The sequence below is a fragment of the Sturnira hondurensis genome, unplaced genomic scaffold (assembly GCF_014824575.4).
Source record: "Sturnira hondurensis isolate 20B ecotype Veracruz unplaced genomic scaffold, ASM1482457v3 Scaffold0000880, whole genome shotgun sequence".
Lineage (NCBI taxonomy): Eukaryota > Metazoa > Chordata > Mammalia > Chiroptera > Phyllostomidae > Sturnira > Sturnira hondurensis.
In genome coordinates this window covers 19,448,800-19,580,262 of record NW_028073511.1, presented here as the reverse complement: position 1 = coordinate 19,580,262, position 131,463 = coordinate 19,448,800, and the positions used below count along the sequence as shown (strand labels likewise).

Sequence of the window (131,463 nt, the reverse complement as noted above, 5' to 3'; positions counted from 1 at the left end):
TTCTTCAATTCACTTACAGATTAACTTGCTTTCATGAATAGTAACAGCTGCACTTTCTCTAGCATTTTTACCCCAGGGTGATCAGAGAAACAGCAACCACAAAACAAGAAGCTGAGTCCAGGGGAGGTCTCGCCACTGACATTAGACATTGGCCCAAAGGGATGAATCTTGGTTCTGAATTTCTAACACCCCCAAAACATTGTATAGCTTTTTCCATAAATGGAATCCAGCATTTAAAACCTTTCCCGTTGTTTGGTGTCAATTGTTTCTGTATTTCAGAATAAGCCTGGACACTTTCATAAACTGGGTATGATTCCTGTATCTCATCCACATTCATTGAATCTGAATCTTACAGGATTGAGGCCGAATATCCCTATTTTAAAGAAATCTCCTAAAGTGATTCTGATTCAGTTGGTCTAAATGGATATTTAGAAACTAATTATGAATTAATTAGTTGCATTGACTTCTGAGTCATAAAAGACTTCGTATCATATCTTTGTTGCTTACTAGCTATAGGATCCTATAGATTTCCCAGATTCTTAGAGTCTCGGTAAACACAGAAATGCACTACTCAGATCCCTCTTCAAGGACAGATTTGCTCTTAACTGTGGGGAATGTAGTCAGCTTCAAGGTGTAAACTTCTTCAGGGTCTACTCAACTGAGACTCACCTTGTCCAAGGTCATGCTTTCCCATGAGAGCCTGACTCCAGGAATGGAGCAAAGAAAGTGTATAAAGAGCTGGCCATCTCAGCCTCACATGGTTTGCTGATGCGTAATACTTGCCCCAGAGCTCCCAGTTGAGTGAGCCAAGGTTATGGCAGGCCTACGTTAGAGTTTGATTTCGTTTTCTGTCCAATCTCGTTTATACCCCCTTACTTTCACAGGTGTTGACCCCTAATCTATCTCAGTGTCTGCTTTCAGAGCACCAAATCTACTCCATGTCTCAATTTCCTATTCTCCCCATCTCAATTTTGCTGAACACAGATGGTAGTAATATCTATCTGTTATGTTGGTTAACTGGGGTATGCAAAGCAATTAGTAAATTGCATCTATAATTATTCCTGAATAAAAGATGGGCTTGCATTTGGACAAGATGGATACCAGGAAGCCCTATATTAATAGGCAAAAAATAATAATGACAGTAGAACAAGTCAAAGTCGAAGTGTTTATTTGCTAATGAGAGTCATTGTCACGTAGAGGCTCTGAAGTGTCATAACACAGCTTTGATTAGCAGAGAAATGCAGCATATTATATATATTCTGAATTCCACAAAATCTCACAAGGATGAATGAGCCAGGCAGGGAGGCCCAAGAATTAAATGGCAGAAAGAATGAGAGGCCCAAAGACAAGAGGTCTTCAAAGGGCCCAGCCATTGGTAGTGTCCCTCAGGGAAAGAGCTCTATCTAACCCTCTGAAAGGGTGGAAGGGGTCAAAATAGTCGTGCCGTCAGAGCAAACCTAGAGGAATTAACAGCTAATCAAGGCAGGGACCATTACTGAATCTGGAATACAGAAAAGGACCACAGTCATTGGCACCACACCAGAGTTAGGAAAGGATGCTGATTTGATATCGAGATTTTCCCCTTGACTCCTAAAGAGTCCCTTTGGTGAGAGGATCGGTCTCATGCTATAGAGTGATAGAGTTGATCCAAAAAAATGGCATAAAATACCCTTAGCTGCAAAAGTTAGAAGAATGAAGATGCTTTGGGGAAAAAAATCACTTGCAATAAAAAAATGTATGTACAGAGAACGCCCAAGAATGCCCGTCTCCCCTTATTTCCCTGTTGGCAGACTTGAAATATATTCTGGTTCTATCATTTACTAGATATGCAAACTTAGACAAGTTCCTTAAAATTTTCCCCCAGTGATAAAGCAGATTTTTTTTTTACCTATGGATTTCAGTCAAAAATCAAACATTAATTTATCAGATTTTTTAAATCCAAAAGAATGAAAAAGATTATGTATGTCTGTGGAAGCCCACCAAAGACCACTACGAATACTTTCAAGTTCCAAATATTTTATTCTATTTTTTAAGATTTTAGTTATTTATTTTTAGAGAGGGGAAGGAAGGAAGAGAAGGAGAGAATCATCAGTGTGTGGTTGCCGCCTCTCATGTACCCCCTACTGGGGGACTTGGCCTGCAACCCAGACATATGCCCTTGACCCAGAATCCAACCAGCAACCCTTTGGTTCAGAGGCCAGCACTCAGCCCACTGAGCCACACCAGCCAGAGACAAATATTTTATTTTCTTCGTAACTTTTAATATATGACCTCTTTGAATACCATTACTTCATTTCTAAAGCAGAAATAATAGCACCTACTGGAAGGCTGTTACAAGTATTCGATAAGGGGCAGAAGTAGTACAACATATTTTAAGTTAACATACATGAAAGCACCTACCACGGTGCCTGGCACAAAACTAATTTCGTGATAAATGCATTTTCCTTTCTCTTCTCCCATTCAGACAAAAAAGTATAGACTTCCTATGTCTTATTTAGTTGTACCTTTGAAGCGTGAACAAAAAGAGAGTTGGCTTCTTTTATATTCTATACATCTGTGTGTACTGTTTTTTGTGTGCTTATATTTTTGTGTCATTGTATATGTTTATCTCAATACTTTTCTCATGAAGCCAACTTATAGATGCACTATTGCTTTGCAAATTGTTTTATCTTTTACTTCTGTGGATGTATACATACTTTGATGTGCTTACAGCTTCAGACCTCAGCAAAATGTTAGGGTCTAAAACCATCAGCTTATTCTTCCAGGAGGGACCAGGGGAGGGGGTTACATGAAAAACAAGGGGTGACATACCTTAGAGATTTCCTACCATAAAAGGTGTAGACCAAGATCCCTAAGTCCTGCATTCTGAAATTCATCCTTCCATGAGGCCAGGACTGAGCACAACAGAAACACCAGGTAGGTCAATTTCTGGGAGACCCAGGACTCTTTCAGTGACCACATGAGCTTCAGGACTCCCTCCCCTGCAGTCTTGCTAAGCCTTCCTTGGAGTACAGCAGGCGGCAGTCTAGGATGCTTCTACCCAAATCACTTCCTGCTCTCCTCCTTACTCGGTGCCAAGCTGGTTTTGTGGTTTGGTAGTTCTTCCAGCTCTCCTGCATATTTAAAGCAAAAGTACAAGAAATATGCCATTTTTTTTCTCACAGGCATTTTCTCTAACCTAATCCTTGCATATTTTATCCTATTTTGGAGTCTGTTCTTTGGAGAGCCTAGACTAACACATTAATTTTGCATAGTTATGACAGATTGAATATACAACTTTTATTTTGCTTTCCCTTTATCCTCGTTCAGTGGATAATACTGTCTCATTGGAGAATCTATTTTTAGAAAGTTGGAAGGTGTAAAAGCACGTTGGTAGAAATAGCAGGGATACATCAGTCAATTTAGGAGAAAAATATGAAAACCTGCCAAATCAGTGGGAAAAATGGTTAAAAAATGGCATTATGAAACTGGCAGGAACATGCAAAATTCATATTTTTAACTGTAAAAGTGAAAGTAGCCAAGAATATAGGAGAAGTCAGATCAAATAAAGTGAAAGGTGTTTTCATAGCTGCAGGCCGCATACTCCACTTACATTTGTCTCAGCAGTAGAAGCCTCTCCTTATTTGTACGGCTGCATGAAAGAAACATCAATAAAGCGAAGTCAACAATACATTCCAAGCAAAACTAAATAAAGTTAGCTTTATTTGGGGGGAAGGTCGAAGAAAGAATTTGGGAGAAGTGTGTCCTGATGGACATGGACAGATAGCTGGATGTAGAGGTTTGTACCAGAGCAGGACCTGTCAGGTCCCACACTTGCCCCAGAGCTGGTGCCGCTTCCTGGAGGCCCCAGATGCGCCATTGCAGTTGCTCAACAATGAGAAGATCCAAAGTGAGGGGTAAAAGGCAGGGGCCCAGGAGGCCAGGGAAGCAGGGAATACCTGAGGGCTCAGGGCAGCAACCAGCTGCCATTCGCCAATTAGTTCAGAGATTCAGTATTTCACCTTTCAATATCTGATAGAGCCAAGCCAATGGTAACTGACTGATTTTTGGTGCTATTTATCCCTGAATGCCTACTGGAGTCAGTGTTAATAACCCAAGTAATTATATATCTAAATTGCCAAACCTAATGGATTGAAAGGAAACTCAGAAAGCCCAGACCTGGGGGAGGCATGTTCCTCTGACCTTTGCACAGAGTTTTAGCTGTCTGCTCAGCTGCCTTGTAGAATTGCTCTCCCTGCCCTGCTAGGCATTTCTCCAAGTCATTTAAAAAGAACACTCTCCAGTGACATCTATTTAAATAGTTGAATAATATATTCCAGCTTATAATTATAGCACTATTTATTTAGCCATTTTTCTGTTGTAGGACTTCCAGGTTTTTTCAATTTTTCACATAAAGATGAAAATTTTTGCACTTCTGCATGTTGGATGATTTTTCCAAAAGTGGAATTACTGGGTTGAAAATATGAACATGTTTTTTGAATTCTTGGTAACTAGTGCTAAATAACTTCCCAGCAAGGCCAATGTGTATGCTAGAGGCGAGTTACGAGAGTGTCCAGACATGGCTCACTGCACCCTCAGCACCGGGAACATCACCTCATGATCGTCATAATTTAAAAGTAAAACATTCCATTTGATTTAGATTTTTATGCTTAATAAAGATGGACAGATTTAAGATGTCTATCATTTGTGAATTGTTATTCATGCACAACTAATGGCTTATCAAGAAATGAAAGCCTTAGTGGTTTTCTTTCTATTTTTAAAAAATTAAACATTGTACATTTGGATATGTACAATTTAAATATTGTACATTTGAATATTAAATTCTTGTCACCAGGCCTGTTTTATTTTCAGGAAATAGTGGGAGGGATTACCTTTCAACATTTTGAGAGTAGTTTTTGATTTATAGAAGTTGCTTTGTGTAAAGTACCCATATCTAACCAATTCTGTTATTATTATATTAGGCAAAAAACTGCCCTGGATAATTTCTAATCAGGATGTCTAGGTGAGTGAAGTCTCCCAAACGTGTTTACATCCCAAATCCTGCCAGCCCTGTTACCTGAAATGGCAAAGGACACTTTGACGATTTGGTTAAATTAAGGATCTTGAAATGGAGAAATCATCCTGGCTTAGCTTGGGCTAGGGGTGCCAGGGCGGGGGGTACTGATGTAATACAATGATCCTTGCGAGGGGGACATAGAAGGAGTTAGAGAAAGCAAGGTAACAACAGAAGCAGCTGTTCAAGTCATGTGGCCACAAGTCAAGAATGCCGCCAGCCTGTGGAGGCTGGGAGAGAGGAGGGGCGGACTCTCCCCTGGGAGCCGCTGGAAGGGACCAACTTGGCCGACACTTTGCCCTCAGCCTTGTAAAACTCATTTTGGATTTCCGATCCTTAGAACGGTTCGAGGAGAAGCTTGTGTTGTTTAAAACCACTGAGACTGGTGGTTTGTTGCAGTGGCCGTAGAAAAGTAACGAGGGGTGTTATTTTGCTCCCCATCACACAAATTCCCAGTAGATGTCAACACGTTTAATGTCCAGTAAATATGCCATACTAATACAAGAGGAAACTTGCATCCTTGTAGAACTTTCATGGGATTTCATTTAGAGATAGTGCAGGTAAGGCTGGGCCATACGTCGCTACGAAGTCCTCAGGCCTTGTTAATCTCCTGTGAAGCTCAGTGTGCCTGAGAATTACGGAGCACACCAGCAGCCACCCCCATCCTGCCTTCGGGGCAGTGACTTCAGGCCAAGGGGGTGTTTTAGGATTACATCCCTTAAATTCTGCATCAGTTTGGATTAAGTTCAGCTGTATATAGTGGGAAAATCCCAAAGAGTGATGGATTAAATAAAATTTAACATTGTTTCCTTCACATTCAGAAGTAGATGGGACAGGGAGAATATTGTGACTCCTCATTCACAAGCACCCTGGTCTCCTTCTGTGTTTTTGCTTCACTATCTTACCTGACATCCCTCCTTCGGATCCCAAGTGTAAGGTGGATGACCTCAGCTCCAGTCACAATACCCGAGCTGCAGGTTCTCAGAGCAGCAGGGGGCAAAAGGGATAGGCCTGGGGCATGAGTGAGACCCTTTAGGGAGACTTCTTGGAAATCCAGTACCAAACATGCATCATAGCATATTGACCATGACCTAATCATATGACTATACCTTCCTACAAGGAAGGCTTGGAAATAAAATCTTCTATCCAGGCAGAAAAGCGCCCATCCAAATCTCTACGTTCTATTATTAAGAGAGAAGGGCCAAAGCTGTCTCTAGCACATCCAACACTTTGGCCACCTAAATATTCATGAGGAACATGCTCCCCGCTCCAAAAGGAATAATGACAATATCTCTCCCTGCGAGCTTATCCAAAGTCAAGACATTTGAAGGACACACAACTTTTCCATCAGATTCATATGTATCTTCCCATGGCTCCATCGTCTATAAACTAAAAAGCAAGTCATATGCTCCTGAAATTTCCATGATAGTGCTTTAAAAAAATTTCATAAGCAAGTTTTGATTATTGAATAAAGTTTTTACTTGCTATAATAAGGCATGATTTAAATAAGTCCCACTTTTAGAATTACTGCTCCTCCAAAGAGAAAATAACACATATTCATAGTTCAAATTATTATGTAATAGTATTCAATTCTAAGTGGATAATATTTGGTCTATATTGACCAAGATAACGTAAGTTTATGTATATCCTTTCTAGGTTGTGAAGCATCAATACTCCCTATTACACAGAACTCACCTTAAGCCAAGGGCAAAGATGTTGGAAGGATTTCAGTTTTCAGGAGAAAGAAACACACACACACACACTTCTATTCAGAAAAGGGTATAAAGAAAATGTAGGGGTGACTGGTCAACACCAAGAGTGTCTACTACAACAGTGGACAAGTTCCTTAGTGCATCTCTAACCTTTGTCCTCTGCACTTTCCCCCTCACTTATGAAGATTAAGTTCCCTGGGAAGCAGACACTGAGACAGAAAATAGCATGCATGGAATTTATTAGAGTGGTCCAGATAGACATCAAGTGTAGGAGCAGAGAAGAGAGCAGGATAAAGCAGAGGGAGTCCTTAGACTGTGATGAAATTTCAGCCAAAGCTTTGACCAGCCACAGGGAGCTCTAAAACTGTGTGGCCTCATACAGTGGTTTCTGGTTTGGTTAAGAAGCTTGGGACTTTACATACTCACAACGACCAGCCACCAAGTGTAGGCTCTTTCAAAGAAAGGTGAAGTACTTTTCTTCAGCAAATTCCTAGGTAATACTGACAGCCAGTAACACTACCAGAAGCTGCAGAAATAAGTTCTTCAGTCCTTAAGGGAATCTTGATGGTGCACGATAGCCTCCACTACACTGGTCATTTTTCCTTTATGGCCAGACCTGATGAGGGAATCAGAAAGGATGACTTTGGGGATACACAGCCTTATTATTCTACTTTCTGCTTGTGCAAGTTGGAGTCCAGGTTCAGTGTTTGGTGTTTAATAGTCACAGGCTATTTTAAGCTAGTCTTGAGGTTCCCTCAAAAATCTAGTAAGATGTATTTCTATTATTTTTACTAAGTTTCATACACAAATAACCATAGTTAAGGAACTTGTATAGTTGTGTATTTTTAAGCCAGAAGACTTTCTCACTGGCCACTACACTCTGTTTGTCCCCCAGCTATCCTGAGACTATTTGAAAGAAGAGTGGATAGGAAGATAGTTCTTAATTATCAATGAGATAGCTCTGATCATCAGGCAAAAAACTCTTAAAGAACTCTTTTGAAATACATCTTAAGATCAGAAACATCCCTTTCTGGTCATCACCACACTGTTGTCTGCGTCTATCAGGGTTTAGGTTTGTTTTTGTTTTTTTTTGCTTAATCCCTTCACCTTTTCCACCCAATCCCTCAACTCCCTTCCCAACAGCTACCTGTCAGTCTGTTTTCTGTGCCTATGAGTAGTAGTTCTATTTTGTTTGTTTATTTTGTTCACTGGTTTCCACATATAAATGAAATCATATGGTATTTGTCCTTCTCTGACTGGCTTATATTGCTTAGCATAATACCCTCCAGTTTCATCAATTCTGTTGCAAAAAGTAAGATTTCCTTCTTTACTACTGCTGAGTAGTGTTCCATTGTGTAAAAAGGCACCACAGCTTTTTTATTCACTCCCTTACTGATGGGCACTTAGGCTGCTACCAAATCTTGGCTATTGCAAATAACACTGCAGTGAACATAAGGGTGCATATATTCATAGTGATTACCAGAAGGAAAGGGGGGGCAGAGATGGTAGAAAAGGGTAAAAGGGGGATAAATAGAGACCAAAGGAGGCTTGACTTTGAGTGGTGAACACACAATACAATATACAGATGCTGTATTACAGAACTGTACACCTGAAACCTATATAATTTTATTAACCAATGTCATGCCCATAAATTCAATATAAATTTTTAAAAAACGTCCAAGGTGACAGTTTTAGAGTCATCACTACTAAGATAAGAGGCAGCTAGATTTTGAAAACAGACTTTATTTTTTAGAGTGGTTTTGGGGTTCACAACTCCAAAACTGAGCAGAAAATACAGAGTTCCCACGTATTCCCTTTCCCCGCACAGCGCAGGCCCTCCTATCGTCAAAATCCTCCACCAGAGCAGAACTTTGGTTACAATAGATGGACCAGCACTGACACATCATTATCACACAAAGTCCATTGTCCGCACTGGGCTTCGTTTTTGGTGTTGTATCTTCTCTGGGTTTCAAAAAATGTATGATGACGTTTATTCACCTTTACAGTATCATACACAGTAGTTTTACGGCCCTAAAAATCACTGCGCTCTGCTTTTCCGCACTTCCCTCACTCTCCTCCAACCCCTGGCAAGCTCTGTGGCCAGCATGTCATAGAGCTGAAATCATGCAGTATTTTGCCTTCTCGGATCAGCTTCTTTCACTTAGTAGGATATGCATTTAAGATTTATCCACTCACCTACTGAAGGACATCTTCAGTCAGGGCATCCAGGCTTGGGGAACTGTGACTAAAGCTGCTATTAAACATCTATGTGCAGGTTTTTGTGAGGACATATGTTTTTCACTCATTTGAGTAACTACCAAAGTTGACTTTTTAAAAACTCTTCAAGGTTCCAAATTACTGTGGGCTCAGTCTACTCAGATTACAGGCCCCTGGCCTCTCTCAGCCAAGAGCTATTTTCTTCTACCTCGAGTTTGAGTTGATCTATTTCTTGCGGGACTTTGCTGAAAAGCAGTAAGAGTCAGCACACACACACACACACACACACACACACACTAATATTTTGAATTATTCCTAGCACTTTGGTTAATGTTACAGACTTAGCCAGTATGGGGTTCTACCGTACAAGGATAGTTTGACTTTATATAACTGGGTTTATGAGCTTTCCAGTCTACAAAACCTAAATCTTTTGTATCTTTTTTCCTATTTTCGTCATGAAGACAAAGCCATAATTTAGGCTGTGATGCCCTCTGTACACAGTCCTGGTAAAAACGACTATTTCAGGTAACAGAATTGCCTATAGCTAGTTTGATCAGAAAGGATTCATTTCCAATTTCTCGAAATTCCAGGAAACCCACTTAGGCGCTACATACTGAAGAAAAGTACAGCAAAGAGAAATATCTTGTTATTCAGTAGGATTGTTACAACAAAATCACGTTGCTGCTGCTGCACTCAGGACCAATGAAGGCAGAGAACACACTTTCACCAGGACCACTGTAGAACCAAAACACAACAAATGCCTCCACAACAGTGCCCATCAGAGCAGGTATACGGCGGCTGCCCACAACGCTTACTTACTCCTCGTTCCACACTCACACGCAGAATCTTAAGGGTGAGGGAGTCTGGGGAATTCGGTCTTTAGCATGCCTACCTTCAATGCGCCAGAAGGCAGGATAAAAAAGGAGTTGGATTTATATAGAGTGGCTCTTATCGAAGGGTGTTTGTCCCTTAGAGATACCTGACAATGTCTGGGGACATTTTTGGTTGTCACAACTTGGGTGGGGGTGATAATAGTATCTAGTGGGCAGTGTCCCAGGATGCTGGTAAATATCCTACAGTGTACAGAACAGATCTCACAACAACAACAAAAAATATTCGGCCCAAAATGTCAATGGTGCCAACATCAAAAAAGCTGGTATAGAGTCAGCTGATCTGCGATATCTGCTCAAATTTCATCCTAAAAATTCATAGTCCCCGATGGCCATGGAGGCCCTGTGAATCACTCTGGGAAGCCCACAGTGCAGTCTTATCCTAAGTATTGAAGAATCACACAATGAACATTCCCTTCTTCCCCGCAGAGGGTCTGAAACCGAGATAGGGAGAATGTTTTACAACCAATCTGAGTTTCAGGTTCCCACTTGCTTCTGAAGGCCCCCCGCACCACTGCATCTTTGAACTGAAAAAAATTTATAAAAGTTATAGTTCTCTCTTCTCCTTCAATCCAAAGTTGAAGAATTAGAACAAGTACTTACATCGGTCTCTTTCCAAAGTCACCTCAAGTTCTGTTTTAGATTGGCTTCTCCTTGAAGCAAATCCTGATTCAAAGACTGAAGTGCAAGCAATTTATTTGGAAGTGTTCCCAACACAGTTGGGGAACAAAAAAGAGGAAAGGGAAGGAAGCTAATACATGGTTTGTTTTCGAGCGGTTTGTTTTCTAGCAAGTTACCACTGTGTTTAAGACACTTAACCCCGACTTCTGGGAACTCTGAGAGTCATTCTACTGAAGAAGTGAGGATGCTGGGGCACTTAACCATTTTATTAGTTTCTTATTGCTCATTTAACAAATTTCCAAAAACATGGTGCCTTAAAATAATAGTTATCTGGTGTAGCTCAGTGGATTGAGCACGGGCCTGTGAACCAGAGGATCGTGGTTCGATTCCCAGTCAGGGCACATGCCTGAGTTGCAGGCCAATTCCCAGCAGGGGACTCATGAGAGCCAACCATACATTGATACTTCTCTCCTTCTCTCCTTCCCTTCCCCTCTAAAGATAAATGAATAAAATACTTTAAAAAATAAGTTATCTTACAGTTCTGGAGGTCAGAAGTGCAAACTGTGTCAGACGGAGCTCTAATCAGGGTGGTAGCATGGCTGCACCTGGACGCTCTAGAAGAGAGTTATTCCCTGCCTTTCTCAGCTGCAGGAAGCCACCTGCATTGCTTGGCTGGTGTCCCCTTCCTCTATCTCCAAATCCAGCAGCACAGCACACTCAAACTTCTCTCTGACTGTGACTTCCTTCTTCCATTCGTAAGGACTCTGTGATAGACTGGACCCACCTGTATAATCCAGGATGATACTCTTCCATTTCAAGATCATTAACTTAGTCACATCTGCAGAATTACTTTTGCTGCATCAGGTAACACGTTTGTAAATTTGGGGGATTAGAATGTGGGCATCTTTGAGAGTGCTGATTTTCTGTCTGTCATGTAAGTCATCAGTCATTAGTTAAGCATTACTCCCCAGAGGGGCAACAGCACCTCCTGCCTGCTGCTCGGGTAGACCAAGTAGGCGTGGGGGCTAAGGAAAGCCTGGAAGCAAAGCCGGGAAGAGCCAGCCACTGGGCCGTGTGCAACGAAGTGTGAGGGTGACGGATGCAGCTGGGGCTGAACACCATCTGCTGTAATTCCTCGTGGCTACAAGTCAATAACTGAAAGCACAGATAACCCATTTATTCATCTTTGTTTTGGCTTAATAGAGAAAGGACAAAAGGAAGGGAGTGAGAGAGGATGAAAATGATAGGATATCTATGTAAACATATGACATACACGAAAGGAAACTTTCATAGAAAGGTGGAGGAGGGACACAGAGTTGAAAAAACAAGTCGCCATATTTTGAACATGTGTTGTAGCCTGCCAAGGCTGGGCAGGTTCACTCGGGATTCAGGCCAACTGAAGAAACTGTGCAGCTGTGGGAATTCCAGACATGCCTTTATTCACGGGTGGGCGCTCCACACTCACCGCAAGCTCCGTGTCACACTGGGTGTTGTGCAGTCAGGGAGTCCCAACTCCCTTATATAGTAAATGCACAGCACAGTGTATACAAAATACTGTATAACACAGTGAGACTCTTTTCACATGGGCCAACTCAAGGATATGGGAATGCTGTTTTTCGGGCCCAGTCTCAGGGCTAGGAGGACACTGTTTATCTTCGTTGCCCAGACATCCGGGTGAGGGAGCCAGACTAACTCTGTTTACCCTACAGACCACTGTTTAGAAAGAGAAAACAACTCCAGAGAATCAAAGGAACCTCCTCTTCTTGAAAGAGATTTATTAAGAAAAACAGAATAAATTTTAGAAAATTTTATGTTCTTCACGTGATTCACGAGGTCATTGTTTGGGGTGACTAGGGTAGCAGCAGCATAATTTTTGAATCTCTTTAGATCTCCACATCAAAACAGAGTAACCATATAGCCAGACATTTACAGAAGAATAACCCCCCCCCCCAAAAAAAAACCCTGGTAACAAACTGCCCCACAGACCAGAGATGAGGACAAACTACAACAGCCAAAAGCCTGCACGGTATCAGCTCGGTGCAGGAGAAAGCGGAGGCATGCAACAGGGCATCTGACAGACCTTAGAAGAGCAGAAGCCCCAAACAGCCAGAGGAGCTCACCGGAGCACACAGAGGGCCTGGTGGAAAACAGCAGCAGAAACTGGGAGGGTTGCATCCACGCCTCAGCGGGTCGTGCCCAGGAGATTACTGTAAGAGGGCTGGAAAAATCTAGTCCCTACAAACTTCAACTCTGAGCCACCGTGGCTCCCTCCAGAGCCAGGGACCTGCACCGAGTAGTAGAATAGGACAGGGATGATGTGGACGGAGAGAAGAACATTTTATATGAGAGTAAAGGAGAGAAACAAAGTTCAAGAAGCACACCACAATACTTTTGAGCTCTATGAACAAACCCAGAAAATAGAGCTCTTTAAAGTTAGAAAATCTATCCTGAATCATTCCTCCTTCTAGAAATTTGGAAACACTACTTAAGAAACAGGAAAGTGTTAAGGTCAAATCCCATACAAAGTTATTATAAGAGAACAATGAACAGAATAACTTCCCCACAAACAGTGAAAGCATGCCAGAAAGACATGTTCACAGAGCAGATATAAGAAAAGCTAAAAGATTAAATAACACATGAGACATGAAAGAAAAGCATAATTTAGACCAGATGAAAAACAAAATGAGGTGACAATTGGAAAAGAATTAGAAATAAAGAAACTCATTTCAGAAGCAAAGACTAAACAAGAAGGAACACAAAGGCGGGTTAACACAACAGATAATGAATGCCTTAATAAAATGGAAGGTTAGCCCTGGCTGGTGTGGCTCAATGGACTGAGCGCTGGCCTGCGAGCCAAAGGGTCGCCAATTTGATTCCCAGTCAAGGCACATGCCTGGGTTGCAGGCCAGGTCCCCAGTAGGGAGTGCATGAGAGGCAATCTCATAGTAATGTTTCTTTCCCTCTCTTTCTCTTTCCCTTCTCTGTCTCTAAAAATAAATAAATAACACTTAAAATAAAAAAAATTAAAGGGCAGGTGAAAATGAAACAAGTGTTTAAATTCAAAAGGAATAAATAGGTAGAAAGGATTTGAGAAAAGAAGGCACAGAAGATGGAATATATGGTTACTACAAATTCCTGATTAAGAAAATCAAAGCAAAAAAACACTAAAACATCTAGTTAATTTTTTTTCCTGAAAACAAACATATTGTCATTCTAAGACTATTGTGTGTGAAATGTGGGATAAAGTAAATAAGTAATTATAGGGTAATGTAATTGTACCAATCCCTATGTCTCCGAACACCATGGTCTCTCCGAATAAAGGAGATACGGATGTAGTGCAGAGGCCTATACAGACTCATACAGACTCTGTAGTCTTCTCAAACTTGAACCGGAGGGGTTATTTTACCTAATACATTTACACACGGCAGGTCCCAGTGCTCAGGCTGCCTCATCCTTATAGATCAAATCAATAAAACCAGTTCTGCCAGGTACTGGTGGAGAGGCTAGTTATGGGGAAACCCCAGTTTCTTTTTCCTTTCCAGTTTGTTGGAAGCAATACTTTCGTAAAGTCCATGAAAGTGAATTACTGGAAACATGATCAACTGCTTGGATGTTGCGGCAGTGTCAGACTGCCGTAAAATTTTCTGCAAGCTTACTTTCAATTTCTGTACCTGCACTGCGATGAATGCAAAACAAACACCAAGACCCCTGAGCAGCACTAAGAGGAACAGATACCAGAACAGACACTATTCCTGGCGCTGTCATCAGTATTCTGTGTGACCATCCTCAGCCCTTTAACTTCTCTGGGCTCACATTCTCTTGTTTGTAAAATAAGGGAATTAAACGGGCCCTAAAAGTTTATATTATGTGGTGCTTGACTATCAGTTGCCACTGGCAGGGCCTTGGCTAAATTATCATTCTGCCCGTACTCACCGCCTTACCTAAGCGAAAACTGTTTTCTTCCCCTAATAGTTTTTTTTTTTTTTTTTTTTTTTTGCCATTTCTAGTATTTCGAGGTGTGTTGCTATGTTCTAAGGTTAGTAAGGGAAAAAAGCACGCCTTCAGGAAGCCAGACTTTCTACAAAACTATTCTGAGTTATCTCTAATTATCTCTAATCACAGCACACAAAACCCACAGGAAATCTACAACAAAACATTAACTCTGAGCCACAGACCCAGTTTATATAACAGGATCTATGACTCACCAGCTCACAATTCCCACATTTTACCCAGATTTGAGTGTGCGCTCTGTTTTAGGTGATCAGTGGCATTCGACATACCCTGTTCATTTCCCGTGCCCTGGTGCCCAGCATAATGCTGGCCACACAGTCAATGCCCAAGATCCCTTTCTCAAATAAACGAATGAACAAAAGGACATTTCTTCAAAGCCTTCTGCACCCCAGTCTGACGCTAAGTTTTTCTTTAGTCAGTGTTTCCCTAGCACTTATTCTGTGAAGAAATTACCTGTTTCCTGTCGTTTGCTACAGGAATTGTGATGTCCATCTCTAGAAAATACCAGTTTGCCCTGAATTGTGCACAACCCCCCCACCTCCCCATCCCACCACAAGTTCATACATTAAAGTCCTACGCCCAAGGTGATTGTGTTTGGAGATAGGACCTATTAGGAGCTAATAAAGATTAAGTGAAGGCATCGGGGTGAGGTTTCAACCCAATAGGGCCACAGACCTTTTAAGAAAAGGAGGAGGTTTCTCTCTCTTTCGCTCTCCTTGCCCACCACAGAGGAAAGGCCACTGAGGACAGAGTGACAGGGCAGCCGTCTGCAAGCCAAGGGGAGAGTCACCACCAGAAACAGAATTCGCAGTGTCTCGACTGTGGACTCTGAGAAACTAAATGTCTCTTAGTTAAGTCACCCAGCCTGTGCTGTTAGGGCAACACAAGCAGACGCATATAACGCTCTCACCTCATTTCTCTCATGCACACCTCAGAAAAAAGTGACTGAGCGTCCTTCGAGTAGAAAGTCTGTAACTGCTAAGGGATCAGTGGGTTATACCTCAGACCCACCATGATCATCTTTAACAGCCATAGCGCACCTCTTAGGGACAAAGCTCTTTCCATATACTGCGAAGCAAGCACCCACATGACTTCGACGGTTTTGAACAGTGCTGTAGTCACAGACTCTGAAAACTGGTGGGAGCTCCGTAGCAGCACCAGCCAATGCAACTTCCAGAGATGATGGAAATGCCCACAATATGCGTTATCCCATATGGTAGCTGCTAGCCTAAAGCAGACTATTAGCCTTTGAAATTTACTGAGGAATTGAATTTTAATTTGCTTAATTCATTTAAATTTAAATAGTCACGTGCAGCTAGTGGCTACCATATGGTAACCATAGCTCTATAGTTTCTGGGCTACTAAAAATACACAATGCCCTTACATTCAAAACCTTGCAAACCAGCCAGCGTTGGTGGGGGCAGTCAGGTAATAGCCATGAACAGAAATACGTACTCAGGATCAGGTGACCTACATTAAAAACAAATACCTATGCAAGAATGGGTTTTCTTCAGTGTACAGTTGATGTGTAGTTGGTAATTAATTAAAAGTACACAGTGCAGAGAAAGAGCTTCATTTTATGTAATCTCAAAAATAGCCTGCACTCACTGGGTTTTCAATATAAATATCCAGCCCAACCACTCCGGCTAATGAAAGATGGCTCTGCCCTCCTGTCAGATCCACCCCGACTCCTGTGTGGTGGGGGAGACGGAAGTGGGGCTCCAAAATCCACCGCTTTCAGTGTTTAACAGATCTGAATTCAAATTCCAGTCCCTCCCATTTTAATCCGAATTGCTCAGGCTTTCATACAAGAACAAATAACTTCCAAATCTCAGTGGTTTAACAAGAGTTTATTCCTTCCTTTTCCAGTGTCTGCTTGAAGTCCGGGGACCTAGGGCGACAGTCTTGCAGCAGCGACCCAGCCATCGGGCCTTTCCTGTGCGCAATCCCATCGTCTTGTCTCGGGAGGAGGGGAGACAGCGCCTGAGGCCAGTGCAGCGTCTTTTCACTGCTTCATCTCGCACCTCACTGACCGGAACTACCGCATGGCTTCACCTGTCAGGGAGATGGGAAGCAAGCTTTCCACGTCCAGGAAGAAAAATCATCACACGAAATGTCGAAGAACACAAAGCATCATCGCTGCCATGCTCTCTAACTTTGCACGCGTGACAATTACCGTTTTTTAAAAAAAGTTTTCCCATTTGGAAAAATGGGACGGGCTTGCGGGACTACTGGGCGCTAAGGTGAAGAGATTGAGAAGTACAAACTGGCAGTTGCAGGATAATTACAGCGTGTAAAGTACAGCACAGGGAATGTAGTCAATAATACTGTAATAAGGATGATGGTGTCGGGTGGGGTCTAGATTTATCAGGGGGGCCATTTCAAAGTAATATAATTGTCTGACCCCTTTGCTGAAATCTAAAAGTAATGTAATGTTAAATGTCAATGGTAATCTAAAAATTAAAACAATTTTAATTTAAGGATGGAGGTAATTTTATCCATCTAAAAGGGTTTCTTAAGGAATAAAAATGAACCTTCATGTGTAAAGGTCATTACTTGATGCTTTGCACATAATGGGGCTCAGTGATGATGGGTCTTTTTTCTTCCGTAGAAAAGGGATGCCCAGCAAACCAGCCATGAAACAGCAGAGTCATTGAACAGCAGCAAGTCAAACCGTGCCTCGAATTCCCATCTGATAAAAATTCCTCCTGCTTTGAACTATTTTTCCTCCCACTAAGTCACCAGCAACCCCTTCCCTTTACACACAACACCCTGACACTCAAAATTGTGTCATTTCTATGAGCAGGTACAGGTAACTAACTCTAAGTATCCCAACCATTAGCTCTAATAATTAGTAACTATATAAACATTTATGTAAAATTATAATAAAATCAGAGTTCTAAAAATATCAAACTCACTGACAAAAGGTGCTATTTCCCCTCTTTTCCATACATATCACATAGTCTGAAGTGAATGACATATTTAGGTACTCGCAGTTGTTAAGAAAGACAGATTGGAAGAACACTATCAACCACTTCAACCTCATTGATTTTATAGAACAGTATATTGGCAACTGCAGAATGTATCTTCTTTTCATAACAAGTCTCAATCAATTTAAGAAGACTAAAATCATACACAGTACTTTGACTACAATTGAATTAGAAATCAATAAAATATTTAGAATACTCCCTAAGTTACATATTAAACAACAGAGTTCTCAATAGCTTATAGGTCAAAAAAAGAAAAAAATGAGAGAAATTAAAAACTATTTTGAATAGAATGATAATGAAATATAACATCAAAATTTGTGGATGCAAGTACACCAGTGCTTAGAGGGAAATTTATAGTTTTAAGTGCTTATTTGAAAAAAGAAGAGAGGTAAAGATTAATGGTTCAAGGATACAGCTCAAAAATTAACAAAAGAAAAAGAGCAAAGTAAACCCAAAGTAGAAGAAAGGAAAAAAAAATCCATAGAAATACATGAAATAAAACAAGCAAACACCAGGGGAAGTTAACAAAGCCAGAAGTTAGTTCTTTAAAAAAGATCAACAAAATTGATTAAGTTCTAGCTAGAAAAAACACAAATTTCCAATGTAAAAAATGGGAAAGAAGTTATTCCCACAGAACTCATACACACTCAAAAGATAATAAAGAAAATATAATGAATAACAATATAAACCAATTTGTCATCTTAGATGATGAGCAAATTCTTTAAAAATATAAAAATGCAAAAATAAATTTCAATGGGCCTATATGTTAAAGAAATTATATGTTATCAAAATCTTTCTAGAAAGAAGGCCACAGACCCCAATGGTTGCACGAGTAGATACTACCTATCATATGTTTAAGGGAACAAAAACAAGGCCAAGCTCAGCATACATCATTTCAGAAGACAGCAGAGAAAAAAAGTTTTCCACCTAGCTTCATGAGGTCCGTGTGGCAAGAATATCAAAACCGAACAAAAATATGACGAAACAGAGAAAAGAGAGAGAAAAAAGAGCGAGGTCAGACCAACCCCTCTTGGCCATACGCTGCTGCGTGCGGCAGACTGCGGGGTGAGGCGACCGATGCGGCATGCTTCCCACGCTTCTCTGCACGCCTGCGCCTGGTCGCTGTGCTCCACCAGGCTTCTGCAGCTGCTCCATACTGCTCTGCAGCTCCCCAGAGCTGCTTCCATCAGTATGTAGTTGTTTGGGTTTTGTTGTTTTTTTGCGGGGAAGGCAAGCATTGGCTCCTCCTGCTCTGCCATCCTACTGTCGTGCGGTCTTCATATATTTTGGGAATATACTTAGGGGGTAGGTCTCTCCTCACAACAGAACACAAATTCCTCTCAAGTGCACATGAAGCACATTCCCCCATGGTGAGATCTCATGTTAGGTCACAAAGCAAGTCAACAAATTTAAGTAGATTGAAACCATTCCAAGTATCTTTTACAACCACATGGAAGGAAACTAGACGAGTAATAGCCAGAAAAGTGGAAAACTCACAAATGCATGGGAATTGAACAATACACTCTCGAAATTTTGGGTCACAGAAGAAATCAGAATAAAATTTAAAAATTACCTTGAGACAAACAGTAACAAAAACACAACATAACAAAACCTACAAGATGCAGAAGAAGCAGTAGTAAAAGTTTAGGTAAGATCTTAGATTTTGTCACAAAAAAGGGGGTGCTTTAAAAATGCGAGGTGAGGATATGTGAACTTGATTGTACGAATCCTTTCAGAATGTGTTCACCTATGAAAACCATGTGGTACACTTTAAATGCATTATAATTTGATTAATAAAGCAATAAAGAAATTAGTCCGTCCTCTCATTTTAGAAAAGTCAGTGTGAAGAACAGAAACGATGTTAGAAGACTGTAACTGGAAGTAATTACAAGAAACACTGGGTAAATGGGATGCATCGCTGTCCTTCAATAAATGAAGGAATGAGAATCTCAAATATTATATAAAGGAGGTTTCCCAGGATCATCTGTCTTCTTTCTCCATTGAAATAAAAGTTAGCAGGAGAAAGTAGATGTAATTTTTGGTAACTGACTTCTCCAGGCTGCTGAAGTACTCAAATCTCGTGTTATTCTACTGCCCTCTGCTGGATGTAAGTGATAATTACGAACTCAAAGCTGGTTCAACGTGGTAGCGCAGTATAACCCCGTCTTGTACATTTTAGCAGCAGCGTAAAAGGTCAGGCTCTGCGCTCTTTGTGCAATCCTCCTAACAACTCTAGGGCTAGAAAATGCTATCCTAACTTTGTAGGTGAGGAACCTGGAGGTTCAGAGGCAAGTAAACCGACCAAGATCACACAACCCAAGTAAGGGACCTGAGAATTAAATATTGGCTCTAGAGCCAGCTCTTAGCTATTTCCGGTTAGCTTTCATGCTATCAGCCATATTGGAGAAAAAATCTGGAATGTTATTACCATTTGAGACCCACCGATGCACTGTTAATTAACAATGGTATCACAAAAATGATTTTTATTCTGAAAAGCCCCAAATAAATATCTTCCTCTCATTTTTCCCCCTTGAAAATTCCTGAAAATTTATCTTAGTGTTTCTCCAAGTACGACAGATGAAGTCTCCTACAGCAGAATCACGTGAGTTGCTGTTCCAGTACACAGAATCCCAGGCATCAGGACGCATCATGGAGGACAGGACTTGTTACGGAGAGAGAGAACGTGTTAGTGGGGTCAGGGTGGACAGAATGAGGAATTAAAGATGGCTCCTAAGGTCTGGGGCTCAACTGGGCGGGCAGTAGAGACATTGACTGGGATGGGGAACATTAGACTGTGTTTTTGTTGTTAGTTTAGTTATGGTAGTTGCTAGGTGGCTGTAGTCATAAATTGGGAGTTTTGGTTTAGACATGTTATTTTTGTGATGTCAAATAGATACCCAAATAAAAATGGAAAACGGAGGAAACGACAAAGGAAAGAACTGACACTTTTAAAAAAGATTTTATTTTTTTATATTTAGAGAGAGAGGGAGAGGGAGAAAAGGGAGAGAAACACCAATGTGTGGTTGCCTCTTGTGCGGCCCCTACTGGGGACCTGACCTGCAACCCAGGTATGTGCCCTGACTGGGAATCCAAGTAGCAACCCTTTGGTTCACAGGCCTGTGCTCAATCCACTGAGCTACACCAGCAAGGACTTTCTGATCCAGAACGATGTTAAAAGATCTATCCCTGTTGTTTCATGTGTGTCTTGTTTCTAATTACTGTGTAGTACCTTGTAACCAATGATGAATGCATCCTCCAGCATGTCCCCAGTGAAATTATAATAAACACACGTGCTGGTTTGTGCGTGCCCCTAGTTCCTGACACAAGGCTCCTAAAACCCTTTGTAAATTACTAAGTGATAAGAGCAGGAGTATCCCTCGTTCTCCCAAGGCAGCTCAGTGGGCTCTTGGTTTAAATTGTGTGCCGCACCCCTCATCCTCAGGAGAGGGTAGAGGGGCTAGAAACAAAATTAATTGGTCATGACTATGTGAGGAAACCTCCATAAAATCCAAACAGTTAGGGGCTCAGACAACTTCTGGGCTGGTGCATGCAACACATGTTGCATGTGGCTCAGGGGCTCAGACAACTTCTGCATCACATCCATACCAGGAAGGTGATGCACCCCAATTCTATGCAAACACAAGCTCCTGTGCTCCAGATGCCCCCTACCCCCACCCACCCCTCTCCCCCCAGCCCCAGACCTGTATCTCTTCTTCTGGCTGTTTGTCTATATACTTCATCTTACCCTTTAATAAACTGGTGGACACATGTTCCTGAATTCTGTGACCTGTAAATCTGAGGAGACAGGTCATGAGAGCCTGATCTCCAGCCAAATAGGACTGCCGTTGTGGGTAACACGGGGACCTGCTTCCTGCTGGTGATTAGCATCCGAAGCAGGGTGGGAGTGGTAATGGCTGTGTGAGCCTGCACCCCATCAGTTGTGCAGAGTTGCTCTGTCTTCACACCTCTTTGAATACTTATCATCATCCAACTACAAGTTTCCCAGCTAAATAGGTGTAAAGCAGCACCTTGTTAAGTAACATCTCCCTGACGCTTTTAAGTATCTTAACACACGTAGCAGACTTCTGTGTTTCTTCTAAAAACTGCTTATTCACGTCATCTTCTTTAAAAAATCAGGATTCTGGGCTGTGGTAGTGAGCCTACGAGATGGCCCACACTGATCCTTGCCTCGTGGTACTCACACTTTTCTGTAGTTCCCTATCACACAGGGCAGGACTGATTTGTGAAAAAATTAGTGTACAAATTCTGAGATGAAGTCGTAAGATACCTTGGCTTTTGCCTTGCTCTTAGATGACCTGCTTTTGGAGAAGCCCACTGTCGTGTCTCGAAGACACTCAAGGAGCCTTATCAAGAGATCCACCAGGAGAAACAGCCACCAGCAGCACCAACTTGCCACGTGGCAAGTGCACAGACTTGGATCCTCCAGCTCCAGTCCAGCCTTCGTCTTTCGCAGTCGCGGCCAGTGTGCCGACTGCAACATCATGTTGCCATGACACAGGAGCACACAGCTAGGCCACCCCAAATTCCTCACCTACAGAAACTGAGAGATGAGGAGTGCTTATTATTGTTTTAAGCCTCTACATTTTGAGGTAATTTGTCATGCAGCAACAGATCAACTGATACCCTGATGTTCTTTGTTGCTGATTTATAGAATCTCTTGTATAGTAAAAAAAAAAATGAGACCCGTCAGTTTTACACTTCACTAGTGTCCACTTCAGAACTGTTATTTGTCTATTAAATTTCACTATAGGGTATTTTTGAAAATAAATTCATAATTTTGGTATAACAAAATAAATTTTTGTCTGCATTATGATCCATGCTGGGTGGAGAAGGGCTTTAAAAGCCCTTCTATATATCCTAGATGACAAAATATTTTCCTATGTTTTCTTCTAGAAAGTTTGTAATTCTACCCTTCACAAGAGTTTTTGGCTTACTTCTATATGCTAATCAAAGCAGATTTACCTCACTGCAGGCATACATCATTTTTCATTGCAAGAATATGCGCTCCTTTAAAGCTTTGGAAACAGAAAAAGTACAAGTTATAAATACAAAGTAGTCTCCATTCTGTAGCTTAGTGAGCAATGAGCTTTACCTATGAATTAGCTTATGAGAGCTCATGTGCTTTTTACAGAATTCTTTCTACCAAGCTGCTATTCTTACCTAACATTTTTAGGAGAATCTATCGAACAGATTCTCGATGGGATACCACCTCAGACTGGTCAGTATGGCCATCATAAACAAATCAACAAACAGCAAGTGCTGAGGAGGCTGTGGAGAAAAGGGAACCCTAGTGCACTGTTGGTGGGAATGCAGACTGGCGCAGCCACTATGGACAACAGTATGGGAGTTCCTCAGAAAACTAAAAATTGATCTTGACCCAGAAATACCACTGTTGGGATTATACCCTAAGAATCCTGAAACACCAATTCAAAAGAACCTATGCACCCCCATCTTCATAGCAGCACAGTTTATAATAGCTGTTGGAAGCAACCTAAGTGCCCATCAGTGAATGAGTGGATCAAAAAACTATGGTGCATTTACACAATGGAATTCTACGCAGCAGAGAAAGAATTCCCACCCTTTGAAATAGCATAGATGGAACTAGAAAGCATTATGCTAAGTGAAACAAGCCAGCCGGTCAAAGAGAAATATCATATGATTTCACCTATAAGTGGAACCTAATCAACACAAACAAGCAAGCAAAATACAACTAGAGACAGTGAAATAAAGAACCCTCTGACAGTAGGCAGAAAGGTGCAGGGAGAGGGATGATAAGGGGTCCATCAAAGAACATGTATAAAGGACACGTGGACAAAGCCAAAGGGGGTGGGTTCGAGAGTGGGAGGTGGGGATGAGTCAGTCAGGAGGGACGTGGTGAGGTGAAAATGGAAACAATTGTACTTGAACAAAAATAAAAAAAGAAAAGAAATAGAACATATCATCAACTGAAAAAATAAATATTAACTATTAGCAGACAGGAGTCTTGGGGAGAATGTAAGACAGAAGGAACAAAAAGAGAAAGAAGGGAAGGTAAGTCTAGCATGTAGTATTTTCTAGGTCATGTTCCCACATTATCACACATTTAAATACCTTCTTCATAAATGTGAACCAAAAATACTTTTATCAACCTTCTGTATGAGATACTTCTTCACTTAAAGGGTTGTTATTTAAGAGAAATACTGTATCACTTTTTGATAAGAAGCCAGAGAAATGATCTCTTTATACTCATTTTTATTAAACAAATAAGGCTGGTAGTAGAACTTTTTTTATTTAATGCATAAACATATAAGTCCCTTTATTAGAGAAATTGTACATATTGGTGAATATGGTCAATGGTCATATCTATGGATTAATTCTTTACAAATCAGAACCAGTAATTAGGATAGACTGCTCTCTTCGTTACATCGTGAAGTGTCTTGTGTAGTCATATTCTATTGTTGGAATGACAGCTTGTACAAATTTCAAGAAAATTAGAAGATACCTAAAGGGCTCTGGTTAAGGAAAACAGATTGGTAAATAGCTCTATCGTTTAAGCTAGCATTGTAATTATCTATTTTATTAAGCAATAATTTCTCAGAAAAAAACACTTAACGTAAAATCTTAAATTAAGTATGTTTCAAAATTTCACTCATGCCAAGTTTGTGTCTATTCCACATGAGGCGCGCTCTGATTTTCCATTCCCATTTAATACTTGAATGTAAAAATTCTTGATGAGTAAGAGTTCACACAAGCCCAAGTATTTTGATATAAAAATAAAGACAAGGTATCCATGTTTAAATGACTAGATAATGGCTCCTTTACTGCCTATAAATTTGCTTGAGTATGCAAGAAAATGAAAGAGGGCAAAGAATATAAAAGCACGTAAGCAGAGAAGAAAAAAACAATTAAGTGGAAACTTTCCCTAAGAACTAATTCTTAGTATTCTTAGTATTTGTACTTACATAGAATCTGCTAAACAAGATTATCTTTAATAAAATCCTGAAATTTTCCCCATGTTCCATTATTATTTGGAAACGTGAAGAGCTTAATTTTTACTGGGGGAACTCATGGCTCAAATTTAAATTATACAGAGAGTCTTCAACGTTGCTACCTAACCTTTGACATAGAGATGAGTGCTCATATTATGCACACTAATAGTTCAGGAATAAATCTGGTTGGGACCAAAAACTCTTGGTTTGTTTCAATATCAGTCAGTTCAGTGCACCTCTGAGGGATGCCTTTTATTTGCAATGTTTAGGTTATCTGTAATTCCAAGACAGGAAGGAACCCTTAGTCTACATCTAACACTGAGGGGCATGAACCACATCTAATATCAATCTGGCACCAAACTGATTCAAGCTATTTTGCATCTAAATCACTGGCTTTGGCTAATTTTGATGAATCCGGGCTATGGATACATGTATCTCAGGATTCAGCAGTTAAACTTATTCATCTTGATAACCCCAGAGAACTGAGTTAACCCCAAAAGACAAACATAATAAGATATGGGAAGGGTGCTCCTCCTATAAAAAAATGAAATAAAAATAAAAACTGGGGGAAAATGAAAATACTGTATTTTTAAGAATATCTAAAATATGTTTAATGTGCTTTCCTTTTTAACCTATTTAACTTGAATTCTTTGCTCAGGCTGCCACAACTCTACTTTTACCCGAAGGGAAAGCACACTTTTGGTAACATGTTAAACTGGAAAGACACTGTGTTATCCTCTAAATTAAGATTACTCATCTTTCACCAATAAATTAAGCCCACTGGATTTCTTTTTACCAAGAGCAATGGTTTTATATTCACACACTCTTGGTCATTGTCCCTTTGATGAACAAAAGCATTTGGCAAACTTGTTTCCGTTCCTGTAACAAGGCAGCACTAACTAGTACACACAGGGACTGTGCTAACTAGCTGAACAAAGCAGAACAATCACGACGTATTCCAAATAATTAGAGTCCTACTAAGACTTCCCAATATGAGAGGCTAAAACAAATTATAAGTACTGTGCCATTAAGATTACACTAACCTCCCCCCGCCCCCAAAAGGAGCAGCCAATCTGCTGCTCATCACGTAACAGGTAAGGATACATGTGAACACCAAGTTCTCCTCCTCCTTCTGCAACAGTCTCAATGATCTTCTTCATCACCTCGGCATGCCTAAAAGCAAAAGTACAAATCTTATTAATACAGATCAATTACAGAACACAAAATAAGAGACATCTTTATAAAGAAATCTACCTTATTTATTGTCATTGAATTAGTTTTAATATATTAACAGTTGCATTGTAAGATATTTTCTTACAAACCAGATTGCTGAGTCATGCAGACAGATTTTTTGGAGGAGGAGTTAATAATTTTAAAAAGCCTTGGTGGTTACAAACACACACAATGGCGCCAGTTAGCTTCATTCTAATGGAAATGGAAAGATGGGGATGGAAAGTGGGGCCCAGGGGAGGGCAGGGGTGAGAAACCCAGAGAAAGGGAATCATGCCAGGGCAGAACTGCAGAGCAAGGGGCCGTCTGCTGAAAAACAAAAAAGTATCAGACCAGGCAAATTCCAAAAAGCTATATGGTGACAGTTAAGAAAAGGAAAGGAAAATATTTATAATGCTGTTGTTTTGACTGCCCAAATATTTAGGTCAGAATAAGCCAAACTGAATTAATGAAAAGCTGATTCATCAGTCAAGAAGTTTGTATTTTTTATTTGTCTTCATTTGTACTATAAAATGTATCTGATTCTATCATAAACACTTTTGGATTTATATAAAGAATGATATTTATCTGAAGTTTCTGTCCTAGCCACAGTTTTTTTCATAGTCAACTGGTGTTTCTCCTGTGCTATATTTAAGAGTGCTATCAAAATAATTGTCTGGGCACATAAACCGAGACAAGGGCAACGTACAAAAGGAATGAATGATCTTTTATCTACACCCCGGCATAAAAAATGCTGCTTCAAATATTATGAATATAACCTTCATGACAGAGGCCTTCAACTTGGAAGACGAGAGTGCAAACACATTCACCCTGGGGCTACGAAGGCATCACCTGAGGTGGCCCACGGCAGGGCCAAACCGATCCCGAAGCCCCGTTCTACAGGCCCCCAGCTTTTTATTTTTGCCACACTTACATCGTAATCCATATACAGTCATTTACTAAAATGTTTAACATTAATTTCCAGTTAAACTGCTTACTTCTTTTACCAACCGAGTAAAATTTACACCTCAGAAAGATACGCATCTCAGTTTAATAAGCACCATCCTAAAGCCTCAAGCTGAAAGAGGAATCAACTAAATAAAACTAAAAAATGAAAACCTTTTAGGTAATTCAAACCTAAAACTCATGACTCTTAAATTACTTTTCACAGCCATATTAACACTTCTTGACATCAATTAGAAAAATGAACTAGACTTTCCATGGGATAAAGTTTGAGAATAAAGAGGTTGTAAAAAATGAGAAGAAAACATTAAACAATTTTTGAAAACTAGAATGTTGCATCAAATTAATCAATAGAATGAATACCAGAGTTCTTATCTGAAAAAATATTTTACAAGAATTTCTCAATGATTTTGTGAAAGTTACCAATTTGAAATAACTAACAAAGAAAATTAGCATGTAACACTTTTTATTCTTTTAAAGGAAACTTCTGAACAAATCACATGCATAGGTTCAGCTTCACTTATTTGGCCCTGTGAAAACACACTGATAAAAATTATAAAACGTACTTAATTTGGTAGGGCTGAAACCTTAACTGAAGAACAGTGTGGTGATTGTGGGGGTGGGTGGGGTGACAGGGGTGGGTGAAGGTGGAAGAGTATGGGGGCAGGACAAATAGTAATGGAAAACATGCAATAAAAAAAGAAAAAAGCTAATTTTAAAAAAGAGTAAAGAAAAATAGAAACTCTGCATATACAATTTCCTTCACCAATCAATAAAAGGAGATAAATAGGTCACCTAAAAACACAAAGTTTAACTGTTTACTCCATATTCACAAAAAGATACACCACAGTTCAGCAAACCACGTCTAAATGAGTATTTTTTAATATAAAAATGATCATACAACTATTCTTGGAGCTAAAAACAGGAGTAAAATCACAAAGATCTAAACCATAACTAAACATACACAAAGAACAAAAAAACATTTTTTTATCCTCACCTGAGGATTTTTTCTTTGCTTTTAGAGAGATGGGAAGGGGGAGAGAGAAACACTGATGCGAAGGAGATGCATCGATGGGTTGCCTCCCGTATGTGCCCCAACTGGGGATGGAACCTGCAACCTAGGTCTGTGCCCTGATTGGGAACTGAACCCGGAACCTTTCTGTGTATGGGGCGACACTCCGACCAAATGAGCCACACTGGCCAGGAATATTGTTAATGAATTAAATTTAAAATAAATTTGTAAAGTTTTTCCTTTTTCTTATATCTTAAACTAAGCATAACAACATTTCTAAAGAAGACTTAAGAAATTTTATTTGCTTATTTAGTAAAATTTTTTTGTTAGGGTACTACATTTATAACTCCCCATGTAATAAATCCATGAATTACACACACACACACACACACACACACGTATATACATACACAGACCTGCATGGGTGAACTGAACACATAGGAGGTGGTGGGAGATGAGGGTGATTTTCAATGGTCACTGTTTTCTTCACATGATCTTGACTGATATCTTCATACATGTGCTCAACTGTTAAAGGCTGCCGTTGCTGAAACCATAAAAAAATGCTTTGAAATTACTGTTTAGAAAATTCTAGGCCTAAACTTCAATGTTTATATTTGTCCCCACCTCATACATTACATGCAATTCAGATTTCTAGACTACTAAGAATTACCAGATTATCCAGGGGAAAACTTATCAAGGAAGGAAGAGGGGAATATGTCTGTCCATCAGGCTATGGGACATCAACCACCACCTAATGTAGTACAGATCCTACATAAAGGCAGTTCATAGTTATCCAAATATTTCATAACTATAACTCATCTTTTAGGCCTATTTTTATTTTCATTTCCCATTACAATCTGTCATTGTAATGACAGATTAAACAAGTTAATTTTATTTTAGTTATCTTTTAATTCAATTAAGTGGATGATCTTTTTAAAAAACTTTTCTGTCTTAAGAAAAAAAAAGCACTCATGTGACATGATCATTCCGTAAACACCTGGATATCTAATATGTATATTCCCAAATTTAATCAACAAACCATGTTCAATATCCCTAACATTTTGAAGAATAAGCTCAGAGACCAAGCAATAAATATGTAACAGATTATTTAGGTTTAATTCTTAGCAGTGATGTTGTCATACTGAATAATTCATAGTTTCTTCAAAATAAAAATCAAGTGCAATATTAAATTGCAAGACAAAAGATTTCTAAAACTTAAAAGGGCACAATACATACCTATAGACCTAATGTAGAAATTAAACTCCACAATTTAAAATATGTACATTAAAATTAAGTTTTTCTTTATTTTTTACCTCATCGTAGCCAAACAACCATAGTCGTGGTGTCTGGTAATATTTATCGTAAGTGATGTAAAGGTCGTAAGTTCTGGTTTGCAGAATAACATCTTCACCTCCAGCATCAGTTTTAGTTTTACAGGCTTCCACCATTTTCCTTGTGTCTAGGGTGGCCTTGCATTAAGGGAGAAAAATTTACAACCATTAAAATCAGTATGAATGTTAACATTTTAGAAAATTTATTTTTCCTACCCTATGTATTTCTTTCTCAAAAGCAGATATAACTTAAAACTCAAAATGTTATATGCTATAACCAATGTATACATATAGATAAAAACTACTTATTTGACAGATCAAGATAGTTAAATGAAAATACTAATCTCCAAGTTTATTCACTAAAAATTAACAAAAGAAAACACAATCTACAAACCTCATCTGTTTCCAACAATCCACTCTCTTCATATTCTGTTATAAAAAGCAACAAAAGGTTAATCAAATTCAAAATAATTTCCTAAACTGAATTATATATTATTTCAGAGTAGCAATGAAAAACTGGGTTTTTGTTTTTGTTTCTAACCAAAGATAATGAATAAATACAAGTGAGCTAATTCTATACATATTTCTAAAGCAGCAGATACTGTACCTGGCAGAGAGCCAGATCAGAGAAAGTTAGCCTACACAGGATCAGTCAGGGCTACAGTCTATTATTAATGCTACTGGCATAATGAAACTGTGAAGTCCTCCGAGACTCCATAGCATATACAAGGCAGTTTATACAACTGCATAAAACATGCTCACTAAAGTCACCAGTCACGTCTACTGTGCTGAATCCAGTGCTAAAGTCCCAGTTCTCATCTTAATTGACCTCCCTCAGCTTTTAAGATACTGTATTTTCTGAGCTTTCCTCCCACCTCAGTAGCTTTTTCTTCACTATTACCCTGTGCTGGTTCCTCTTCATCTTGACCATTTAAAAAACAAAACCAAAAACCAAAAACAACTCCACAATAATGAAGAGCTCAGTTTAAGGACCCTGTACTCTTCCCTTTCCACACTTGCTCCCTTGATGATTTCACTAGTCTCGATAACGTTAAATGCTGATGACTCCCAATCTTATTCCCAGACTATAGACCTGGCTACCTAATTGTTTAACTTAGGGCTCCAGTGGGTGACTAAGGGCATCACAAATATCATATGCCCAAAACCGAGCTCCCAACTTCCCTCCACAGCTACTCAAGTCCTAAAAGTTTCCCCATTTTAGTGAGTGACATTGTTCCACATAGGTCAAAAACCTTGGAGTCACATTGATTATTCTCTCTCTCATGCCACATCCATTCCAGCAGCAAAGTCTTTTGCCCCTACCCTCAAAAATGTCCAAAATTCTGTTTCTCGTCATTTCCAATGTTACCACTTGAGTCCAAGCTACCATCATGTTTTGCCTAGTTATCAAAATCGCCTCCTAACTACTATCCTATCCCTCTTCAGTCTATTCTCAACACTGCAGTCACTGTGGTTCTGTTAAAATGTTAATCTCATGCTAAGTCACTCCTCTGCTTAGAAGAGCCCTCCAATGGCTTCTCATTTCACCATGAATTAAAGCCAGGGCCTTACATGATCTGCCCCCCGGCGGTTACCTCTCTGACTGTATGGCTTACCACCCTCCCCTCACTCCTCCCTGAACATAGGGTTCTCCTCCCAGTATTTTGTAAGCCGCACATGCTCCCGCCTCAGAGCCTCTGCACCCCTCCTCAGATATCCAAATAGCTTGTCCACTCACTTCCTACTAGGCTTCACTCATATGGCATTTTCTCAATAAGGTTTTCTTGACAAATCTATTTAAAAACTACAACACTCATCCCACCCCAAGACTCCCTTTATCCTCCCTTTCTCCCTAAAACTTATGACCATGTCACACAGTAAATGTTTTGCTTCTGCACTTTTTACCACTTTATCTCCGGCTCCTAAGGATCTGATACATAGATACTGTTTTGCTCAATAAATATTTGCTGAATAATGAATGAAATTAACTTATATGAGATACCATCAGAACTTTTAAACAAAATTCCACACACAGAAATTATTTCTTCAACTTTACTTCACGGTAAGTGTAACAAACATACTAAAAGGCTGTCAGATATTTGAGGTGGCCCACAGCCTAGATTCTAAAAACAGTGCTTTACTCATAGGGTCCTTCCTACACCCCACCACAGCTTGGGCAACTATATGCCATTCAGAGACAGATGGAATCCCAAAGAATATTTGTGCAAGAAGGTGGTTCTGACAATCACGAGTCATCCAGGTAGAAATGAAACTAAACAAGATACAGAGTTCAGGAGATCTGGGTTGGAGGTTCAGACATGAAAAGTCATGAGCACAGAGATGGTATCTGACATTGCTGTGAGCAATTCTGGTTACAAGTAATTCATTTATATTTTTTCAGAGAATGGGAGTTAACCATGGAAATAAGAACAAGACTGACTAGAATTTAGGAAAAGATATATGGCTAGGTTTCATGTGACCCAAAGTAATTTAGAAAATAACACTGAGAGGCTGCTCTGTGGCTTAGGCTACGCTGTCAGCTCATCAACAAACACCACTTGCCATTACTGTGCTTCAACTCCACTTGGCACCAGCTTCTACTTCTGCACGCTCCAAAACATCTCCCTCACAATAAATTCCATGTGTTTTGGGGTCCAGCCACCTTACAGTCTCCAAGATGCCTGCCCTCTGTATTTGTTCACATTCTCTTCCTTTTTCTAACTGCTAACACTCTTTGATAAACTCCCAACAGAGAATCTAATGGAATTTATACACCACTTTTCCTGTTGCACAGATTTCCATGCCAGACCTTGTTATGCTATTACAAAAATCAAAAAGTAGATAAAAATTGATCTGTGAGTGTAGGAAAAAAAATGAAACCCCATGAAATAATGACATTTAATAGCTGTGCAGAAGTCAAAGAATCCCAGAACACACAGAAGAAATAGTGAACAGTCAAGGAAGGAAGAGGAAAACCCAGTGTCATAGAAAATAAGGGGGACTTCCAGCCAAGATGGAGGTGTAGGTGGATATACTGTGTCTCCTCCCACAACCAAAAGAAGGACAATAAATTTTAAAACAAAAAAAACCCCCACAGAACTGACACAAAATCAAACTATACGTAACTCAACACCAACAAGTTAAATAATAAACACTCATTCAGACGAGTAGGAGGGGCAGACATGGGCAGCAGGGGCAGAGAGGACTCGTGACAAGGTGGTGGCTGGAGGACTAGGGTGGGCAGCAGCTGGCAGAGGTGTCCCCGCATTTAAGTGCAGATAAATGGGGAGGAACAACTGGGGAGCAAGACAGACCATGTGACCAAGGGCTCCCATGCAAGGAGATAAAGCCTCAAAGACTCTGACTGAAAAAACTGTGGGGGTTGAGGTGGCAGGAGAAACTCCCAGGCTCACAGGGGAGTTTGTTTGGGAGACCCACAGGGTCCTAGAACATACACAAACCCACTAACCTGGGAATCAACACAAGAAGGGCCCAGTTTGCTTGTGGGTAGCAGGGGAAGTGACTGAAAGCTGGCTGAGAGCTAAACAAGCAGCACTGCTCCCTCTCTGATCCCCCCAAGGCCACATGTTGCCCCACCCTGGCAATTACCTAAGGTTCTTCCCCTTACTACTCGTAAAAAGCAGAGACAAAAAATGGTCCAAATGAAAGAACAGATCAAAGCTCCAGAAAAAAATATAACTAAGCAATGAAGAGATAGCCAACCTATCAGATGCATAGTTCAAAACACTGGTAATCAGGATGCTCACAGAAATGGTTCAGTATGGTTTGCAAAACAGAGGAAAAAGTGAAATAAAGGAAAATTCATAGGGAACCAAGAGTGATGAGAAGGAAACCGGGATACAAATCAACAGTTTGGACCAGAAGGAAGAAATAAACATTCAACCAGAACTGAATGAAGAAATAAGAATTTAAAACAATGAGAGGCTTAGGAACCTCTGGGGCAACTTTAAATGTTCCACAACCCAAATCATAGGGGTACTAGAAGGAGGAGGAAGACCAAAAATTTGAAAACTTATTTCAACAAATAATGAAGGAGAACTTCCCCAATCTGGTGAAAGAAATAGACTTCCAGGAAGCTCAGAGAGTCCCAAAGGAACTGCATTCAAAGAAACACACACCAAGAGACATCATAATTAAATCACCAAAAATTAAAGAGAAGGAGAGAATCTTAAAAGCAGCAAGAGAAAAAGAGACTGTTACCTACAAAGGAGTTCCCATAAGACTATCAATCAGCTGATTTCTCAAAAGAAAACTTGCAGGCAAGAAGGGGCTGGAAAGAAGTATTTGAAGTCATGAAAGGCAAAGACTTACATCCAACATTACTCTATCCAGCAAACCTATCATTTAGAATGGAAGGGAAGATAAAGTGCTTCCCAGATAAGGTCAAGTTAAAGGAGTTCATCATCACCAAGCCCTTTATATATGAAATGTTAAAGGGACTTTTCTAAGAAAAAGAAGATGATGAAAAATATGAACAGTAAAATGACAACAAACTCACAACTATCAACAACCAAACCTTAAAAAAAAACAAAAACAAACTAAGCAAACTACAGCAGTAACAGAATCACAGAAATGGAGATCACATGGAGGGTTATCAGTGGGGAGTGGGAGGGGAGGAGAGAATGGGGGGAAAGGTACAGGGAGTAAGAAGTATAAATGGTGGGTACAAAATAGGGGGGAGGTTAAGAATAGTATAAGAAATGGAGAAGTCAAAGAACTTACATGTACGACCCATGGAAACGAACTAAGGTAGGGGAATGCTGGTGGGGAGGTACAGAGTGGAGGGGAATAAAGTGGAGAAAAATAGGACAATTGTAATAACATAACCAATAAAATATACTTAAAAGAAAAAATAAAACCCATTTTCTTATGTAAAAAAACAAGGGAGAAAATGGCTAATAGAATAAAATAATACAGGAGAAAGTGTATAACAAAGACAGATTGAATTTAACAGAGAGGTTGCTCTGGTGACAGCAATTTTTTCATCTATTTTTAAATATCTGAGGTTTCACATGTATTAAAGATTATCATGCTAACAGAATATGAAACTTAGAATAGCTATATATTTTTAGACCTCTATTACTCTGTTCTGTTAGTCCAGAGGGTTTTGATCTCTTGTAACAATGATTCATGAATGCAGTGATTCTCAGCTGGCAACCCTTGGAAGGCATTTCAGAATCTCAGGGAATATTGAGGGGATTCTGTGTAGTTCAAAAGGCCCCCTTGAAAGTCACTATTGTAAGGTTTTTACAGTACGTTATCACAAAAAGAAAAAGAAAATACAAACGCATAACCAAATGTTGTTTGGCTCTGAAAGAGTTTTAAAAGTTAGCTTTAAGAATCTGTATCTTACAGCAATACCCAGTATTAAAGATTTATGACAATATTTATCACAGTAGAAATAATGCTGTCAAGGCTATATGCTCTAAGTAGACGATTCCAAGATCAAAGTAAGTTCTGCACTGATTAAAGTTAAACTAAACAAAATCCTATCTGAGCTATGAAACGTTAAAATTTAACATGAATTACAAATATTCCCAAATCAATATTCTAGTGTGATTAAAGCAAATCTGGAACACAGATACCTTCCATATCTGCAGCTTCTCCTTCCTCTTCCTCTTCCTCCTCCTCACATAATGCTGAATGATCTTGGAGTTTTATACTGTCCTTTGAAATCAATTATATTTAAAGGTCACTTAAATATGTTCATTATTTCAAATACTGAACATCACATGCCAGCAAAGTTCTAATGAAAAAAGTTCTAGTGAAAAAAAGAATGCTAAGACAGTCCTTATGCTCAAGAAACTCCTACTCTAGTGAGATGACAAACCCCAAAAACAATCATTAAAAATTCTGTGACTGAAAAATATAAGTTGCCCTGGTCAGGTGGCTCAGTTGGTTAGAACATGGTCCCCAAATGCCAAGGTTGCAGGATCAATCCCATCAGGGCACATACAAGACAACCAATGAATGCATAAATAAGTGGGACAACAGCGCAAATGGATGTTTTTCTTTCTCTTTCTCTCTCTCCTCCCCGTTCCCTCCCTCCCTCCCTCTCTACTTCCTTCCCTCTCTCACTCTTTCTGCTTCTCTAAAACTAAAATATAAAAAGCGTTATAGAAACACCGATAGTCATCTAAGCTAACCATTTAAAAATAGTAACCAATAAAAGAATATTTTTAGTTAACCAACTCACTGGTATTAAAAAATTAGTTCAAAGTTATATTAAAGGTATATACTTATACATCACAACATACTTACATGTTGACTGTATCACTATAAGTCAAACAATATATCCTAATTTATGAATATACTGGCTGAATTAAGGAATTACAATTCTTACAACACATAAGATTTCAGTTCAATTTCTTAACTATGTTAGCACTAGAATGAAAGAATAATGCTAACCAAAGATAAGCAGACTATATTAATATATTTATTATTTTCACAAAATATTCTAAAAATCTGAAGTCAATGTAGTAAGTCAAAAATTGGATACCTAGTTTCAACAAATTTACAATCGACAATTTTAATTAGGGATAATTTTACTTATCACTAGAAACTTAAATCATATGTGCCACTATTACACCCAAAATATAAAGCAATAGAAGAAAGTATCTGAGTAATTGTTCAATGAGCCAATATCTGACAAACTGATCATAATGGAAATTCTAATCACACTGGATGTTCATACTTGATATAGTAAAATACAGAGGGAAATCAACAACAAAGATTAATACTTGGGGTCTGGATGGCAAGTATTCTAAGCACTAAATGATAAAAAATAATGTAAATTTTATATTAAATAGGAAATGACAGGAAAGATACATTCTAGTTGCAAATTATTCTAAGTATTCATCCTTTAGCAGGACATAAGGATGTTAAGTGGGATACCAGCATCATATTAACCACTGTTGCATTTACTAAAAATTTCTGAAAGAATCCCCCCAAACCTACCAAAATAGTATCATCTAAACTCTACCATTTATCATTCCCAAAACCTGAAACATATACACTAAAAGCTAAACAAAATCTTTTGAAGCAGCAAGGTCATTTAATTTCTCCTTAGTCATTCAAATTCTCCAAAAAGTAGAATTTCAAAAGGATAAATAGTCAGACTGATGAACTGCCTTTAGGGAAGCATAAAGTGAATTTCTAACAAGCATAAAATTGTACACTGGAAAAAAAAAGTTTTAGTTTCTAACATGGTCTGTTAAGCCCAGTTAGAAATCCCAAAAGATCCAAATATCAAAAACAAAGACAAATATCCAAAACTAGTACTTGTTGTGGTTGAATGTTTTGTAAGGAAAAAAGAAACACAATTATTCTGTCTAAATACTCTGTTCTCTAAGAGACTTGACTTAAAATAATTAAGAAAAGATGTGTAAAGACATTTTGTATTATTTTTCACATAATTTCAAAAAACTATGCAAAAATATAAAGACAACTACAATCATTCTCTTTAGAAATGAAAAACTGATATAGTCTGAATTAACTGAAAACTTTCAAGTTGGAAAATTCCACCCAATGATATATTTTACCTTCCCCCTCAAACTGCACAATACAACCTAATTTATTTAGCTTCCACTTATGATTCAAAATGTCATGATTCCTAATGATGCTGAAATTTAGCTTTAAGTTTTCAAAAACAACAAAACTTCATAGTAGCAGCAAATTAAGAAATAAGACGCAATGAGTAAATCACTTAAGAAAATGTTTAAACTACAAAATTTTAACTATATCATTACCATCTACTACTCAGGAAGTAGACAGAACTACTTCAAAAGTCTCCACTTACAGAACATTTGGTACTTAAACATAAAAAGCTATTTCTGTTACGCCAGACTAGAAACCCTCTCAATTAGTAAAAATTAGTAGATTTTATCAGTTACAATCTCAAAAAAAATGTTTTCTTAACCTATGACAGAGAAGGAAAAGAAGAGAAACACTGGGAAACAGAAGTGCTTTGACATGTTGATATACAAAAATGAGAGGGGAAAAAAGCTAGAATATAAAAACACTTGATAACAGGTAATCAGTTTGAGGAAGAATAATATGAGTAATCTTAAAATACACATATGGAAATAACTGGGTCACTGACTTTGGAAACATATCCAGTAAACCAGTACCTTGCTCTCCAGTGTGATCTCCTTGACTGCTTCAGTTATTCCCGTGACACCTGTTTAAAATTGTGCAAAACAGAGTAACTTGAAGTTGTAAACATTCCTTTGATTCAAGCAATATAAAACACGTAAATTTATCTAAATTCTCACAACTGCTCAGAAATGAGGAGGCAATGTTAGCAGCATTTTTACAAATGAACTCTAATAGGATAAATAATCCCAAGGGTATTTCTCAAATTAAAAAAATAAAATACCAATTCGATATTTTACCATGAATTATACTATTCTATCACTTGTCATTTACTTTCCTTGTGAGTCTCTATCAAAATACATATTTATTCTAATAAATAAACAGATTAAGAGACTATAGGAGTCATATTTACATTCTATGTAAACTTTCATGAAAATATTCTCAACAAGGTATTAGTTATAATACACCATTTGCTTCAGAAATCTAGGACGCCCAGAGGTACTAATATTATATCACATTTATGTGGGGCTGTTTTACTGTTTCCACATTTTATTTAATCCTTATAAACATTACCTGTGAGGTAGTTAGGTAATAATTTCTCCCTACAAAAAAAATTAAGTCTCCTGAGAAGTAAAATATCTTGAGTCATAGCCAGTCTGGTGAGATACTGGGATTCAAACCCACATGTTCTGACTATTGGCTCAATGCTCTAAAGCAACTACCTCAGAACTTCCTTGTCTCAATGAAGGCGGCACTGTGCATACAGCAGCACGACAAATCGGCTAGGCAGTATTTCTAATTCAAAATATATGTCAGTGCTGGGATAAAAATACTACAGAAAAGAACCCTACATACAAAATATGCTTTGCTCCTTCGTTAACCTTCTAAAATCTTGATGATCAGTTTTAAAATGAAAAATGCCACAATTCACAACTCTAGCATAAAGCTTTTACTTCATAGTAATTTTTCTAAAATCTACTATACGACAGGTATGATTACTTCATAACACTAAACACCAATTCTTAACATACTGTATCAATATTATAAAACAATTCTCTGAATCCACTATATAGAAACAAAGAAAATAAACCTCTTCAATTTGTCTAAATATGCATTAAACCACACTCTTCTAAAAGTAGTACACACTGGCAAAAAAGGAAGGAAAGAAGGAAGGCAGGAAGGCAGGCAGGCGACAATTTAAATGACTCTAATAAGGGTAACACTTTCAAGGGCTATGATGGTTTATTTTATATCAACTTGGATAGGTTACTGCTTCCAGATATTTGGTCAAACACTAGTCTAGATGTAGCTGTGCAGGTATTTTTTAGGTGTTATTAACATTTACATCAGTATACTTTGAATAAAACAGACTACTGTCCATCACGTGGGTGGGTCTCACCCAATGAAGGCCTTAAGAGAAAAAGACTCGAGTCCTTGGAAAGAAGGAATTCTGCCTTTAGCAGACAGCTGCAGCAACCAACCCTTACCTGGGCCTTCAGCCTGCCGGCAAGCCTGCCCTATAAACCTCAGACTTCCCAAGGTCCCACAATCACACAAGCCAATTCCTCAAAATAAATCTATACCTGTATCTATATCTGCAATCTATTATCCCTATATCTTCATTCTATTCATTACATTTCTCTGGAGGACCATAACTAATACAAGGGCTAAAAGAAATCAAAGGAATCTGAAAGGAGTAAAGCAGAGACGAAGCAACCCCCCCTCCCAAAAAAAAAAAACCCTGAGGTGACAAGGAATCAGGCACATGACCTTGTGAGTCAGTAGAAGAACTGTTTTCATCAAATCAGGATATAATTTAAACCTGAAACTCTAAGGTTATCTCTCACAAACAGTTGTGATTTATTATATCAAATTAACTGCAGTAGAATACTAAGCTGTTTTCCACATATGAAAATGTTACTTGTCCCCATTAACAGGGCAACCATTTGTTTTAGTTGTCAATTTTCTGTGATAGATCTTTGTCAATCCTATCATACTGACACCTACTTATCTGTGTAATGAATGTTTTTATAAATACGCACCTGAATTCTGGGATAGTATGTAATTGTAAAATAAAATACAAGTAGAGTAATTCATTAACTTTACATCAGAAACCTAGTATAATCAAGGGCTCTAGTCATTCAACACAAATTTCCTACAGATGTGCTGCCCAAACTTCTAGTCATGGGAAAACTAAAGCAGAACAGCCAAATGATTTTGGAAATGATGGAAAATAAAAAAGTTAGAGGATGATTTTTTAAATTAGTTTAAAAAGTATTCAATCTGCTATTTTCTTTAGGCCTTGACATGACACTGAACTCATTAAGAACAACAAGTGAGTTTCCCATCAAGGAGACCAAATCCTGAATCTGCACCGCTTATCACCATAAACAAACAGATGACAGCCAGTGTCCCTTACCCAGAGTGGAGGAGAAACTGACATAACAAGGTACTTCTTCCTAAATAAATTACTTAGCCTGTGTGTATCATAGCAGGTCTCAATTAAGGGCACAGATTTTGCCCTTCTTGGAATATTTGGCAATGCCTGAAGGTATTTTTGGTTGTTACAACTGGTAGAATGTACTGACATCCAGTGGGTAGAGCTCAAAGACACTGCTACATATTCTGTATTGTACAGAAAATACTGAAACAAAGAATTACCCAGCCCAAAATGTTAATAGTGCAAAAGTTGAGAAACCCATTTCTACCACTTTTGATATACCTCCTACTTTCTAGTGCTTAGAGGGAGAAAACTTATTTTCAGTATCTTAGATTTAAACTCAAAACATACTTATTCATTAAAACTAAGTAATAAATTATAGTTAACTATAGCAGCACATAATAATATGCATTTACATAGTTAATATATAGTAGCAAAACAGGTTTTTAGGACTTGGAATTTTAAAAAATCATATTCAGAGATCCAACTAACTTATGCAAATATACCCTTATGAATGCCTCAAATTTTGGTAAATCCTTTAACAAAAATTTGTTTAATAACTTCTATATCAGGTACTATGTAGATAATGAGGATTCAACAATGAACCTCTACCTTTATAATCCTTAGAAACTTCTTAGCAGTCATTCAATAAATAATTATTAAGTAATTTTAAATGCCAGCTCTTTGAAAAAGTGAATGAGAGTAGGGTATGGTTCCTGTCCTAAAGCTCATCATCCAACAATTGAATGTGGTAAGAATAAGGGATTCAAAGCAAAGTAGTATGCACATTCTGTGTTTCTAACTGGCTTTCTTCTTTCCTTAGACATAAAGAAAATGACATGTATATTTTCAAGCTGCTACTGAAGTAGCAGTACTGCGGAAATATGGTATACTCCAGGAGTGTTTTTTTCCAATTTGTCCTCCTGCTTCTTTTCTGGTAAGTCTGCTGTGCCTTATGTATGCTCTTTTTGTTTTGTTTTAAATCAAAGCTGTTATAAAAGATTTTAAAATAGTTTAAAACAATTTAAGCCAAATATATGCCATTCTATTCTCCTCTTACCAGTATTATGGTAAGTATCTACCCATCCTCCATCACCATCATCTTCTTCAATGATAGCTTCCAACTCATCTGAATATTCCATCTGCTTGCACCGCTTGTAGCACGGTACTATAAAAAATAGCAAATACAGTTAGCAACAAATAATCTGCTTCCTATAAATCCATTTTTAAGAACAGAAAGCTTATATCATAAAATATATTTTTACCACCAAAATATTAGAGAATATTACAGTTCACTTCTAATAAAAGTGATTAAAGAATTACATGCAGCCCACAGACACAATTATTTGACAATTATCTTTCCCTTAAATAGCTTATTTTTATTTATTTATTTAAATTGTATTTTTAAAAAGATTTTATTTATTTATTTTAGACAGAGGGGAAGGGAGAGAGAGAGAGGGAAACCATCAGTGTGTGGTTGCTTTTTGTGCACCTCTTACTGGGGACCTGACCTGGCCAGCAACCCAGGGATGTGCCCTAACTGGGGACAGAACTAGCGACCCTTTGGTTTGCAGGCCAGAGCTCAATCCACTGGGCCACACCAGCCAGGGCTAAACAGTTTATTTTTAGAAGACAAGCAGAAAGGCTCTACTGGGAGTGTTCTATAAATCCTTTACTCTGATGGTCTGTGAAAACTGCAAGCTGAAGCGAGAGATGACACTGTTCAACTTCAGGCTAATGAATAATACCTATTCTAATAGCTTTACTCTCAGGACATGGAGGCACCGTCTGTTATTCTCAGAGGTGGTAGAGGTGACCTTCAGCTATTCATAATGGACAAACCAGTGTAAAATCCACTGCTAAATTTTATTCTATTAGCCCTGGCTGGTGTAGCTCAGTGGATTGAGCAGTGGATTTGCTTCCCGGTTCAATTCCCAATGCCAGCACATGCCTGGGTTGCAGGCCAGGTCCCCAGTAGGGNGTGAAAACTGCAAGCTGAAGCGAGAGATGACACTGTTCAACTTCAGGCTAATGAATAATACCTATTCTAATAGCTTTACTCTCAGGACATGGAGGCACCGTCTGTTATTCTCAGAGGTGGTAGAGGTGACCTTCAGCTATTCATAATGGACAAACCAGTGTAAAATCCACTGCTAAGTTTTATTCTATTAGCCCTGGCTGGTGTGGCTCAGTGGATTGAGCACAGGCCTATGAAGCAAAAGGTCGCCAGTTCAATTCCCAGTCAGGGCACATGCCTGGGTTGCAGGCCAGGTCCCCAGTAGGGGACACATGAGAGGCAACCACACATTGATGTTTCTCTCCCACTCTTTCTCCTTCCCTCCCTGTCTCTCTAAAAATAAATAAATAAGCCCTGGCTGGTGTAGCTCAGTGGATTGAGCACAGGCCTGCGAACCAGAGGATTGCAGTTCGATTCCCAGTCAGGGCACATGTCTGGGTTGCAGGCCAGTTCCCTGCAGGCCAACTCCCAGCAGGGGATGTACGAGAGGCAACCATACATTGATGTTTCTCTCCCTCTCTCCTTCCCCTCTAAAGATAAAAAATAAATAAAATTTTTAAAAAAAAGATCACTATGATTTAAATAAATAAATAAATAAAAATATTTTTTTTAAATGTATTCTATTACACAATATTGGTATCAGGTTTTTCATATAGCAGATGTGTCAATTAACAGGTATTACTATTCATACAAGCCTAAAACCGAACAGTTATAGTGTAAAAATACTATGATATATGGTCAACAAATTGCTATGAATACCCTAATTTTTTAAAACAAGATATTAATGATTTATATTAACAAAAAACCCAGAAATATTATTTTGTATATATGTTCCTTTTCCTATAATGGGTAAATTAGAACAGAAATCAACATATTGTTACACGATTAGATAGGAACTATAACTTTTTTGTGTTTTCAAATTAGCTTCATAAATGTTCTGTTTCAAAAACATTTTTTAAGCATATAGACAATTTATCAAAGACATATAGATAATAAAATCTTTAGCTTTGAGCTTTTAGATGTCAACGTTAGTGTCAATTTCATTTGCCATGAAAAATTTAAATCTCAAGATAATGAAAATCAAATAGCTAAAAAGATTAAGTCAACTTAAAAAAAATCCTATTGGAAGAAGTCCAACTCTGCTTAGGGGCCCTTTTCTAAAATATCTTAAAACTAGACATTTCTGACAAAAAGAAATCACAAGAAGAAAGGAGATGAATATCAAATAAGAAAATAAAACACCTTAGCAATAGAAAACCTAGAGCTTCATTAAATTTCCAAATTTGTCTGAAAGCAGCTGTAAGTACAGCTTTAAGCACTAATTAAGATCAGTAAGTGCAAATGCTAAGGGTTTTTTAAAAATATCTAATTCTTTGTGCAAAACTAATATATGCAACATAATTCTTACCATTTTTGGTGACCAAAAATTGTTTGCCTGTTGGAAGGTATGCCTTCACTTTCAATTCTTCCCCTGTAGCCCTTTAAAAGAGTCAAAAGCACCAAAATACCAAAGGAAAAAAATTTTAAGGCAAAGATAAAACACATTTCAATCTCAAAACTGCAAATCTACAACCCTGAGTAAACTGTTTTAGGACTGGTTTGTGAATGATGCCATTAAGTGATATATTCCAGGGAATCAAAGAATAAAGCAATATTGTAAGTGAAATGTACTAAGAGATGCAGACAGACCAAAAAGAATTTGGATTAATATTAAACAAAAAATGTAGAATAATACAGAGTGACTATTATATTTGGCTCTAAACAACAACAAAAAAATGCTGTTCTTCAGTGAGTATAATCTCATTTAGATTTTTAATACTATCCCTCCCCCATCCTGAGACCAAGAAGAGGCTGAAAAATAGCTGCATGACATTGCATAACAAAGTAGGTGTTAGCAAGATCTCTGTTCCTACCACTCTTAAATTGGAACTAAAATATAAAAAAAGATGCTTTGAAACACAAGATGTTAACATTGAGAATAAGTGAAAACAAACAAAAAATAATGAGTGCTTTTTAAATATAGGATTTAGATCTCTAACATGTGCTATTTTTATTGAATCTTCAGAACCCTGAGGTGGACACATTAATATCCCCCTTTTTACAGGTAAATAAATGAGAGATTAAAGAAGACTGCCCACAGTCAGAAAGCCAGAAGGTGGAAGAGCCAGGATTATGCCAAATGAGGCCAGGGCCCCTGCTTTTAAACATGACTCCCTCTGATTTTTTCAGTGCTACTCTGAATACCTCATTAATAATTTGTTCAAAGAATCTTCTGTGGGTCACCTACTAGAATGACCAGAACTGGGGTGGAATATGATGTGTCTCAAACACAGGAACATTTGGAGTCCCACTGCCTTCTCAAGGTTAAGTCTAAAGTTCAAATCCTCTACTTGAACACAAAATAAAGCCAGGTAGCCTTCGAGATGTCCTTGAACCTTCCCAAATGTCAAATTCAACAATGTTATGGCAGTGCCTGAAGTTCTCGGGAAAGAAGATATAATAAGGTCCTGGTGGCATGTACAAACAAGAAAGTATAGCATGGAAATATTCTGTTTCAAGCATTGATTTAAAATGAATTGCTCCTTTGGTCTCGGATTCGGCCATAAGTGTGGACACTGGAGGGAGGTATAACTGCGTTCTCAGCCACAATAGAATTATTTCAACCATCATAATTCATAAAGTAGAACCATAAACTACTGCCTGCTAAAAGGTCCTGTCCATATGTATAATCCCTATAAGAATACTACACATTACATACATGATTTAGACAATTAAGGACTATGAAAAATAAATATGAAAAAGAAAATGTGTATCATATTGAAGAAAATCCTAAATTAGCTGTTTACAAAATGAGTATTGTAAATTTTATATACATATTTGACTTAAAATACGTATGAAATATAGACCAGACCTACCTAAATATCGTTTAAACTTAATGCAGTATGGAGAAAAAAGTCAACCACTCTTACTAAATCAGATAGTTTCTATGACTTTAACTCAGTTTTAAATATGGAACAAAAATATGTGTAGCAAAGACAAGGACATAAAAATAAATCTGACATTTTGGCCTTGATACGTAAGAAATAATACTCTTAAAGATACAGAACTGATAATTAGCAATAACAACCGTTTTTGTATATTTGTTAAATATAAACATTAAGGAGGAAAGGCCACAGATGAGAGAGAATTCGAGCTCTGGTTTAAAATATTTTGATTCTTTAAGTTGTTTAGATATTGCAGAAAACATTATCAATTCCAGAAACCCTCCCCCCAAATCAAAACCACGCCTTTCAACTATAATTGAAAAACTGTTGTTGAGGGAAACAAAGGACACAATAAGTTGAACAACTTATATCCAAACAAGATGATAATTCCAAAAAGTTCTAGAACAATTAAAACAGTTCTGCCAGTATAGAGATCACTTTTTCAGCAAATGTCTGGCGGTTTCACTCTAAGTACTTAGAAGTAACAAAACTGTACTTTTTAAATAACATTCTGTTATTACTCAGAACATTTTAAATATATAATGAGATCAGCTAAGTTGCTTAAATTACTTTTATAATTAAAAGAAAAATAAAGCAAATAAAACTTTTTTTTTGAGTCTATTACTGGCAGATTTCCCATGAAGACCTTAAGAGAAAAAAAGTTATCATGAAACTTTTAAACTTTAAACTTTTGAGCTTACTCCTAAAAAGGGAGCATACTGTTGAATTTTAATAAAAAGTTTTACAGTTAAAGAACATAAGACTCTGCAAAATCTCTACATTAATTAACATTATAAAAATATTCACTTAAATACTTGTTAATTTGAGAAAAATGAGCCGATCAAATTTATAATCTCTTGAATGCTATTTTTAAAAAACAATATAAAGAAAGGAATAGTAGTAAAGAAAGTAAAGGCATTTATCTCAAAAATGCCCATCTTTTGTATCAACAGAGCAAAAAACAAAATAGGTGTAATACCCAATTTTTCTTCCTTTGTTTTACTTTGACTATCACTGGAAAACTGCTTAATAGAAAAAATCTACTGAAGAGGATTAGATTGATCTTTCTCATTTGTATGCTTTAACCTATTTTTAAAACTGCCATAATTATGAAGTCATACCTTTTACTAATTTTCTATTCTTCACCCAAGATTACTTACCATTGCCATGTTGGACAGTGGTGGACTAAGTGATCTCCAGCTGCCACAAACTAGTAAGAATTTAGAAGGAATATGAAAAGGTAGAAAGAAAAATTGAACATTACTGAATGTAAGGTGGCAAAATACCAAAAGTGCTCATCTTGTGTACTCTGACACTCAATAATCAGTTTAAATGCAAATAGCACCAAGTCCTCTCCACCAGCTTGAAGATTGTTCATTATTATTAAAACAGCAAAATTTTTAACATCCATAGAAGTTTAAATTAATTTTAGAAGAAAAACATTAAATGCTATTTTAATTCAATTTTTATCTTTGGATTAAATGTCAAAAGCATACCTACACATCATGAAATGTATAAAGTTGACATTACAGGATTTAAGATGTCAAAAATCATTTTATGGATAAATAAAATGTAAAGAGATTCCTGCTAGTGACTGACAACTGAAGAACTTTGGAAAAATTACTAAATAGATACATGGCTGATATAAGAATAGTTCATCACATTACATTTCTTCCTTTTTGAAAAAAATTTAGGTAACAGCCAATTCGAAAGTTTTTTCACACTCTTAAAAGTAATATGACGGTGGCTGAGGGACTTGGAGCATCGACAAGCACAGCAAAACACTGTGGGTTTGATTCCCAGGCAGGGCATCTGCAAGAGGCAACCAGTGGATGTTTCTCTCACACATCAATGCTTCTCTCTCTCCCTCCGCCCCTTCCCTCTCCTCCCTTCCTCCTCCTCCCTTTCTCTCTCTCTAGTGTCATATCCTCTGGAAAGGATTTAAAAAAAAACTGCACCTTCTAACAAACCTTGGACTTTGTGAGCAGATTGAACATTATACAAATTTTTGTTTATTGGGTTTTTTCCCCCGAAAATAAAAAACAGACTGAGAAAGAAATAGTTTAATTTTTTGAGAATTTCCATTATACAGGCACATGAATTCATCTTACTACAAAACAGAAACCCTGCTTATTCTTGAGAGCAGAAAAATCAGTCTGTTAGGTATAACTGCAGTGTCCCAACTCAAGCAATATGCACACACACTTTCCCAATTACTATTTCACAACAGCTCTAACTTAAAATCATGTGCTGTCCATGCGTTATTACACAGGAAAAAATTATAATGCGTTTAATTTTCTATCGTCTTTCTGAGAAAAGCCCATCTACATGTAAAATCCTATTTTACTTTGAGAGAGTAATGCTCTATAAAATAAGATTCTGAGAGTAACTTTCAAAAAAACATTAAACAAGATTTAGCAGTATATTCCGAACAGCAAGTGTTTCTGTTCTCTTATTTCAAGAATCTTTTTTACTATTCAAACTGGTCACATAAAGACAAAAATCAAAATTAAAACAATACTCTCACCCCCAGGTTTTAAGCATTTTGGCTCGTTGTCACCAGATGCTGCCATTAACTCTGTGGTTACCTGGAGCTAATTTATCACCACCAAAAAGTATTAATTTAACAAAATGAAAGCAAAACAATAAAAAATTTGAGAAACTTTTTTAATGATAGTGCCTTGATGTCACAAGACTCTAATATTTTAGCCCATGGTACCTCTGGTGGCATCTATTAAAAAAAAAACACTAGAAGGTAAGGAAAACTATAAAAGAACGTAAAATTGTACAGCTAATTAATACATATGTACATTTGCTTTCACTAGCAATGGCCATTATAACATGCTTCATAACGTCCAAGTAAAATAAAAAGTAAAACAAAAACTCAACTTTCTAAATATTTAGCATTTTTTGCAGTAGCTTTCTCTTAGCAATTAAATATTATATAATAATGAATAACTCCAACAAGACAGAATCAATATTAACATTTTGGTGAGCAACTTTATTTCTGAAGCTACCCTCTATTTCTAGTATTCAATCAAGCCATACACATATTGTACATTTAGTCAGTATTCTTAGTCAAGCTATACCATATTGGATAATGCCTGACACGCTTTTCAAGCACGAGACTGTCACACCTCTCAATGAACACAAAAAAAGATATCTGAAGGCTGACAGCCAGAAGCCTAGAAACAGTAAAACAAAAAGTTCAGTATAGCATTTATCTAAGCAAATTATGTCTTCTCATTTTCCCCCTCTAGACTGATTCTAATCTAACTCAATCTTGTCACTGCACTCTATACCAGCAGTACCCAAAGTTTCTGGCACCAGGGACTGATTTTGTGGAAGACAAACTTTCCACGGACCAGGCGCAGGGGAGTGAGTCTTCACAGCCTGCTACCAGATGCAGCTTGTTACTTGCCACTCACTGATAAGGTCCTGATACAAGTCTGCAAGCAATTGATTTATTATGGTTTCTGTGCAATCACACCTCCTTGCTAATGATAATCTGTAGTTGCAGCGGCTCCCCAGAACAAGCATCATTGCCTCAGCTTCAACTCAGATCATCAGGCATTAGATTCTCATAAGGCACAGGTGGCAAACACAAGGTCCCTAGGCTGAACCCAGCCCTCCACCTTGTTTTATCTGGCCAGGCACCTTGTTTTTACCCAACGTCAGTGCTGAGCTCTTGCTTAACTGTTATAGGCAGTTCTATTTACAAAGTCCCAAAATTACATTCAGCCCTTTGCAGGCAACCATGAGGCTCATGTGGCCCCCCAATAAAAATGAGTTTGACACCCATTCATAAGGAGTGTGCTACCTAGATCCCTCAAGTGCGCAGTTCATGGGAGGGTTCGTGCTCCTGTGTGAATCTAATGCCTCCACTGATCTGACAGGAGGCAGAGCTCAGGTGGTGATGGGAGTGATGGGCAGCACCTGTAAATACAGATGAAACTTTGCCTGCTCTCTGGCAGCTCACCTCCTGCTGTCCCACCTGGTTCCCAACCCCTGCTCTACACCAGTCCAGCATTATGTGGTTGGGATCCAGCTAGGCTAGTTATGCCTTGCATTTTTTTTTAAAGGGGGAACATTTATTACCTACTTCATGATACAATCAACGGTATTCAATTTAGAATTAGTAACTGCTTTAACACAGCTTAGTTCTATCCAATGACCACAGATATGGATCTCTAAATCCATTTATTTATTAGTTGGTCATCTTCAAGTAGAGGAGATAAAAACCAAAGAGTCCAAAAAGAACAGCATACTTTCATCCCTGCTCTTGATTTCAGATACTTAAGTTTCAAGAGCCATGCCTACATTCTACCTTGTTCAACAAGAACATTAAGATTCTCAAGATCAAAACTTAGTTTTATTTGGCATTAAGGTATTAAACTATGATGCCTAAGGTAGAATGGGTCTTTCAGAGAATGTCCAGCCAAAACCCCTCATTTTACAAATGAGGAAGCATGAGGCCTGTGACTAGTTCGCTTAATTAATTTGCCCGAGTCAGAATAGGAGAAACTAGAGAAATGGGTCTAGCAGGCAGACCTCCTAACATTCTTTCCATACCACAATGTGTCTTCGCTAAAAATAAAGACAATTTTATTTTATTTTTTAAAGATTTATTTATGTATTTTTAGAAAAAGGGGACTGGAGTTAGAAAAAGAGGAAGAGAAAATGCATAAAATAAACATCGACTGGCTGACGTTCACATGCACCCCAACCAGGGACCAAACCAGCAACAGGCACGTACCCCGCCTAGGAATAGAAATGGCGGCTTTTCGCTTTGCAAGATGATGCCCAACCAACAAAGCCACACTAGTCAGGGCATAAAAACAATTTTAGATAAAAGATCAGTTCAGCACATCATTATTAGAGTTCATAAGGATTTGGCACTGAAATGATTCCATCACAGTTGAAAACTCAGAGGTCAGTTAATTCTCTGGCATGAGGTCTTGGAATTTACAGCAATAGCTGGATCACAAAAGGTTCATTTCAAAAAGTTTCTTTCAAAACCATGATTAAAGTTCTATTGCCAATGAGTAGTACTTCTAAAGAAGACTTAAAGGTAAAGCTTAAGTTCTGTGCCATGCGTTAATACTACAAAGTCTGATGCAACCATATCTGTTCATAAAGCTGGACTCTAAAAGAACTTTTAGACCAGTAGTCATGACAAAATAACTACCTAAAGGAAAGAGAACACTTTTATATTGATTTGGTGAGCAAGTAAAATGACTCCTTAGAATATTATTCCACATTAAAAGTTCAATAAAACTCAACAGGCCCATGGACTGTGTTGAGTTTTGGGAGGAAAAAGTGAAAAACTCATGAGGAAAAAATATCCATGTTAAATTTGTAGAAATAAAATATTTATGCTAAATACTTAGAAAAATCTTAATATCCAAGCAGTGAACCAAAGTTTCCAAATGGAAAGCCAAGAAAACTTATGTTTGGGAAGATAACAAAGACCGCAGAGTCCACTGCTCAATACAACACAAATATGATTAAAGGGTAAGTTACCATAGGAATCTTTTCCACTCCTTCTCCCACCCTCACTTCTACATAAAGAGGAACTACAGAGAAATATGAGAAGTGGCAAATCAAGAGGGAAGTTACATGCACTATTCTATGGGAAGTACAAATCCCTATTAATATTGTTAATGGCTAACAGAACCTACTTTTACCCAGCTGTAAAGTTAAAATTTTTTTACAGAGCAAAGAAAGCCACCCAGTTCAATATAACTGTAAAATATAATAGCTTCAGAATATCTTCAACACTCACCTCTTCTGGGGTGATAACACCTGTTTCCTTAAACTTTGATTCCTAAAGAGATAAAAAATAACATTATTACACTACTTTCATTTTAATTAAAAAAATTTTGTGGGCAACTATTTGCCTGACACCCTCCTAGGCAATGGAGACCATACAGAAAAAAAAAAGAATATATCACTGCTATCTAAACAAGAGACATACATACCTAATGGAAAAAATGGACATGAAAATAATTACAACACAATGATTTTCTGAAATGACAAATATCTTTATTTTACAGAACAGTAAAAACATCTTCAAGATGTTTAGACATCTCACAATTCAGCCAACATCTCTTTTAAATGGAATATTTGAAACCAAATCTAGAAGTACTAAGTCATTTATTACTTTCCCATCTCCACCAAGATACTAACACAATATTCTCTTCACTAAAGCAATAATGTTATTTACCAAATTTTTCTAAGTTTTTCAGTTACACGTAAGATATTGTGGTACAGTCTGAAGAAAGGCAAAGATTCATTTATGAACATTATTCGTTCAACAAATATTGACCACATAACTATGTGCCAGACACTATTTGAGTTAATGGGGATAAAGGAGTAAACAAAATACGGCAAACTCATCTTTGTCCTCATAAGAACTTTAAACTCTAGTGAAGGGAGAAACGCCAAATGGTAATGAATACCATGAAGAAAAATGAGGCAAAGAGGAAACTGGTCTGGTCAAGGTAAGAGGGAGAGAGATGGCTACATAAAATAGGATGGTCAGCGAACAAAGACTCCACTGACAGATGACTACTGAGCAGAGCTTAGGAAAGGAACCAGCCACAAGTCTGTCTGCGTGAAGGGCATTTCAGGCAAGGGAAAGGGCAAATGCAAGAACTAGAGGCAAGAGAGTGGTTGATGCAGTAACAATTGGGTCACACTGGCTTAAGCAAAAGTGAGCAAGGGATAGAGTAGTACATGATAGTAGATGGCGGCCTCCACCAATAGATTAGAGGCTCCAAGATCACTGTAAAGACACTGGCTTTTACTGTACCTATGTCTCCCAAACCAGGATTTTTCTTAATTTGTGCCTGCTGGGAGAAGTCATTCTTTCTTTCCCAGGGATTTAGTCCTCCTTGCCTTTCCATGCCTGGAAAGAAACTATAAGTGTTCTCTCTGTAAACCAACAGTTTACACAGGGAGGGGCAAGGAGAGGACCATTAATTCTGCTTTCCTTATTACTAAAAATACATACTGACAAGTACATACTGACAAGCTAACACTTTATCAGCTGGTGAACAAGTGAAATGATTTCCTAAAACACAATTCTTTGTTATAAGTTCAATAAAGCACAACTGGCCAAAATAGCAGTTTTATATTTGGGAGGTCTTTTTCTCACAATCTTCCCTGAAACTAAAAACTTGTAAGAATCATGTATTATTGTTATGCCATATACCTATGTAGGCAGTTTTCTGAAAAGATAACATAATATGCAAAAGAATCATTTGATTCAACTGTCAAAGTGATTTTCAGTTTCAAGTTGAACTGTGTTAATTAAGATTATGGGTTTCGCAGTAGACAAATATAAGCATAGCAAGAGTTAAAATTCTCATTTATATACTTTCCTGACTTTTTTTTTAAACTTGATCTAAGAAGGTATCATTTTAAAATCAGTCTCATATAAAATCATCACAGAATGAACATTTCCCTTTGTCATGGAAAAGTAAAATTGTCCACTCTTCTGAGCATACCAGAATAGCTTCTTGAATGAAGAGAACCAACCATTTTCAAGGATATTCATGCCCACACAAAGATTTGTAAAATTTTAGTTGAAAGTTTAAAGCAAACACTAAATAAAAACTAGTTATTCGTTTACTATCATTGCTCACTCTTCAGAAAAGAAAAATTAAGTTGCAACAACAAAAAAACCTTACTCTAAAAGAATTACTTAAAAACTTAAATACGCCTCTAGAAATTTATCTTTGAAAGTAAAAAAACCCTCAGTCACTCCTGTAATAGCGAAGGTGCCACAATTTTCACTTTAAAAATACTGTATTGCCAAATATGTAAAAAGTTACATATTTAACAGGGTCAAGGCACATTAACTAGTTTCGGCTATCTTAAAAACGGGAAAGAAAGGCTTTGCCTGTTAGCTGGGTTCAATGGTACCGATAATGTTGTAAATTTAACCTCGTTCCTCTGAAATCTAACAAGTTGGCAACTGTATCACCACTTACTGTTTCAAACTCCTAATTATAAAAGACTTAGGAGATTTTAAAGAAAAATGGCATGTCGTTTTAGTACCATTGATTTCATTTTTAAAAAATCTTTGTTTAAAAAGTTCAAGACTACCGATGTTAGGATTTAACGTTCTCACATCTACCTAGCTGTGGATCACCTTCCAACCCGACGTACCCAGACGCGCTGAGCTCTGACGGGCGAAGGGCGACACGAGAAAGCAAAGAGCATCGCTCCAAGTTTACCCGGAGAGCCTGGAAAGACCCAGAAAACAGCCGAGTAAGATCACGTCTGGGAGCTGAACCTTTTCCTGTTTCCCACCTTCCTACACCTTTCCAGGCCGAAGAACACCGTGACTCCCCCAGAGCCCGATCCTCGGTCCCTGCAGAGTTGAGCGAGTGTCTGACAGCCCGTGGCAAGCCCAGGCCGGCTTACCTTGAGGATCGGGGTCAGGTACTCAGCCACTTCCAGTGCCTTTCCCTTCACTGTGTTTATCACATTCTGCATCCTGGGGCCGGAATAGCGGCCGGCCCCGCGACGGGGTAGTAAGGACAGCTGGGACACGCGACCAGGAGTCAGAAAATGTCTCCGCTACCGCCGACGTGCATCCGCACCCCGGCGAAGACACCCGACGGGACGTACGGGACAAGGGGGAGGGGCGGCTGGCACCGCGCGCTAAGATAGGGTGCGCGCTCCTCGCGCCCCAGGCAGCGAGCAGCAGACCGGGCCCAGCTGTCAACTGGCCGCGAGGGAGAGTGGCAGGGACCAGGGGTGGGTTTGGGGGGGGGCGGTGCGGGAAGAGCAGGCGCACGCGCACCCCTGACTTTCGGGAACTATTCACCCCCTGGCTCCACTCGCGCCCCTTCCGGCTTCCCCTTCCTTCTCCCACACTCCCGCCGTAGCTCCGCCGCCACTCGGGCCTCACGTGACTTAAGACTCTGGACATGTGACCAGAGAAAGGCCACGCTGGGGCGGGATCAGGCCGCTACTCCCCGCCCTCCGGAAGCGTAATACCGAGCGCGCTTGCGCAATGGGCGCCAGGTCTGCTCTGCGACCGGGATCTTAGTGTGCTTTTTGTTTCGAAATAGGAGGCTCGGTAGCAGAGGATTTTTCGCCTTTCCTTCCCTCCGATAGCTTCCCTACGTATGGACACTAAAAGCTGCTGCTGCTACTGAGCTAGTCAGATACTGATTCAACTTTAGGATGTGAGTTCTTCCACTAGACGCTCTTCAGAGGAACCAAGGTAACCGCGCCCGTCGGCCCAAGGAGTGCGCGTGCGTTGGAGGGGTGGGCGCGCCAGACGCTCTCCCTCTTGCGCAGGTGTGGCAAGATGGCTTTCCCAGGCAGCGGAGAGAAATTTGCTTTCTTACGGTAGAGGGGCCTCTTTGGCTTCTGTACGTTGCGCCCAGTAGAGCTGTCGCTGCTGGCATCACCAATCCGCCAGGCCCTGTGCCATCCCCACACTGGGAAGCTTTATGCAAATACTTTACCCTGCCTAGAAATTAGTGTTCTCAGCATATCAAAAGAGGGTGTTAGAGTCACTGATTTCAAAGTTTTCTACTCAACACTAGTTCAGTATTAGTTAACATCAGTGCAACGGAATTTTTCCAAACGAGCTTTTTCCTCCTCCTAGGGAAGAGGAGTAACGGAGGAGAGAAATAACACATGTGAAATTCTCGTCTGTTACAGCAAAGTTGTTAATAAGAGCGAAAGTTAAACAATTGCTTGTGTGAAGAATTCTGAAGTCCCAAAGTGTTAGACCCACTTACTACCTTTGGCAGCACTTCTAATCTGGTTCTTGCCTAATCTGTCCCTAGAGTTCCTCCACCCATCAGATGTTTACACTACGCATTTACTTCTTCACAGTTTTCTCATGTGCTCCTCAACTTTCTTTTCAGTTTTAATAATAGCCATAGCACAAATCAGTGGCATTTGCATTATCCTTAATCTGCCAACAGAGTTGCTCATTAACTTATTCTTCTCTTTAGGCAATTAGAAAACAGTGGAATGGAAAGCAAGTGCTGTGGTCATCCCATGTTATGCTCCTTGTCAACAATGTATACATTCTTGCTAGGGGCCATATTCATTGCTTTAAGCTCAAGTCGCATCCTATTAGTAAAATATTCAGCCAACGAAGGTAAGTTAGGACTTGGGATATTTACAGAGTGCTTCCAACTAATTACACGTTCTTTCTCCTGATTTGGGTTTTCTTGTGTATAAAATGAGACTAATACCCTCTCAAGTACTCTGCGTCATGTGAATGATGAAGAATGTATAAATTTGACTTTTTTAACCTTTCATTCCTTAGCAAGAAAAATTTTTGATGTTTTGTCAAATTTGGGTCAGTCAAGAACTTGTACAGGACTGATCATAACATATGACTATTGCTTTAATCAACTAGTATTTCTGGGTCTGTAGCAATATGTATAATTATAACTAATTTTGAGATAGGCAAGAGGATATATTTTTGCATTTTTGATGTACTACCTTAATTACTGTATCGGTGGGACAGTGCGGATTATAGCTTTGGTAAATACATGCTCAAGGAATCTTTTATGTAAGAATTTGTATTTAAACAGTTTAATTCCATAAAACTGTACTGAGAACCTTTTATGAGTTATTAAGGACACATAAAATTATGACGCAGTAACATTTAATGGTCTGCTTGGAAAGTCAGATGTGTATATTTCTCTGCTTCAGTTAGTTTATCTGCCAGACCCTAGAATAAGTGTAAGCAGGTTCAAAGTGCAGATGACGTAGACCTAGTTCTCAAGAACTCTGTTTATTAGGAAAGACATCATGTAAATATATTGTGAATATATAATATAATAAATGCAGTTCTATACCAAGGATGAAGAAATAGTTTAGAGTAGAAAGTGGTTTATTCTGTCTGGGAGAGGATGATGTGGAGTGCAAAGGGATAAGGGAACACTTTCTTGAAAAGGTGACAGTTGAGCCACAAGATTACAGAGTGATCAGGGGCATTCCGAACAGAGTCAAGAGACTGTAAAAATGAACAGATGCATAAAAGCAGGATGGATTGTGAGAAGGTGTAGTTCAGAATTACAGACCAAAAACTTTAAGAACTCAGAGGAGAGGGGAAAGGCAGGCTTGGCCAGAGAGAGAAGTGATGATCAGATAGTTGAGGACTTCATATACTATGCTAATGTTCTGGGACTTTGTTCTCTAGACCTGATAGTCTGGGGAGTAAGGAGTGCCTAAAGGATTGTAAACAGAAGGGAAAAGTGAAAAAGACTATTACGGTAGGTGGATGCAGGATGGACAAAAGGGGAAGGGACTGGAAGTGAGTAGCCAATTAGGGGATTATTACAAATTTAAGCCTTAGATGATGGAGACTAACCAAGGCTTTGGAAGAAGGAACAGAATAGAGAAGATAGGGTAGAGAAATACTCTAAACATAGGAAAGACAACTTGGAGAATGTATTGAACATGGAAGTTAAAGGAGATAGAATTCTGGATAGCTCAAAGTTTTGTTGGGAGTGGTAAGTGGGTCATGGATGTTCTCAGCTGAGATGAAGACTATTAAGAAAAAGAACTGGGGGGGGTGGGCTGGGATGAGAGTAAAAGACAGAAAACTGTACTTGAACAGTAATTAAGTAAATTTAAAAAAGAAAAAAAAGATTGGACAGAGTTTAGAGAGAATACAGAGTTTTAGTTCTGTACCTTCATGAAGCCAGTAGCTGTGTATTATTCGTTGCAATAATGGATAAATACAAGGTAGTTATTAATATGCATGTGTTAGTAAGCATTAAATGTTCCAGAATACAGATCTGGAGACATTAATATTAAATTGACATTTAAAATTCTAGAGGCAGGGGGCTCATTCAGAGTAAGCATGCAAAACAGGAAAACAGCCAAAGACAGAGCTCCAAAGAATGCCAACATTTAACAGGCATGGTGACGCTCAGAAAGATGCTAAGAAGGAATCGTTAGCAAGAACTAAATGCACATGACTCAGATGGAAAGGAAAATGTTTGAAGACAGAAGGAGTTGCAACATCATAAGATAAGGATTAAAGCATGCCCTTTGGAATTAGTAATTAGAAGATACTCAGTAATCTCAGGAGAAGGTAGGTTGAATACAGTGGTGGGATGAGAAACAAGAATGCTTGGGGACAAGACCTAAATGGAAAGTGGGCAAAATGGAGATAATGAATGTTGACAGTGTTTTATTGAGAGAAGGAGAAAGTACAGTAGTTGGAGGGGTAGGATCTTACACAGTGTCCTTTTTTTTTTTTTTTTGGATGAGTGGGCTTTAAGCATATTTATAGGCCAAGGGGAGTAAATCAGTTAATAGAAAGATAAAGGGGATATTGAAGCCAGAGGAATTACTTATTGGAGCAAAGTCCGTGATAGGGAAGATTGTAAAGGGCAGAATGGATGCATAGTGGGACCATGGCCCTTTTGGAGGGACTAAAGGGATACCAATAAGGATGGATGTAATGTAGACAAGGTATGTGAGTGTGGCAGAAGGTATGTGCACAAGGTATGTAAGTGGAGGGAGTTGCCACATGATGCTGAGACATAGTTTAGAATCAACCATGAAAGAAATACAAGGGAAAAAAAAGAATAAAAACAAGAGTAAGTTAAAGAGCAGTGACAAGATTTTGAGTTATATTCTGAAGCCTCCACCCTAACCCTGTTCTTGTGTGTGCATGTTTGCTCATGTGTATCAAAATAGAGATCAATGCAGAGTGTTACTGGGGGAAAATAGAGTGTGATTTCAGTCTAGCTTTGAGCTCAGAAGAGGAAGGAGGAGGTCTTTTAACTAGGCGTTGAATGATGTGAAAAAAAGTGTTAACAGGCAAATAACGAAATTCAGGTTAACATTTATTAGTTGCTTTATTATTTTGCACCTTGCTAAGTGCAAAGCAACATTAAGTCCCGGGTATGTAAAGATGGCTGATGTGGTCCTTTTCTCATAAGGAGCTTACATTCTACAGGTAAGACACACACACACACACACAAAATAACTAATACAATGTGATGAGTACTGTTAACAGAGGTTTATAGGAGGAGCTACAGGATCAGAGGTGAATAAAGAATTAATTATGCTTAGGTTGTGAAGGTCAAGGTAAGCCACAGAAAAGAGGAAGAAAGCATATTCTGGGCAGAAAGAGTATTGAATTGGTGTTTTTCCTTTGTACTTGACCAATTTGGGTTTTTAATATGATGAACAAAGTAAAGAAGCAAATGTTTTCAAAAAACGGGAAAATCCATTCCTAAAAATAGTACCTAACAAGGTTTGTGTTTGTTTTGGCCAAAATTATACAGCAAGTTGTTCGTAAGCATTTGGAAATGACAGCGTTAACAGCGAAGACCAAGGCATATTAACCAAACCTCATTTCCTAATTAGATTGACTTGTACATTAGGATGGCTTCCCAACATGGGTTTTGGGGGGGGTGTCAGAGTATTTTCTCTCAGCCCTAGAGTAGCCAGGACTCTGGACCAGGTGCCTCTTGCCTGAGATAGCTTCCTTTTCTCCCAATGTATCATTTGTCCCAGAATGCCAAACAAATGCTGTCTGTGAGTGCCATGATATGAAACAGAGAGGAAAGAAAGCTCTTAGTTAAGGGAATACCATGGAGTGTACCTCGAGCGGGGCACAAGGCTCACAGAGTCACACAGGAGGTACCATGAACTGAGGAATAATTCAGCCAGGTCAATTCCTAGCTGCTGGAGGAGTCGGGCCCTGAGTATGTATGTATTAATGGTAAATTTAGAAGATTGTCTGTAATGCCATGCCACCAAGCTTTTATTGCCTGTAGCCCTGTCCTCCTCAGCATATTTACCTGCAACTTAGATAAAAACATGAGAGGCATATTTATCAGATTCAAGTATAATAAAATGCTCAATGGGGTAGAGATAGATCAAATATCAGGTGAATTAATTTAAAAATCCAAAAGAGCAAAGCCAGTTGGATGTATGTTAATATAACTAGTATAAAAATCTAGCTTTTAAGTTTAAAGACAACTCTTATTAACTGTATATAAGCATTGTATGGAACAAAATTTATAGTTAAAAACATTTTTGTTACATTTCAGAGAACAAATATGATTATCTTCCAACTACTGTGAATGTGTGCTCAGAACTAGTGAAGCTGGTTTTCTGTGTGCTTGTGTCAATCTGGGTTATAAAGAAAGGTGAGTCTTGAAACAATACTGCATGCATGTTAAAAATCAAAATACAGAATCGAAAAGTCTTAGAAGTGACAAGAACATTTACATCATTTAGCCCATTAATTTTACATATGAGGACCTAAAACAAATATAAGTATGATTATCCATGTTTTGAAGTGGAGAAACGGGCTCAAAGAGAGAGCTTATGCAGTTCTGGGTGTCGAGGCAGAGCTGAAACGCCAAGCCGCGTTTTCTAGGGTCCTGTCGATTCATTGCTGTGGTTCGTGGCTTCTTTCTGTAGTGGGTCACACCGTGAGTGAGTTTGTGTTCAAATTCAGGATTTTTTAAATTACTGCTGTCTGGCTTCCTGCGAAGCACATCACAAAGCAGTCCCCATTTCCTGCAGGGGAGGCAGCGTAGTGCATTGGGGTCAGGGAGACTGTATTTTGGGGCAGATTATTTTAACTTTTCTGAGCTCTGGTTTCATCAACTAACAAGGATATTAATCCTCACATGTAAAGTACTTAGCCCTTTGTGGTTCTTAAAGTGTATTAATTCTTCATGCACATTTCCTAATTATTATTGAGCCTTTGCTCTCTACTGTAATGTCTTCCATGTGAGGTAAACAGAATTTATTAAAGGGCTTGTCTGAGGAAGATGTCTTGTGATACTCAAGAGTTTCAGTCTATGCAAAGTTTCTAGTTAGTGAAATATGTTTCTTGATCTCATGAAATTCACGCACTATTTTCAGGGCTTAAATTTAAATTTTCTGTCTTTTTATTTTACATTCTCTCTTACAGTACCTTCCTTTGTTTTTGAAAATCTGGAAGTGGTGCAATAACTCAACACTAGAATTAGTAAAATTTGATTTTCCCTTCTCCTCCAGATAGAAATTTTCACCTACCGTCTCCCTTTCCTGACCCTGCCCCCCCCCCCCCCCCCCCCCCCCANCCGGCCCCCCCCCCCCCCCCCCGCAACACACATAAACACCATGGAGAGAGGGGGCTAGGGAATACCAGCAGGAACTTTCTGAGTTTTTTCCTACTTATTTTAATTTGTGGATTTTTCTCTTTATTTTATGCCCTCAGAGTACTAAGAGAAACCATAAGAGTATCCTGAGTTGCCTTAAGTGATACTTCTATCTGAGGTTAACAAGAATAATGAGAATCAGTAATCTTGAAGTGTTGCCGATTGTCAGTGATGATGCACAGTGATAGGGTGCAGAAGGATAATAATGTAATAAGGAAATTCTGTAGTGTCTGATTTCTTAAGGCTAATAGTCACTTATGGAAGCAAGTTCATAAAGCCCCTTTTAAAGAATTATGCCAAAAATTAGATACAATTTACTGTCTATTAAAAATATGAGCATTTTCATCAAGATCATTTATTTATTGCTGTGTTTCTTTCTTTAGATCATAAAAGTAGAAACTTGAGATGTGCTTCCTGGAGGGAATTCTTCAATTTCATCAAGTGGTCCATTCCAGCCTTTCTTTATTTCCTGGATAATTTGATTGTCTTCTATGTCCTTTCCTATCTTCAACCTGTAAGTAGATGTGACAAAATAGCATTGGGAAAACACAAATAAATGAATTTCAGGGCTAATCCTTTTTTTAAAAAATTATTTTCCTGGGCATGGTTAGTTTCTTTCCCTGGCCTTTCTGAGGTTTGACGAGAATCATCTGAGTACTGATTTACCAATCTGCTTGCCAGATTCACTGGTAAAGTTTGCTGTATAAAACTTTCTGTTTTGTGGGAGTTGCTTCCTGGCCAGTGAATCTGGATCCATGTCTCTTTGTGTAACCTTAATCAATCTGCCTATTTTCTGAGCCACCCTATCTATGATTACCAGCCTCTAATACAAATCTCAATATTTAGGTGCTCCAAGGAGACTTAACTCAAAATTATACACTCGGTGCACTGCTCTTTCTTATACCTGCTTGATAATAGTTTATTTGTATTCTTTTTGTACGATTTTCTTTTTGTTAGTCTTGTCATTTCACTAACAAGTACTTTAAGGGTAGAAATTGTCTTCTCCCAACTCTAAACACTTCTTATATAACCGATACTACTGGAATATTTTAATCTCTTTTGGCATTCTTCATGCAGATTTAGAGAATCATTAGTAATCAGAATTAAAATCGGTCTTCTGCTCTTACCTGTTACTTGGTTTGGGTCATTTGTTTATTTTTTTCTTAATGTTTTATAAAATGAGCATTCTTGTTCCCATTGTTGCCAACATGTGTTACAAGTTCCTTTAAAGCATAAATTCAGGCATTTCTATTATGAATAAGATTTTTATTCATTCTAGTTCTCTGTGTGAAGCCTCTTAAATATAGCCAAATTATTTTGTGAGGAGGGATTCATAGAGAACTCTAGTTGAAAACAGGAGTTTGATCCTGTTGCACAGTGTAGAAGCCATGTAACTAGGCAAGCCCCAAGTACTCTAAGAGTCAGTCGCCCATTTGTAAAAGAAAATAATATTACCATACCTGCTCAAAGGCAGGGACCTGGGCCAGGTGATCACCTAAAGTTCCTTTCAGCTCTGTGATCCATGTTATTGTTAGTAAGTGTCCGTTCACCTAAAATGTGTCCTCCCCTAAATTCATGCTTCTACTATATTTTTCAGATCTGAGAATTCCCATACCTGGTGACACAATTACTCATATTCAATAAGTATATATTTGTTATATTTCATTTGTACTCAACATATTACCGATAGCTCTACATTTATGTTTTTCCTACATTGCCCATTACCAAGGTAGGATTACAATTTCCTGTTTTTCTTTCAACCTATTGCTTTGCACTTCCTTCCTGATTATGTACAACCACAAATATTACAAAGTGAATCACGTGGCTGTGTACTGCTGGAAGGAATGAAATAGACGTACATGGAAGTTTTAGGGCAAAGAGCTCTAGTGTTTTGTGTATTCTGTACTAGTGCATGGAAAGAATTTTCAGAAGTCACCAGGCCCGCCGGAGTGCTCGGTGGGTACACTCGCACGGCCGTGGTTGGGACTGGGCAGAGCCGCCACTTCCCCACTGCCCTTACGTCCTCCTCACCCTTCTACGTAGCAGCTCACAGACACTCATCTACAGAGACGGACACTGAGAACATCTGAAAGTAGCAACCCATAAAAATTCAGTAGAAAAACAACAATGCTGTAGTCCTGGAATTTTTGTTAATCATTATTGGATTTACTGTTACTTCTTTAATTCAGCTGCACGTTGGCCATATGTGCTGGTTATATAAAAGTGTTGATACTCTGGAGTTTAGCCATCTTAAAATGACAGGAAGGAGGGAGGCAGGATGAACTAAATCCAATTTATTTTTAAAAAGTGTTTACATTGTTAGATCCAATTATATAAGGAACAATGATAGAATTTCATACTTTCTAGGCCAAAATGTGTGTGTGTGTTTTCAGTTAATAGTCTCATATGTGAAATATGACTGAATTTACAAAGACAGACCTTTATAAAATTTGACTAACACATTTCTGAGTTTTTAGAACAATGTGAATAAATCCTAAGGACTGTCAAATATGAGTTTGGTAGTGAATCACTGACAGTTCAGCCAGGAAAACTGATTCAGTTCCTACAATAGTAAGGGTACTTAAAAACCTTTATCTCATTTACCTTAATGTATAAATGGGCCTAACAGAACCTACCTACTCTCTAGCCATAGAAACAGTATTGAAAGACTATAAAGCACTTTGAGAGCTCAGAACAGTATTCTTTGGAAGCATGGTAACTGTTATTTCAGACAAACCTTTAACGTTTGTAAGTATTTCCAGATCTGCACATACAGATTATTTACACAGGCATTTGCTGAATTTCAACACATTTTGAAAGCCTGTACAATAATTTGATCATATCTGCATAAATTTAACGAGCAATAAAAATGGAATTTAATCTTCTAGTGAAGTAGCTGCCCTAATAACCCCTCCGGTTTTTGACCAAAAAAGCTTTTCTTGTCAGGTGAACCACCAAGCTGGGAGATTTCTGAGGTCAGTACTGTATTTGGATTGTAACTCTATCTTCCCTTTCTTTCTAGGCCATGGCTGTTATCTTCTCGAATTTTAGTATTATAACAACAGCTCTTCTATTCAGGATAGTGCTGAAGTAAGTAACTTGTTGGGAAAGCACATGTGGTACTTTGGAACGGCGCAGCCTCCTTTCAGATGATATACCCAGAGCACTGAGCCCTCCGAATCCCAAGGCCAGGATTTTATTCCTAATTGGCTTTGTGTGTTGGCAAGGTGCTTAAGCATCTGGAAAGCAGCTCCATGGCTAGCCTGCCTAAATCCTCTGTGAGTCTGTGTTCCAAATGTTTTTTCTTAGCATCCCCCCCAACCCCCAAAAAAGATAATTGATGGTTACGAGTTTAATTTTTAGTGCCAGATTTTTAACAAAGAATTCATGGAGTGGGTTGTCTTTTTTGTTTGTTTGTTTTGTTTTTTTCCAGAATCTCTATTACAGTAATAAGGAACCAAGAAGTTCCTAAGATTAATACACATTTGTTATTTGGAGTTTGGAGATGATAAAAAGTGGCAAAATCTTTGTTAAACTACTTGAGATAAGTACGTGATTTAAGTTCTAACTGGCTGAGGATTTGCATGAAGAATCATGTCACATTAACATTAATAAAAGTGGTAGATTTTTAAACTTCAAAATTCTATCACCAGTCTTTCCTGTCTCTAGGAAGACCTTTGAATAAAATACATATTTTGAACTAAACAGACCTTGCTGCAAAAGCCAGAATGGCTTTTGCCAGAATGTTCTAAGGTGAAGCAGGATCTGGGCACTTAACTCCAGTTTGATCTGTTACTTAATGATGACGATGATAAAAAATAAAGTTAACTTCTTGTTATGTTTGTTGTGATTGTTTTTCTTTAATTTCACATTCACTTTCCCTTTTTCATTTCTTATTTCTCAATACGCTGTGTCGCAGCATGCTCGTTCATTTGTATGTATAGAACAATGCATGGCTCGGTACATAGACACTCAGAAAATGGATGTGGAAGCCATGATGCCTTCAATGTATAAATTACATGGAATTCTTAAAAGATTTTTTTATCTTAAGGAAATATTCTATTTAATGATTGACATAACAGAAAAAATAAACAATTCATTCAGTTTAAATATTGCAGTACACTAAAGTTTTCTTTTGCATCTTATTTTTTATGACATTTTTTCCACTATGAATTGTGACAAGAGTTCAATGAGCATATTAAAGAATGCTATTCCTAAAATGTTTTGGAGTCTTTAAAATCAACATGAAAGTCACTGTGTAGGATTAAAAGTTGGCTTCTGAGAAAATGTATGTAAGCGATACTATTTTTATATTGGTTTCTATGATAAAATTACAGTTGCATTTCCATGAAGTAAAGTTGACTCTGACACTTAATAAAAGACTCACTATTTAGTAAGGAAGCAAAGGTCTCAAAAACATGCTTTTTTTTTTAAGTGAAACTTTTTTTTTCGTCTGAATGATAGTTAATTAGCACACATGGTACTATATTGTATAATATATAATGTGTTATTTCACTGTATTATGTCAAAATTACATCAGTTTAAAGCTAAACTTGCCAAAGAAAAGATACAAAGTACGTAATGCCTGAGTTGAAATTGGCAGTGCTTTGACTCCAGGGCATGAGCCTTGGCTCTGAGGCCAAGGTGAGGGGCCGCTAAGAAAGACCCTGCCTACCCAGAGCAGGTTCAGCTGCTCTGTAGGCAGTGTGGCCAGGGAGCTTCTTGGCCAGGCAGTGATGAGAAAACATTAAGGACTCAGGACCAAGCACTGCTCTGAAGGTCTTTCTACTGTGTTTTGCATCTTACCTTGATCCCATGAGGGAGGTACTGTTATTGTCCCCATTCATCAATAGATTTCGTCTCAAGCTGAGTCTGTTCTTAGAGCCCAGAGTCACTGAGCATTTTGCAGTGTCGGGTGGCTTCCTTTGACCTAGAAGAGAGTGTCAGGGTGGACAAAGCTGGGGAAAGAGGAACCAGCTTAAAGTGAACTGCTTGCCTTCTGGCAGAAAGTGCCACCACCATGGGCAGAGTGGGCCTGTTAAGTTTTTAAGCATTTAACAATTTATATTAACAAAGTTAATTCTTACTGTAACCAAATCCAAAATTAAATGTTTAATAAACTTTAAATGTTTGCTGTAAATACTATTAATTATATTATTGCTAGTTTTAATGAAATTAACTTTGTTATAACTCAAATTTAAGATATTTTTTCACATATTTTACCTCTTAATATTGAGAGCAGTAATTCTCATTCTTAGACATGCATTTGCTTTGTGGTTAATATCTGTGTTTTGATTTCTTGGAAGTTATTTATATTAAAGAAACAATAAAATTACTTCGTTTTTGTTATTTCCACAAGCACTTACTTAGTTCCTAGAGTGGTTCTTAGTTCCCGATTTGCCAATCATTACTGAAGCTACTCTGAATAGTACAACTAATATATAATAGTAATCTAATACTCTTATGGGAATGCTTTTTAAATATTTTCTATTACTATATTTTAATATCAACTCAATTTTGTATTTTGACTATTTTGTTGGTGGTGATTTATGTTGTCTATTTTTCCCTATTATCTATTCCGTGAATCATTTGATGGTCTGCCCTTGGCAATAAAATTTTGACCTAAGAGTAACAGGTTAAGTTCTATCACATATTCTAAAATGGTTTACCATAAATCATCTTTCATTTAGAATACTATAGTTCTCTCATATTTCACTCTAGCAGAGTCATCAAATACCCCCCCACACACACTAATGAAGAATATAAGGCCACATCGGCAGGAAAAAATAAGTCTGGTGACTAATGCAAGAATTAATTGGAAGAATTCAAACTGGGAAAAGAGAAAATATTGCCATCCAAATGTTTTACTGTCTTTTCTAGAAAACCCCATGTGAATATATACTCACTTCTTTGAAGTATAGACATTGCTTCGAAGTAGAAACTGGTGGCAGGCCTCAAAGCCTCAGTGGTTCGCTCCCCACACTTAGTAAAGTTGTATAATCTTGTTTGCTTCGGCTTTAGTAAATAATTTCAACATGAGCTTTGAGATTTGGAGGCAAAAGATAACTAAGATCAGCACTTATTTTCACCTAAGAAGTGCATGTGTTTCTCTAATTTCTTCAAAAAGAAGCTGTGGGGAAAAATACATTTTGAAACATGATGTTGTATCTTAGAAGTTATGGTCAAGTTGGGTTACTCTGAACCAGCAGAAAAATAAAAGCGGAGCTCAGTAGCATTCCTCCAAAATCATTCATTCACTTAGTAAATCTTTTTACAATTTTTCATCATAAATCTGTTCCTGGTCACGTTCTTTGTGGTACTAAAAATATGTTCAGTTTCTTATAAAAATAGTTATAAATGAAAGATTTTCACTTAATTATTTTCATACTCTGCCTTGGTTCACTGCCACCAAATAGGGTAGAGCTGCCCCATCTCACATAATTTGGACCTAATTGTTGAGTTTCCCCTCGATTGATGGGCACCTCAAAGTGAGGAATTATTTTTAAAAAAATACATACTTTTAAACAATTTTATAGATAAAATGCATTACGATAGGTAAACTGCACCCAGTGTATTCTTCATTCTTTTAATGAAAAGCTAAAGGTCTTTGAGTAAGTGTAGGGTTTGCTGATTGGGCTTCTTTGGCTTTTTTCTTGCTGGAACCTACATTTATTACACATTATTTCTGGTTTTAGTTTCTTTAAAGCAGAGCAAGTCCTTAAAAGTACTTTTACAGTAGTTTCTTCTAGATTTTTATTTTCATTTATTATTCATTTTATTAATCATAAAATAAGATCAGCTATACCTAAATCAAGGCAGTTTTTTAATCTTGTGATTTCCCTTTAATTTTCCTAAAGCATTCTTAGTTTTTATAAAGACAGCAATTCTCTTCTATCACTCAAAATTTATCATTTATGTAACCATCAAAATACATTATTTTAATAATGAGGCCACCTGGCAAAAGCACATTTAGTGACAGACTGGGCAGAGGTAGACTGTGACCTCAGGTGCAGTGGCCTGACTGCAAGTGTTCCCCTCTGAGCACCAATCTGGATGTTGTACCGGGGCAGTGGGAGGGGTCAGCTGGGTCTCTGCTGTTGCCTCCACTAACCCGAAGAACAAACTCTCCCCTGCACAGTCCTCATTTATAAGAGTGCAGATTCTCAGGTGACTGCTTACTAAGTTTTATTTCCTTTGCTGGAAATCTGTCTCTAGCCTAATTTTTCTTCATTTTTATCTTCCCAAGAACAACTTTGAGTAATTATTTGCAGTTAAGTGCTGTTTAGCTTGTTTAAGGGTCTGTGTCCGTACGTTCAATTCAGTAATCTGTGGCTGTCAGAATTGAAAACTTCTAAAAGAAATGTAGATCGTTGCCTCATTTGTCTTGATACACAGTAATTGGTTATAATGATTTTTATAAACTGGGCCTTCATTTTCCAACCTGTGTTTTCGGTTTCCGTTTGATTTGCTTTCTACCACTTAATGCCTACCAGCTACACCTTCAGAAGTGTGTGTGACTAGCTCACAGTTTCTGCACTAGCCTGTCACTAAGTCCTAGATCTGGTCATTTGAGACTGTATGCACAAGAAGACATGTTTGTGTGCACAGATGTCCTGCTGTTCGGGCTGGTCAGTGCACTTAGCAGTTGTGGGGCACGAAGCTCTGGAAGCATCAGTGAAACCAGACACTTGTTCCTATTTATGTGTGCATCTTGGGAACTCAGAATTACTGCACTTAAAAGGCGGGTTGGTCTAGAAGGAAGAAATGCGAAACCAAGGCGGAGACCCCTTCCTTTTCATAAGTACATTACTCTAAGGAAGTCAGTTAACCTCTCAGAACGTTGTTTCCTCTAGAACAGGAATTGCTCGAACCACAGTTGGTGCTCAAATGCTCCACAGTTCTTGTAACTTCTAGTTCTTATCTGTTATTTTACACCTTCTGCCTTTGCTTATGTTATTCTCTTTTTCCCCACTCTGGTGTCATCTACTAGTCCATCTTCAAACTTGGACTAGATGCCGTTCCCCCAGAGGCCTCCCTGTCTACCCCAGCCTGAGGCAGCTACTCCTCTTAGTCAACACTGTACGTTCTTGTTGGCTTTGCTTGGACTCTTCCTTCCGCCTGGATACATCTCCAGTTCCCTTTGCACACAGCAAACTCCAGTGTATTGTTCACCTTTCTGCGCACGTGCCCTTTCTTTGAAGCAAGCAATGCCTGGCTCCGTTACAGACCCATGTGTCCCTTCCTCAGTGTACTCCGGTTGTTCTGTGTATCACTTGTCACGCATCATAGTGCCGTCATTTAGTTTCATGGCTCTTTCCCCGTCAAAGTGTAAACTCGAGGATGGACAGCCAGCCCTTGTCTTCCCAGGGTGCCTGGCACATAGAAGCTGCTGACTAAATGTTGAACTGAGTGAATGCACAAAACAGGATCACAATCATGCATGTCTTCTATATCTCACAAGTGTGTTGCTAGGCAAAATAAACAAAGCATTGTTAGGACTTTGTGTAACAATGCTAAAAATATTTTTCCCTTGCCTTATCAAATAGTTTGCTATAAAATGCTTTATGATTAATGGTCACAGATCTGGGAGACAACTTCCTTAAATCTTTTTTGGGTTGTGAATACCTTTGAAATTTGACAGAGCTTTGAAGGGTCCCCTGGGGTTGGGGAGTGGGCTGAGGATTCACCTACATAGAGGATTTGGCACACACTGCAAGGATTCACAAATTCATCACATTCTGGCTTGTGAAAACCAGGTTGAGTGTCTCTGCTATAATTACTTTATAGTAGGATAAAAAAATTGCTCCAAAGGTTCCTTAGTTAGGCCTACAAGCGCAAAGGAAACTTACAACGAGGTGAAATGACTAAACAGTCGTTAAGGGACACTTATTATAAAAGTGAATAAAAATACCAAGTTTAAGAAGCAGAGACACAAGCTTAAATTATGGGGAATCCTAGCAAAAACTGGCTGCGGTTCGTTCAACCAAGTCCTCAAGTGAGTTTTCAGGATAAGCAGTCGCTGTGGGAGGGGAGAAGAACGAGTAGTAAAATCCTGTTTTTCATCTTTGAACAGGAGGCACCTAAACTGGATACAGTGGGCTTCCCTCCTGATTCTGTTTCTGTCTATTGTGGCCCTCACTGCTGGGACTGACACTTCACAGCATAACCTAGCAGGACATGGATTTCATCACGATGCCTTCTTCAGCCCTTCCAATTCCTGCCGCCTTTTCACAAGTGAGTGTTCCAGAAAAGACAATTGCACAGCAAAGGACTGGACTTTTTCTGACTCTAAGTGGAACACCACATTCCGATTTTTCAGTCACATCCGTCTTGGCTTGGGCCACGTTCTTATCATAGTTCAGTGTTTCACTTCTTCAATGGCCAATGTCTATAGTGAAAAGATATTAAAGGAGGGGGACCAGTTCACTGAAAATATCTTCGTACAGAACAGCAAACTCTATTTCTTTGGCATTCTTTTCAATGGGCTAACCCTGGGCCTTCAGAGCAGTAACCGTGATCAGATTAAGAGTTGCGGGTTTTTTTATGGCCACAATGCATTTTCAGTAGCCCTCATTTTTGTAACTGCATTCCAGGGCCTCTCAGTGGCTTTTATTCTGAAGTTTTTGGATAACATGTTCCATGTCTTAATGGCCCAGGTGACCACTGTCATCATCACAACAGTGTCTGTCCTGGTCTTTGACTTCAGACCCTCCCTGGAGTTTTTCTTAGAAGCCCCATCAGTTCTTCTTGCCATATTTATTTATAATGCCAGCAAGTCCCAAGCCCTGGAACATGGACCTAGGCAAGAAAGGATCCGAGAGCCAAGTGGCCGTCTTTGGGAGCGCTCCAGTGGGGTAAGTTTGTAAGTTTGCCTGTTCTTCCTCAATTCAAAGCACGGTTACACAAGAGAATAAATAGATTAGTACTGACTTATCAAAGGATGAATTAGATTTCTGTGATTTTCAAAATTATTCAACAGACATTTGTTGGACTTCTTATGTGTGCAAGAGCTCATGTAACTGCTTTCAGGGTTCCAGAAAAAAATATAAATCACAGTCTGAAGGACCTTAAGCATTGGCTGTAAACCAACATTATAGAATGGGAACTGGAAAGTGCCTCACAGGTTTATCTTGTCCAGTCACCCTAGTTTACAAGAGTGGAAACAGATTCAGAGGGGCTAAATGTGACAGTAAGGGAAAGAACTGGCACTAAACCCGTGAGGTCTGACTCCTACTTCATTACTCTTTCCACTCCACCGTTGTTGGGGAAACAAGCCTCATTCATAAAAAGTTGACCTGGCTCCTAAGCTTTCCCTGCAGTTGTTCATAAACCACAATGCCAGGTAGGCAGGCATTGCTTATCTCACCCACTGAGGTGGTGGTTCTCAAAAGGATCTTACAAGAGAAAAATGTTTTCTAAAAATAAATACTTATGCAGCTATTCTGAATACGCATTATTCTCCCAGGTCCTTATTGTTGTTTTAGGGAATTAATGATCTTTTGGAGATTCAAGTAAGGAGTTAAATATTTGTTATAAATAAAAGATTTAAATGTACAATTTTCATGAACACTAAATATGAAATATTTAAATATTTAACACTAAATACTTATGTTAAATATTTAACACTAAATATTTATGCAATGAACACTTCATTTCCTTTGAAAAAGTAATCTATTTTTCTAGAGTTCTTGGCAGAGCTTTGCTGAACAATGCCTCTGAAATGGTTACACAACAGATTCTTCAGATGGAAAAATTAGACTCTTGGGCATCCCATGCCATGACCTCAGCCAGAGTATAGATTCAGAAGTCCTGTGTTCTTTTCCAATGGTCTGATTACACTGCTTGCTCTATTTTTTTAGGTATAAGAATATCAATTTAGGTGACAAGGCCCACTTTATATCTTTCTCCAATCTTTAGTCATTTCCCCTTAAGACCAGTAGAGGGTGCTGCTTACTTTGCTCATGTTAACTTCAAAATTCAAGTACTATACTCGTTTATTTCAATTTGTCATGATCTCATTATATATATGAAATTAACTCCCCAGGAACGTCAGTGTATATTCAGTTTCATTTGACCAGATTACATCTATAGTGTAATGTAATACCATGATTTGTTTGTGAGTTTCCACCTTGGTAATCATTAAAAACACTACATTTCTAGTATGGTTTTCATTAATCACTGATTTCATGTTTCCTTTTAGGATGGAGAGGAACTGGAAAGACTCACCAAACCCAAGAATGCTACTGAGTCAGATGAAGACACTTTCTAATTGGTAGCCAAATAATTGGCTGATCTTACAACCTTGTTTTCACATTTTCAGCCTGTGTTAATATTCATTTTTTCACTTTGATAAACCAAGAACATTTCCAAAAAAATGCCCTTTGCATATGTAACTACTTCTACACAGTTCTGTCCGAGACTTAGAGTACACAGAGGCTGAAAGGGCTAACATAAGAGTAGTAGCACGGAGACTGCATTGGTGAGCATTGCTGGAGAGAATAACAAGATAGATCCACAAGTTATCTTTCTTGTCATCCAAGGTTCCAAAAACCTTACAGGAACCAGGTTAGCTGTGCCCCATAAATACACAAATACAGATCAGTTTGCCAGATATTAATAATTATGTAGTTCTACTCTGTGCCAAAGTCTTCACTTTTTTATCATTATAAACATCACCTGGGTTGTCCCTTGAATTTTGAGGCCCTGGAGATACACATCTGGCAGTTAAAACGCTACGTGACTCTAAAGAACTCGAAGGACGGTTCCCTTTGGCTGCAACATCGATTTGAAGTTAATGTAGTCCATGTGAAATATTTTGCTGAACATGCACTTTTTCAGAAACAATCTCAAGAGTTTTAATCTATCTGTAGGATTTCAAAGGGAACTTAATTTTTAGTGATTATCTTTGGGTGGCTTTCTGTACAAATAAGCTTCAAGTTAGGTGGAAATTGCTTCCCAGTCACCAGTTATCACTTGTATTTTAGATCACTTAAGCCATGGTGAGTTTTTTCCTCCTCAGGTTGACCTTACTATTCTTGGGTTATTATATTTTGGAGTACTAAGAAGGAGCCATTTCATTGTCTTAGATATTAATTAGAACTTATGATAATTGTATATCCTATCTGGTTCCTAAGATTTGAGACACCAGCTTCAGAGTCATACCAGATTGTCAGTAAGATTAATGCCTATGAGTTCCTTTTAAAAGGGTCACTTTGCAAACAGTGACTTTGCACTGAAGCATGAGTATTATTCTAAAAAAACAGGAAGGCCAATAATAAAGCACTTTATAGTAGTGATATTTTACACTCGAAGTACATGGTATTTTTCAACATGTTTTGCATGTAGCCAGCTGACTCTGAGGTGGAAAAGTCAAGTGACAGGTAATTTTAAAATGAGAAGAAAAGCGACTTGCCATAGTCATGCAGCTGGGTGGTGGCAGGACGAGAGTCAGCTTTAGCTAATAGGCCTGTGTGATTACAAACAGCAGTACACTGTGAATGTGAGCCTTAAGGTGTCATTTTCATGCAGTCCATCTCTTTTCCCTAATTTTCATGCAGATGAACATTAAAAATATTAAATAATCATCCATGACATGCAGAATAATATGACTGGCAAGAGTTAGTGGAAATTTATAAATAAAATAATTACTAAACCTATATCTTGTGTCGCCACTCTGTCATGTGAGGTGGGATGTGGAGTACTTTTAATTTCAAAAAATGGAGTGAGGTGGAAACCCAAATAGCTTTTAAAACTTCTCTTTCAATAGATCTTGACTTGAGAGAATAGCAAAACTGTCTACCTTTTTATAGGCATTCCCATTAGAGTTGTAAAACAAGAAGAATAATATAAAAACATTATTATAACAATTTAAAAAGTAAGGAAAAACATATGTAAGAGGACCTCACTTTTAGGAAATAAAGCATCCAAAACATTTATCTTATACTACAGATAAAATTAGAATATTATTTGCAAAGCTGCTGCCTACAGAATATATTATGTAACAGATTCCACCAGTTCAAGGAGCTTGATTTTCTTATTTTTTTCACTCTCCTTTTCAGAAAGTATTTGTTGCCCAAAGTAAGATTTACTTGTGTTAACTTACCAATTAATCGGGGACAGAGCAAGAACTGGTGCTAAAATAGGAAGTTCTGAGGTGGGTGCACTCGAGTACTTACTGTTTTAAAAGGAGAATAACTGGAAGGTGATTGATTTAGAAACCATATCCTGTGATCTTAGGTGCTTGTGGAGTCAAGAGTCTAATGTAGAGAACAGTTGTCATGTGAAAAAAGTAGGTTTCTTCCCTATTCTAAAGAACGAAACTGGTAGAAGTTACAGGGTGATGGCTGTTCTTTCCTAGATTGAATCCCAGCCCAGGCCATAAGGCCATATTAATCAAAACAGCATGGTACTAGCATAAAAACAAACCTACATCAGTGGGACAGAATAGAGAGCCCAGAAATAAACCGACACCTTTGTAGTCAATTAATATTCATCAGAGGAAGCAAGCACATACAATGAGCTAATAAAGATAGTTTATTCAATGAATGGTATCAGGAAAATTGGACAGGTATGTGCAGAAAAATGAAACTAGGTCACCTCTTACATCGCACACAAGAATAAGTTCAAAAATGGATTAAAGACTTAAATATTAGGCCCCAAACCATAAAAATCCCAGAAAAAAATAGGCAGCAAAATCTTGGGCATTGCTCGTAGCAATATTTTACTGGATATATCTCCCCAGGCAAGGAAACAAGGAAAGCAAGTGGGACTACATCAAACTAAAAAGTGTTTGCACAGCAAAGGAAATCATCAATAAAATAAAAAGATAACCCAGAGAAAGAGAGAACATTCGCCAACACATCTGATAAGTGGTTAATACCCGAAATTTATAAAGAACTTACAAATCTCAACACCAAAAAAAAAAAAAGACACAATTAAAAAATGGGCAAACAATTTGAATAGACACTTCTCCGAAGAAGACATACAGATGGCCAACAGACATGGAAATATGTTAAACATCACTAATCATCAGAGACATGCAAATTAAAACCACAATGAGATGCCATCTCACACCTGTCAGAATGGCCATCATCAATAAATCAACACACAAGTGCTGGAGAGGATGTGGAGAAAGGGGAGCCCTCTTGTACTAATGATGGAAATGCAGTGGTACAGCCACTGTGGAAAGCAGTATGGGGAGCTCAAAAAATTAAAAACTGATCTGACTTTTGGCCCAGTGATCCCACTCCTGGGAATATATCCAAAGGAACCCAAAACATTCATTTGAAAGAACATAAGCACCCCTATGTTCATTGCAGCATTATTTATAATTGCCAAGATATGGAAGCAGCTCAAGTGTCCATCAGTAATGAGTGGATAAAACAACTATGGGACATTTACACAATGGAGTACCACTCATCTGTAAAAAAGAAAATTTTACCCTTTGTGACAGCATGGATGAACCTCGAGAGCATTATGCTAAGTGAAATAAGCCAGTCAGAAGAAGACAAATACCATACGATTTCACTCATATGTGGGATCAAATGAACAGACTAACAAGGAAAATAGAGACCGGCTCCTAAAGAGCAGGATGACAGCTAGTGGGGGAAAGGGGAGGTTAAGGGGTTGGAGGGATTGAGCAGAAAGGAAAAAGTACTCAGGGTCAACAGTTTGGCAACTGCAGGGGGAGATGGGTATAAGGGGACTAAATGGAAATGGAAAAAATACAATAAAATAATAATTAAAAATAAGACCTACAACTAATGTCCTAAATCTGCCCCCTTCATAGTTTCTGAACAGCCTTTGATTGGACCACAAATATGGCCTGCAGTAACCTGGTTCCAGTTCTGTCATTGGTCCTGGAACCAAACCTTTACCCAGCATGGAGCCTAATCCTGAGGGAAAACAGGATGTGGTCACTGCTTACAGTGGGAAAGATGGCGTAGACCCAGAATCCCAAATCCTTGGTCAGCTGCCTCTCGCCATGGGCTTGTTTGTTTTTCAAGCTTCACCCAATGACATGCTTATTGATTTCAGAGCGAGGAGGAGGGAGGGAGAAAGAAAGGGAAATTAACATTGATTCAAGAGAGAAACATCTATTGGTCGCTTCCCATAGGTGCCCAGACCTGGTAATGGAATCCGAAACCTAGGAATGTGCCCTGACAGGAAGTGAACCTGCTACCTTTCAGTTACGTAAGGGACAATGTTCCAGCCAATTGAGCTACACCAGCCAGGGCTACTGCCATCGTTTTCCAAGATCCATGTGCTGTGGAGACACTGGGCAGAAGTACTTTCTTTACAACTCGAAGGTTTTTTGCCTCTGAATCCCCATGTGGAAGCCTTGTTGCTTGTGAGCTGCATTAGACTATGTGGACCTGCAGGGACTCCTTTGGCTCTTGCACAGGCCCAACAGGCTTGACAAACCTGCCCAGGTCCCCCTGGCAGCTCTCCGAGTTGCTTATGCCCTGGTTTCCCTCCTTAAACCTACCATGCTAAGTGTGAAGAAGAAGAGAAAAAAGTCAAACTCTAAAGAAAGAGATGTTTTCTTTCTCAGAAACCTAAGCAGACTTTCTGAAATTGAATTATATATTCTCTTCTTTAAAGGGAAAAGAAATATTCTCACAGATCTCAGTGTTGACCTTTTTCTACTCTACAGTTTTAAATACATACAAACCTAATGTGAAATATAAACTTTTTGCTTATCGCTTTTATATGAGAACCAACACTAATTTACAAGTAAAATACAAGCAAAGCCATAAAACTAAGAACTTTTCAATGTATATATGGATTCAGTGAAGTGATATTTTCCTCAGATAGAATCACAGTAAATCCCCAAACAAACCTGTAGAACTTCTGTTCTTTCTATTTCACGGGCATCAAGCGTTATCCTGTCTGTGCCAAGGTAACGGAAACCTGCTGACCTCGTTAGTTGTTCACTTAATCCTGCTGGGATTTATCAACCCAGCTCCCTGACAATCCCTTACGGATGTGGTACAGGTCAAGCTGCCAACTTCTTTTGGCCTCGGTTCCCTGAAAGATTTTTAAAATGTCAGCTTTATGTGTTCCCTGAAGTTTTGAAAGAACTCTCCAATAAAATTGCCTTGGCTTGGCCCTTTCCTAAGGAGTGCTCCCTCTCCTCCACCCCATCCTCTTCTTGGTTCCCTCTGGGTTATTTATGTTTTGCTAAAAAATTAACCATCCAAGTTGTCAAGTTTATTTGCATGGAAACTTATGAATCATATTCATAATTCTTTTCATTGACTCTTTTAATGTCGTTCCATTTTCTTTCTCATTTTGAATTGTGTGTATGAATAGTTTCTCTGTTTGGGTTTTTGAAGTAGGTTAATGAGCAGTTTCTAATGATCTAAAGTTTGTTTTGTTCTTTTTTCTTCTTATCTATTTCATTTGTTAGTGAACATGCTTATGACTAGTAAAATAATTCTTTGCAGTAAGTACATCTTAGGTCAATCCCCAAAGACTTCAAAATGTAGCATCATTATTATTTTCCAACTATTCTGTTTTGAGTAAAGGGTAGTGTGATTGAGATTTTTATTTATACTTTTGTTAATTTCCAGTTTTTAAACACTTGGTTGGAAAAGAGGTCTATACATTTTCTGTTGTTATTTGCATACTTTTACTAAATTATTAGGTGTAATTTGGATCATCCTTTAGTTTGCAATAGCTTTTATGAAAAAAATTTATATTGTTTTGGTATTTTGATATACTCTGAAAGTTCCTTGTAATATTTAGAATTTATTTCTTTTGCATTTCCAATTTGTTTCATGCTTGTTGTTACTTTTACATTTTTAAAAGTAAACTTAAGATCTTATTTCCAAAAGTATCAACCTCAAAAATTAAAACTTAGTCGTTGGCCCCTTTCACTGAAAGATGAGGAACTTAGGATATTGTGTGTCCTCCCAAACCTCAGTTTTTCTTAATGAGCTCTGAGAGTTTTATCCAGCTCTACTCTCACACTCACATGTTTTTACGCTTCCATCTGTGAGACTGGTATGTTTTAAGCAATGGTGTGATAAAATAGCTGCTCCCTCTTGGCAGCAATGATGGACTTGTCTTCCTTTGCACGTGCTGGCATTGGTTTGAGTGAATAAGAACAACTTCTTGATATTTCACCCAACAAACCACTTCAGGGCCATTTGAGGAGGGGATAAGAGTCTTGGTTGTTGTCTGAAAATCTTTCACTGTTACCTCCTGGTAAAGATGGAGAACATGGCAGCATCAGATTTTACGAAGTGCCAATTACTTGGGGAAAAAAACCCTGTAGAACACAGAGAAATTCTCTTAAGAAATGCCGCATCATCACCAGTTCTCTCAGTGGCTCAGAGAACTAGTCTCTGTGAAAAACCTAGGACATCTACCACTGTGCATCAAAAAGTGACTCAAGAAAGCCTGGTGGGGGGGGGATACTCAGTTGTTAGAGCATTGTCCTGACACCGTAAGTTTGTGAGTTCAATCCCCAGTCCAGGCACATATAAGAGTCAACCAATGAATGCATAAATAAGTGGAACAACAGATGGATATTTCTGTCTCTGTCTCTCTCCCTTTCTCTAAAATCAATAATAATAAAAGAAATGATTCAAAAGATTCTGAAATGGGAGGGCATTTTTGAAATAACTTAATCAATTTATTTAACTTATAGTTTACCCTTTTATGTAATCAGGGAATGCTATGATACATCAAAGTCTTTAAAAGAATATAAAAATAAAATTCCAAGTGATAAAAACCAATGAGAGTGTTTTCTTTTAGTGGGACATAAAATAGTGGTACCTCTTCAATTCAATGCTGTCATAGGCATAGATATAGTAAAATTTGGAAGTTCATTTTTCAAAATTTCTGTATTATATACTGTTTCTTTTCAAAATTTATAGCTTGCCCTTTTTAGTTTGCAATCCCAGGGATCACAGCTACTTAAACTTAATTTGTTCATGACATAAATTCCTCATTCATACTTTTTAATGTTAATTTATCTCTCAGCTGGGAGCTGTCTTAAAATAGATTTTTTCTTCTGAAAGCGTTTTTGGCTGAAACACTTTTTGAGGTTTTGTGTATTTCTTTAGTGTCTAACAACTATTTACTAACTGCCAATTTTTGCTAGTCATGTCGCTCAAAGAGGTATTTGCACTTTTTATTGCTTTCTACAGTCATTTAATGTAAATGACAGCTTGTCTGGAAAATTCTCATCACCCTTCTCTTTCCTAGCAGAAATTTCTGTTTTATCATTTAGAGTTGCCAAGAAATTAGATGTTTTCCTGCTATATTATATGTGTATGTATGTGTGCACATGTATGGATCTGTATGGGTATGTGTGCATGTCTATATATAGGTACAGATTTTCCCCCCATGCAGGTGGGCTGTTTTTGAAGCCTAGGTGCGTGAACGCCTTTTGTATAGGTCCTTTCTCTTAAAATTTCTCTGTACTTATTTTTAAACAAATTAAACATTCCAGTTAGGCCCAACGCTTGCCACAAAATGGTGTGAGTAGAATCCCCCTTACCTAATCACTCTTTACCTGGACCCCCGAGTGTCACCTTTGAAGTTCTGCTAAACAGCTGGAAGCCGCTTCGAGGAGGTGGAAGGGAAGCGGGAACCATAGAACATTGTCACGAGGAAACTTCCTAAGTGTGTCCTTTTCCTCTATATTGGTTTGAACTCCTGCTTTGAGGGCCAGATCCATAAAAACAGGGTAATATGCTCTCCTCTTTGTGAAGCAAGAGTTATCACTTCTCTGTTTCAGATTGAGCCCCCTGCTCCAGTAAGAAGTCAGGTGAGGTGAAGTGCCTTGAAAACAGCGTATAAGTGTTCTCTACGGCTGTGAAATTTGCTACTGGAATTTTTATATTGCATACTATCTGTATTTATATATTTATATATCCTTGTGTTAATGTTATATACATTTAATCTATTATATAAAATATTCTAATATTTCTTCTTTTATACCTCTTATATGTAAAATTTACTCACACCACCCTACAAAGATTTCCCAAATCCATATGTTCAAAAAGGCTCACCAGATTCCACAGAGCACCTCACAGAAGACTTTTATTTCGAGGTGAAGGTTACAGTGCAGGAAGGAAAGGAGTGTGCAGACACGTGGACACTGGGGGTCCACAGGAGAGCTGGTGCCTGAGCCCCGCAGGGTCTCCACTTGTCCAACAGATTGTGCTGGCACATTGCCTCCGACTCACACCACCGGATGTTTACGAAGAGTCCCGACACTGGGAGAGCTCAAAGTGGAATTCCCAGAATAGTTATGACTCTCTGGCCATGTAATCAGCCAAGTTAACTTCACTTATCAGGTTAGTTGGGAGCCATGTTTAAAGAAACTGACCTTGGGGATTATCAGGGTCATTTCAAACTTTAAATGGCACATCATAAATCCCACTGCCCTTATCTTGGCCAGGAGTCAAAAACCAGACATCCTCACGTCCATGGAGATAAAGATAGAGCTTTTTCAGTTTAGTTGCAAACCAACTCTGCCTTCCGTATATATAGCCTTACCTCCAAACCTCCTTCTTTCAATTAGGAACCTAGGTGGGCCCAAAGGGGGCTAAAAAGACAGACTGTAGCTGTGTCACCTCACTTTGGCCTCTCGGCCACAGCTCATCTTTGCACAGGCAATAGATTGCAAGTGTATTATGTTTCCTAGGGCCCACTTTTCCCAAGTTGGGGATGGTGAATAAGTACACATTACTCAAAGGTTATGCTATAAGCTTAAGGCTATTTCCTGGTTTCAACCTCAATAAACTTTTATTCTATAAACTCATTACTTATTGTTCATTTTAGTTCATTTCAGGGGGAGGTGATGTTTATGAATGAATTAACACTAGTGCCACCATCTTTTCATGGACATCTTAAATCTGGGAAAGGTAAGAAGTTCCCAGGGGAAGCAGTGCTTGCACTGTGAGTGTCCAAAAGCCTCTGACTGTGGCGACAATGGAGTGACCGTGGGGGACTAGCCCAAATCACGTGGAGCCTGACAGGAAGAACAATGTAATCATTCCAGCCTCCAAAAGATTGAGGAATTAGCATCATTCATCTCTCCCTGTCCCTTCCAGCCACTCCCACTTCCAATAAAGACCCATCATAGATTAGACATATTCTCTTATAATTAACTGTATACATACCTGTTCTCTGCTAGTCTGTACAAGGAAATGTCTTTCTCAGTTCTGATTCCTGGTGTCTAGCTGAGTACATAGAAAATAGTATAAATACAATAAGTGTTTGAATCATCTCATACCTTAAGTCTATTCTGCAAGTTAGTAACTTGGATAAGAAATGAAACGACCAGATGGTTCTCGTCACACATCAAGGCTTTTGGCTATTCTTGAACAGGTCTCGACAAATTCAGGCATATACCTGCCTCTGCCCACCCTATTCTAGTTTGGCCCTTAAGAAGTGTTCATGACAGCCCTGGCTGGTGTAGCTCAGTGGATTGAGCGCGGGCCTGCGAACCACACAATCACGGTTCAATTCCCAGTCAGGGCACATGGCTGGGTTGCAGGCCAGTTCTCAGCAGGGGACTCACGAGAGGCAACCATACACTGATATTTCTCTCCTTCTCTCCTTCCCTTCCTCTCTAAAGATAAATAAATAAAATCTTTTTAAAAAAAGAAGTGTTCATGATAAGCCACAGATGGGGAAGAGGACTGAAGGAGACAAGCAAAGTGACGTGACATCTGCGGGAGAAATTTTCTATAACATTTTGTGGAAAGTAGGTGAGGCTTGCTTCCAAGGATCAGCAATATTCCAGGATGGTTTGCCAAGCTGTTCTGTCCCTCCCTCCCTCAAGTATCTCCTTTTGCATTGTAAATAGTCTTTTCTTTTTGCTTTCTAGAAACAAAAGTAATAATACCTAAGGCCTCTGCAGTCTGCCAGGGATTGCCCTGTTTGTCAAAGCGTCAGGATATTGGATGATACATGTGGTCAACAAATTAGAGTATTATGTTGAAGAACAATAATACACCTGGTTGCAGGGACTCCTGAAATTTCAGGCTGCTCACAGTGAAGGATGCTCACAAGGACATTCACCTGAAGTGCCAGTCTGGCTGTCAGGAGATAATGAGGGTTTCTGTGCCTGAGGGGTGATAATGTGATGCCACCGATTCAGCTGCAGCAGTGCGATCCCTATGCTGGGAAGACTTCAATGAAGTTGTTTAATAACTTTGCCTATCCCCATAAAAATCTGGAACTGAAGTCTGAGCCATGCATTCTGGATTCTCTGAGAATTCAATGTCAATTCAATCACAGGAAACCTATGAGCCTAGCATTCCACTCTCTAAAGGTCAAGAAAGATTCATAAATGTCACAGAGTTAGACAGAAACTTAGATATCTAGTTCTACTCTCTTATTTGGAGATGAGAAACAGTCCCAGAGGCAAGATGACTCATCTCGGGTCATATAGGCAGGTAAGTACATGGCAGGGCAAGGACCAGCAGTTTCCCCGAGTCCAGTGGCTTTTCTGGGACACCCATTGAAAACTGGTGTAGTGTAAGGGCCTGACAATTAGCTTTTGTGACTTGTAACACACATGCTGGACAATAACAGCCTGCCAAGGCATTCATTCAAAGACATCCATCTTGAATAAAAACACTGACAACTACGTAAATAAAGAGTCAGCTGCCCACCCATGAAGTTGCCCTTTCAGAAAGCCCCAAATGACCTGGATGACTGTCCACTTGGGTCATCCTGCTTTTTCCTTTCCACACTTTAATTTCACCAATAAAGAGTGAACCCATGAAACCCTAGACAGCCCATCCCTGATCCCAATAAAGTCAAAACCCCTGGTTCACACTCTCCCTACCTGAGACCTTGTGTGTACCCTCCAGAATCTGGGAGTAAACACCTTGTTTTTTCAAAGTTCCCTGGGGGTTGTTGCTAAAGTGCATCTTGCAAATATGTGTGTAAGAAGGACAAGGCATCACCAGCCCTAACATTGGCTCTGGTCAGGGAAATGTCTGTGGGGGCTGCCACAAATAGTAGGGGCGCAGGTGAGTGCCTCAGGCATCCCTAAGGATAGCATCACTGTCATAGGCCGAGACCAAGACAGAACTCCGTAACCTTGATTCTTGAGCTTATAACAACAAAACTAAGAGCAAGTCTGGCATGGGGCGCCTGGCACCAACTCTGAGGCAACTGAACTTAATTGTGCTTCATCTTGTCTGTAGTTAGGAGTGCTCACCAGCTATACCTCACTCTCTGCACAGCCCAAACTATTAAGTATACAGCAGCCAAGGAGGAGAAAGGAGGGCAGGAAAAACAACCAGCAGGGAAAGGAGAATTTGTGGTGGCATAGCAGTGGACAGAGTTTCTTTTCAAGATGTTTCTCTTTATCTGGAATCTCCATATACTACTGTGTCCTGAGACCATCAGTTGGGGCCTGCTGAGGTCACAGTTCTCCCTGGTCTTGAGCTGTTTTTAAACTCTATGCTCTAGAAGTTGAGAAGACATGAGCTTCATTACTAACTAAACTCCAGAAAATCAGACCATCTGGGTGCTACGGACTCTACTGCATCTGAACAGCCTGTCTCTGTAGTACGGGAAGGATCTCTCTGCTGAATTAATATTCACCTCAGAGTCCTGGGATTTCTCTGGTGAAAACAATTCTTGGAAATTCATGGAAGGGACTTGTGACAACCAGTAACTTTGCCAAGGCCATGTCCTTTTCAGAGTCTTCCAGATTTCCTTAGTTCAACTGGGTGCTTCTCTTTCAAATTATCCTAATTCCACCATTTTTCTCAAAAAACATATTTTTTGTTCCTTTCCATTTTTTGTCGCTATTGTTTTTAAAGGAAATAATTTATAGAAAATAATACCTAGCCCTGGCTGGCATAGCTCAGTGGATTGAATGGGGGCTGCAAACCAAAGGGTCGCAGGTTCGATTCCCAGTTAGGGCACATGCCTGGGTTGCAGGGCAGGTCACCAGTGGGGGCCACACAAGAGGCAACCACACATTGATGTTTCCATACATAAATAAAATAAAAATTAAAAGAAAAGAAAATAATACCTAGATTTCAAACTATCTTACCTATGCCCCAGAAGACAGAGATTCAAGTTACTTATATCTCCAATTCTCTCATTTGCTAAAATGTACCTTGTATTTTACCAGATTATAAAAGCTGAGGACATTTGCTAACCACATCTTCCTTTGAAGGTATTTTGGTTCTCTCACCGATCTATAGCTGATCCTACAGTGCTCCAAGTCTCAGCACACTCATCAGAGAAAGAAGAGTTTAGATGCAGTGCTAATTATTCATCTCAGGAAGAGTGAAACCAGAAGAATGACTGAAAAAATAATCTGAAGTTATAAAAAATGGTTGTCTTTCTTTGGTTGCAGAAGCTAGAAGCTTATTGATATTATTCTAAAAGTAAATTTTCTATATCTATCTAATGAATTTCCTTGGGAGATGAAGCTTCCTCATTATTATATTTCCTAAAACTGAGATTATTTGCACTTCTTACTTAAAAGTTTTCTCTACATCACCCTAGCCAGGCAGCTCAGTGAGTTGGAACATCATCCTGTACATCAGAAAGGTTGTGGATTGGAATCCCCATCATGGCACATTGTGGGAGGCAACTGATCGATATTCCTCTCTCCCTCCCTTGCTCCCTCCCTCCTTCTCTCTCTCCCCCTCACTCTTCCTCCTCTCTTTCCCTCCCTCTCTCCCTCTTTCTCTTTATTTAAAATGAATAAACATATCCTCAGATGAGAATTTTTTAAAAATCTTCCCTATATCATTTCAAAAGCAATGGTATTCTTATTTTGCAGGGAGAGGCAATTTTAAGCTGTGCTTTACCTTGGCATAAATTTAAGAGCAATACACATCTACCTGGCTCTCCCCCATGCACTTGTCTAGCTGCTGGTACAGGCTGTTCTAGAAAGAGGGAGGGGGAAGCTCTCCACCTTGGGAGAGGGATGCGGCAGGAGCAAAATTTATAATAAGAGAACTGTGTTCTAAAGTCACTTGAACTTTCTGGACCTCAGTTTTTTGTATAACAGGAAAGAATGAATGTCCTTCATGAGACTGAGGAGCAAAGCAAGGGATTTCTCAAGTTCATTGAGTCACAGTTTCCACTTATACTATAATTATCAGAAAGTTCAGATGATGTGAGGACAGATTTATGCAAATAGGCACAGATAAATTACCAGCCAATACTCACACATGGTTTGAATGCAGTTATTGATGTCTGTGATCATCAGAGTTAATAACCACTACAAAGATTATTTGAAGAATTAGTTATTATTAATAACAGTGGCCCAAAAATAAGCACCTCATTATATTGACGGAGGCGGGCACTGTAAGATGCTAATGCCTGGGAATCTGACTGACAACCTCAGGGAAGCTCATAGTTATTAGTTGGTAATATTACTTGTTAGTTGTTTGCTAATAAAAGAAAAGGAAGGAAGAAGGAAGGGTGGTAGAGGGGGGAGGGAGGAAGGGAGGGCATTTAGTAAAATGTAAAAAAATGTCCTTTTTCAAAGAAAAGGATTATATTTGGATTATATCTTACACTTTGAACATGCAAAAGAACTCCTAGATATAATCTCCTTCTTTGTAATTTTATTTTACAAGGTCTAGTATGGTAACAGGCCCATCAGCAAGTAAGTACAGGGGTTCAACTGTGAGAGGTCAAGGTTTTCCAGGCCAGGAACTCCATGGTACCTGCTGGAATTCTGTCAGATTCTGCTGGTGATTCAGGGATTCCTTTTTCCTGCTCTATCTCTGGAAAGGCACAGAAGATAACAGAAACCAAGCAGGAAGCGGCTGTGATAGAAAAGCTGGTTTAGGTACTTTCACTGGACTCCTGTGGTATAGAGCTCCATGAAAAAAAAATAACAATATAAAGAAAGGAGAGCCACGTCAATCATTTTAAACTGGTATTTCAAAAAAGGTTTAAAAACCATCTCTTCCAATTGTTCAGACATTTCCTGAAAATATGTGCTGTGATCTTTAATTTTCTTTATCACAGTTTTCACTTACCAGTTAATACTGAAAAAGGAAAAGAGAGACATAAATACGTATTCTACAGACTCTTGTATTCCAAATCATGTCCATCACGTAAGAGAAGAAAAATAGCCATTTTCAGGACCATTATTCAGCACCACATCCCCTCCAGTTAGAGAAACAAACAATTCTTTTACACATCTTTATGTTGTAAGGTTTCAATAACAACTCAGGAGTAGGCAAAGGTTTGCTATTATTTAATCTTGGAAGAACACTGAAAGAAAAAGGAAGAGGACGTGGGCAGTGTGGAACGTAGGCAGAACTTTACAGAGCTGGCCACATGTGGCTTTAACAGCTGGAGGGGAAACTGTCTGGGGCTAGGGTTACAAATTTCTGTTCAGTAAGGATATCCATGATGGTAACTCTCATGATGACGGTAGTCATCCTGGTAACCATCCTGGTATCCTTGGTGGTAACTATGGTAACCATAGCCTGCATACTCATCTTCGGGGCAGCGCATCCCCAGTGACTGCTGAATGGCCATTTCCTGTCTCCGGAGTTGCATCGAATCAATTAAATCGTACACAATCACCATGGACCACATTGGGGAAGGATACCAGGATTTTACATTTCCATCTTTTCCAACTAGAAGCATGGAGAAGTACTCAGGGCTCACTTGAAAATAGTTCCGGATGTCTTTCACCAAATGGGCTGGCACATCTTCTCGCTCAACAACAGAGCTCCCTGGAATAGGATTAGGAAAATATTAGGGGATTAGAGTCAGCACTCAGGAAAACGAAATGAGAAGAGATCACTGAGAGAGTAACGACAGGACTCCTGAGTCTACTCTCTTTGGCTCAAAATCCAATTAAATACATTTGCTGTTTTTTCCTACCAGAAAGTAAATGTCCCTGTTGTTCTGCAACATTATTATTAGTGTCAAACTCTGGGGCACGTGTTCTCTCTTTCATGGGCATGTTACAAGATATAAAACCAGTCCCTTAATTTAATCCTGGCAGGATCAATTTATTTAAAATTTGTCACTAACAAAGATTATATTGTTTATGTGCCTGTTTATTTCCAATTAGCTTAGTTCTTTGCAATTACAATTTTTCTTTTGATGCTGTTGTCTGTATAAAAAGTTTATTCTATTGTCTGTATTTTGAAAAAGCTTATTTTATCGTCAAAGGTGAAAAATACCAATTATGTAAGAGCTGGATAAATGTATTTAAACTATTATGATTAGTGACACTGCCCAGCATTGTGCAAGGATTTTATGCACATTTTCTTGTGTAAAGAGCTTGATAGTGGAAGGAAGGGCTAGATATGCCTTTTGAAACCTTTAGTAGCTAGTCATATTCCTTCAGTTTCTCAGAGCCTTTTAGTACATGTCCATCTGTTGAAAAGGAATCAATAAGATATAACCTATAGGCCTCATAGTACCATTGTGAGAATTAAGAATTAAATAACAGATGAAAATGTTTTGTAAATCATAGAGTCCTCCTATGTAGACAAAAATTGCCAGTTAAGAAAGTGAATATTTTTATCACTTATGAATGATTTTGTAATAGAAACAGTGCTAATTTTTGCACTCCATTTCTCCTTCCTCTCCACTCACACTGTGTGGGCCTGCACGCACACACATACACACACACACATACACACACACATGCACCTCCATGTGTGCAGAGGAGGTGGGTGCCCGTTAGAGAAGGGGTGTCAAGATCATTTTCCCCGGGGGCCACATCAGCCTCGTGGTTGCCTTCAAAAGGCTGAATGTAATCTTAGGACTGGGTAAATGTAACTACTCCTTAACAGTTAAGTGAGAGCTTAGTGCTGCCGCTGGGTAGAAACGAGGTGCCAGACCGGATAAAGCAAGGTGGAGGGCCGGATTCAGCCTGCAGGCTTTGTGTTTGCCAGCTGTGCCTTAGAGGTATATCCACTGCTTGCATATAATTCAATATGATTTAACTGAACCTAACAGTAGTTCACACTGTTATAAAAGACAACACCATACCATTAATCGGGAACAGTTCTAAGACTCCTCCAATTTCCTCTCCAACACCTAAAAGCTTCAGAATGGTTATGTGGCGAAGACCTGAGAGAAAAAAGAAAGCCACAGAATTATGGGAAAGGACTCTACGTCATCTTTTACTTCCAAAGACCAATCAATGTCTTACAATTAAAACCTCTTAGAATATAACCTGATTAGAAAGAATAATCTACTTTTTAATTATTCCATAAGAAAACATTTACCATATTTTTTGGACTATAAGACACACCACCCCCAAATTTGGGAGGAATAATGGTTGTTAATGCTGCTGTCAAGTTCTGTTTACATTTACATTAGTGAAATATTTTGTTATTCATGTTATTAAATATTTTACCACACTTTTTGCTTCAAAATTTTCCCCCTATTTTCCTCCTCTAAAACCAAGGTGCACCTTATGGTCCAAAAAAATACAGTAAATACTTTTAAAACCTTGAAGAAGACCAATTGCAGACTTTAAAATGAACAAAAGGGTCAGATGTTTGTTTGGGGGGGTGTTTTTTTAGGTTAAAATAGAAGAATTTGCTCTTAAACTGTGACAAAACAAAAATAAAGTCATCAGAACATTAACATACCTGAGATGGTCTAACATGATTAGCGTTCTGAAAAAAAGTGACAAACTTACATGGATCACTTTCAGAGGGAGAAAATGAAGATCCCATCCACTGGGATTGTTAAAGAAATAATTCTGGCTTCCTCAAAGTCTGTCGATCAACGGGCAGGTACTTATCACTTATTCAGAGGTTGCAGAGGGGGCAAGTCACTCTTAGGTGAGCATGGCTTGCTTCCCACCCTCAGCTAAAGTTTCAGGAAAGGAGAGAGGTCAGGCCTGGGCAGCTCACTGGGATTCTCCTGAAGACAAAGCGCCCATGAAGGACTCAGGAGAAAGAAACAGGAGGGCGAGGGAACTGTCCATTCATCTGTCAAGATTTCGTGGTTTAGGCAAGATCCCAGCCTAGTGGGGATCGTAACTTGGAACTAATAATCTGAGCACTGATGGTGTGTGTTGTCCTGGAGAGAAAACTGAAAGCCATTTTGGAGGTCTCCTTTAAGGCAAAAGGCTATTTCAAAAAAATAAAAGTTTGTGCTCTTTATTTTTCTCCTAGAAAGTGAAACATTCTGTGCTACATGTTGTTGAATTGTGTTTCCCAAAGGGAAGATTATGAATTTCATTATTCCTGAAAAACATGATTTGATCACATTTCCTGTACCTTGTAAACAAAAGAGTTTGCCTACAGTAATGTGACTTTAGGCTCTGTACGCAGAAATGAAAAACACCACCTAACAGGTGCTGCAGAGATGTCTTTAGAAAGTTAAGCCATGATTTTATTTATATTCTTATTGTGAAGGGTCATTAACTGCTTTAAGAACGTCTGTTTTTCTGGCACCATTGTGGTTATAAATAATTTAAAATATGCTTAAGAACAGTGGTACAATCAAATCTTATATATCTTGATATAAAGTTTTAAATGATTGACCTTGATAACAGGAGTATAAGTAACAACTGAGATGTATTGGTAATCTACAGGTACTGGTCCACAGCAAGAATGCAGATTAGTATTTACAGAACTCAGCCCCTCCCCTTCAATAAATCAAGTACAGCTTTGTAATAACACATGATTCTTCTTCCTAATAGAATCATCAAAATAGTGTTGATTCATCTATGTTGCAATAATGAATTTTTAAAAACTCTGGCCCCTGCTGCTTCCCCACACCCACGACTCTCAAAAATTCTTCCTTTGCACAGTGAGTCTTAAATGAGATTTCGGTTGTGATTTCCCCTTTGGAAATTGCCATTATCTCTGTGGTTTATCACTGAACTCGGTAGTAAGTTTTATGTGCTGTGCATTTTACTTTCTACATATCCACATTCAAAATGATATTAGCTCGAGCAGGCCTCTAGAATAACAACATTCGGTAAAAAAACAAAAAGCACATGTTAGTTTTCAAAACACTGGGCAATTCGCTACAAAAACCAAAAAACAAAACCATTTCTTTTTGACTTGCTTGTCTTAAAAATAATGTTGTTTAACAGATCTTGCAGTCTTCCTGGTGCCTTTTTAAAGGAATAACAATATAGTAAAATGTGTTTCGATTAATATATTAATTTACAAAGCCATTCCTGTTTTACAAAAGACATTTAATTTGTAGAGAAGCACCCAGTGTTGGTACCGAAGAATTATCTAAGTGAATGATAATATCTAGGTTTTATAATCTTGAGAATATTGTGTGTGTGTGTGTGTGTGTGTACACGCATGTGTCTTACACAACACAAATCACTGCAAGTAAAGCAGCGTATTTTCAAACACTGCAATAAAGAATCTGAGAGAGGAGAATATTGAGAAAGAAAAAGACACCAGTTGACTGAGGTGCCAGCCTGAAAGCAACTTTATACTCAATATAACTGACTAAGTGTCTGGGAATCTGCAGTCTGGACTGCGGAGTATTTGAATGATCTAAGCTTCTATGTTTCATTTTAGAGCTGACCAGCAAGAGAGTGGTGTAGGAAAGCCGTGATGACGAGGCTTCCCACTCACCAAAATTGCATGCCTGACCACTGAGGGCCGAGAGCTGCTGTGAATAGGCCCAGTCTTCATCATTAGGAGCTGAGATCACCAGCAACCGCCTCCTCCATCGGAACCTGGGAAAGAAGCAGGAGGCCACAATGAGTACTTGAAATAATATAGGCCAGTGTGAGAAAGCAGAATGATTTTGGCTGCTGGCATTTTCCTATGCCCAGAATGAAAAAACTGACTCTTAGAAATGTCTCATAGCTCCTCAAAGCCATTAAACTGCCTTTCCATACTTCTTGAGCTTTTTCTGTTGTAACTCCACCATCTGCCTACTGTGGTATTTGCAAGTCAGGCATGAGTTTGGCCCCCACGCCTGATGAGGCCACTCAGGAAGAGACACAGCTCTCAGACGCCATGAGGACTGGCCAAAATCGTATGTCATATTGTAGTAGCAGAAATAAGAAATCAGAAGAGAACTGAGGAAAATTCAAGTTCTAGTAGAGATCCCTAGGGCTTCAAGGGGGGAGGGTTAAGAAATAGTTGTATGGATAAGAGCTAGAGTAAGAAAAGAGAGTCGAATTTTAAGTAGGCAACAGGAAGAAGGAAAACAAGAAAGTGGCTCAGAGGGTCGAGGAAGGTTCCTGGACACACAAAACTCTATTCACTTTCCCCAGTAGCTACCAGTTTTTCCAGAGGCAAGCACAAGTTCTGACGTGCACCCGATCATATGAGTAAAAACCAACACTTATAAAGTAACCCTATGAAATAGAATGGGAATAAACCTAGAGCCACAGGACTTTAGAATACACAGTAAACTTGCTTCTGCAATTATAGCTTCAACACGGCATGGTGTTGGAAAGAGTTTTTGTCTTGTAGCCAGGAAACATTTTGTCACTGCTCCTTTTTGGGTTCCTTAAGCATGTCCCTCAATTCATGTAATTCTCAATTTTTCCTTATCTCTGGAATAAAAAACAGCATTTACATCAGAGAGGTGTTACAAGACTTAAACCAAAGCTCACAAATGTAAGGTATCCTTGTCACGACATGCACATAGATGGTGTCTTCATCTGCAGGCTCCTAGGTGTGGAAGTTTGCCCACTAACAGACCTTGCACGTTGTCTGTCTCACTGCCATATGATAACTGACCCAACCCTGGTGTTCGTATCATCTTATAGTTCAATTTCCGCACAGTGTGGCTTTCTCATTACAGCTCAGTGAGCACATGGCATATTGCCTTCATTCTACAGGTGACAAAACGAAGCTTAGAGAAGTGAAGTAACTTGCCTGACTAGCCAACTGAAGAGGCGGTAGCAAACTACAATTCTCTCTGTTTCCCAGGCCATGGTTTCCCTCGTCTACCACCCTCAGCGATCCTGATGCCCGGGCCCCTGAGAGGGGAGGAAAGAGAGAGGGTATGCAGCCAAGGGCAACGGTGTGGTGTTGTCTCATGTTCTGCCTTCACTAGAGAAGGGGTTTTGCTTTCTGCCTTCAGTGTGGGCAACTAGGGGTTGTTAGAGCGCCCGCTGAACTGTTAGCCGGCTGATTTTACTCATGGCTTCTCTCCCTGTGCCCCTTCCAGCCTCCAAGTGAACATGAGCATTTTCAACCCAAAGAAAATGGCCTCTTGGGGGAATAGTGGTTTGGGTGAATGAGAGAAAATGATAGTCTGATGAAATACAACCTCTAAATAGATGCCTGTAGCAAGGCTCGCCAAGAATTGCTTGCTGTGACATTACATTCGCTTCCTCTGCTTGTTTTTCTTCAAAGGGAAAGAAAAACTAAAATCTCCACTGAGGATAGGGAGATGAATGTGTTTGGCACAGAGGAGAGAGGCGCATCTGAGACTGTCCAAGGTTTCCTGGGAAAAGGAACAGTGACGGCTGTCGGATCACAAACATGGCCTCCTGCTCTCTCCCTGCTTCCTTAGGAGACATGCCAGACCAGCACTGCCCGCCCCCCCTCCCGGCCCCCGCCCCCCCAACCTCCAAAGTAGGCCAGCCTACTCGGCCTCACACAGAGCTGTAGGGTGTCCTGGAGGGAGCTATTTTGGGTGAGGTATATTTTGGCTTGTTTACCTGTGTGCACCACTGAACACTGTCCTGATTGCAGAGGATATGAGGGTCTGAGACTCCGTGTCGCAGACACACCAAGAGAAGGTCATTCTTTCCACAGTCCCTTCACATTAAGCTAAAAGCCCCCAGCTTGCAACATTGAAGGAAATAACATCCATAGGATGTAACAAGAGATGTGCGTGTGACACAGATCCCTATTTTGGACAACTTGTTTTTCTGTCATTTAGTTTCTCAGTAAATAAAAGTTCTATGACCTATGGATATGTTTGCTTCTCTTGACCGGCATTCCAAAATTAGTGTGTGTTTGCCCACTTTTGGGGGCTCCTGTGTCACAGAAAGGTAATTATAACCTGAAACAGATGAGTGTCGCTAAAGGTTGGACTGGCTTCAGAGTCTGGTCAGCTGAAACCAGGCTTAATACTCCCACCAACAACTCAGCAAGTTTGAAGGAAAATTCCCATTTGGATACTGGTTTATTTACATAACTTTTATTTTAAAAGATTTCTTTTTCAGTTCTTTTTGCCTGGTTCTCAGTCCTGAGGTGTTTACTCGCCTCTCCCTTGATGACAAAATTCTCTAACTAGGAGCTGACTAACTGGCCCTGAGACTCTTACTAATGGCCCGCATTTACTCATTGCTCACTTTGGGCTCGAGTCTGGGTCATCGTTACCTTCAGTATTAAATTTATCTTTTACAACAATCTAAAGACTAGATATGCTTAGTATCCCTATTTTGCAAAGAAGGAAACTAAAGCCCAAGATCACACAGACAATGAGTGGAGTTAACTCTGGGCTGTCTTACTCAAGCCTTTAAGTAATGTGCTATGGAACTTCAAATGTTATGACCAATGATAATCATTAGCACAGTGATTTGATGAGTTGTGACCACAGTCATGTGTAGCCAGAGACCATCCACAGTATAAGCATATACCATTCTGAATATCCATGAGTTGTATGTTCCTGAAATAGTTATAAATGTAAGAGCCCACATGGGGTCTTAAATTCTAAGGAAAATACAGCGACATAGTGTAGGACCCTCTCCAGTTCAAAAAACTTTAGATTCAAAATGTGGGGACAAGTCTTAAGAATCAAAGATGTGACAAATTCAAGTCAGTGATCAGTGTCCATGAGCACAGCAAGATTGTGAGGGAATAAAACTGAGGGAATAAAACTGAGGGGATGTCAGCTCTTCCATTCAGGTTTAAAACCCATGACACGGTGATTATAAAAGACACGCTGCCTGGCGGTGGTAAGAAGAACCCCTCCTGCTGTGTGTGGTGGAGGCTGCTGTGGCTGATCCAAACCCTTGGTTACAAATAGCATCAATGAACTGGGTGGTAACTGTCTGTTTTAGAGGGGGGGCAACCTGAGTTCACTGGGATGGTTCAGAAGGCATGCATCTTTCAGTCCTGAAAGATTTGGAACTGAAAAGAGAATGTTTTCAAAGAGTTGAAATCATAGTTATAATATACATATACTACTAAGCAGATCCTGCTTTTCTTTATATAATTTATGTTCTGGTGAAACTTTGGCTTAATAAAATGACATCTTTCAAACTCCTAGTTAGAATGCATAATTGAGTATTAGGTGTAAATGTATGGTTTTAAGTTGAAATCTCCCTAAACACACAGTTATTGGAACATATGAGAGAACTTTAGATTCACTGTGTTTATAAGATTAACTTCTTAAATTTATCAGTCGTTTAAGTACTCAGAAATTTTTTCAAGCAATTAAAACATATAAGACATATATATAATGTAAAATGTCTGTTTGAAATAATAAAGTTGTTTAATTACTGAGTTTATAAGCATTATCAAATATTATCAATGCCCCTTAAAATTGATAGCTAAAATTCCCCAAGTAATAAATAGATTTAAAAGTCTAACTTAAATGTTCATGGGAAAACTAAGATCAGAAACAAACTTTCAAAGAATATCTTGTATAAGGAAGGAAAGTAGAATGGAAGGAAAAGGGAAATGAAAAGGAAAGGAAAGGAAAATGATTTTTTAAAATCTTCAAGGACAACAATGAGCTCTTATTATTTATCTTCTAAGTCAATGCCATCTAGAGGGATGACCTTCAATCTGAAGTTGATGTTTCAATGGCCCCGGGACTGAACAAGAAGCCGTCTGCCCAATGGAGTCCCAGAGCCCTTTCTCAGCCATGAGAGAGGCATGAAGACGGAGTTGAGAGTTAGACCCCAGGAGAGGCATGCACCCTCTATCTCCATTCTAGAGACTGGCATTGCACTGAATACATGCATGAAGGGAGAACCTCAGATTCCTTTTAGCTCTGAAATCCTGTGGTTTTACTATTATCTTCTTTTGCTTCAAACTCTGAGCCTCTGGGTCCAAGACTAAAGATAATTCACTTCATATTTTCAACAGCAGTATTAGATAAAAATGTGGGCTCTAGGAGCCAGATTATCTTCGGAGTCACTGAGTCCTAGAGTTGACACTAGCTGAATGATGAAAGTTATTCACTTAATCTCCCTTAGCCTCAGTTGTCTCATCTGTAACATGACAATAGTCACAGTATTTAGATCATGGGATTGTTGTGCAGATTACATCCAGCAAAGAAGATGAAGGGTTTGGCAACATGGGGGAAGGGACGGAGAAGGGAGGACATGGGGAGATTTTTTTAACACTCTTTTCTGTATACATACAATGTTTCCCTACAGTGGTTTGCAATAAACCACACTCCCCAGGGAACCAGGGAGCAGGGTCAAGAGGATCACTCCCTTTGAGGTCCTGGTGGGGCTTTTGTTGTTCTCTGCAGAATTGGAAAGAAGCAGAATTTCAAGCACAGTGTTCCAGATCCTGCTGGAAACCAGGAGCCTAATAAATAATGTAAAATAAAAATGCTGCATACAAGGCCCTCNGGAGAAGGGAGGACATGGGGAGATTTTTTTAACACTCTTTTCTGTATACATACAATGTTTCCCTACAGTGGTTTGCAATAAACCACACTCCCCAGGGAACCAGGGAGCAGGGTCAAGAGGATCACTCCCTTTGAGGTCCTGGTGGGGCTTTTGTTGTTCTCTGCAGAATTGGAAAGAAGCAGAATTTCAAGCACAGTGTTCAGGATCCTGCTGGAAACCAGGAGCCTAATAAATAATGTAAAATAAAAATACTGCATACAAGGCCCTCAAAATTCACTGACTGAATAAAGTAATCTTCACAGATTAGAATTCTGTATTCTATGCTGCACCCACCCCACCCCCCAAAAAAAAGAAGCAGAAAAGATTTATCCAAAGCCACCAAATCAACATTCAAGTTTGGAGCTGACTCCAGCGAGCCTGTGACCAGAGCCACTTCCAACATGGCAAAGACTGAGCCCAGTGGCGGAGGGCTGGGAAGCAGACAGACCTTTCACCAGGGAAGAGCTGTGTGCGTGCTGTGTGTCTTCACCAGCTTACCCAGGATGCATTTCTGCCTGCCCCTCAGAGACTCCAAAGGTGATGTACCTGGATAGGAAGTTCTCCAGTGACTGCTTCTTGTCTTCCTTGCACACAATGCCCTCCTTTTTCTGTTTTTCCATGTCTTTGATTCGGGACTGGAAAGTATCGATCAAATCAAACACAGACTTCATTGCTATAGGCACCTCATAGTATTGCTGTTTAAGAAAGAATAGAAAGTATATAATGTATAAGAATATTACTCCCCTCTTCTCAAGGGAGAGAGTGCCCAGGAGAATTCCGGGGAATTCTGAGAAAAATCAGAGCCTAGAGGGCTCAGTGATTTATAAACTCTCTCCTGTAGCAGTACCTCTGCTGATGTTTTGAACTCCAGAATCCATGAAACAACCGCCACTCACCTTTTATGAGGATTGCTTCTTAACTGCACTCATTTTATTGGAAAGAGTCCGTGCCTTCCTCACCACACATGTCCTGGATTTACTTCCCTACCTCTGGGTCTAAGCTGAGTCCTGCTCACTACACAACTGGAGAGACAGTGAGAAATGCCACATCTAACACAGGGATGGAATAGCATGTTAAAATATCCTACCTGAGCAATAAGACTACTTTTCCACCAGCAAGAGGCCTCTTCTTTGGCCATTAGAAATCTACATAAACTCTTTGTGATTCACAGAGATTATTTTATTGAGTGAGCACCACTTAAAATTAGGTCATGTTTCCTTGTATATCCTCAGAAAAGAGCTGGGATCCAATTAAGGATAATGAAATTCAGTCTCCTGCATCCCACTCATCTGAATTTACAACAGTAACCTGTGATGGATTTGGAGGCTGGCTGAGCATAGAGCACAAGCTGAGGAGGAGCCCGGACAAGGCTACAAGCCCCCAGTGGGACGTTCAGTACACCACTGGATATGAAAGCTGGTAGAAACCTTAGGGATGATACAAGATGAGAGGTCGGGCAGCACAGGTACAGTATGAATTAATGAAAGGACCTCTTTCCAGATTCAGAAAAATACTGCAGGTTGAATCTACTATTTGGACAGGCAGCCCTTTTCCTGATGATTTTCACCTCAGCACAGCATGCTTTCTGTACACTAGAGTGGTTAAGACAGCGACTCTGGGGCCAGTCTGTGTGGATATGAAGTCCAATGTTAACCAGCCAATGGGCAAGGTAGTTAACTACTCTAGGGCTCTATTTCTTCCTCTTAGAAACAAAAATAATTCATGTTATTTGCCTTACATGTTTGAGATAAGGCTTATAAAGAGTTAAGGTGAGTGCCTGTCATAATGAAAGCACTCTGTTAATAGAGTTAGCTGTTTTATTTTATTAATTTTTAAAATCATTTTTCTTAGTTCAGAACCTCTGACCCCAAGCATACAAAGAAAGTAGGTCTAAAACCTTACTGTCTTGTCCATGTTTGATCAGGAGTTAAACTTCTAGGCCCTTCCAAAGTAGGCCTATGTTAAACCTGGTTTTCCTGAAGGCAGAGGCCAAATACTCTACCTTTTATCCCCAGGGCCTGGCACATCGTGGCCATTCAACAAGAGTCCAATGAATGCAAGACATTGATTGGTCTGAATCAAACAGCTGGGTCATAGGAGGTCATCCAACCCAGGCTTTTCCAGAGACCACATTTCTGGACACAAATTCTATAAACCAGCAGGGACTATTTGGACCATTTTAAAACCTTCCTGTTTATAAAATAATTTGTGTTTACTCATATGTCTAAGAGACTCACTGACAAAAATTGAGAGTTGCCGTTCTAAGGAATGGCACCACATTATCCAAAACAGCAAACCATACCTTGACTTTTAGGTCCACGTCTGTGAGTACCATGAAGAAATCGTCATAGGTCATTCCATACTCTTTCCTCAGTTCGCTGATGAGATGCTGGTCTACCAAGTCCTCATCATCCACCACTTGCATGGGTTTCTCATTATCTTAAGGCAAATAAAATGTGAATAAGTATGGGTATGACAAGATAAATATCAGTGGGAATCAGTGGATAGAGACACTGGGCCTCTTCTATCTGGCATTAATTAGAACAGCTTTCATTAGTTGTCTATATTTAATGAATACTTTGTTTAAACAAAAGTCTATAAGGTGAATAAATATAGAAATGAATGAATAAACTCATTTTGAAAGTCATGTTTCTAAAGATGACCAAGCTCCAAAATGTTGCCCATTCTGGTCACAGTAAATCCTGGAGAGCAAAGTGAGAGTAAAGACTGCTGAGTCATCCCTACAAGAAAACTGCCACTTCACCCGGGAGTGAGTCGTCACCCTAACTCATGAGGAAGTGAGACCAGATATTCACTTAGTCAAGTCTAAAATCTGCATGTCCCTCCCTTTTACCACAGAATCACTTTGGGCCTCAGTGAACCATGTCACTGCCACAGAGAAAAATGGAAACTCTATGTTCAAACCTGCTATCAGGTTCATTTTGGCTCCAGAAAAACATTAAGCTATTAATAATACAAATATTGTAAGTGAATACAGCTGTAAGCCATGTTACTGAAAATGGGAAGTGTGAACACGGCAGCGCCTCTGCCTGGAAAGCATTTTGGATACGATAGTACACCTTCATCTACTTCTTCTCCCCATTACAAGTCACAGGGTTTCTCTCAGCTCTACTAGAATGTTCATCTGCAAAATAATCCCCCCTAGTTTTTAAAAATTCAAAAAATTAAAATGAGCAAATATGTGATTGATAGATGCATTAGTGATGAGAACCTGTCAGTTATTATTAACATTGTTACCCAGTGAATTGTAGGGCAGAAGAAACCACCACAGTTTTGCAGATAATGAGGTTATATGGCTTGAGTACCATTGATCGTTATTCTTGCATTGTTGCAGAATGAAATGCATATTATGACTTTGGTCTTTGTTAGAAACAAGACAAAAGACAAAACATCTACATGTCCATATGCCTAGGAAAGGTCAAGCAGGACATACAACTGTTAACAAAGGCTGGAGGAGAAACAGAATTTGTCGCCCCCAAATATGACTTTTTAGGATATTAATTATTTTAAGCTGGTTACTTTTAAGAACCAAGACTCAGGAAAAACCTGTTACCTTCCCCCTAACTGCCTTTAGTATTTAGATATTTCTGTGGTATCAATTGTTGCTTCTCCTTTTTCATTTCTGATTTTATTTACTTGGATCCTCTCTTTTTTTTCTTGATGAGTTTGGTTAAAGTTTTGTCAATTTTGTTTATCTTTTCAAAGAATAAGCTCATGGATTCATTGATCTTTTGAGCTGTTTTTAGTTTCCATGTCATTTATTTCTGCTCTGATCCCGATTACTTCCTTCATTCTACTTGCTCTGAGCTTTGTTTATTGTTCTTTTTCTAGTTCTTCTGGTGTGATGTTAGGTTGTTTATTTGACATTTTTCTATCTTTTTTAGGTAGGCCTTGTAATGCTATGAACTTCCCTCTCAGGACTGTCTTTGCTGTGTCCCATAGGTTTGGGATTGTTGTGAGTTCATTTTCATCTGTTTCTAGGTACTTTTTGATGTCTTACTTGATCTCATTGTTAACCCATGCATTATATAATAACATGCTATTTAACCTCCATGTATTAGAATGACTTTTTTTTTTCTTGAGGTTGACTTCAGTTTCAGGCCATTGTGATCCAAGGGTATCCTTGATATGATTTCAATATTCTTGATTTTGTTAAAGCTTATTTTGTGTCCTACCATGTGGTCTATCTTTGAGTATCATCCCTAGGCATTTGAGAAAATATATTTTGCTTCTTTGGGGTGAAATGTTCTGTAGATGTCAGATAAATCAATTTGATCTAGAGTGCCGTTTAATGCCACTATATCCTTGTTGATTTTTTGTCTGGAAGATCTGTGCATTATTGATAGCGGGGTGTTAAAATATCCTTCTATGATACCACAGAAATACAGAAGATTGTGAAAAATTACTATGAACAACTATATGTCAAGAAACTGGACAACTTGAGTGAAATGGATACATTTCTAGAAAAATACCATCTTCCAAAATGGAATCAGGAAGGAGCAGAAAACCTGAAAAGACTGATAGCAACTGATGAAATTGAAGAAATAATCAGAAAACTCCTAGCACAGAAAAGCCCTGGACTAGACGCCTTTACAGGCAAATTTTATTAATCATTCAAAGACGAACTAACACCTAGGTTTCTCAAACTATTTCAAAAAGTTCAAGAAGAGAAAAGACTTCCAAACTCTTTGGATGAGGCCATCATTGTCCTAGTTCTGAAACAAGGTAAAGACACAACAAAGAAGAAAATTACAGGCCAATATCTCTGATGAACTAGATGCTAAAATCCTCAACAAAATATTAGCAAACCAGACCCAGCAATACATCAAAAAGATCATACATCATGATCAAGTGGGGTTTATTTCAGAGATACAAGGATGGTACAATAGTTGCAAATCAATAACTGTGATACATGAACTTAGCAAAATAAAAGATAAAAATCACAGAATCATATCACAGATGTAGAAAAAACATTGATAACATTCAGCACCAGTTTATGATAAAAACACTCAACAAAATGGGAAAAGAGAGAATATACCTCATCATAATAAAGGCCATATATGAAAAAACTACCACCAACATCATACTCAATGGGCAAAAAGTAAAAGCTTTCCTCCTAAAATCAGGAAGACGTATAAGGGATCCACTTTCACCACTTGTATTTAACATAGTACTGGAAGTCCCAGCCACAGCTATCAGACAGGAAAAAGAGCTAAAGGGCATCCAAATTGGAAAGGAGAAAGTAAAATTGTCATTTTTGCAGATGAGATGATCTTGTACATAGAAAACCCAATAGACTCCATTAAAAAACTATTCAACTTAATAAATGAATTCAGCAAAATAGTGGGATTCAAAGTCAATATTCAGAAATCAATGGTATTTTTGTACAGTAACAATGAACTATCAGAAGAGAAACTAAGAAAAAAATCGCATTTACTATAGCAACAAAGAAAATAAAGTACCTAGGAATAAATTTAATCAGGAGGTAAAAGACCTGTACTCATAAAACTATAGAACACTGAAGAAAGAAATTGAGGAAGGTACAAATAAATGGAAGCATATATTGTGTTCATGAATTGGAAGAATTAACATAATTAAAGTATGCATACCACCCAAAGCAATCTATAGATTCAATGGCATATTTCACAGATATTGAACAAATATTCAAAGATTTATATATATTTCATATAAAAATATATGAAAGATGAAAAAGACCCTAAATAACCTCAGCAATCTTGAGAAAGAAGAACAAAGTCAGAGCAATCACAATACTCAATATGAAACTATCCTACAAGGCTACTATAATAAAAACAGACTGTTATTGGCATAAGAACAGACACATAGATCAATGGAACAGAATAGAGAGCACAGAAATAAACCCACATCTTCATGGTCAATTAATATTTGACAAAAAGGGCAGAAGCATAAAATGGAATAAAAATAGCCTCTTCAACAGATGGTGCTGGGTATCTGGAATGGCACTTGCAAAAAAATGAAACTAGACAGTAGTGGATAAAAGTCTTAAATACAAGTCATGATACTATAAAAATCCCAGAGGAAAATATAGGCAGTAAAGTTTCAGATATTTCAAATAGCAATATACTTGACAACATATCCTGTAGGGTACGGGAGATAAAGGAAAAAATAAGCAAATGGGAGTACATCATAATTAAAAGCTTTGCACACCCAAAGAAACCATTATTAAAATGAAAAGGGCACTGGATGCATGGAAGAACATATTTTCCAATGATACATTAGACAATGATTTAACCTCCAAAATATGTAAAGAGCTTATAAGACTCAACACCAGGAAGACAAACAATCCAATTAAAAAATGGACAAAGGACCTGAATAGACACTTCTCCAAAGAGGACATACAGATGGCCCATAGACACATGAAAAAATACTCAACTCACTGGCCATCAGTGAGATACAAATTAAAACAACAATGAGATACCACTTCACACCTGCCAAAATGGATATCATTAATAAATCAACAAACAACAAATGCTGGCAAGGATGTGGGGAAAAGGGAACCCCACTGCACTGCTGGTGGGTGTGCAGACTAGTGCAGCCACTGTGGAAAACAGTATAGATTTCCTCAAAAAATTAAAAATGAAACTGTCTTTGGACCCAGTGATTCCATTGCTGGGAATATACCCTAAAAACCCCAAAACACGAATTCAAAATAATTTATTTCACCCCTGTGTTGAAAGCAGTAGCATTTACAATAGCCAAGATTTGGAAACAGCTTCACTGCCCACCAGTAGATGAGTGGATAAAATAAACTATCATACATTTACATAATGGAATACTACACAACAGAAAAAAATAAGGAATTTCTACATTTTGTGAGAGCATGAATGGAACTAGAGACTATTATGCCAAGTGAAATAAGCCAGTTGGTAAAAGTCAAATACCATATGATCTCACTGATAATGGGAATCTAATGAATAAAATAAACTAATGAACAAAATAGAACCAAAAGCATAGACTGACAAGTATAAGAGGGGATGGGCGAGGTGAGGACTGATTGATAGAAAGTGAAGTAATTATTCAAAGTACATATATGAACAACCCACGGACAAGGACAATGGTGAGGGGACTGTTAATGGAAGTGGAGGGTGGGATGGGCGGAGGGGGAGAAAGGGGGAAATTGGAACCACTGTAATAGCATAAACAATAAAATATTTAAAAAAGAATTTAGACATTGGACCTGCTCCAGGAAGGGAGCTATTATGATAGATAACTATATTTAATATAGACTAGATATGATAGAAAAGAGGGACCTAGTTAGGCCTGTTTGATCAGTGTTCTCTGGTCCCATTGTTAAAGTCGGCCCAACACAAGTTTGTTTATCAAATGTTTGCTTTACTATCTTCATGTGAATTGCCTTCCTGTAGTTTGATATCTCAAACCACACCTGATCATTTTGTTCTTGGGTCCCATATTCTTATGTAACCCTTGTATGTACATAAGTAATAAATGTGGACAGTCCATATTCAATGGTTAGTTTTCTTCTTTTAATCAGCCTTAAGTCACTTTGACTATCAGGTCAGCCAGAAAAACTTAGAAGGATAGAAAGAAAATGATCTTTCTGCTCCTGCAGTCACTTCCAGAGAGTGGTGAGAGGTTCAGTGGAAACTTTTGTTGTTCACTCTATGCATGTCTAGATTATTTAAATTTTAACATATTTTACTTTGTGATTAGCAAAAATAATGAGAAGAAGAAAAGGACCATTTAAAAACTGATTAAAATGTCCTTAATAATTAATGCTCTGATTCTAAGACTATACAAACCAGATTTTATCTTGAACCTAGGAATGAATACTTTTAATTCCCAATATACATTCATTACTGATTTTGTTCATTAAACAATATTTATCTCCAGTGTCCTGAGCTGATTCTGTTGTGGGTAATAAATTCAAAGATAAGTAAGCTTGGAGTTCAAGTTCCTAATTAGAATCAAAATTAGACTATTAGCATCTATCTAACAGATAAAATCACAAAAACTGTTGAATGGCTGAGACAGAAGGAAGTCAGAGATTATAGCAGATTTAAAAAGTGGCCCTGATTCTCCACACCACCCTGTATCTACACGCTGCCCTGTATCTATAGTTCACTCAGTAACAGCAGCTGCCTGGTACGGTGAATGGGTTGAACTACCCTGACTTGTCATTCTGAGCTCATCTATTTGACTTGTTTTATTAGCACAAGTAACACAAATAGAGGCTAGAAATGAGCTTGCACACTTAGTTTTGCTCTTGCTTCTACCATTGCCATGATTACATATCCATACTAGACTTCTGGAGATTAGTTCAGCTTACTCTGTTCTCATCCCAACCAGGGCTATCTCAGATCAGCTGACCACCAGCTGACGCTTAACCTGTGTGCAAGCCCAGCCAAGATCGGCGGAACCACCTAACCAACCTGTAGTGGACTGAAAATACTTGAGCAAACCTAGCCAAGCCAAGCCCAGATCAGCTGAACCCTACAGACTTGTAACTAAGTGAGTATTTAATGTTATACGCCACTGAGGGGTGTGGGTTTTTATTACATAATGTTACTGTGGCACTAGACAACTGACACAGACATTATCAGGCCCAACCCCATCACATTATTGAGGCTGAAACGAAGGAACCGTATGTAGCGAATGCTGTGGTATGCAGTCCAGATCCTACTGTCAGACAAAGACTGCTATAAATATGAATAGCTGAATCCCTCTGAAACCTGTGCTCCTTAAAGAAGAGCTGCCTTGCCCCAAGTTACACCCATACTAGGAGACAGAGCATATTCAGTGGTTGATTCAGTGTGTGTGTGTTTTTTAGGGGGGTGGTGTAGATATAAATGCTGTTTTTACCCCCAAGGGAACAACTCTGAGATGTCAACTGCACTGCAATTCAAATTCTTCTGTCACCTAGTACCCTTCATCTTGCATTGGTATTGTCCTGGGGATATTCCTCACTAACTTTCTGCAGGCAGATCTCAAAGTCTCAGAGTCTGTTTCCCAGGGAACCAACCTGTCATCGACCCCAGGAAGGGAGCAATTTGCTCAAGTTCACATTGCTAGTTAATAACAGAGTGAAGGTTGGGATTCAAATAAAATGACCTCATTCCTTTCCAGTTCTCTGTCTACTTTACCAAAATATGTCACACTCAAGGACATAGAGGACCCAGGACCAAGATTTAAGGCAAGCTTTGCTCTACAAGGATATGGCAAGAAATCAATTGCATGCTTTGGATTTTCCTTGCAACTAAAAATTTTTTTGAAATGTTTTGACCGAACACTGGAAACAACACATTTTGCACTCCCAGCCTACAGAAATAACTACATCCAAAATGCATGTTAGTGCTGAGTAGGTGAATCTGACAAAGAAAAACAGTACAAGCACTGATACACACGGAATCCAACTATGGTGGTGGCCATTCTATGGCAAGACAAAGTCCACCTCTGGCTGAGTGCTGAGGGAGGTACCTGTGAGGCCAGCGCCTGTCCCCAGCTGCGCACTCCTGCCACAGGTCTCTGTTACCCTCTGCACTGTCTAAATCAAGGGTGGGGAACAAGAGGTTCTCTGGGAAAGCAACATAAATTTGGCAGCTTGTTTTTCCAAGCTCCGTAGTCTTTGTCAAGGGTTGCACGGCTTAGAGGCAAACATTCTTTGGAAGCATCCTATGAACTATCCATCTGGTTCTGATCCAGCTAAAGTGATTCACAGATTCAACATCACTTGGTAGATTTAGGTCATTTCACACAGCCTGTCCAAGACCTAAGATTACTGAGGAGGGACAGCAGGGAGGGTAACCTCTGCTGAATGTTAGTAAGGACTGGCCCTACTTGTGAGACGTTTGTCTGGTTCTCCATCTTTTAAGAATTCCAGTTCCCAAAGTCAGTGGTCAAATTCAGGCAGTAATAAATTTCTTTACCCATTTGTTCTTCTAAGTCTGACCATAAAGAGCAATGACATTGAAAAACAAAATTCTGCTTCAGTTACAACTTGGTAAACATCAATTGTCTCAGGCATTCTGTTTGAAGCTTTCATCTGTGACTGCTTCTTCTCTGTCATATCTACAGTTTCTCCTCATCTCACCCCTTCATTCCTAAGTCCAGGTCATGCTACCAATGTCCCTGGACCACTTGAGTTCCTCCCATTGCTTTGCAAGTTCCTTATCTCTTCCGGCACTTTTTCAAAGTTCGGCCCACTGTCTACCTTTGTCACAATCACTTTGAGTTCAGTTTAAAATTACAATCTTTGGATCCAGACTGATCAGATGAGAGTCAACCTACATTTCTGGTCCTCTCTACCCTTCTGTTTATAAATTAGAATAAACCCAACTACAAATCAGAGTCACTTCAGCAACATTTTTGAAAAGAGATTCCTGGACCTCATTCCCAAATGGAATCAGTATCTTGGATGAGGAGAGGGCCTGGGAGTCTGGGTTTTCATTCTAATTTATAAACAGTACCAACCCAACAGAAAAATGAGTGAAGGACTCTAAAAACAAAATATAAATCCTCCCTAATCATATAAAAAGGTGTTCAGTAATACTCATAAAAAAGAAATGCAAGCCAACACTATGCCATTTTTCACAGACCACGTTGGCTAAAATCAATCACAATTTTGATCAAAACACTCTACGTAGAGCTTTGGAGAAATAGAATTTGTACATTGCTGGTGGGAGTGTAAAATGATACAACTTGTATGGAGAGAAATCTATTGATATCTAACAAAACTAAATACACTTTCTATTTGGTCTAACAATCCTACTTCTCAAAATCTACTGTAAATCTGTACCCATACACGTAGAATGACAAATGTACAAGATAATTAATTGTTAAGTTGTTTATAACTTAAACAATCCAAGTGTTTATCAATAAGAGAGCTACTTAAATAAATGATGGTAGAATCACTCTCCCAATGGGTTAAATAAAGAACGTAAAAGATGTCTATAAGCTCATAAGGAAAGTTATCCAAAAATATATTTAATTGAAAAGAGCAAAGTGCAGAACAGCATATATGATATACTGTATTTATATAAAAAGAAGGGTAATATAAATATTTATATTTATTTGTATCTGCACAAAAAACACTAAATGAATAAACAAGAAATCATAAAAACACACATGGAGAAAGAGAGATACAGGGTAAAGGGGCCAGAAATGGGTGTAAGATTTGTCTGTGTAAACCTTTTTACGCATCTCTGACTTTGGAATCCAAAAAATGTATTTAAAAGAAAATAAGTAAAAACAAAAGCACCTTGATGGAGTCATCTCATACCAAAAGAATCCACTCAGTTTCAAGGCACCTCCATTAAATTCACCAACCTTTCAAAATTCTGACATGTATAATATCTTTTCTGAGGACTGCAACTGGGAGAGCTTATTCCCTCACCACATTCTTCAAATACTCCAAACGTTTGACTTATTAGGCACTTTACACTCCTTGGTTGCCAGGGGCTACTCTTGACAGTGACACACTTGATGCCAGAGGCAGCTGAGGGTGGTGGAATGGGATGGCTGAGCAAGTTAGTGGACAGCCTCTCTAGCCTCTAGGGCAGAGTGACTGACAATCAAAGACTGAGTAAATAGAGAAGGACGCTGCAGCCAGTGCTGGAAATCAGATCACTCACCCAGCCTGCCCTCCCAGCACAGGGTGCCAGGGTCCAGGGAAGGCAGCTGCCAGACCGCGTCACTGGTGATGAACAGAGGAGTGGGGCAAAGGTCAATTTTTCAGGTGCTCCAGAGGGAAAGCAGCATTTCTGCATTGTTATGGATCCTAATGCATGTGAAGCTTATCTTTTGTTCATAATAATTTTCTTCACAGGATCGAAGACAGAGTATTTTATGCTAAAATGTATTCGTTTATACTCACTTACAAAAGTGTTTTTAGGAATTCACCTATGATTTCCATACTCATAAATAAAGAATTAACACTTTCTCTCCTGCTTGCCACATTCTACCTCCATCAACTTTTTCACCCCCCCTTTTTATCGATTGTCTTCGAACTCTCTATTTTGCTAAGAAACCTGCTTGCTGCATTCCCCCTCATTCTCTTTTCATTCTGCAATAAAGTACCTTTAGCCAGTAACTTCCTCCTATCTCGCTAACTTTGACTATAATCCATCATCTTAACATATATACCAATACCCCTATCCTAGTATTTTAAATACTACTCACAGTTAAGAATGCTTTTACGTGTTAGGTCACTCTAACCCTCCCCATATAATACACTCTGGACTGGCAAAAACAGATGGGCTTATTCTGCACTGGAATTTGCTCAGGCCTGAATAACTTTTGTTAAGCTAATGCCTCAAATCTTCAGGTAAGTTTCCTGGTATTTATAGGTTTATTATCTATAGTTCACACACATTTAACCAGATGGAGCAGGTAAGAGCATAGCTCATACTGTAATTGTATGTGGGCCTCTACGTTTAAGGCCCAGTAGAAATCTGGAAGAGTACAGAGCACTTGATTTATTTTTAAGGAAAGCAAGGCCATCTGATAGAGTTCCAGCTGAACATGGGTCAAGGCTGGAGTTTGGTTTACTGAGACCATGGAGCACGCCAATTCCTACTTTCCCATGGCTGACTCCCAGTCTTGGTCGAAAATACCACACAGGCTTTCCCATAAGGGTCACCTGGGACAGGACACCAGGACAGAAAGGCCTTCCAGGAATTAGATGAAGAGCAAGATAAAAGGCGCTGCAAACCACGTCCAAGCTGCCGTTCAGTGAGAGGCAAATACCCAAAGCACAGTACCTGGTTTCTAATAGGGCCAAAAAAAAATTCCCAGTCCCCCTACAGTTCATATTCAATCCAGATGTCTAGAAAACAGCAGAATTAATGCTAAAATTTTGCCAAGGCAGCTCTAGATGCTTATAACACAGAGGTTGAGGTGGGGAATATAATGATGTTTCCAAACATCCCTGACATAAGAATGAGAATTTTGTGTGTGTGAGAGTTGGTGGTTAACACATTTGACACTGGGAACACCTGGTGATGGAGCATTTTCACCGCCAGCCAGAACCCATTTCTGCACTGGATTGAATACCTACTTCCTCTCTAGACATCTGGATTATAACTGAGCTCACTGGCTCATGCTACTGTATGAAAGTCCAAGAAGCAAATGGTTGAATCCCAGTGACCTCAGAACATGTGGCTTTGTAGTATTATCACCAGGAGTAGTAATGCTTGAAGAGCAGTTTGAGGGTTCACTGTCAACATTCTGTAATTAGCAGAAAGCGATTACAAGCATTTTTCGATGATAGGTGCTCCAATCCCTGTGACAGCTCGCCGATCTCCAGACGCCTGCCAGAACAAATGGTGGTGACGATGACCACAGTACTAGCATTCACTATGTAATCGGCATTTACATATATTATCTTACTACATCCTCTCCGTAACCAGGAAACACATATAACTATGTTCTAAGCTGAGACTTAGGAAGATGCCTGGCTGAGGTCAGTCAACAAAGAAGTTGTGACTGTGTTTTTGAAGTGGTTTGTTTGGCCCCAGAACTTCTTTTGTGTCCCCTGTACGATTATTGTTGTTTGGTTAAGGGGTGGACGTTTTGTTGTTGTTGTCCCCCTTCCAAACACACACACAGCACATCCACAGATGAGTCACCGATCTGCTGTGATTTAAGGTAGAACTTTGGAAAGGATGCTACTTATTATCCTTTGGATCTACATCAGGAGAAGCTGGGCTAATAGAAGAGAATGCATGCATAACTGAAACTTCATACCTGAGTACATTCTAGAAACCTACAATATGAGCCTACCATCAGCAATACTGTACTATGTACTTAAAAATTGGGGGGTAGATCTCATATTGTGTTTTACCACAATAAAAAGTATAATTTAGAAAGCAAGACCATATTAAAAATCAAATTGACATTATCATGACATAATTACAACTGTGTTCAATTATACCAAGACCACATGACAGAAAAATCTGTGAGATAACTCATTATATATATTAAAGTTAAATGTAACTAATGGGGAAAATGTGTTTTAATGGTGTATTCTTTCAGATGTTTTCAGATATAATATCTTTTATGAAAATTATGCAGAATATGCACATGGATAATGTGAAGCATTTTCACTGTAGTTAAATGAGAATAAAAAAGTAGAGAATGCATGTAAGAAAAAAGGTGTTTTTTTTTTCAATAAAAATTAAAGCCCTACAGATGTAATAATTATAAAAGAAATGGGAGGGGCAGATTTGGGGCTTCTGAATATGAAGCCTAACTACTTACAGTCAGTTTTGCAATGTTCCCAGGAGAACTGCAATGAGCTCAATCTCAGTTGCCCAGCGCCGAGCTGCATGCCTCAAGAGTCTCACACGCATCATGGATATGAAAAATTGTGAAACCTCTACATTCAGCCAAATTCTTCTGCGCTCCAAAAGGACTTGGGCATAGTTCAGTCCATATTTTCAGTGACTTTTCATTTATCTTAACAGCTTCTTTCAGCCCCGGTTAATTCCCTCCCCAGCCTTCCCAGAGTCAAGTCCTTCCAGGGGTCTGGCAGGTCCCCATCTGTCACCTGTGGCCTAACGGCTGCCAGAAGATCAGATGATGTCTCTCACAGGCAAGAGGACTCGAAATCCAAAAGAAAGTGTCTGGATACCTATCTGGTTTTCCCCCTACCATATCACTTCTCTCTTCGTGCTCCACTTTACTGACTTTCAGACCACAGAGTGCTTGCACATTTTTCATTTCAAAGCGCCAGAAGCTTAAACCAGAACCATCTGGAATGGTTATGTAAATATAATGTTAGGCAAGCTGACCTTGGCTGCCACAAGGAAAGAGCCCTCTGGATATCAGAAGTTTCTTGTGATTCCCCACTGACCTTCCCCGTAAGATTTGTCCCACCTTAGCTATGAGAAGAAGAAGAATATAATTAAAATGGTTAAGAGAACCTAGCTGGAAGTGGTCGATTTTCATGGTGCTGTTGTTGACCGGGCCAAAGATGGTGATCACGGAGATTTTCCTGGTGGCCATCTTGCAGAAACTCTCCAGGTACTCATCTCGCTGCTGCACGTACATGTTGTTCTCGACCTTAGGGGCGGTGATCAGCTGGGGGTGGGTGAAGGCAAGCACATATTAATTCACAGCAACAGCTTCACACTGAGGTGAAACCCAAAGGGGTGATTTGGAATAAAGAGCTGGAAGTGACTGACACCAGAGTTAAAGTAAACTAAGTTAAGTTAAGCTACACTAAACTGGACTCGATCATTTTCTTGGGCAGTTGGCATAATTAGGACCAAAGACTGTTGGGAAAAGACTTATTTCTAAATGGCTTCAGACAGCTTAGAGTTTTCTAGTCATTCCCACTATTTACCTTCCTTACTGGTCTGCGCCATGGGTCCGGGTGTCCTGAGCTGTGGACTCTGCATGGCCGCACTCCCCCTGCCAGGCTGTTGTCTGTGCTGCACAAACACTCGGCAGGTAAAAATTGTTCAGTAAGTGCTACCTCCCTTCCCTCATTTCCATCTTCATTATCCTAATTGGCTTCCCTGACACTGGTGAATTGAGTGGTTACTACTATCATTTCATGTCTCCCAGGGTTGAGAGAGTTGCATAGCCAGGTCTTGTGCACTCTGGAACATTCCATGGCTGATGTCTGCAGTGAACACTGTGCATTCATCCTCTGCTGACTCATCATTGGGCTCAGAGGCCAGCCTCTATCCGTGTTCTCCCACTGGACTACATCCAAAGTTATCAACCTCTTCTCTACTTTATAAAATAAATCTAAGCATATAAAATAATTCTGAAGTCTGTCACATGGCATTTCTCAGCAGGGAAGTCACCATGTTGTAACCTCTTTCAAATTCTTCCTCAAAATGGTTAATATCTGATCCCAACCTGGTCCTGCTTTTTATTTTCTCTGTCAGAGATGTGTTTGTTGCTTCCTGAAAGTTTCCCCTTCTGATAATTCTCTATGCTTGACAAAAATACTACCCCTCGTGGAAATCAAGAGGTGTTCAGTAGCTTTTGAGTGGAACATTAGCAAAGCCTTTCTGGGATAAAGTTGTGTATTTTTTTTCAGATTGTTATTTCTTAAGTAGACATGACTTCACTTACTTTTAATTTTGTGTTTAAATGCTTATTCAGATGGACATGATGGACAGAAACTGCTTGTTTTAGAAATGTGATTTCCCAAAAGGAAAAATAATCAAATTTTCTCTAATTTGTTCATTGACTCATACTTAGCCTTTAAAAAAAATTAAGATGGAAATGCAAAAAAATACAATTAAAAATAAATAAATAAAAACATTTAAGATGGCTATAAAAAGAACTAATAATGGTACTTTTCATTTGGTTATTAGTTTTTAATTAGCTATATTACATCTGAAGATATTTCCTTAGGAGTTTATGGTAGCCCAAATCTCGGAGTTTTATTTTCAGTTGGTATGTTTTATGTTTTTCTTTCTGGCTGTTTGCTCACAAACATACTATTTTGAAATAAATAAAATGAATGCTTCAGTGAGAACACAAAATAGTCAAAAACTAAGGTAAGATTTACTGGTAATGATTTGGACACCTTCTTCCAAACAGAGGGTGAGCCCATACGGAGAGGTGTCTCTAGGACACAGCCCTCCAGAAGCTGACTGACTGGTGACACCTGCCTCTGTAACTTCAGACCAACACACAGGCTCCATCTTAGTCATCTCCTACTTGGCCCTAGACCTAGAAAGTCCACGGACAAACCACGGTATGACAAGATTTCAAGAGTACTCGGAACTCCTTCTGGTTTCCTTCTCCCCCTTGTACATGATTGAGAATTTCAGACAATATATGATCGTACAGAAAGTTCTTCTCCCTGCCTGGAAGTTTCTCCCAGGCATCTCTGAACCCAGTAGTCTTGGGCCACTGGATACCCTGTGGAAATCACACTGAAATAAATAAAGAGTTCTAATGTGTATCTGCACCTCGGGACTTTTGCCCAAGGGTGCCTTACCCACCATGAGGTGACACTCATCTCGCAGTCTCCTTCCCCAGCTCTGTCACTCGGTGATGTGGCCCCAGGCTCTCTCTTACTAACCTTTCCTCCTATTTTCCTTATGTGCCCTCTTTACCCAATAGCTGAACCATCCTAAATTATGAAATAGAAGAAATTTCGGCAGAGTGGCACAGAGAAGGGGGGATTATAGTTAAAGTTGAAGGGCCTGCATTTTAATCCTCATTCAACCCCTGGCTCCCTTGTAGCCTCAACAGGGCCCTTTAACGCTATGAACCTTAGTTTTCTCATCTTCACAACGGAACAACTTCCCTACCAACCTCACAAGTAGTGAGAACTGAGCAAAAATAAATAAACTATGTGTGTGACGGTGTGCCCCTGAGTATAATACATGCATGTTGCCACTGTGTAGTTCGCCCACATTCCTTCCTCTGCCTTGGCCTATGTGACCCTCCCACCAAGAAAGCCTTCTTGTCCCCTCCAGCTTAGCTGATGCTCAGTCATTCTTCCAATGCAGGGTCCCCCCTAAAGTCTTTTCTAGCCCTCAGTGATCACTTCTTCCTTATAATCACTGTCCTTATAGTCTACACTGTTCACTTGGAATGTATTTCTTTGATTTACTATTATATTTTATGTTTATGTCACACCTCCCCTACTGAAGTATAAGTTCTTCAAGGCAAGTTCTTGAAGCCCCAGCCCCTACCACTGCCGTACCCATGGCCGAAGAGCAAACTCTGCCCCTCATTCCCCAGGTTACGTGGACCCGTCCAGCCGAGAGAGGAGAGCTACTCAGAAACACGATGATCACCTCCGCCTATGACTGTCTAGCTGCAGCCCACAGACAGGCTGGTTCAATCTGTTCCTCCGGTTCACACCAGGGAAAGGAAAAAGCGGAGGAGCCTGATCATCTCAACATATTTCAAGGATTCTTTCCCTGTGTATTGACATCTCTATCCCATTGCCAATCCTTTCTTCCTAAAGAGAGCACCTAGAACTTCTCAGTGAACATTGTGGTCTGGTCCTCGGCCTCTTTCCAGTTTGGCGGTGATAAAACAAGGCACTCTCACGAACTTAGACCTGTGTTGCACTCTTTTTTATGTTTCTGCCCCAACAGTGTGCTGGCACGAGGAGCCTTGGAATGTAATTAAGCCAGTTTGCATTAATAAAGGGAGCAAACAGGACTGGGCGATGCTGTGGGGAAAGTGTTTTAAGCCTCCGATTATTCTACAAACTGTGGTAGGTTCAAAACCCTAGGTTTTTATAGGATTCTGAAAGATAACATGTAAGCTAGAGGTTTGCCTTAGTAAATCAGAGCTTTGTATCCTTTTCTAAAGTTGAATCAAATGAGTCGATTGTTGCCCTAACAACCAGATTACTGGAGTAGGTTTAAAATATTAACCCACTTGAACTATAGGAGATTCAGGCTCCAAAGAATGCTTTTTTAAACTTGGACTCGAACCTCTGCGATGTGGCACTTGTTAATTGACAAGTGGGTTGATTCTCAGGGCACAGAATGATGGCTTGTCAGCTGTACTCCACACAGTCCAATGTTTAAATGATGAACAGCTTATCTATATTCTCACCTCCGTCACCCCTAAACTGACAGCAGCCAGCCTGAGGGACTGGGTTAACTGGGCTTCCGTCTACTGTTCTTGACCAACTGCCAGGAGAGCCAGAGCGTGGGGGTGCGGAGAGCCAGCCTGGTATTCAAGGCAGAAACTCTACCTCGGTGCTCAGCCCCAAATGTTGACGACTGATATGTCTTACCATTGACCTGAGCAATTCAAGGTTTCAAATGAATGTTTAAAAGTCTGTACTGATTAACTAACAGGAAAACTTCTCAGTTTCCCCTATACTTCACAGCATATGCCCCATATTCAGGAATGTGGAATGGGGGACTGGCTTGAGCACGCGCTTTAAATCGAAAGACCTGAGTTCTAATTCTGACTTTGCCCTATATTAACGACACACCTCGGGAAACTTCAGTCTGTGAAATGAAGATCTTCATGGCATTGTCATGAAAATTCAACCACGGGGTCTCAAAAGGTCCCTGGCAGGATCTGCTCCTTTGCTTTAACAGACTGAGAGGCAGGGGGTGTGAAGGAGGGACCTCAGGCCTAAGAAAGGGGTGCCTGGCCCCCCCTGCAGCTCCTCCGAAGGGTCTGCCCACCCAGCCACAGTCTGTGCCGCTTCTCTAAGTCATTGGATAAGTGGAGGTTATGTGGTTGATGTTTTCACATCTGAAGAATGATATTAATAAATGCTAAGAATCAGAGGTTTATGATAAGTTGTAACAGGGCACCAGGTTACTGAAACGCTGGAAAGATAAGCTCAAAGGCCTGCACAGTTTCTTGGAATGCGAACCTCCTGTGAGTTGGAGCACGCTAGCTTAGGCTGAGGCCAGGCAGAGGTATACGGTGTCAGCCACACCTGAGCAGCTTGCAGAGTGCTAAGCCTTGATGAATATGAATCGAATCACCGATCTTCCTGAATAACACTGGCCATGTTCGATGGGAAAAATGAATGGAAAAGATGACAAATGGAACCACCTAGTTCCTTCACCCAGAAACAAAAGCCTCCCCTCTGTCTGGTCAAAAAGTCTCTTCTCTCCATCTTTTGATACTGCACCACATTTATTTTACCTTGTCTTTTGTAATCTATCCCTAGTTGAGAGGTCATCAGCTCTTCGGAACACACACGTCTGACGGGATCCTGGGCCGTGCCACTTGTGCAACCCCAGGCACACGTGGGGTCGCAAGACTGAAATGCCTCTTGCTGGGCTTTCTTTGTAGGAGCAAGCCCGGCTCTCTCGCCAGCCACCCAGAGCCCCATTGCCATGAGCAGCCCCAGCTGCTTTCTGTTTTGCCTCACATGACATCAGCAGAAGCTGTCATTTGAGTTTCATTTGCTAGAAATTTATGATCAGGGATACTGTTAAAAGCAGAAAAGACCCAGCTGGGCTTTCAAATCCCTGACTAAGGGAGTGGAGAGAAAGGGCGAGAAATAAAAGGCATGACTCATAGCAGGGCTATGTATGAAAACCCCTTTCTTTTGACTCACAAACTAGCAGTAATGGAAGTATTTACCAATAGGTGCACCATTGCGATCCTGACAGTTCACCCATGATTATTCTCCCCTGGTTAAAACCTGGGCACAGGGAACACTTCACCTGCCCTGTTGGCTAAATGGCCAGGGTTGGGTGAGGGGTCTTAGCAGGCTGGACGAAGTCCCAGGTGCTCTGGAGGCAGGCAACAGGGCACCCTGCTGATGTTCGTCCACAGCCCAGAGAGCAGTTTCCCCGTGGGTTCTCTAGCAATCATTCAAGCACCAGGTACAGTTCTACTCTAAAATCTACTCTGCAATGATTTTGGTTCCTGGTGGAGCATTCCCACTTAAGTTTATGTACTCTGGGAATAACCAAGTAACTGTTAAACTACTGTGACTGCCTATCTTCTGCTCACCTGAGTTTATACAGTTACTTTAAGGCTCTGATTAAAACAAGTAATAACACACACAAAAATAAAATGCACACACACACACACAAACAACCTGTAGAAACAATCAAACTTAGGTTTTGTTCTAACACATACATACACTATTGATGGAACAGCTAAGAGAATTTGGGGACATGCCCCCTCCCCGTGATAAATGCCACAAGAAACTCCCATCTGAGTAACAGTTCAAATGCACATTGAAACTTTTTGAAACCACTGAAGATAAATGGACCCCAGAGTCTCTCTGGGTCAGATTATTAATCCAAATTTAGGCCAGACTGGAAAAAAGCTAAAACACCCCCTGAGACACGCCTTGAGGGAAGAGTGTCTGTCACTTTTGGCGAGGAAGATGTGGGGCGTTGAGTCACCTTGTGCCTTCGGGAGGACAGATGGCCCTTCATGCCAGGAGAGGACTCCCTCCCAGCCAGCTGTCTGAGAGAATCAATCCTGACTCATGGAACCCAAGATTAATTTACTGATTTTTTCCTCTGAAGTAATTGTATAATACTTGTTTCCTCTTTGACAGGCTGGGATAAAATGATAGTGTTAAGAAGCTGGGGTAAAGCCTTGGAAGGGTGCTAAAAGAATGGGTAGGGAGACTTGGAGAGAAGACACTGCTTGTGAGAACTGCCCTTACATTTAGGATGGGGCTTGTTCCTGCCTGAAGCCTTTTCCCTGGGGTTTGCGTAGAAACTGTTATTACTTTTTGGATGGTGGTAAGTAATGGCCAACTGGGATGTACCAGTGACTGAGATGTACCAGTGACTCGCTTAATTCTAGTGGCACCCAGAAACCAAGGTGAAAAAGAAGTAAGGACTGCTCGTCTCCTTTATCACACACACACTCTCTCTCTCTCTCTCTCTATCACACACACACACACACACACACACACACACTCATGCTTATTTTATAGAGTCTCAGAGAAACTGACATCTGGACTCCAAGTTCAGATGTGTCTCTAGAGTATTGGAAATTAGAACAATTAACCCAGTTCGCCACACTCCATCCTTTTGGCCTTTTACTAGTTGGGCAGAGATAAAAGGGACAGACTTTAAGGATAAAGATTTCAGCCAGCTGGTGTAAAAGCATTCATGAGGGTCACAACCACAAGGGCCTCTTCCCACTCCCACTTACACCTACTCCCCACCCAGGCTGCCTCACTCTCGCCTCTCCATTTTCCCATCGTTGATATAGACCTAATCTGGGAAAGAGGAGAAACCTTGGTATTTCCCCAGACACATGCTTCTAGTTTCTAAGCTGATGAAGAGAGAAACCTATTTTTTTATGTTGTGACCAGAGTCAATGCATAGCATTTTAGGAACTTGGTTCTTTTTCTTTGAACTTAGTAAAATGGAGCTGTGTCCAGAGCTACCCCGTGGAAGAGAGGAGTAAAGGTGGGGGATAGGTGTGGCTGGCTGTGGAAGAAGCTGTGACTGCAGGTGCTACCCTGGGTTCACATCTAAGGTCCGCTGGCCAACGACTCTGAGTCTGCGCATGAGGACAGATGCATAGAGCACCCAACCCGACAGCGGCTGCTGGCCGGGCTGCCCTTCCCTGACACACCTGCTGACCTTCTGGACACGGCACAGGTTCAGCCATCGTCTGCCACCCACCAATGTGATTTTAGAGAAACCACAAATTGAACGTGAACGCTCCCTGCCTCAGCCCACAGAGCAATGCCAAGGAGAAGATTACTTACCAGGAGCCTTCGTTTGCCTTCAAAGGAGCCCAGCAGGTCGGTTACCAGCTTCTTGGGACTCTGAGTGAAGTACTTTGCGGTGGGTTTCAGGTAGCCGTCCTGCTCAGCTTTCCCGGCTTTTTTCTTCTTGCTCTTCTCCTTCTCCGGCCTGGTCTTTTTCTCAGCTTTGTTCTTCTTCGCTTGCTTTTCACTTTTGAGTAACTTCTCTGCTTTGTCATTCTTCATCTTCTTTTTCTTCTCCTTCTCAGGTTTCTCAAGCTTTTCATGCTTTTTAGACTCTTTCGCCTTTTGGGGAGGAACGTTCCCCACCTGCAACTCCTCCTCCAGCTGAGAGGCAGTAGGTCGGCTGGGGTCATACTTATCCTCATACTCATTGCTGAGAATTTTGTCTTGGGCTTTCTTTTTGGGCAGTTTCCCCTTGGCTGGCTTGTGAGGACCCGGCACCACGTTGGGGTCCCGGTGGCTGTGCTCCCGGCGGTCTGTGCGGTTGTCCCGGAGCCGGCCGGGCCCAGCCCTGCTGCTGTGCTCCGGGGTGGGGGTGGGAGGGGCCGCCGTGAAGCTCTCGAAGCTGGTGGCCTTGCTGGGCCTCCTGGTGGTCTGTGGCCTCTCCCTCGCCTGCTCCTTCCTGGGCGCAGGGTAGAGATTCTCTGGGGCTGCGGCGCTTCTGGCAGTAGTCACCTCGGCTGTCGCTGGGGGCCTGTGGGCATCCAAGGAGGGGTGCACCCGGGGGGTCCAGGGCCTCTGGGTGGTCGGGAAGGCCGTGGTGGTTGTAGGTCTGGCAGCTGCCGTTGGCACCCGCGAGGTGGCCCGCGTCACTGTTGTGGCTGGAGCTGGGGTCAGGGTGGTGACCCGTGGGGTGGGAGGAGGGGGCGGAGGGGCTGCGGTCGTGGTGGCCGGTTTTCTCCACGCCTTTGCCCGACTCTCTCTGGTGGGTGGGACTTGTGCTCTCCTGAGGTCTTCGTTCCTCTTCTCACTGCTCAGGCCTGGCCTCGCTGCGCCTCCACCCCCGTTCCCCTCCTCCACCACCTGGCCCTCCACCCCAGAGGCCTTACACTTCTGAACAAAGCCCTTCTGCCTGATCTTCTCTATCCTGCGGATGGCACCCTGGTCGATGATCTCGTACATGGCCTCCAGCCTAACTGGGTAAGGGTAGCGCTCTTCCACCTGCAGCGTCTTCTTCAACAGCACCATGCCGAACTTCCCCTTCTCCAGCTTCAAGAAGCTCATCAGCTTTGGGATGAGGCTGGGGTCCAGGGACTGCTCCAGGACCTGGCCTTCGCTGGTGATCCTCCGCACCTTGCCCCCTTCCTCGCCGGCCTGGTGGAACAGCACTATCTGCTGGATGTGCCTTTCCGCCAGCTCGCAGTACACGTCGTCCTTCAGCAGGCTCATCATCAGGCGGTAGTAGCCTTCCGAGGCGTGAGGGGCCGAGATGACCCACACGCGGTTCTTCCCTGCAAAGCTGGCGAGGATGTTGGGAGAGCTGGACCCAGAGGGGAAGCGCAGCATTCTTGACCGAGCTGAGGACCCCTCATCTCGGACCATCTCACGGGGAGAACTCCGGGCTGCTGGTCTCCGCCCAGGTTTCGCCAGGGCCCCATGGATGTCCAGCGGGACCGGAGGGGCCTTTTCAGGAGCTATTCTCAACACAGGCACACTGCTCCTTCTTGGGAGAGGCTGAAGGTTTCGTTCTTCCAGAGCAGGTCTCTCAATTCCCTGAGACCTCCCCGTGTGCCTCAGCAACCGAGCTGGCCTTCTATTGACTGGGGATACCAGAGGCCCTTTCTGCCTTCCATGGCTCCCTCCATGCGTGGCCTGGGGGTGGGGTTCTGACCCACACACCAGCCACATTGCTAACAGCATGGTAAAACTGGGTCCCATTCTCCATGTCATTGTGCAATCCACTTTTGGAGGCAGCAAGGTCAAAAGAGGAAAGAGGAGGGGAAGGGGAGAAAAGAAAAAAAATTATTTAATTGCAAACAGAGCTGGGCATTTTCTCTTTCTCTATTTCATCCAAGGGCTGGGGGTAGGGGTGGTTAGAGAAGAAGGGGGGAGGTCAGGGAATGGAAAATAGGATGAGATCCTGTTACTTTTAAACCCCTGTAATTTGTCAGTGCTTAGCAGAGACAGTTACATTAAGCAGGAAATCCAACTCAGTGCCCATTCAGCATGCTTGCATCCTTTCAACTGATTCTCTGATGCTCCAGAGAAAATGAGCACTGAGCATATTAATTATGGCAACATTACCATTTCATTTCTTCAAACAAGCAACAAAGAAACAAACACACCAAAGGCAGAAGGATTACACACTTACGTTGTGGCTCATGGAGATGGAATGCAGAAGGCTTAAAAAGCGATCTGAAGTGTGGTCCCAGGCCAGTTGCCTAGATGAAGCACTTTTCCTCCCAACCCTCCGTCTCCTTTCCGAGCCTGGGGCGTGCTGCAGCTCGGCAACCAAAGTCGCCCGTCCTGACCTGAGGGCTCTGCTGCTTTCTTCTTTTCTTTTCAGCTGTGTTTTTACCTTCTTGACAAGTAGGATGCGGTGACAGGAGCTGTCCTTTTAAGTCTTTGCATCTCCATTGTTCTGTAGTTTCTACTCAGCCCTGCGTCCAGTCCCCTGTGTGCCAATCCCTGGGCCGGCACACAGGGCACCCCCTGAAGCGGAGCCCCAGCTCTCTCTCTGAACCCCACTTTTTTCTCTCTTCAGAGTTCCAGGGTCCTTCTTATCACCCTTTCCCCCACAGCCTGGCTTAGTTCCTTTGTTTCCGAGCGCGAAAGCACTGGGATTAATATGTTTTCCAGGCTGAGGGAAAACACAGGAATGTGATGTTGAAAATAGGCTTTCTCTCTTTTCCTACGCCTCTCTCCTCCCTTTATTTCTCCCCACCTCTTTTTTTTCTTCTCTTTTCCTTCTTCTTCTTTTTCTTCTTCCTCTTGCCTGGATTCAGTCCCAGGAATGCCAGGACAACCTCAGTTTTGATCCAAACCAAACTCAAACAACAGTGGCCACTGGAAATCAAGGAAACTTCACTAAGGATTTAACAGATCAGCAAAACGCCGCCTCCTTCCCATTTCAGCACGTTGAGAGTGGACTCGGTGGGGAGGGCCGTTCTCTGGGTGGGGGAAAGTTTGGAAACACTACCCATCATCATAAATCACTTTAGAATAGGATGGCTGAGGACTTAACCCCTTCCACGCCGAACAATCAGGGTACTTTCCCTTCCTGTGTGCACTCACGCTGCAGCCTGGAAAGGGAAAATTCTCCGATTTCTGCATCTGGCTGCTTGGTTTTCCTGGAGACTGATACTCATCTGGGTCAGGGTGTGTGGCTGTACGCACACAGACAGTGTATATATTTATGGTTCTGTGTATTTATTTTTATCTTTTTCTCCCTGCTTCATACCTTTAGTTTGAGGCTGGAAAAGCCCGTGGAAAACATGACTGGGTTGTTTTTATTTTATGCTAATTGGAGATCAAATTACTGTATTCTTGTTCTTAGTTCTCTCCGTAGCAAGGAAGGAAGCTGGTAAAAGGTTAGAAATGCAGGCAATGGCTGTCGGCTGTCGTTCCCCCGAGACTGAGGTCAACCGTAACACCAGGGGAGGGCCACTATGATCTCCAGTTCTGGGTTCTAGCTAGAGATGGTGGGCTACGACCTTCCTTAGCGACATGCATGTGTGTGTAGTGCAGTATTTCACTCTCTAAAAGCTTCAGGTATCTTGAGGGCGTTAGGCAGTCCTTAGAAATAGCCACACCAGGTTCCACAGAAGAGACTGAGACAGCTCTCTGTGTCTACATCCGAGGTCTGTCATGGGGGTTGAGCTTTTAGGTGGGTGGAAAGGTGCCTCAGGTTATACAGATATTTCTTCCAGCTTTCCCAAGAGAATTCAGTTGGCATGAAGTGCTGCAGACAGTGGGGAGCCAGGGTTCTCAGAAGGCCCTTTGCAAATTAGGCCGTGCTAATGGTGATGCTGATGGAATAAAACTTGGTCTTAGTTACTACCCTTTGATCAGCCCATCTCCAACAGGTCATGCCTTTCCTTCACATAAGCTCCTGGCCCTGAATTGAAGACCTGCAGGAGACTGAGCAGAGGGCTCTCAGCCCAGAGCTTGAAGACCCAGCGGTGCCAAGAGGGAAAGCCCTTGTCTGGAGCCCTCACAGACACTTGTGACTACAGTAACAACGCTGGGCTTCCTCCAGAGACCCTCTGTCCTCCAGAGTCAGAGAAGGTTTTCCCTTCCATGGGCTTCACCTCTTAAGTGGATCGAATGCCTGACAGTCCTAGCTGTTACTTCCTTTCTCAAAGCACAATGTGTTCCAGTCTTTCTCTTCCAAGGTCTTTCCTCTTCTTCTTTTCCTTTCCCTTTGTCATCTCCCTGATGGTAATGGCTACCATTTCTGGGGCTCTGGGCTTGGCACTTTCATACACTCTTTTATCTAGCCCTCACAGCATCCCAAAGAGACAGGTAGAATTATTCCCATTTTATAGACAGATAAACTGAGGCTTGGTGAGTTTAAATAAATTGCCTACTGTCACACAAATGGTAAACAGTAGTGTTGAAATCAAACCCAGATCGAGGACTGTCTACAAAACATGTGTTCTACTGCCTCCCCCTTTAATTTTATTCCCACAATGCCTCTTTTTCTCTTCCTTTAATACATTTTTGTCTTTCCTATATTTGTAGAAGACTCTCATTTATTTATGTAACCAGAGTACTTATGATACGTTTAGAACCCTACTTCTCAGAGAAATTCTGCTGTAGTAATTTTTATCTTTCTTAATAGGTCCTTAAAGTCTTTACCCTTTTTCTTTAATATCATATGTCATCCACCAACCTTCCAACGATGCGCACAAGACTTGTCACCTGTGCACTAGTAGAGTTGAAGCCACTTCAGAGACTAGGATTTGACTCCCAGGGGAAGCCAGCCCAACCCTGCGCCCTGTCTGTCTTCCTGGTGGCCTCCGGTCTTTTTTTTTCCCTTCTGTGAGCTGCTGCCACTAGATGGCGCGCTCAACACACATGTGGGAGATATAGTCACCTTGTCTCCTTAACTCTTCTCCACCTACCCACCCCCCACCCGGTCACACTGGCAAAGTGGGGCTTCTACTGCCTGCTCAGGATTTTTAGACTTCAATGTCTAAAATCTTCCCTGGGACCTCAGGGTCCCCTTTTCCCCCCAGGGAAGTCCAGGGAGCACTGGCCCGATAAGAACAAGTAGCAAGTCAGCATCCACCCCTTTCTGCAGAAGCGGATGGTGATATATGGTTTGTAATGATCCTCAACTTGTAGTCCACGATTTGAGAGCCCTGTATGAAAACGTCCCCCACTTAAACATTTTTACCTTTTCTGTAACCTAAGAAAGAAACTGAGAAGAGCAAGGAAGATGAAAGAGAGAATTGTCTTAGAGACACTGGAATAGAGGGTAGTTATTTGATGAAACTCAGAGTAAATTTAAGCAGGCTTCCAGACGGGGGCGTGCTAACTGATCAGACCCACGCTGACCTCGGTCTTCAGCAGCCTGGGACCCCGTCTCAGGGAAGGATGTTGTCCCAAGCAGCCCAGGGAAACCACGGTGTATGTCATATACGGCTTGTTCCCTTGCACAAAGTAACGCTTGGTAAGTGTTATCGAACTGGATTCAAAACATTGTTCTGTTGCCTGAAAAACAGCATTTGCTCAAGAGGAAATGGGGAAAAAGAAAGGAGGCAAAATACAAGCTCTTCAGTGTGATCTTGGAGGAAAACCTCCTCTCTCGCTCTATGATAACCTGTTTTCCCAGCAGGAAAAATGGCAGAGACACAAGCAATATTCACATGGAGGATAACACTACGTGCTTTTTCTTTCCATTTGTAGGCTTTAATCGATGTCGAGTCTTAAGCCACGTTCATGCCCTTCAGAGAGAAAAAGGATTTTCTTTGTCAGTATTCACAGAGTAGGACACACCAAAAAATAAACACCAAAGTCAAGGGGAAAACCCACACTGACTATTAGCTGAGAATGCTGCTGCAGCCAGGGGAGGCTCTGAAAAAGGGTAACCCCCAAAAGAAACCCTCAGAACAATTTCAGAATTGCTCTGAAATGTCAACAAGGCCATATCTTTAATCTGAAGTTGAAGAATGTATACTGTAAAAATAATACATACATACATACATACATAAAAACGAAAGACACCTGATAGGATAGTGCCCAAAACTATTTGAAAGAACAATTTTAATGTTCTTTTAAAATTTATTTTTAATTACTTTTGAGTTTATTGGAAGAATCATGGTGGAAAGTCGCTTAATTAAAAACTTGTTGAACTCCTAATTAGAAAGTCGCTTAATTAAAAACTTGTTGAACTCCTAATTAGAGCAAATTGAATATGGTTTGTAATGTTGTCCTAGGTCTTGTCCTAGCAGAGATTAAGAACCTATGTAAATCACCTAATGGCTCATTTAAATCTTTTGACATCAGTGATTTCAAGTCCATATTTTTCTTGGTTGCTATTCTGCTCGAGAAGTGTAAACTTGCAGGTATACTGATTTGCCTCTTGGAAGGATTAACTCTAGGCTGGGAAGAGGTGGGCAGTACTAGGTTCAAAGGCTTGACCATTGGCCATTTAATGCATACGAAAGATTTATATCAATCAGATTTGAAGAGGAAAATTCTTATTGTGCTGCTCTCCATGCTCTTAGGCATAGCCAAGAAGGGAGTCAGGATCCGATTTCTCTCTTCCTTCCTTTAGCCCTTCTCTCAAAAGCTCTCGGAGAGTGTGGACTATGTACCAGGAATGATAGAGAAGCAGGCGGTCTCTTCCCTTTAGAAGCTCACAGTTCACTGCAAAAGATGGACAAGTATTAGTCCATTGTACTCTCCGCAGCAGCACTGCCAACTTTTCTGTTTACACAAAAGGTCAGCACTGACTGATTGCAGCCAGTATGCACAGGGTTTGTTCCTGCCTGAGGTGTTGCTTCTTTGATTGTTGGAGTAGGTTTTGCCCAGAAAAAGGCATCCAATGGCGACCACTGTGTAACACCTGGGAAATCTTCTTTGGTATGTTCCTCTGACTATAGAACCCTCTAGCCTGCAAGAGGTCAGGCCACTCTGTCTGGCAGGATGTGTGCTAGATTGCCTGAGAGTCCTTTCATTCTCATTACCCAGTTCCCACCTTAGCTCTGCTTCTTCTACCTGTCCTCCTACGATTGCCCTGTCTTTCGCTTCTTGTTTCTCTGTGTTGACCCTTCACTCCAGGTTTTAATTGCATCCCTCAGAACATCGCCTGACATAAGGAGGGGTTTACCAACAGAATGCCAGTATTTCATTCAGCAAACACCTATTCAATGGCAAGCATTATTCTGCTTCCTAGGGATAAAACAATGGATGAGCTCCTGACCTCACAGAGCTTATATGCCAGTGGTAGGAAACAGGCAGTGCACCCGAACAAAAAGTAAACCTATACCCAGATACATGCTCCGATGAATTTTTTGTAAAAAGGAAGGAAGTAAAAGGGGATGAAAGGAAGGAGATGATTTTAGAGAGAGGTCCAAAACAATAGTCCTAAGTGAAGCTGAGGAAACAAGTCCCTCAAGTAGTGGAGGAGGGAAGAACATTCTAGAGGGAATAGCAGATACACAGGCACTGGAAGCAGGGATTGTTCCACAGTGTGTCCCAAAAGAGTCACATTGAAGGATTTTAAGCAACAGTATGGCTAACCTTGACATATAAGTCAAAGGGATCGCTATGCGGAAATAGAGTATGGTGGCAAGCACAGCTGAGGGGAGACCAGTTAGGAAGATCACGTACCCATGGAATGAAAGGTGTAGGGGCAGAAAAGTCATCCTTTTTGGAAGTTGGAGCTGGAGCTGATAGGAGTAGTCTGGGCAGAAGCAATCATGTTTTGCTTAAAAATCCGGTTAGACATTCTGGCACAGAGTATGGGCAGGCAGTTGGTACATGAGTTTGTACTTCAAGGAGGACTGCGGCTTGATTTATACATTTGAAAACTATTTCAAACATGAGGCTGGTCCTAGCTGGTGTGGCACAGCTGGTTGGAGCATCATCCCATAGACTGAAAGGTTGCAGGTTTGATTCCCGGTCAGGGCACAGACCCAAGTTTCTGGTGTAATCCCCGGTTGGGGGGCATACAAGAAGCAATCAGTCAACGTTTCTCTCTCTCTCTCTCTCTTTCTCCTTTCTTTCTTCTCTCTCTGAAAACAATGAAAAAAAAGTCCTCAGGTGAGGATAAAAAATAAAGAAAACCATGAGGTGGGGAGAAATCACTTAAGGAGTGAGTATAGGTGAAGATGAAGAGCCCTCGGGCCTGGCATACATTTAGAAGATGAGAAAGAGGGCAAGGATGTGGAGGAGGAGCAGTGGCGAGGTGGGAGAAAGGAAGGAGCTCATGGTGGTTTTCATTCGCCCACAGCCTGAACGACATGTCACTTCTGACCCTTTCTGCACAGGCTCTAACCACACGTACCCACACTGAGTTCATTCTTCAAAGCCGGGACCCTGCATTATCCCTTTCACAGGGATTTCCCAGAAGCTCCAACACAAACCACCCTCCGTCCTCTGAGGGGATCTTCTGTGGAGCATCACTCTTCTGACCATTTTGTGCTTCGGACATGGGTTCTTGTTCCTTCGAGATCTTCAAGCTGCTGAGAACGTGGAGTACCCTGACGTTTAGTTCGCCTTCTCCTCTGCACCCTGCACGTATAGTGAAAGCGCAGACATTGTAAGTCTGTACCAGTCCAATGCAGTTAGGAGGAGAGTCGGCAAAACCCCAGAAGACGACCTACCTACGATTGACCACTGTGAAGAAGGAAAGACAGAAGGAAAGAAACTCTGCACTGCCGATGGCACTAGAAAGTCACTTAGTCTCTGCTCATTAAATAGTCGTAGTAGCGGCAGAAGAAATAGCACTATAAATCATCAAAACTAACCCTTACGCTTGCCTTCAACTGTGGAATTGTAAATTCGCGGCAACGAATTTTATATAAAGAATTATAAATCTTAATTAATTAATTAATTTTTTTATTCAAAAACTGTTTATGGAGCACCTTTTAGATGTTGGATATTACTCCAGTGTTGGGCATAAAGAGAAAAAAGTCTGTGCTCTTACGGAACTCACTTCTTTTTTTTAAATAGGGGAGATGCCATTCACCCTTGCTGGCCATGCCCCAGCCTAGTCTGTCGTGATTCTTTGAAAATTTTATTTATTTATTTTTAGAGAGAGGGGAAGGGAGGGAGAAAGAGAGGGAGAAAAACGTCAATGTGTGGTTGCCTCTTGTGCACCCCCCAGCTGGGGACCTGGCCTGCAACGCAGGCATGTGCCCTGACTGGGAATCAAACCGGTGACTCTTTAGTTCACAGGCTGGCACTCAATCCACTCACCTACACCAGCCAGGACAGAATTCACATTCTATTAGTGAGAGATGAGTGCCCTAAAGAAAATCAACACAGGAAAAAGTAATAATAAGTGAAAGACAAAACACACTATTAAAGGGGGGGGGGATGACAAAGACAATGGAGGTGGTCGAGGATTGAATGTGGAGGGTGGGGGTGGGCAGGGCAGAGGAGAGTAATAGGAGAAAAATGGGGACAACAGTAATTGAGCAATAATAAAAAATGAAAAATAAAAAAAAAGATGGAGTTATATTTCCAAGAGGTAGTCTTGTCGAAGTATGAGAGGGGACCCAAAATAATCAGAATTATCTTCCAGAGGGCAGACCCTTTGTAGTATAGTCTTCTCCTGCCAAATAAGTGTTCTAGAAACCCATCTGTATCATGTACCAGCTGGTGTGGTTGTGAGAGGCTGCATTGGGCTTCAATAGATTTTTTTTGAAAGACTCTTTCAACTCGTTTGCTCATTTCATGATGGGTGATTTATAGACGCACCTGCCCACACTGTGCTGAGTGTTCAGCAGTTTTTAACCGAAAACAGCATGACCCCCATGCCCTACCCTCCTATTCATCCAATCTAGTCTCAAGAGACTTTTTTGTTGTTTCCCCAAATGAAAAATATTTCTCAAAGGAAAATGTTTTGCCGATGTGGAAGAGGTGAAACAAAAAATGGCAGTAGCACCAAAAGGCAGCACAATTGATGAGTTCAAAACTGTTTTTGAGCAGCAGTGGAAAAAAATGTCTCCATGGGTGTATTTCCTCAAATGGAGAGTACTTTGAAGGCGACTGAAGTTTAAACATGTAAGAGTAAACACACAATTTTGTACAGATGAATTCCATTTTTCTGGTGCCCCCCTCATAGTTACATGCTTTGTTTAAGGAACTTTTGACATATCTTAAATTTTGTCAGTTTCTCAGCCTTTGAAGTTAGAGGTGTGCTTTGGCTCGATTCTGATGTCCTTAGAGGCCAACTCTTTTGAATGAGGTAGATGATCAAATTGTATAATTCTGGTTGAGGCCAAAATGATAGATGACTACAAAGTATATCTCACACATGGGTCCTTAACTGGCTTTGGAGGAAATAAGAAAAGGAATTATAAAAATTCTCTGAGTGTCTGGCACAGAGTAGGTACTTATTATGTGTTTGAATAATCAAACCATCGCTATCTACTTTCCCAAGATGTGCTTTGAAGTCAATGATATTAATTCGGACCCTGTTATTTTTTAAGTCACATTAGTTTGTAATCGCAACTTAGAAAGCTCTGTTTAAAAGTGATATTTTTGTAGCTTATATGTTTTAAACCAAATCTGTTACAAACATTCCAGAATAAAGATCAAATACAAAGTGGACTTCAAAGGAAGTTAAAAAGTTCAAAGCAGAATTTGAATAGGTTGACAGGTAACATTCCAAAGTCTTAAATGTTATTTTTATTTAAAAAAATTAAGTATGGAAAATAAAGACATGTGGTCCCTTTACACATAATTCGTGATGGTGGATTTGGGCAAAACCTTGGCATTAACTATTGAGAAAATTCAGAGGCAGTACAAATGAAAGTTGGTAAGTAATTGCACCGAAAATGAAAGAAACAGCTTAGATTGAAAAAAACTTGCTGGTGAGAGAGGAGCCCCTTATATGGAGACTTCACACACCCACTGAATAAGAATGGCTTTGCCTAGCCCTGGCTGGTGTGGCTCAGTGGATTGAGCATGGGCCAGTGAAGCAAAGTGTCGCCAGTTCAATTCCCAGTCAGGGCACATGCCTGGGTTCCAGGCCAGGACCCTAGTAGGGGACACAAGAGAGGCAACCATACATTAATGTTTCTCTCCCACTTTTTCTCCTTCCCTTCCCCTCTCTCTAAAAATGCATTTTAAAAAAAAGAATGACTTTGCCTATAAGAAGACAGCACGAATTCACAGCCCACCGGAACAGATTGAAATCCCAGGTTTGTTACTCACTAGTTTTATGATTCGGGCAAGCTATTAACTTCCCTGAACCTCAGTTTCTTCATCTATAAAAAATGTGAATGCTTAATTCTTATGTAAGTAATAGGGTTAATTTATTTATTAGCGTGCTTCATGGTTCATATAACAGAAAATCCACAGCAAACTACTATTGATACAAACAACAGGGAATGTGTCAGTTCACACACATAAAATGTCCCAAAGCTTCTTGGTTGATTTTGTCCGGGAGTTCTCAACGTTTTCCCCTGTTGTCGTTGTTGTTTATTGCACTACAATATACATAGCATGAGGTACTGTCCATCAGCAGTTAAGTGCATTCACAGTGCTATGTGACCATCACTTCTGTCCAGCTCCAGAACTTCTTTATCTTCCCAAGCTGAAATTCTGTATCTACGCAACAGTAACTCCCCGTTCCCCCCTTTTCTCAGTTCCTGGAAATGACTATTCTACTCTGTATCTCTATAGACTGGAGTGGGAATGGTTATTTGTAACGTACGAAATTTACCAACCACAAACCAATGCTCAGCTAGTGTTGGGGAATGGTGCCTACACAGGAGCAGTCATAGCTGAGACATCTGGCCTATGGCTCGTGGAGCAATGTGGGAAGGTGCTAAATACAGCACAGGTGGCAAACACAAGGCCCGAGGGCCAAATCCAGCCCTCCACCTCGTTTTATCCGCCCAGCACCTTGTTTCTACCCAGCAGCAGTGCCCAGCTCTCACTTAACTGTTAAGGAGTAGTTACATTTATACAGTCCTAACATGACATTTGGCCCTCTGAAGGCAACTGGGAGGCTGATGCGCCCCCTCCCCTGTAAAAATGAGTTTGACACCCCTGTGCTAAAGGGTCAGATAAAGGGCTAAACACCAAATCCAAAGACAGATGATTAAACATCAGAAGGAGATTCACCTATGAAGCACTGCGTGCCAGTCTGTAGTGGAATCTGGAGCCAGACTGTGTTTCCACGTGGTGAATTCTGTTGGCTCTCACCACCAGACTCCGCCTCTCCACCTCATCCCCAAGTAGCCATGGCTATGACTTCCTGAAGGCACCAATGTTTCATTCCTGCTTCCAATACCTCACCAGTGGGCAGACAATTTCCAAGAGAAAACTCAAGGTTCCCTGGGGCCTAGAAATGAGCTGGGAAATAGACACTGATCCCAGTGGTAACCATGGAAACCTGGTGATGGTATAAAGTTAAACCAAGCTGAAAGGAGTAATGCAAATGTATGCCTGCAATATAATATCTGAATGGAGCTTGTCCCTCAGAGATTTCCTCCTGCAAAGGTTTTGAACTTGAACCAACAGAGATGAGTGTGATGTAGAAGACAACCTAGAGGAGCTCAAGGCCGTGGCCCTCAGGATAAAACCACCAGATGGTTTGAGTTCGAGCTGCACAAAACGCATTGGAACTGTGAAACGCCCTAGGCACATCTCGGTGTCCGTGGAATAACGAACATCCCCATAAATGAAGGGAAAGCAGAGCCTTGGGACCTCTGCTTCTAATTAAAGAGCAGCACAACCGCGTGATTTAGAAATAGAGAAGCAGTGATTCCATTAAGGGTTTTAACAACTGGGGTATTAAAAACCTTTTCCTGAGTATAAATTTGGAATTGCATGGAAAGAATTTGTTTTTACCATGTTGGACCTAAATGAACCTGGTTATACTTAAAACTTAAAAAAAAAGAAAGAAAGGAACAAAGGCAGGAAGAAGATTGTGGGTTTAATTATATTTTTAGAGATTATTTATTTTATTTTTAAGAGATTGTGGCTTTAATTTTATTTTTAATTTAATGTCTCAAAACAGATGAACGTTAAAACGTGACCCATGCACACCTATTCAGAGGCAGCCAGTATGTCTAAATTGTGACGATATCTTCATGAATGAGTAATTACGTATGTAGCATAAAACAATACTAAAATCCAGAGGTTATTTTAAAGAGTTTTGTAAAACAAATACTGTATCCTGTATAAATAAATAATATTCGTTTATTATCAAAATATCACAAGGGCTTCAAGAGAGATTTGAAACTGTTTGCCCCAGAGATATTCAAAGTGTGACAAGCTGGCATCTTTAAAAGAACCAGTTTCTTCTCTGTGTTTTTGACTGTAACAGGTCTAGTTCAATGTGCTCCCAGCCAGTCAAACTTGATTTACCTCAATGGGAAGAACAACCCAGTTGATTCTTTCCTCACTTTTCCTCTCTGTGTCTTTTCAGCATCCGGACAGCTATACTTTCACATGCCCAAATACTAGATAACATTTCAGCTTACTAACAAAGAAAATGTAATAAACACAGATCTCTTCAAAGATGAATAAAAATGCCTGGGGAGGCAGTAAGTTTTTTGTTGGATTAACTGTTAAAATAGGGGTTCCTTAGCAGAGAATCTAACCATTAGGTGAGTAGCTAACCCATGTGAATGTTTAGCCTTGGAAATTCTGGGAGTCTGTGGGTTCTGTAATTACCGTGTATGAGTTGAGGCAATATTTTTTCCCCTTTTGAACAAAGAAAAACTTACCAGAAATACCAGAGTTGTCAGAGTTGGCGTCTAAAGGCACAAGGTAGGAAGCACGTGTCATTCTGAGGGAGCAGCTAGGAATGCGTGGCCAAAGGGGAAAGAAAGGCAGGGCCTTTGACATCACAGTCTAAGAAAGAACTTAACACAGGAGGCCAGAAGCAAAAGAAAGACGTGCCTCACCAATGAACTCCGAAGTCCAGAGCCCAGTTTGGTAAGATTGCTGGGGGTGCCGTGCAAAATAGCCCAAGAGAAAGGAAGAGTCCTTGATACTAAACTGAGAAAAGGGACTTCTGTATCAATCTTACTAGGATTGTCGGGTGCTCTAAACATCACAAGGTGGGAATTGCTCAGGAGGAAGAGGGGGGCCTGTGCTGGGAGAGGGGGCTTCTGTAACAATTTCACTAAAGCAAAAACCTGAGAAAGAAAGACCTTGTAGCTACACATTATTCCCAAGATTTAGAAAGGGAAGCAGGAGGGGTACCTCTGAAAACCAGATGAGGTATGTAACCCCTGAACCCCAACAGTCGGTGTAGTTAGATTAGCTAAGTACCTACTTGTAACCTCGGCTCAAGTGTGTAGAACAAACTCACTCACTAATAAACTTCCTAACAACTTCCTTTCCTCTATATGTGGGGCTAGACTAGCCAGGTGCCTGCTTGCAGCTTTGTGCTCGTATTCGTTTCATACAAAAACTTGCCACATCATTTCCTCTGTGTGCGTTGTCTCTCGCTTGAATTCATCTCTTGTGGTGAGACAAGAACCAAGGCTGGGGAGAAAGGCCTCCTGACTCGGGTCTCTCTCTCTCCCATCCGTAACATTATTGTAACGCAAAAGTACTGGACTGTCTACCAACAAACTTAGCTCCTAAACATTCTTCTCTGTATAACAACTTTTCCCATCACTTAGTACCTTTAACAAGAACTGGTGAAGAACTACTGAAATTACACACAAAGATATTTTAAGTCAAGCTGACAGAAGAGAAAATCAAGAATGAAAAAATAAGCAGCACTTCAAATGAAAATTATTTGGATATAAACAGATTTTAAAAATCTCTCAGAAAATCAGTGAAGCCACCGAAAAGCCATTGAATAAGTTTAAAATGTGGTCCTTACTGAGACTGTCCTGTAAAAAAAGGCCACTGTGAAATGACAGGTACTAGGTCATGTTATACAATTTTGCTGGAAAAATTT

General features: G+C 39.9%; 3 protein-coding genes across 5 annotated transcripts; 1 reads left to right on the top strand and 2 right to left on the bottom strand.

Moving 5' to 3' along the window:
- Positions 1-23,764: 23,764 nt before the first annotated feature.
- ATG3 (autophagy related 3) lies at positions 23,765-53,406 on the bottom strand. Its single transcript, XM_037055175.1, has 12 exons — positions 52,988-53,406; positions 50,340-50,381; positions 45,715-45,764; positions 42,979-43,049; positions 40,614-40,721; positions 37,149-37,198; positions 34,605-34,686; positions 29,393-29,427; positions 28,981-29,136; positions 28,084-28,211; positions 25,588-25,656; positions 23,765-23,996 (listed from the first exon to the last, which is right to left on the bottom strand). The coding sequence occupies exons 1-12, from the start codon at positions 53,057-53,059 to the stop codon at positions 23,915-23,917; spliced, it is 945 nt and encodes a 314-aa protein (XP_036911070.1). The 5' UTR covers positions 53,060-53,406; the 3' UTR covers positions 23,765-23,914.
- Positions 53,407-53,560: 154 nt separating this feature from the next.
- SLC35A5 (solute carrier family 35 member A5) lies at positions 53,561-72,377 on the top strand. 3 transcript variants are annotated; one of them, XM_037055146.1, is made up of 7 exons: positions 53,561-53,795; positions 54,541-54,689; positions 58,618-58,716; positions 60,105-60,235; positions 62,744-62,811; positions 68,795-69,575; positions 70,922-72,377. In XM_037055146.1, the coding sequence occupies exons 2-7, from the start codon at positions 54,560-54,562 to the stop codon at positions 70,988-70,990; spliced, it is 1,278 nt and encodes a 425-aa protein (XP_036911041.1). In that variant the 5' UTR covers positions 53,561-53,795; positions 54,541-54,559; the 3' UTR covers positions 70,991-72,377. The 3 variants fall into 3 exon arrangements, with proteins under 3 accessions (XP_036911041.1, XP_036911059.1, XP_036911050.1); XM_037055155.1 differs by lacking the exon at positions 53,561-53,795 and adding an exon at positions 53,818-53,872; XM_037055164.1 differs by lacking the exon at positions 54,541-54,689 and having other exon boundaries at positions 53,563-53,795.
- A 12,539-nt stretch (positions 72,378-84,916) lies between these two features.
- On the bottom strand, positions 84,917-119,531 carry CCDC80 (coiled-coil domain containing 80). Its single transcript, XM_037055134.1, has 8 exons — positions 118,723-119,531; positions 116,409-118,312; positions 109,174-109,330; positions 96,537-96,673; positions 94,781-94,929; positions 89,268-89,371; positions 86,698-86,778; positions 84,917-85,424 (listed from the first exon to the last, which is right to left on the bottom strand). The coding sequence occupies exons 2-8, from the start codon at positions 118,299-118,301 to the stop codon at positions 85,078-85,080; spliced, it is 2,868 nt and encodes a 955-aa protein (XP_036911029.1). The 5' UTR covers positions 118,302-118,312; positions 118,723-119,531; the 3' UTR covers positions 84,917-85,077.
- Positions 119,532-131,463: the final 11,932 nt, after the last annotated feature.

Bases quoted from the DNA above. Each gene is read 5' to 3' on its own strand.
- CCDC80 (XM_037055134.1), bottom strand. From the start codon at position 118,301: ATGACATGGAGAATGGGACCCAGTTTTACCATGCTGTTAGCAATGTGG. The intron at 94,930-96,536 runs GTATGGTTTGCT...TTTCTTAAACAG, and splicing joins ACGTGGACCTAAAAGTCAAG to CAATACTATGAGGTGCCTAT. The intron at 86,779-89,267 runs GTGAGTGGGAAG...TTTTTCTCTCAG, and splicing joins TGGTCAGGCATGCAATTTTG to GTCTTCGCCACATAACCATT.
- ATG3 (XM_037055175.1), bottom strand. From the start codon at position 53,059: ATGCAGAATGTGATAAACACAGTGAAGGGAAAGGCACTGGAAGTGGCT. The intron at 50,382-52,987 runs GTAAGCCGGCCT...TTATCTCTTTAG, and splicing joins ACCTGACCCCGATCCTCAAG to GAATCAAAGTTTAAGGAAAC. The intron at 25,657-28,083 runs GTCTGTGTATGT...TTTTGCTTTTAG, and splicing joins TGTTCAGTTCACCCATGCAG to GCATGCCGAGGTGATGAAGA.
- SLC35A5 (XM_037055146.1), top strand. From the start codon at position 54,560: ATGGAAAGCAAGTGCTGTGGTCATCCCATGTTATGCTCCTTGTCAACA. The intron at 54,690-58,617 runs GTAAGTTAGGAC...GTTACATTTCAG, and splicing joins AAAATATTCAGCCAACGAAG to AGAACAAATATGATTATCTT. The intron at 62,812-68,794 runs GTAAGTAACTTG...ATCTTTGAACAG, and splicing joins CTATTCAGGATAGTGCTGAA to GAGGCACCTAAACTGGATAC.